Source organism: Thunnus albacares, chromosome 16, assembly GCF_914725855.1.
Source record: "Thunnus albacares chromosome 16, fThuAlb1.1, whole genome shotgun sequence".
NCBI classification, from domain to species: Eukaryota; Metazoa; Chordata; class Actinopteri; order Scombriformes; family Scombridae; genus Thunnus; species Thunnus albacares.
In genome coordinates, this window is record NC_058121.1 from 14,496,389 (window position 1) to 14,638,100 (window position 141,712).

Sequence of the window (141,712 nt, forward strand, 5' to 3'; positions counted from 1 at the left end):
GATAATTTTCTAGTGTTAAATTCAGGATGAACGGGGGGCCATCGGGGATCCGGAGATGCAGTCAGGTATTGGCAAATGTGCATCCGATAACAGTATCCCGAGGGTGTCCAGTGTGAAGCTTCACCTTGTTTAGTTCACAGTGACTGATACACACATTCCTCCTGTTTACATGCGTCTTAATATTTATTCATTTATTTATTTACTGCAACAACAAAGGCACAGAAATGACAGACAGATAGGAAGGAAAGGGTGGATACAGGTTGATAATATGAAGAATGTAGAAATAGAGAGATTAACTATAGATTTGCAAGGAGAAGATGAGCGGTGAATGACTGTTGAAGGGAAGCAGCTGTGCAGAGTGAGTTTGGGTGTAGAAGTATTTGAATCATTGATGATATTTGTGGCAGCAGTAACAATAGAAACAGCCAAAAGGACGTATGTATGTGTTTGTGTATGTATGTGAATGTACATGAATGTTGTGGCATTAGCTCACTGGCAAGATTTAACAAGTTTTGATTACTTTTCACTGCATTGGTCAGATTGTTTTGTTTGTAGGGCTGAGTTTTGTTCCAGTGTTACCTGTTCTGTTAAAAGATTTAACCACTGTGAAATGGTGAGTTATTTTCTGTTTTTCCAATTTAGTAAAATAGTTTTCTTGATGATAGTCAGGGATACCAGTAGAAGTGTCATGATTGTCAAGTATGTTCAAGTCTGCTAGTATGCATGGTGACAGAGATAGAAGGATGCTGCACCCAAAGAACAGTGATAGTTTAGCAATTATTTATTCCAAGAAGTGTTGTACTGGTGGGCAGAGCCAGGGTGCGTGGAAGTAGTGGTCAGTTGTGTTAAGGGTACAGTGAGTGCATATGTCTGATCCAGTAAGTCCCATTATGTGCATCTTGTGTTGTGTAATATGTATTCTGTGTATGACTTTGTATTGAATTAGTCTTGTGTTAGTGTTCATGGACATGTTGAAGGTGTTTTTGCATATTTGAGTCCAGAAGTCATTATTGGTGCTGATGTAAGGATCTTTTTCCCATTTATTTATTGTTGGAGTCAATGGAAGATAAAAGTTTGTATAATTTTGACAGAGGTTTGTTTGAGTTAGCAATTTTATTGATGTTGTCTAAAAGGGGTGGTGGTTGAAGGTTGTTATTGATTGCATGTTTTAATTGAGTGTATTGTAAGTATTGCCTCTCCCCAATACCATACTTTTCGCATTAACTGGAGGGTAAGTAATGTATTTTTTTTCGAAGATGTGGTGTTGATGTGTTATGCCTTTTTCCTTCCATTTGGTGCCTGTCATGGGTGATTCGTTAACGAGAAAATCTGGGTTGTGCCAAATGGGTGTGTGTGAGCTAAGTGACATTGTGAAGTTTGTCATTTTATTGACTTTCCACCACGCTGACAGAGTTGTGGCAATCACGGTGTTTTTAAAGCAGCTGTGTTTTTTAACAGTGTTGCTAAGGAGGGGTTGATCCCTAATTGCTATTTCTTGGCACTCTGTTCTATAGCCAGCCATGAACGATGATGGTGGGTTTTGTGAGTCCATTTGGTGATATATTGTGCTGGCTGGCTAAGTTATAGTGCTGGAAGTTAGGTGCCTCTAGCCCCCTTTGAGTTTTTGATTTTTGTGGTGTGGTCAGTTTTATTCTGGTTTTTTGTTTTTCCAATAAAATTTTGTTATGAGTGTGTTAAACCATTTGACAGTGGGTTGGACTGGGATCATTGTGAATAGGTAGCAGATTTTTCATACTATCATCATCTTTACAGTAGAGATTTGGCCCATGACGGATAGTGGTAATGTCATCCAGTGGTTTAAGTTGTCCTCTGTTGTTTTTAATAATGGAGTTAAGTTTAGATGGAATAATTCTGACAGTCTTGATGATATTTTTATACCTAGATATGTGATATTGCCTGGGGTGAGGCAGAAGTGGGGGTCCTGAGGTGTAGTATTCCAGCCATGCTGAAACAGCGGTAAAATAGTTGATTTATTCCAAGTTATTGAATAGTCGGAAAGGTTATAGTGGGCATTGATGATTTTGATAACTTTATTAAGTGATTTATTTGGATTTTGTAGAAATAATAATATGTCATCTGCATAGAGACTGAGTTTGTGTGTTATGCTGTTTGTTGTGTTGCTGTTATTTTGACCTATTATCACGGCTAATGGTTTGATAAATAAAGCAAATAGTGATGGTGAGAGTGGATGTCCTTGACTGGTCCCTCTGCAGATTGTGAAGTTTTATCCATTTGTAGTGAATGTTGCCATGGGTATGCTGCACATACATAAATACATATATACATGTATATACACACATGCCTACACACACACACACACACACACACCTACATATACTCACTCATACACACAGACATGTGCACACACATACACATAATATATCTATAAATTTGTAAATACATACCTGTTAAGTTGTTGCAATTGTTTGTTTATATACATACAGCCACATACATAATCACTCATACATACATGTACATAATACATATGTATATGTATTCACCCATCCAGTCACACAAACACATACATACCCCTATATATCTTAACAAATAGGTGTCGATAGGTAGACGGATGGACGGACAGACAGACAGACAGATGAAGCAATGGATAGATAAATGGTAGATAGATTCATGATTGGTATCAATTTCTTTCTTCTGTCCTAAATCTCCCATACTCATCATTCATGCTGTATGTAGTTCCTTTTAGTTCCTTTCCTTGGCTTTCCTTGAACTGCAAATTGAATTGAAATGCATCTTAATATTAAGAAACACAACACTTTCTGTACAAAATCACTCAGAGAAAAAGAAAAGAATAAAGTCCAAATCTAATTTATAAAGTAATAAATTTAATTGATCATGTCTGTTGAATAGCAAATTACACATTCCAGTTTTATGCAGATTATGGACTTTAATAAGTGTATAAATCAGATTGGTAAGAATCTCTTCTCACTTTTTGATTACAAATGTTTCAAGCATGATAAGAAATCAGTCTGTAATTTCAGCACATGGTTCTTTATGGAGACAAAATTAGTTTTCCACAATATATTATGCATCAGGTGGCAATTCCCCAAATAAAACCCGGACAACATCTATTTTCAAAAGTGATTTATTATAAATAAAATATTTTACTGCATCTTTGAAGACTTGCAATACCATATCTCAGGCATCAGCTTTTGCAATATTTAATAATTTGCAATATTACTTTTTGCAGCTTTTTGCAGCAGTTCTGATGAACCATGTGTACAATTATTTATATAGTTTACAGCTTCGTAGCTAGATGTCATAACATTAACCAGGCCCGTCCATTGGCAAACAGCCTCTAACCTGCAGGTGCAATTGTAAACTGGCTCTCACAGGGCCAAAACTAGACTTTCAAATGGGAACATTTGGAGGTTCACATCAGGCTTTTTGGTTGTATGATAATTGTCACCCTTTCTGGCATTTTGACATCAGGAGAAGGTACAGCAGAGCATTTTACATGTTCAACAACAGTCAAATGACAGCAAATTCATCAATTGATTGACTCATAAAAAAACAAAGTCAAATACAGTATACTCATCATAACCTTTAGTTTATGTGTTATTGGACACATTTATGTTGTCTTCATTACACATGTATTGTAAACACAATCCTAAATCCCTATACAATTTGCAGCTTTAGTCTTTTTCAAAAAGTGTGCCTGGATTTAAGGAATTCAAACCTGCCTTGATTATGGAGGCTGCAAGGTGCAAATGTCAATGCAAGATGAATAAAGATGTCTGAAGGATGCAACCCCAGCAGTGTATAATCGTGGTCTACATGTCTGGAAATATAGTGTACTGGAAAATCTGCAAAAGTAGTGGAAATATGACAACAAATATTATGTTTGTTTGTCTTTTATTTGATGCTAAGAGAAGAGTCTGTGGTTTAACTTGTTGTTTGCTTCACTGGCAAGAGTTCCCTTCATATAAAAAGATAGGTTATAAGTTTGTAAAAAATGCTGACCCAATACATTGATTGAATGGGCGAAGTCATGGTGTAATCCATTCCTGCAGTATAACTGTGTGCAAGATTTATATGTTTTTTGAATGTGGAAATCAACCGATTTTACACTTTCGTATAAACCACATGAGCAGATAGCATCTCGCCATCTAAGTGAATATTTCTTTAGTGAAAACAAAAACATTACTCACCTACATTTACACAGCGTGCATATCAAACACCACGCTTTGTAAATGCAAGAATGTGTTAGTCATAATTCTGCTTATCTCACATGTGTGACAGCTCACATTTTAGCATATATACCGGCCCATTACCGCCTCTGTAAGTTATATGCAACAACACAATCTGTTGAACCTGGAGCCAGCCAGCTGCTCATATTAATCAAACAGCCCACTTCCCTTTATGACACAAAGCAAATAGTCATAAATGCTCTTATCAGCCTCTCTAATAGTGTGGACGTTACAATCAGATTCATGGTGGCATAAACTATTACATTTCATTTTTATCATATCGAACCATCACTTCTTTTTCATGAGCATCGTTTATAACCGCCGGAGAGCTTGTTGCGTAATGAAATTCAAAGCAGTCTATCAGCTCGAGGGATCTCACACTCTGTTTACTTATATTTACATATATTTATGTGGATTTTGTTTTTCCACAACAGGCAAACAGACATGATGAATGTATGGCTGGGGTCCCACTGGGACATGTGACTCCCTGCAGAACTGATCCGTGGTCAGTCAGGCAACTTCCAGCTTTACTGTAAAGTCTGTATCATCTCAACATGTTGTTCTGACAAATAAAAACTCTGTTCTTCAGGGTAACATAAAGAAGACTTTACCGCACTAATTTCTTTACAAAAAATATACTTATTAGATGTTTTAATTACAATATGCCGAAAGAAATTTTGTTTTATATTAATATTCTCACAAATATTTTAACCTGCACGGTAAAACAAACAACAACAATAGTATACTGGCATGTTTACATCTAGTGAAAGACATAAGCAGCGCATTCTTCACAATCAAATGTGGAGAAAAATTCAGACCTCTGCTTTGTATACTCCCCCTTTAATTTGGAGCACTTTGATTAATCAATTAATATTCCTTTCTCAAGGTCTTTTTATAAACCTCATCATTAATAAAAGCAGACATTCAATTAGCAGCCAAATCTTGATTGCCAATTTTGTCATAACAGTCTCCTATTCTATGCTTTTTTTTTTTTTTTTTTTGGTTCGTTATAGTTGGAAGTATGGCATGGGTAGGAAGAATTAACTAATTTCATTAATCTAATTGTCATCGCTTTCAACCATCCCACTAATAAGTACAAATTAATATGATTAATCAATTTGACGACATAAACTCATTCAATTACAGTTTTTCAAAGGCAAGTGGGTGTGTTGGGGTGATAGGGAGGCGCGGCGAGTGAAAGGGAGGTGGGCAGCCGAGCAGCTTGCTCTGTGAGGAACCCAGCCCACAAAATTGAAGTCAAGTCAGGCAATTAGTCATTGTGAATGATAAATAAATGGTGATGAAATGTGGAGGGCAGATACCCCATTAACACAGTCTTATTTGATTCACTGAAAATTGTTCCTTTTTATGTGAAATATAGACTATTGGTACTTTAAACTCAACTGTCTCCATCTTCTTTGACCCCAAAACAGATGTATTTTATATCATGGTGTGACAAAAAAAAAAAGTTTTTAGATATGATATAATGCAGAATTGTCTGTACAGCTGCAGATAACGAGATAATGAAAAAGCACCAGGACAGTTTTGACATTATTCTAACTTTTCACCTTTAAAGTTACATGAACTTTTCACTAAGAACCACAGGCCGCACAATATACACTCAACTGTACAGGATTACATGTAAACTAGAGCTACAACAATTAATTGATGGACAGAAAATTAACGGGCAACTATTTTGATAATCAAGTAATCATTTTAGTCATTTTTCAGGAAAAATACTAAATATCTGCTGGTTGCTGCTTCTCAGATGTGAGGATTTGAAGCTTTTATGTGTCATACCTGACTGTAAACTGAATTTCTTTGGGTTTTGGACTCTTGATCTGACAACATAGACATTATAACAGGCATTTATGACCGTTTTCTGAAATTTTTGGGAAAAAACGATTAATCGATTAATGTAGAAAATAATCAGCAGTTTAATTGATAATTAAAATATTCATTAGTTGGAGCCCTGATGTAAACAGATTGCTGAATTAATTTCAAGCAACCCTGCAAGTTCTATTTTTATTTTGTTTTCCTCTTTAACATGATCACTACTAGATTACTAGATTACTAAATGTATTATGTGCTGTATGGTAAGTGTTATACTGTATTGTTTTACATGGACTCCAGGTAGCTACCAAGGTAACTTTTAATGGGGTAAAAAAAAACAAAAAAACATTAAAAGCAAGTACGTCCATGTGTTTTGATATTTTATCCATGAAACAGGAAGTATATTTCTTTGAAGTAGAAGTGGTGATATTTTATATGATGTTTTCTGGACATTTTCTGGAAAACCAGTTGAAAAAACAGTCCAAAAAACAGTAAAATAACTAGTTTTGTCTGTTTCTGGCTAATCCAACAAATGAAATATAAATAAGTCAAGGTACAATTCTATATCACATTAATGCAAACAAAATAACCAAAAAGTGGTCCTACTTAATGATTTACAACATTGCCCACAATGTACAAGACCAGAGATATTAAAAAGATGGATACCACCATGGTATTAGCAGTATGGCAGAATATCTGGCAAAATTTCATACTGTTTCACAGTAAACTTGTATTTTAAAGAGGAACAAGCAACAATGTCACATGTCATAACATAAAGGACTTAGAAAACCTAATATTTAAATGCCATATCTAAATTCTACATTTGATAAATAACCAGAATTTTCAAGGTCATTAATTTAGATGATTTCCCCTTTGTGTCCCTCGCTGTAACTGCTCCTCACTAAGGTTCAAGTATGAAACGCTCCAAACTGATGGGTCTGCAGGCTGTTCATCTGGAGCAGCTGCTGGGATCTGATTTGTATATTTCAGATCTACTGTGCTGAGAGGAGATGTGCTGGCACAGCGGTTTTGGTGATGCCCTTTAATGCGCTCTATCTTATCAGCGCAGCATCACCCCTATTCAAACCAACGTCTGATTGAGCAGCATGATGTTGTTTGGGTCTTACACTGGGAATAGTTTTTAGAGGCACCGTCTCTAATTTGTGAAGTGAGGTATTATAGAGGAGACAATTAGACCGGGGTTCGATTGGCGTATAGAGGCTTGGATGCTGACAGTCAAGAGAAGGCTTTCAAATGTCATACCAATTAATCTATCCAGCCATCAAACAATATTCTGGAAACAAAGTCAGGGGGGCGATCAATCCGCATCACTTTTCTCCTCACCGGGTTATGGGAAAATTGATTTGTCAAACAAAGCATTTTGGAAGCAGTGCATGGACTTGTTCGGGATCCATTAGCCTCCATTGAGCATTTTGTTTAACATAGGATTTTCATCACAGAGAAAATGCAGTGTCCTCAATAATGTGAGCTACAACTTTACGATTTCTGATTTCTTTGTTCTTGCTTAGGAAGCTTTAGAAAGTGCTGATCAAGATTGAAAAGGGCCAACTTCTAATGCATTTTGAAAAATATTTGACTGTTAGTTTCTCTCATACAATAATCAAAATTGCCAAGAAACACTTACACTTTGCATTAATACACCACACAAATGAACAGTATGACAATCTGCCTCGCCCCTCCCATCCAAAAAGCACCAGGCATTAGTCCCCAGTATCAGTATTATTGTACACTGTGGGGCTATCCTGCCATCCTATACAGCGTGGCTGCCCTAAGCTGTATCATGAATTCCCTGTGCAGTGTATTGTTCTAAGACAGAACTGTATCACATTGTGCCCGTCATGCTGTTTTAGAGGGGAGAGAGCTTCCTCTATGGGATTTCTCCCACCCCCATCCCCTGATAATGTATCTCTCCCTAAAGGCTAGGCCTCTGTGACCTTGTCTTATTCATCGAGGGCGTCTTAAGCGAAAGAACTGAATCCTGAATGGGCCATTTCCCCTCTTTTAACACCCCTTTAATGTCATCAGTGAAATATGAAGTCATTAGGCGATATTAAAACACTGCTGACAAACTAATTAACGGGAGACATTAAACAGGACGGGCTTGATTAATCCGCTTTAACGATTCTTTTTAAGTGGTTCTGGTCAAAATTAATACAGATTTACTGGTGATCTTAAGAAAAAAATATTCTTATGTGTATCAGACCTCAAGGGCAACCTAAAGTCACTGGTCTTTTACCTCCCACTGCTCTCCCTCCCATCCTACCCTCTCTGTTTCCAAACACAAAGTCTTCTCTCACAATGTGAACTCACACAGTTGGTTTCTGGGTCTCTGACGACAAACCACTGTCAATGTTATGGATACACAGGACTGTCCGCCTTTTTTTTTTTTAAAGTCTCCGATATGTTTTATCTATTTTGATTTAATTTTTCACGTGAAATCTATTACTATCATGTAGAAACAAACATACAAATATATTATTCCAATATCAAAAATGATTGTATGTATTATCAGTCCATGTGCATTACATATTTTTATAGATGAGAATAAGCTGCCATGAGTAATTTGAATAATAATTATTATTGTCATTATTATTACTGTTGTTGTTTCATCTGAAGTTGAGACCGTTGCTGATTTATTTTTCCCAGTCTGTGGTTCCTTCTTGAGTAGAAATGTCTTTGTAAATGTCTCCCTCTTGTGGTAGACACACAGACCCAGGGTCAGCTGACAGATCTCGTATTTCTGTGAGCAGCCTTAAAAACATCACAAGGATAAAAAAAAAAAAAGTGACAAAATCAGTGAATCACTTCTGAACACGTTTTGACCAATCAAATGTTTTTATTTGTTTTAAAACTCCATTTTGTGTGTCGCCTTATCATAGTGCCCAATTTTAACATTCAGATTTAATATGTCTTAATATTAAATAGCTCGTAAGTGTACCTTAAATGAATGTTTTAATTAATTTGTGATTTAATAATATGTGCGATGATGGGTTTTTTTTCTTGTTTTTAATTGCAAATTTTAATTGCAACTGTTCAGCACTGGAGAATTTATCAAATAGTTAAAAAAAACAACTCAATAATAACAGTAAGAAAAGAAAAGACATGCACATGAGGGAAAAATCTAATAAAGCATAATAATACATTAGTTGTTTGTGGAGAAAATGAAGCCGTTTTATGGATTGAAGCAGTTTAACAGATGTAGGTAAGGAGTCTATTTCTGATGAGAAAATAGGAATACTTGTACACCTTTCAGTAAGCTAGTATTGGTTTGTGCAGAAAGATGGGTGGTTATCAGGACAAATAAATTTAATTCGTAGGCATATACACTGTTTGATGCTGTGTCAAGTTTACAAAAATGCCTCTAAGGTTGGAGTATGTGGAGTTGCTCCACATACTTTTATTATTATAATATATATATATATATATATATATATATATATATATATCTTTAATTGAGTAACATTTGTCAAACATATCATATCTTGATTTTTCATGGAATGTATCAAAGTATAACACAGTAATACATTTTAAGCAAAGAAAAGAACAGAAAAAATAATGAACACACACACAAGAGGTTTACCTTATCGGGCATAATACTAAAGGTAAACCTCTTGTGTGTGTGTTCATTATTTTTTCTGTTCTTTTCTTTGCTTATTCTGTATTACTGTGTTATATTGTGTTACATTCCATGAAAACTCAAGATATGATCACAATAGGTTTTGTTTGACAAATGTTGCTAAATTAACAAAAAAAGTATGTGGACTTGACTTAAGCAAACAAATGAGGACTAATATCATTCCATAATATCATGTTTTTCTTACATACAAAGAACAGATGAATTGTTTGGGGGTTTTTTTCAGTTTCCGCAGAAGGTCGCTAAGCGTTAAGACCCGCCCTACTCTGCCTCTGGTTGGCTAGTACTCGTTGCCTTCGTTGGTTAGGTTTAGGCACGAAGAGTGAGATGATTGGGTTAGGCTAAGAATATCATGATCAGAGCCAATCAGAGACCGAGTAGGGGCGGGTCTTCGCAGAATGCGGGTGAGAAAAAAATAACACGATCACTAAGCTTTATTTTTACCGGAAGCGGTCACCTGCTGACGCGTGACGTAACTCCGTTATCAGTTTTACTGTACCAGCTAAAGCAGCCAGCACGCCAGCTGCCATTCAACAGTGTTTTTCTAACATACTTTTATAAGACTAAACGTGCACATTTCTGTCTCTAGCGGATAGCTGTTAACTTACTATAGAGGTGACATTCATCTTTATTTCATACAGTCCAGCCTAGTCGGGAAATGAAAATGTAGCTAGTTCCTTTATGATAGGTAGGTCGACGTTAGCGGTTAGCTTTATTAGCCATTGAGGGCCCGGCTGAACGTGAGCATCAAGGCCGTGTACCCCGCCTCACTTTTTGACAATGTATCCTTCTTGGGGAAATTATGGTGCACCCCAGTCACAGAACTATGGAGGGCCTGGGCCCCGTAAGCAGCTGCCTGGCAGCCACGCCGGCCAACCGGCGGCGGGGTACGGCGGCTTCGAGGCCTCATCCGGCGGCTCCCTGATTTCCAGCCTGCAGGAGCAGCACCTCCAGCAGATGCAGCAGCTACAGATGCTCCACCAGAAACAGCTGCAGTCCGTGTTACATCACGGCAACGTTGCTAGTGGTTACGGTGGTGGACACTCAAGTGGGTATCCAGGGTCAGCCTGGCAATCAGAGGGATCAGGACATTTAGACGGCAGTGTTGGACCTCAGTCCTATTACAAACCACCTGACGACCCTGCTTCTCAGCCGGCGAGGGGTCCCCCGGCTCCTCAAGATCATTCGCAACCTCCTCCGCCGCCACCACAACCGCACCCCAAGGAGCCACAACCTGTCCCTCCTCCCCCGGATCCCCAATCATCCAAGGCGCCGGAGAACAACGCTGTCTCCAAAGAGCCGAATAAGAAGGATGCATCCACGGCAGAAGACGACAAAGCCTTACCATTGCAGGTAGTGTCTTGTGTCTGTTTGGTTTGAGCTGTTATGGTGCAAAATAACACCACTTTGATTGCAAGACCCTGTAATATTTCAGCTAGTAAAACTAATATATTTCAGTTTTCTATAGAATTCATATACGTACAAAAATAACATGATAATGCAATCCAAATAACAGAGATAATGTTTTTGTAGGCTCCTGCTGCTTGTCAACTAGTCAATTTTATAGGCCTACATCTAATCATTGATCATTGAATCACTGGCAGTGGGATGCAGGGATGCCCCTCACCTATCCACATTGACTGGACTGGGGCAGATAAAGGCCCTTTTTTAATGGATTGGTATCAGCTCATGAAAACTTGATTTGTTATTGAACCCATGATGCTCATTCTAAGCCACTTGTAAAAAACGTCCCCAATTTTCTCTTTTAAACACATGATATGTACCACCACAGTTCAGTCATAGTACACTACCACAGTGTACTGTGACTGAAAGCTACTTTTGAACTTAAATATTTTGTTTTCTGCTGATGATGAAGACTGTCCATAATCTCTGTATACAAGCTTTTGACAAAATGTGCAGAGCTATTCAGCTGTCAAACATATCTGAATTGTGCTACAAATTTTATTGCTGACTTGCTTAAAGCTATGTGTGATATGTGCTGCTGTAACGAGTAACTACACAATACAGTCTTGTTGTTGTTAGGCCCTGATTATGGTTTACTGTTTTTTTATATGTGTGGTTTTGTAAAAGATATGTATGTGCAGGTTGAAGATCACTTTATTACTGAGTTGTCTTTTACTAACTTATTGTTCAGTGTCTCAATCTTCATTGGGCAACAGTTTTAAAGAGATGTGCATTTATAATGACGCTTATGTCTTGTGTTTGCTGTACATTAAATGAGACCATATAAATTAAAATTTTCAAGCCAACTCACAGTCTTATCCCGTAATATTGAACAAGGAATGGGTGGGTAACAAAGGGGAAGCAAGATTCCATAAACATTTGCAGCATGAAAATAAAAACAGAGATTTGTTTGTGTAACCAAGTTATGGCATGTTACCTTTGTCAGGGTATGTACAAGCCATTCGTCAAACTGCTTGTTTTTTATAAATATATCTTAGCTCTGCAGGTTACTGAACTAAGAATGTGAGCGTTCTGTAGGAAGTTAATAGAACAAGGTTCCTCGTGTGCTTTCTCTGACCAATGTCCTTATAATTGTTTCACCCAGGAGCAACAGCAACTTTGGTACAAACAACATCTTCAGAATCTGCAGAAGTTAAAGCAAGAGAAAGCCAAACAGAGTCAAAAAGATGGTGATGGTCCTATGCCACCACCACCCATGGGCCAAACTGTTCCCCCTCTTCCCCCATCGGAACCACCGAAAAGCACACCACCTCCACCCCCTCCAAAAGAGGAGCCACCAGCACCACCTCCACCACCCACAGAGGTAAGCATGCCTAAAATTTTAGACGTGTGGATTTTAGGATTTGTGTACTTAAGGGCTGAATGGCAAGTTTGGGACAGAAATATTCTGTGTTGGGCTTTGATTACTGTCATGAGAGTTTGAAATTTTGTCAGAATTGTTTTGATTTAACAGCCATGTTCACTGTTTCAATGCATTGTCAACAACAACTGGTTAAAAATGTTGTGATATTAGTTGCACATTGTAGTTGTGAGTTAGAGGTACATTTTACCAGTTAACTGGTCTAGCCAGTAAGTGGACCTTGCGTTTAGAATATTTTATCACAGATATGTGTTAAACCTCTACACTCAAGTTTACCTGTTGTTTAGTTGTTGTATATTATTCCCACATTGGGTAAATTATAAAATTAAATTATGACACCAAGAAGAATCCTGTTGTATTTGCACCCAGTGCCATGTACCAGAGTATCCCAGAGATATTTGATTATCACTCAATCTAAATCTTGTTTGTATTTTTTGCATGAATTTACAGAGTGAAAATTTAGGAAAATCATCCATACCTGCCAATATTTAGGTTTCAAATTACAAGAGGTTTTTAGGCACGGGTGGAGAAAGATAACATTTTACTCGCATTGATGACAACTACACTCTAACCCTAACCCTAAGTGCAACAAAACCGTCACAAGTAAAAAGTCAATCAGTACTTAATCAAACCACCTGTTCAACAAGCATAAACATGTAAAAAAGCAATATTTTCAACTACTTTGCCCGCAGTGTCCCATCCACTGTTTACACAACCACAGCGAGCGAGTTGAGCTAATAACATGAAAGCTGTCTATATATAGCCTAACTGTTTATCTGAGTTTGCCACGTATCTTAAAATTTGGCAAATTCTTGTAAACTTAGCTGCTGGCTGAGACAAACCAGCCCCTCCTCTCACATAAGCAGGAAGAGGGAGGAGGACAGAGGACAGGAGGAAATACTGCCTGTGCAGAGAGCAGCTGTGCACACACCTATTGAATCAGGTTGTGGTATTACAGGGGTTGAAACTGTATGTCGTGTGTGGATTGTGTGTGTAGATTGTGTTTCATTGATGATCTGGCAACTTGGGTAATGTCAAACATACAAAACTTATGAATCCATGTGTATGAAGATTATTCATAATAAAGGTTGAGGGCCAGGCAAAATAGGGGAGTTTACTAGGAGAAACAACAAAACAGGAGCACAGCAGGAGAGAGGGTGAAAATATATGAGAAACCTGGGAAAAACAGGAGTGTTGGCAGGTCTGTTCACCTACATTGACAAACAGAGTAAGTCCCACCACCCGCTCTCCCATCATCATCGTCATGTTTATAGATATTCATGTATTTTTCCCCTCATCCTATCAAGTTAATTTGTCACATGTAATAATATAAGGTAAAATTACAGTGAAATGTAATCATGACAGTTCCTTCAATTTGTGCATTAAAAGAGTTTAAATAGAATAGGAATAGTAATAAATATATGTGTATGACTGGAGGGGAGGCAGTCTTAGGCAGTGACCTCATTTAGGATCCTAGTAGCCTGAGGGTAGAAGCTCTTCCTGAGTCTCTCAGTGCTGGCATGGTGTATCTGGTACTTTCTTCCCAACTGCAGCTGGGAGAAAAGGCCATTATCCGGGTGGTTGGGATCTTCAATGATTCTCCTAGCCTTATTCTTGCAGCGCCTGGTGTAAATATCCTTTGGGCAGGGTAAAGCACTGCCTATTGTATTTTCAGCCAAACAAACCTCTCTTTGCAGGGCATTACAGTCCTGTACAGTGCTGTTTCCATACTAGGCAGTGATGTTCCCCGTCAGGACACTCTTGATGGTGCAAGAGTAGAAATTCCTAAGTATTTGAGGGGATACCCAGAATTTCCCCAAGTGTCTGAGGTGAAACAGTCTCTGCCTTGCCTTTCTCACCACTGAGTCAGTTAGCAGCACCCCGGTCAGGCCCTTGGTGATGTGGACACCAAGGAACTTGAAGCTGTCCACCCTTTCTATCGAGGACCCATTGATATAAAGGGGCTGTAGTTCCTTCCCTGCTTCTTCCCAAAGTCCACTATCAGCTCCTTAGTCTTGCTGATGTTCAGGAGTAGATTGTTCCTGACAACAGCGGGTCAGGTCCTCTACTTCCTTTAGGTAGGTCTTATGTGTCTATAGGACTGGGAATCGCTTGAAATGTCTTCTACATCAGTATCAATATGATACCTGAGTTTCGGCGTCGATATTACATTTTTTAGACACCCTCTGATTTAAAGTATTTTTTATTTATAAAATAAGCTTAACTTCCTAAATACATCATTGTTTTAAGACAATATATGATCATTTCATGCCAACTTTCTGGACTTGACAGTTTGCATTACTTTGTTCTCCAGAAACAATGTGAGCAGTACTCAAAAAGTATGAGGTTTGTTACCCAGGCCTGTTAGACCAAAGTTACACATTGATTGTTTGTGTAACAAGGTATCAATAGTGCCTTCCCACCATTTCAATAATTTTGTCAGCCATTCCATCATAATCTACCCTCCATCATGTCAGAAATATTCTTTGTGAGTTGCTTTGCTTCATTATTGCCTTGTTTGTGTTTTAAAGCCTGAGATCCCACAAGACCCAGAGGAGGCAGCCCGCCTCCAGCAGTTACAAGCTGCAGCAGCACAGTGGCAGCAGGTGCAGCAGCAGAGAGCAAGCATACAATACCAGGCTCTCATGCAACAGCACGAAAAGCTTCAGCAGATCTTGGAAAAGTACCAGCAGCTGATTCAACAACCTGCAAACCTACAGGTAGGTAAAAATAATCAATTGCACAGCAGCTGTCAAAGAAAACTACAGCAGCAAAGAAACTATATTTGCAGCTCCTGTATAGCTGGTTATTTTCCATTGTCTTGAGATGACTTGTACAGGAAGTGAAAGGAAATAGTAATATTTTTCGTAGACCCAAAAGGACTGTATAAGAGTTTGAAGGATATGCAACCCAGCAGCATTTTGAGGCCTATAAGTTTTCATTTTTATATGTAATGTCTCAATTTCTTTGTTCTGCACCTATAAAACTTAATCCAAAACTTTATGGCATCTTCTCCTTATGCCCTTTGTTGCAGACAATGTCTGCTGAAATGCAGCTGAGGCACTACGAAATGCAGCAGCAACAGTTCACTCCTTTATTCCAAGACTGGGAGCGCTCCTTCATGCTATGGTTTGAGCAGTTCCGGACATATCCCCACAAAGACCAACTGCAGGAATATGAGCACCAATGGAAGCAGTGGCAGGAGCAGATGAATGCCACTAATGCCCACCTTCAAGAACGGCTGGCCACTCTTACTACCATGGTACCGTATGCTTCAACCCAGTATAATAGTGGGATGATGGGACAGTATGGCCAGTACCCTGGACAAGATGTGCAAATGCAGCAGCAGCCAGTAAACCCAGGTATGCAGCATTCCCCTGCTGCTGTTGGTCCCAGACCCCAAGGTCCACCGCCCACTGGCTTTGGGCCTCATTCAGAATCACCTGCTGGACCCCCAGTGAGAGGAGGTGGCCCTGCAGGTATAGGAGTTAGACCCCCAGGTCCCCCTCCTGTTCAGCCACCAAGTTTCAACAATGTCAGAGGTCCAAGGTCAGTAGGGATTGTTACAAGCTACTGTGATTAGCATTTAAATATTTTTTTAACTAAAAAATAATTTCATTTGAGAATGGCTTTGACAAATGTTTGATAAAATCTGTTGAATTATTTGCATTCATGTGGGCTATTGAAATGAATTACAATATCCCATGTGTATAGTGAATATGTAGAGTATTGCTTGGGCTACTGTTGGATGTCTCAAAAAGAAAGCATATCTTAATAATGTGTTTCTACAATTTCTCTTGTCTTACTGGTCCCAGAGGAAACAACCCCAGATTTGACCAGCCACAACAAGGTTTTGATGGGCCACCACGATTTGACCAGCCACAACAGCGCTTTGATGGTCCTCCCAGATTTGACCAACCACCGCAGCGCTTTGATGGTCCCCCTCGATTTGACCAACCAAGACACCGCTTTGATGGTCCCCCCAAATTTGACCAACCAAGGCAGCGCTTTGATGGTCCCCCCAGATTTGACCAACCAAGGCAGCGCTTTGATGGTCCTCCTAGATTTGACCCACCACAATTTGATCAACCTCTAAGAGGAAACCAACCTCGATTTGGGCAGCAGCCTAGGTTTGAACAGCCTCCAAGGCATCCGGGCCCTCCGCCTCGTTTTGAACGCCCACCTGTGCCCCCGCAAAAACAACAGCAAGGTCCCCAACCTAAGGCAGAACCAGCCACTAAACAACCTGCCAATATGGATTCCAAGGCTCCAGGAAAACCAGCCGGGCAGCCACAGTCTGAAAAAGAAAAAACTGGATCTGAATCAGATAAGGCCAATGCCGAAGACATGACAGATGACAACGTGCTGGGAGCTGATGGCTTTTTTGTTCAAAGTGACCCCATTCCGCAAACATTGCAAACAAACACAGAGCCCGAGGAATCGGGTTGTAATGATGCTTCTGACAATAGCGCTAAACCCAACAATAAGCCGTCCTTTACTGCGCCTTCTCTTGTGGCATCAAAAAATACTGCAGCACAAAATTCTATTAAACCAGATGGGCAATTGACAAATACCAACAAACCCCCAGTGATTCCAAAGCCCCCTGGAATCCAAAAGGAGCCACAAGGCTCTGGACAAATGCAGTCAAGACCAGAGCTTCCAAGGCCACCTCCTGGTAGGGGAAGAGGCCAGCCTCCGGTACCTGTCCAAGTGCATGGACGAGGACGTGGGCAGAGGGGGCGTGGAGACTTTAGGAAACCAAACACTGTACCATTTGGGGAGGACATGGGTGAAATGTCTTATGACTACATGCCACCTGAAGAGGACTTGAGGATGCCAGAAGAGCAGGAAGAATATCACTGGCAAGATACTTCATACGAGGAGTTTGGTGGTGACGATTCTGAAGTGCCCCCTGAAGAAATGTGGATGCCGGAGGATCACCATTTCCCAACAGAGGAAGAGTACTATGAAGAGCCAGTAGGAGGACTCCCTATGGGCAGAGGAGGGCACCCAATGATGAGAGGAGGGCCTCCTAGGGGACGAGGAGGTCCACCAATGAGTAGAGGGGGACTGCCTTTGGGAAGAGGAGGTCCACCTATGGGTAGAGGGGGACCACCTTTGAACAGAGGAGGTCCACCTATGAGTAGAGGGGGGCCGCCTTTGGGCAGAGGAGGTCCACCTATGGGTAGAGGTGGTCCCCCTATGGGAAGAGGAGGACCACCCATGGGAAGGGGGGGACCGCCTATTGGAAGAGGAGAACCAATGGACAGGCATTGGGAAGAACCTGAGCCAGTGGAGTACTCAGAGGATGGAGACCCTTACTGGGGAGAAAGAAGACCTCCAATGAGAGGCATGAGACCCCCGTTTATGCCTGGCCGGGGTCGTCCACCACGTGGACATCCTGGTTTCATGCACCCAGGACGAGGGCGTCCCCCTCACCCAGCATATGGACCGATGGATCATGAGCCATTAGGCCATGCAGTGGACACTGACGATACTGAAAGAGATCCAGAAGGGCACCCCATGTACCATGGACATGACCCTCATAACCATCCAATGCATCCTGATGTAGGAAGAGGCAGGCGACCACCACCACCTCACGAATTGATGGATCCTATGGGGGAGCCATTGTATGATGAAGGAATGGAGAGAGAATTAGGGTGGCAGCCACCCCATGGCAGAGGCCCTCCTAGGCCTCCACATGAGGTAATAGATAGGGGAGGAATGAGGAGGGCACCTATGGGTCGAGGAATGGCTAGAGGCATGTGGCGGGCAGGTCCAACACATGAGGGATTTGAAGAGGAATATAATGAGCGTTACATTGAGGATTATGATCATGGGGAAGATGGGTATCGCTGGCGGCCACCGCGGGACTATCCTCCTGATGACTATCGGCATGAGGCCAAGTACTATGAGTCTGAACGAGATAGAGAGCATGCTCTTCCTGAAAGGGACTATCCCCCCCGTATGCCACCACCAGAGCCCTACAGAGATGGTCGTTGGCTAGATGAAAGAGAAAGAGGTCATCCTTATCCATATGATGAGCATGAAAGAGGAAGAGGAGAACTTAGAATCCGTGAGTACAAGGATGAGCCGCCGTACCGACAGGAAGAATCACCATACCCACCACCACCCCCCCCTACAGAATGGGATAGGCCTTCAAGACTTTCTCCACCACCAGAAAGAGGGTATCCTCCAGACTATCAGGACCGCAGACCACGCTATGAGGGCCTCAGGGAAGAGCCTCCTTTGGATATACCTCCACCCCATGCTGCACCTGTTACAAACTTGCCAGAAAGCTCAGTTGAACCAGCAACACAAGAAGCAACTGGAGCCAATGTGCTTGCTCTCTCCCAACGTCAGCATGAAATCATCTTGAAAGCTGCTCAAGAGCTCAAACTGATAAGGTAATTCTAGATTTTGATCACTGATTAATACATCGCCCAAACTACATACTGACTTAGTTGTAGTGTTGTGAGTGTGTTGTTTTCAGCTGCCTAGGTTCTGTCATATCCACCTAGTCTTTGTTTCTTTCTTGTTTCTTTCTTTCTATGCTTTGTTTTTGTTGCAACTCTTCCATTTTTTCTAGAATGCTAACTACTTTTCCTTATAGTCTACTTAATTTAGGGGAATTTAACTTGCAGTCTTTTGTGCCTACAGAGAAATGCAGGAGGGGAAGACCCCTGGTACTGATCCTCAGCCTGCACCAGCTGATACCTTAACCGAGCTTCCTGCTGGTCTTCTTGGTTTGGAGATACCACCAGAAGTCAGAAATGTTCTGAAGGTAAATAATTACTAATATGTCACAATTTTATCCTCATTAGAAAGACTGCATTGTTATAAGAATGGCAAAATCATTGCTTATCCAAGTTGGTTGAAAGCATGTTGGTTTGGTGGCATGTAAGGAGTTATTTTCCATACATTTACACATACTTACTCATATTCTGTTTTTGCTTTGACATCAAATCTGATTCTTAGGGCATGACTGCAGCTGCACAGACCACCCCAGCTGAAACACTGCCTTGGGATACCAAACCTGCTACCACAGATTACCAACCATCTCTTCCTGCGGTGCCCACTCCTTCAGTGATTCCCAAGACTGTGGATTATGGGCATGGACATGGTATGAGCAGCAAAGAGGAACACATTTGATTATTTTAACAGATGAAATGTTTCATCACAAGTTTCTAGACATTATTGGTAACAGTAACACTCATTTGTAGAGCCTGGTGCCACTGTTGAGCGGATATCTTATGGTGAGAGAATTGTGTTGAGGCCTGACCCGCTACCATCAGACAGGGGCTATGAAAAAGGTGAGTTTCAACACTGTAAAGCTTATATTTCTCTACACAAACAGAGCTTGCTTTTGCAATTTTCTAACCAATGTTTATTGATGAATTATTCAATTCTCATCCTAGAACCTCTTGGTCTCAGAGATCCTTATAGCAGAGATTCATATTATGAAAGACGATCAGACCCTTACATGGACCGACGAGAGTACAGCAGAGACAGGGACTTATACAGAGAAAAGCCTCCACCTGAATATGAAAGAGAGAGATTTGAGAGGGAACGCTATCCCCCAAGAGACAGAGATGACAGGTAACATGTCCTTGGTGGTTATGACACCCTTTTTTCCAAACTATTGGGAAGTTCTCTGCTTCTGTACATATGTAATATTGTTTTCTATGTGTCTGTTTTTGATTAAAGCACACATTCCATGGTTGAAGAAAGGTACTATATCACATTGTGTCATACATTGTGATTAGTCATCAGTGTGTGCCAATTTGAAACAAGAAATTCTGTTGAAATGAAACTAAATTATCCTCTTCCTCTTTGTAGATCCCCACTGGCACCTCCTCTACGCTCAGGATACAGGGAAAGAGAGCGGGATCTCCGAGAGAAGGAACGAAGTGGCAGTCGTGACCGAGATGATCATTATGGGAGGCCTGCTTATGATAGACTTCCATACGAGCGCACTGGACTCGACCGTGGTGGGCCTGAGCGTTACGGCCATAGCTCTTCACCTTACAGTATGTTCAGTCTTATATCAGTTATCAGATGTTTATTCACATACCACATCTACTAGAAATTGGTAGAATTTTCCTGAAAGTCCTCACACTTAAATCACTAGTTTATTTCTCAGATACTAAAATGAGCTTTGTTGCATGATGGATGATATGGGATAAAACAATGTATAACTAGTAGAAGTAAATCTATAAAGGAAAAAATAATGCTGTTTAGAGAAATACTTCAATTACAAATAATATCATACAGTGGACAGAAGAAGTTATCCAGAGGACCGAGGGCCACCTGCTGCACCACCTCTTCCGCCTCCACCTCAGCCACCCCCACGAGTCGAGAGGAAGCCAGAAATTAAGAACATTGACGATATCCTCAAACCACCGGGCAGATTAACTCGGCCTGAAAGGGTACTAATTGTCACTGCAGTGTTTCTTGGTGAAACAATATTACATTGTAGGTGGTATAATATTGAGCTCTAATTTGATTACTATGTTATAACAGATTGTCATCATAATGAGAGGGCTTCCAGGGAGCGGAAAGAGCCATGTTGCAAAGCTCATACGGGTAAGTGATGTCATACCAGCAAATCATAGTGTAATCTCAGTGAAAGAGCCTGTTTTATATGTCTTTGTTGCCTTTTGTAACAAAGCAAATTGTAATATGATAATGTTGCTTTTCAATCTTGTTTACAATATTAAGGATAAAGAAGTGGACTGTGGCGGTGCCCCACCAAGAGTTCTTGTTTTGGATGACTATTTCATGACAGAGGTTGAGAAAGTTGAGAAAGATCCAGACACAGGGAAGAGGGTTAAAACCAAGGTTAGTCTGAAATACAACAATAGCAAAGTGTGGCTTAAATGTACAGTTGAAAACAAAACATCAGTGAACAGCATTCACAGGCATTTGTCTAACAAAAAAACCCATATCTCTTGTAGGTACTTGAGTACGAGTACGAGCCAGAGATGGAGGATACGTACCGGAGTAGCATGCTTAAAACATTTAAGAAAACTCTGGATGACGGCTTTTTCCCCTTCATCATTTTAGACACCATTAATGACAGGGTTAAACATTTTGATCAGTTCTGGAGTGCAGCCAAAACGAAAGGCTTTGAGGTGAGTTGTTTGTTCATGAGACAAACAAATGTTGTTCCAGTCTGCCTGGTGCTAAAGAGTTTGTCTTTTCTTGTTTCAAGGTGTATCTTGCTGAAATCACTGCGGACACTCAGACTTGTGCAAAGAGAAATGTCCACGGGCGCACCCTTAAGGATATACTGAAGGTCTGTAAGATGAGTTTGCTATCTCACATGCATTTGTCATAAGGGTAATATCGACTGAAGTTCATAAATGTCATGTACACCTCTTGATGGTGCATTCTGTACACAGATGTCCAACAACTGGGAGCCCTCCCCACGTCATATGGTGCGCTTAGATGTCCGGTCCCTGCTACAGGATGCTGCTATAGAGGAGGTGAGTACGTCAAGATTTGATTCAAAATATTATAGTCCTCCTGTCTTTTTTGTTTGTTTTTTTTTAATATTGTTTGGGCATTTTTATACCTTCATTGGAGATGACTGTAGAGAGATGACAGGAAATTAAGGGAGAGAAGGGGAGGGGGGTTGATATGCATTAAAGGATCGCGGTTGGTCTCAAACCAGGGATGCTGGGGTTCATGGTTGGTATCATTAATTGACGTAAACTAACATGCTTATGTTATTAGGTTGAAATGGAAGACTTCAATCCCGATGATGAGCCCAAGGAACCCAAGAGAGAAGAGGAAGAAGAGGGTGATCTGGTAGGACATGAAAAGCTTAAATTTATTGTCATATAGTTGTCAGAATCATTATCCACTTATTTGTATTCCCATCTCCACTAATCTAATATTAGTTTTTAGTCTTTTAACTATATTATTGTTTTGCTTGATTAGTAAAGTGAAGTTTAAACAGATGAGATTGACGAAATAGGTAAAAAGTAATTGAAAGTCATGAATTAATTCCAGTCCATTTTTAGGCTTTTACTAATTTTATGATGATTTATTTTTTATATTTTATGTAGCTGTATAATATGCTTATGTGTTAATTATCAAGTTTACAAGGAAGACGAGAGCAAAAGTATAGAGAACCAGATTAGAAACGGTCAAAATACTTAAGTGAAGTTATCCTAAAATAAAATTACAGCACCATCAGCCTTTATACTGAAGAAGAGGAATTCCTGTTGAGCATTTACTCAGATTTTGTTGTAATTTTTTTTCTTTTTAAACAAATCATCTTCACATCAAGAGTTTAAGAAAATAGATAAAATTCAGATGGTTGCAAGTATGTCACCATCAGGAAAAGTATTGCCACTTTTAGACTTAAGACCAGTCCTGTTTGATCAAGTTTGGGTTTTCATTTATTGTAAGACACATTTTTATTCAAAGAAAGACATAAAATAAATTAATACAAAATAAAATGTAGGATAATTTAATCAAGAACCAGTATTTTGAGAAACAAAAACAAAATTCATTCATTTCTATTTAATTCATTTTAAAATTTCTTGTATGAAAAGTTCTCATGCATAATTTATTTTCCATTGATTTCCATTACATAATCAGTTTCATAATACTTACAATATTTCAAAATAAATGAATGTGTGACATTTGCTTGTCTGCGATGAGATGAAGTAAATATCGCCTTTTAATATGAAATCTTTACAAGGGGACACTTGAGTGTTTCAGATTCAGATTTTGACATGTTTTTGACACATAATTAAATATCCAGCTCTAAAGATGTTTTACAACTTTACTGGTGAAATTTGAACAAACTATAGGAAGGTTTAAAATTTTATACAATTTTTAAGTAATTTCTTTAATCAATAGTGTTATTATTGGTTAATCATTTTTCCATTATAAAACCATGTTAACCATTGACATAACCTATTTCAACACAAAATCAGAGTTGGTAACATTAGTAATTAGTTCAAAGAACAGATAAAGTAAAAACCATTTCACTTGAATGATAATTCAAAATTACGGAGCTCCCACTGTGGCCTGTTTCCGTCTGTTCAACAACTGACAAAATCCAAAGTATTAAACATAGCAAACAGTTGCACAACTTCCAGCTTCATTAGAGGACATAATTAGATCAGACTAGATGCGTTGGACGTATCTAACAATTAACATTTAATCAAAATGGCTGCAGCTTTCAATAGTAACTAACTTGTAACATTATTGTATAAATATAAAACAGGTTACCCCTGGTTTTATATAAAATGATCTGCATACCTGATCTACATGATCAAGTGATGTGTCCGTTTACTGTAGCTAACGTTAGTCCAGCTGCTGGAAACAGCTGCTCAGATGCAACAGACATACAAATACTTTCATTCCAACTTTATCTGTCCCTTTACTGCCTCTGCTAAAATGCATTTATACGCAGAGAAGGCGAGTGTCGCATATACAGTTCATCACTTTTGTGTTGATTTAGTTGGAAACGTGTAATTACAGTCCTGCATGTCCTGGATGTTAGCATCATAGTGTGGCTTTCTGCTGTCTGACACTCAGCTCTCAGCCTGCATTAACCAAACAGCTGCTTCTGTTCAAGATTCCAGTTTAGCAATAGCATGAGCCTCAAGTCATTTTCACATATGAATTCCGGATAATGTCCAGAGAATCAACGCCAGACATTGTCCGGAGTTGCCCTTTCACACATGTAGCACACAATTTTCCGAGATTTTCCGTGTCAGATGTGTTCTAACCCACTGGAAATACTCCATCTGGTTTATGTGAGGGGTGGCACCTGGGTAGAGCGTGCAGGAGGCAGGACATGACGCAAAAAGTGCGCTGCAGCTGTAATTTGGCATTTTTAAGCTTTTCACCAGAAATAAGATGCAGGAAGTCCTCTCTCCTATTAGTGCTAGCTTCACAGCAGAACGTTCAGGTCCAGTCAAAATAATGTAGCTTAGCTGGCCTGCTGCGTTTATCCAGTGCTGGCCACATGATAGAAATGTCATCAACATGCCCACTTGCTCGCTGTGAATTCTACAAAAAAATGACCTGCTGTATTCATGGGCTCAATCGGACATTACACGGACTTTGTGCTAGGGAGCTGGCAGGGTAAAGTCCGTTTAATGTCCGATCCAAGTGATTCAGACATTTGTGTTCACACATACAGCTCCTCTGGATAATGTCCAGAAAATTTTAGGGTTGCAGAGTTCATCAACATGACACAGTGAGCAGATCGAGGCACACTGTGACTTTTTTCTTCCTTGGAGGACAGGGAAGTGTCTTTGTTTTAGTGTGGCCCTTACCAGTGGTCACCAAACACACCTGTAACCCAACATTATTAAAGCGTAAGAGGCTCCACCTAGTGGCACAACCACAAACTACAGCAAATCCACAGAACATTTCCTGACATTTACACCACACATCCCTCTTCTTCTGCATTATCGGTTTATAAATCGGGTAATAAATTGGAGCAAAATCAAAAGGCCACCGGTCGTGCGTAGTTGCCTAATAATCAAACACCTACAAAAAAATCTGCTTTACCGAAAGACCTTTTACTAAGTGAATACTAGTTTTGTGTTTGTGTGTCCTTACAAATGTTTTGAACATGCCAGGAGCAACCAGTTCCTTACATTTTATTTTCTTGCTAGCTTTTTTATGCAGAAGACTCAGAGATTATTTAGGCAGGCTAATTAATAAAATGAAAATGACTCTTGATACCCTAGTTTCATGTCTTCCAAATGTAAGTGTAAATTAAAAACATAAATAGTAGAACAGTTTCCCCACATGACATCATAAAAACTTCCCAGCCCTCCCAGTCAGCCCACATTAATGGGCAGTGACTCATCTACAAACAGTTAAGCTGCTGTATTAATTTACAAAGGATCTTCATTAAAAAACTTGAGGTAAGAATACACATGCGTTTAATCTGTCTCTGGACAAATGAGGAAAAAATATGTTTCTCTACAAAAATTTCCATGATACCTTTTTAACAATTCAGCATCTTTATAAAGGTTCTTAATGTCTTAAGTTTTAGAGTGAACAATCAAACATATTATATGTTATTGATACATTTTCTTACAAAAATATACTATTTATGTTTGATGACTGTATGTTTAGTGTTTCAGAATAATTTATTGTTGAGCATCTTGAAAAAGTTTCATGTAGGTAGATTTTCAGTGTTTTATTATATTTATAATTTAAATTATAATTTTTAATCTTTATTTTATTTACCGAAAGATCCCTTCTGAACATGTTTGAAGACACATAAAATACTCTGCTTCAACTAATAGTTTGTATCCACAACTCCACAAATAAAGTTCAATTTCTTCCTCCTTAAAATTAAAAAATGTAGTGAGGTAAGACCTGCAGTTCCACACAGCATATACATGTCGTCTCCCATCACAACGTTTCAGTTTGATTTTAGCAGCAGGTTTAAAGCTGAGGTAACGTCCACGCAAACCATCTAAATCTGTCTGAACTGTAGGTCTAAACCTACTGCATTGTGCCTCTGTGCCTGAATGACACTAAAATGAGACTCTGAAGTCTAAGTTTTATTGCTGAAGCCATTGCAGTTATATCCCGATACTATGAAAGGTCTTATGGTCCATTGTCAAGGGTTAAGATGAAGTTCTAAACTCTAAACTGTGAAAACAAGTGAAAGGCAAAGTGTTAATTTGTCGTTGCCAGCTGTGCTCATCACTGCCAGGAGTGGGTCAAAAATGGCCTCCTTAAAGCCAAACCAATTTTAAAATGTGAAACGTGGTCAGATCATGTTTTCTTCCATTACTGAAAACTGTGTTAACCTGTATTTGGAATGTGTATTTACAGACCAGCCCCCAAATGGATTATTTGATGAACAAACAAACAATTTAAACAATCATATCAACATAAATTAATTATTTCACTTGCCATAGAATAACTGGCTGCTTAAGATTATGTAAAATTTTTCTACAAAAAAAATCTCCTTTTGTTGTAAATCTTTCATGATATTTCAGACAAATTGTTGAGTATAGCATCTAGAAATATTTACAACAAAAGGAGGATGCGGGATTGAGAGATGTGAATAAGTTCCTTTGTACAGTATGGTCTTACATCAAGACGTCATATCATAGCTTCAATCATATTTTGATGATGGGAATGAAGAATAGAATGAATAGACACACTTTCAGCGAGCTTCATCAAAACAAGAAAAAGAAAACCTCTAAATTATACAGATTTAGATGTCTTGTCAAATTGAAAATATCCTTGCAAATGTCAGGGTCCTGTGTCCCTCAGAAGTCTTTTAGAGGGATTCAAAGACACTGCAGCAAAATTACTTCAACACATTTCCACAATTATATTAAAAGTATAAATACAAAATAAATGTTCCTCCCCTTGAAAGAGGGATGATTTGCTTTAGATGATCATAAATAGAGTCATATAAAATTGTCTCGTAACAGTTACAACAAGAACATAAAGTTCATGATTGACAGCTTCATTTTTGTCTACAGAACATCTATATTGAGGGGCAGCAGACAAGAAAAACTTTGTCTAAAGGGTGTACCTGTACCCTTGAGCCTGAATGCTTCATTAATCTACCTTATAGGGGAGGAAACTTTGTTCGGGCCACTACATGCGGGCTTGGAGCTAATTGACATTATTTATATGACTGATGTGTTACCCGAAAAATATGTTACTATTGGAATAAATATGTTACTTAATGATATGTGTTATGGTGGATATAGCCAATAAACACTTTATTAATTAACATATTTATATAATTAGATGTTAAACATATTGAAAAACACAATTTTTATATTTCCTCTTGATGAAAGTAGTAGTCTTACTGCACCATCATACCATTCCTAAAACAGGATGTTTTGGGAGTAGATGTTACTGCAGCCGACATCACAGTTAGTTGTGGTAAGGTTCAGTCTGTTACCCTTGTGTCCGCTCCTAACTGTGATGTTGTGTTGCACAATAACATATATCGTAAAGTGCTTTACTGCACACATTGTGGACAGAACATTCAGCATCCACCACATGGCAGCGCAAGCTGAATATCCTGCGTGAATGTATTTACCCCATAAAAATCAGCATACTTTCATTGAAAGTCTGCAGAGAGACAGTGTGTCCTCTATGTGTTTAATCTTTGATGTATGATGTGTCTTTGATGGACCACTGTACTTCATTGGTTACATATTGTATTTAGGTTGATTGCAGCTGTATGTAGCACTATTGCCCAAGTCAAATTTCCCCTCAGGAACAATGAAGTATATCTTATCTTAATGTATTTATGAACAATCAGAACAGACCTTCGAGTCTGTTGTCCGGTAAAGCAACAGGTTACCTCCTTACTTCCTCCACATTTAATTGCATGTGTTGTCCAGCAAAATGCGCCCATGCGTTCGTCATATCCACCTCACTGCATTACTTTGCCAAGACAGACTACATGCTTACAAACTGCTTTAGTCATCAACCTTTGGTTTGTATTTTAAACTCTGAAATCAGAATGCCTGAATGCCTTTGATTAAACCTGAGCAGTTGCTGCAGGAAATTGAATTTCCAGCAGTGTATCTTTGTCATCCTTATTTGTTTTTGTTTTTCGCTCTGTGTACACATGCTCTCAACCAACAGAGCACACCTGGTATATTCTGTATAGTTTTACAGACTTTGAACATTGTTATAAAAAACATTCCAGTATGCACCTTTTAAAAATGCCAAATAAAAATAGCGACTGATTCAAAGCCCCTACACAACCCAAAAACCACCCACACAGGTGTTTTCACTCATTATGCCCAATTAGACTTCCTGTCTGGACTCTGGACTGTGTGGGCTTTTACAGACTTTGATCGACATCTTTATGATTGACGTATGTCCCAGCGTGGTCCGCCCATCTTCAACCTGAGCAGAGGTCTAATTAGGAAGAATAATGGAAAACATCTGTGTGGGTTTTTGCACAAAAATTAAGAGGTAAAACATTTTGACTGAAATGGATTTCATCCTAAAAGTTAAAGAAAACCAAACCCATAAATAGATTTAGGAAAAAAAAGTCAATAAATAAATGCACAAGTACAAATGTAGCATGTAGCGATATTCTTTGCACATAAAAAAGGTCGCTTGATTTGATTGTTGTCTGTTTGACATAAGCCTGGATTTTTCAGCTAGTTAAAAACTTATCCAGAGCTGTTGTCAAAGCAACAAGACCTCAAGCTCAAATTTAACAGTTTAGGATCATTAACACCTTCTGTAAACTGATTTTTAAATACCAGTGCTCATTTTTAGAGAGGTATTGGTAAATCAACATTGTTATAATTGGACAGGTGTTCAGAACAGGATGCTCAACCTACTGAGAAATTACTATGATCCTTTGTGGTTGGAAAGACGCATGTTTTCAATGGAAACACTTAACAAAGGAGTAAAGAGGAGAAGACATTACAAACAATGTTAATACAAAACTTGAGCAAAAATAAATGAACTGACTTTGCGTCAGTTGGTTATGGGAACTAAAAATCTTGTATTAAATCTTAACATTTTGAAGAAGATGGACAATAATTGTGTAAAAGTTGTAATAGTGTATCAGCCGTACTCATTTAACTTCATCTCTTGGTGTTAAAGGTTTGGCCAAAGTTTCTTTTCATATTTAAGGTTATCTTGCATAAAACAATTTACCAATTGCTTTAAATGAACATCAGCTTTACCAGAGTAAAAAGGTGCCATCTCTTTAAATGATGTACCATGCCAATCATACTGTATGAGCGCCAAGGTTTCCAAGATAATAAGATTAACAAACTGTCCTTAAACATTTTAAATATATTTTCCTCTCCTCAAAAATGACACTTAATGTTAATCAAACCAAAAGTATTTGTCTGTTCTCTCTAATTTTCCAACTTCGCTCCATTCAGGCAGTCCCAAGGGTAAAATGTCTCAAAAGCATACATAGGTTTGTCTTTACGTAGGAACTGGTTAGCGCTGATAGTGGAGTGTCAACAGTTTGCTGTTATCTAGCCAGCCAAACTGCTTCTTGACAAAAAATGACAGCTGGGGATTTTTTAGTAAAACAGTGATGTTTGACAATCAAAAAGCAGATCAGTTTGCACCAATATTTTTAAGGGAAACAGAACTGCAGAATCAGGATAAGATACAAGTTCCTTCATTTTTTGTATTGTTAGGTATTGGTTTATCACTATGATTGTAATTGGGAAGATTTGAGGGAAATAAAAGTTAACTGTGTTGATCACATGATCATTAATTCACATGCGCAAACTACAACATTGTTTTTTAATCCTCTGAAATGAGAGCAGACGGATGTCTGCTTGACAGCTTATTTTCAGGAAGGCCACTCAGAATCTGTGTTCTCCAAAGCAGAACGTAGCCGTTGTCCATTCTTACTTTTATTTTGCATGTAGCTGAGAACAAAGGCTTAGTGTGAACACATTAGTTTCTCTCAGCTTGCAACACTACATCAAAATGTTTGCATGTCTGTGTTACATTATATTTATTTGTTAGATAATCTCCCGTGCAGTTTCATCTTGTTGTTTGTCTATTAACCGCTGATAAACCAGTCTCTCCTCTTTTCAGCCAACCCCCTTTTCCCTTTCTCTTTCCTCCCCTTATCCCTGAACCCCCCAGATGTTTAACTATTGCAGTGTTTCTTTATATAATATAGGGCTACATTCCAAAAAGCAAATGGGAGATGGACACGTCTGAGGCAAAGCTTGGTAGGTATTCACATTTGATTGTATTTATTTTATGACTCATTACCCAATCTATTTTATCTCATTGTGTATGTATGTGAATTATGTGTGTGATGAACACGTCCATGAGGAGAAATGGTCAATCAGTGAATCACATGGTGATTCCTCTTGCCATTCTTTACTCTCTGTCTCTGTGCACACACCAAACAGCAACTTAAACTATTCATGTTGTGATTGTAGATGTAAAGATGCTTCAGATTTAACCTGATTAAATGAAGCCTACTTTTGTCAGGTGATAGCAGTGCTTTAAACATTTTCATTTAACTTAATAAAACATGTCTTAATATGTGGATGAATGTACTGAGAGAACAAAAAACTCTGCATATAAGGCTGGTGCACCTCCTTTGCCGTATTATTTTTCAAGCCAATATCAGTAATAATTTCTACATATCCAAAGCCAGACAAATGAAGGGAGAATGTGAATAAGAAACACGACCCTCCTTGTAGTGTTATGAGAAAGGCACCGAGTCCAAACTTCTCTAACAGAACTGATCGGTGGTCAAAGGCGGAAGATTGTGTTTATACTTTGACCATTGCCAAATGTTGAATGTGAAGCAGAACATTGCTAAAATTAATAATGCTGATTAACTAGTTGGCTTAATAAATGAATGTTAGGATGATGAAGTTAAAGTTTTTCTGGGGATGCAAAGGAGACCTGAACAGCGATGTTTAATTAATACAGACAGGCTGGATGGTCTGGGGAGCAGTGGGAAGAGGAAACGTGAAGACATGGCAGGCCTGGAGGACTACCTTCAGCTGCCAGATGACTATGCTACACGCATGTCCGAACCAGGAAAGAAAAGGGTAAACTGACGTGCTGTACTACAAAGCTGTTGCTTTGATCGTCTTAAAATGGATTCGATTTTTATTTAAGTACTGCAAGGTTGCTTTCAGTTTGTGATAAGACCTTTTATACAACATTTACCACGAGTAATGTGATTTAATATAACTAAAACAATATTCATCCATTTCCTGCTCATAACAGAAAATCCTGATGTTCTCCTTTTTGTTAAGGTTCGATGGGCTGATCTTGAAGAGCAGAAGGATGCAGATAGAAAACGCGCTATCGGCTTTGTGGTGGGTCAAACAGACTGGGAGAGAATAACGGATGAGAGCGGGCAACTGGCACAGAAAGCTCTCAATCGTACAAAATATTTCTAAGAAGATAATCTTAACCCCTTCTTTTTTCCTTCATTGAAAGGTATGTGTATTACTCTTCTATATAATGTTGTTAGGACAGCTGTAGATATAACTGATGGCTACCAAAAGGTAGAAGAGTAAACATAATGTGAAATAAAAGTGATCATTGGTTTCTGAATGTTTTTGTAATGATACATTTCAATGACTTAAAATATATTTGATTTCATCTTTTTAAATGTTCTGCTGTTATCAAAATGGCAATAATATATACAGTTCTCTGTGGGTCAATAGTTTCTTAAATGCAAGAAAATTTGAGTTATTTCAGATCTATGACAAAAAATATTTTGCAAAATATTTGGTTAATCAAGTCGTATCTCACTGTTGTTCAGCAAGACATTTCCCCCAAAAGGCTTCTTACATTTCCAAGCTTAAGTGCAGTAAATGGTGAATAAAATAATATGAATTATTCAAAAGTAACCTCACTAAATTTGACTGGGGGCACACTTTTATTGATTAAACACTTCTATAACAATACAATTACAATTGAAAAATACTTAATAGAACTAACAGACTGTGTGAATGTACATGAATTTACAGTACTTAAATTTGTTTAGATGAAGTTCTCCAATTATCATATTTTATTACATATAAAGGATTAATTTATTGTATTAATACCTGTCAAATTTCTTCCCCGCAGGTGTCCAGAATGTGAAAATACTGAAGCCTTCTTGCGGTTAAAGATGAGACTCATCGAGCTGATATCACCATTAGTTATCAAATTCTTAGTTGCTTCATTAATAAGCATACAATATTTTTTATTATTATTATTATTATTAGTTTTAAACAGACACTCACTACTGGCTATTCACCAGTAAATTTGTAGGTTACAATTCTGTACTTCTTCTGGTCATGTATTCTGTATTCAGTCATGTGTTTTGCTGTTTTATACTCTTCATGCTTTATGTACTGTATACTTGTAGCACTGTTTATCGGTCCATGCATACTTGAAAAACCAACAATAAAAGTTTCACAAAAATACCAATTTGGAGAGTCTCACTGGAGTTGTCATTTGGGCTTAACGAACAGTCAACTGTTAACTTTAATTTTGTTGCATCATGTGACTTAATGTGTTTTAGCCCCTTTGATCTGGATGACTGTACAATATTTTTCATTCCTAAGAGTCAATAAGATGTTCTGACTGTAAAAAGGTTAATCACCGCATATTGTTTACTTAAAGAGAATTAGAGAGAAAATGGTAACATTAGAAATATTAGTGATGTAAAGTGCTTTCCAGTACATGTAAAATGTCCTCTTAGATAATACACGTCAGTTTCCTAGAGGAATTTTTAGATGCTGATTTCTTGCATACCTCAAAAGTTTTACACCACTGTATATTTCAGCTTTTCCTTACTGGTGGTGTCGTTTTTTTAAGTTTAAGTTTAAATTTAAAGTAAGCAATGAGTACTGCAAGGTACTTCCACTTATGAAAAATATGCCCATTTGGTGGACCTAATAGCTCAAACATTTGATTTTTGTTTAATTTTCATGGCAAGCATGTGTTTGTTGCAGCATTTTGTTTGGCTCAACTGTCGCCTTAAATGTGAGTTTGGTTCAAAAGATGTGGTCTAATGTAACAGCTCAAGTATAGGACAGAGAAGAGCCCCTGTCTTTGTAGCCTATACTTATGGTAATACAAAAATGATGCTGCACATATAAAACATAGCACTAATCTCACAGTGCTTTTGTGAAGCTAAAGTTGCTACAGCCCCCAAATAATCTGGAAAGGTACATAATTCACCAATAGTGTTGAGAGGAAGGGATCCGCTTGAATGTTGTGCAATACTTCTGAAAGTTACATGTGTTTTATCACAGTAGCTTGATACACAGAAGGCAAAGCAATGGAGAATGCAAATGATTTGTTAAATCACATTGGGATTGTGGTTTCTTCAGGGACACCCACTTCATTTTTAAAGAACTGGATGACAAGCTTTATCAATGACCAATTATAAAGTTACTTGAACATTTATGGAGAATGGAAATGGGGACCAAGACAATGGCGTCATCCATTTTTTTACAGAGGGTGTAGATCAAGTCAAAATCTTTGTTGACAGCGTTGCTCAGCAGTCGTCCCCAATTAGTTAAGTGAAGCACATTCGTACCTGTTTTCAAAATAATTTACGACAAAGTTTCTCATTTGGATTCCACTCAAGAGTCTCATCTTTGTTGTAGCACATTTTTACATTGAAACAAGTGTTAGCACATCACTACTGCACCGGATCATAACCCACAAGCAACTATAACATAACATTAGTGCAATTAAACAAGTACAATGCAAATGCCTTTGTTTTTGTTTACATGTATATTGGAAAAAAAAAATCTGACTCGCCAATTTTAAGCAAACTAAGAACAACTGGCTGCATTTACTTGTGGACAATCTGCAAGTCAAAAAGATGAGTTACATGTCCTTTTAAAAATATCTTTTATGACTTCTTGGTACATCGTTTTGTAAATGTATGGTGACAAACTTGTGTATTAAGAAAAAACTTCTTAAATACCCCAAAATTGGTGGGGTTTTTTTAAGTGTTGTTCTTTGTGCTGATGGCAAAAAGTAAACATCACAGTCTGAAGTAGTTATTTGAGTTTGTGACATGTCATTCCATTTTCCTATCTAAGCAAACAGCTCAATTTAAATCTATATTTGTAGTATTCACATAAACAAAATTCAGTCTGTCCAACTTACTGAGTTTAATTCATCATCATGAATATTAAGTGAAATTTAAAGATGATCAGATCACTTTTTAAAAGAAAAAAAAAAGCATTTACTAACTTGAGAACCAAAGGATTCTGAATTTTTCGCACATCAGAAATTTGCATCTTGTTTATCATGTTACTGAGACATCTGAAGACAAAACAAGGATCATCAGTCATGACCGAACACATGGCACTACTGATGAAGACCATGTTTAATTTGTCCCTGGGGAGTGAGTCCTATCAAGGTAATGGCTGGATCTTCATGGTGAGTATGGAAGAAACAAAGAAACACTACAATACTATTTTATCAACAGAGTTTGTAAGGGGTGGGTGAGATGGTGCATAATTTACTGATTCAGTCATTTTAGAAACCATGTATATATTTTGTTATATCATACGTGCATACAGAATTAAAATAATACACTTCTGAATATATTAAAAATGTTTTCTAATGTGGTGTGGACTGTATTTTGTATTTATTAAAGAACAATGTGCTCCTCAAGACTCAGAAAATGTGTTTTTTGTGTGTCTAGAAGACAGACATAACAGTTAATTATACAAAATATGTATTATTGCTATATAAAATGGCTGATATAGCAAAATACATATTGTTTATTATGATGATGCTTGTGATCAATACAGGCTGTCAGTTTGCCACGTATGGATGGTAAAGATCTAATTTACAGCATACAGCATACATCAAGGCATGAGTAAGTCCACATTGTGACATTGACTCCTGTGGCACATGATGTCTTCTGGTTGGTTCTTATCCAGAGTGATGACTCTTGAATTCAGCTGGAACGTCACTGTCCAGTTTACAGATGACCTTGTAGATCGCTTTCTTCCAGGATGGATCACGATCTTTGCCCATTGAGATGGCTATGTAAAACTCTCTCAGTGTAATCTCGGCAACTTCAAGGAATCGGTCAGGCACCTGTGAATCCACAGGAGGTAATAATAAAAAAAGATACTGTTCATATTCCATCTGTGTCTTTGACAAAAGGGGGATGTATATAACATGTTCTTGATATTCAGAACTGGTCCTGGGGAATCAAGGTAAGTAAGGAGTTGAAACGTAACAGATTATTTTTAAGTGAGAACAATACTCAACAAATTGTAATAAATTGCATTTACTACAGTATATAACAGTGCTTATACCTTACTGTCATTACTTGTCTCTCTTTTTTTTTTTTTTTACTGTGATTTCATGTATCGTACCAGTCATTCACACATTTGTTTCATACTGCTGTAATATTGTTGGACTGATACAGCATTGACAAGTAAAAACAGCCTCAAAGTGCTCTTTAAAGGAGACGTTGCTTTAGTGTGGTTCAGATTTAATCCTCCACTTGCCAGCTTGTTAGCTTTCGCAGAATAGTGATGTTCAACTGGAAACACTGGTTTGGTAACGATAAACAGGATCTTTAAGTAAAAAAAAAAAAAAAAAAAATCTTCTGGTGAGGCCAAACGTGGCTCATTGTTCATTTGATTTTATGACAAATGCAGATCCTTAAAGTATCCCTTAAACATGTTCGCATCATGAATAACATGATGTGAATGACATAGTCCATGTTTTGTAATTATGTGTTTTACACCTCAATGATTGTATGAAAGTTACAGTGATGTTAACTAAACATGGTGTCCATTTTCCCAGAAAACCATCCCGAGTCCCCTTACCTGTATTTTTTAAATAAAGTTTGCTGTGGTCATAATTTTTACACTGGCAGAGTGGCCTAAAGAAGACAATGTACATCAGTCTATCTGTCCATTAAAAGTTTTTCAACCAAGTAAATCCAAAACAATCAGTTGATTGACAGAAAAATAAAATGCAACTGCTTAGATCTTTTAATTATTACAATTTTCAAGTAAAAATTCCAAATAGTCCCCAGTTCCAGCTTTAAATTTCCGAGGATTAGCTGCTTGTTTGATTGTGAATTGAATATCTTTAGATGTTGGACTATTGAATACACAAAACAAGCAATTTGTAGACATCACCTAAGACTTAACACAAATTATGTTCATTTTTCACTATTTTTTGACTTATTATGGGCTGCTCAAGTCATTGATTCATCGAGAAAATAAGTGTTTAATCAGTTAAACAGTTTAATCAGCTACGAAAATAATCGTTTGTTGCAGCCCCATATTGCCATGGAACTTGGTGCAGATGTTCATGGTCTTCAGAGGATAATTTTACACAGTTTTTACAGACCTCTGCCATTTTGTCCTTTGCCACAATCTGATCCCTTTTACTCAAATATCAAAATATAATAAGTAGATATCCACGAAACCTGGAAGCACATTCATGCTCCTCAGAGGATGAACTTTTTCTGTTCTGGATATTAAATCACTGGTAAAATGCTACGTATGTGTGTCATGCATGAAAAAATGTCATGGATGTCAGTTCCTGTTCTCAGATGACAAGACAAACTGTTACAGCTGACAGAAACCGGTTCGAGACAAAAAGGACAGACTACATTTTCATTCCATATAACGTGTTTGACTTGCTTGCTCTCATATGACCACACCCAATATTACTGCTGGTAGTCAGTTTTATGTGTTTTTGACCTGAGACCAAACAGTGATGTCACTGCACTGCACTGCAGTATATCCTGTCACAAAACGTATATAGTGCAAGACTGTTAATGTGGTATTTAATACTCACAGTGAGTCTGCTGAGTAAAACCTGGAACATGGACTGAGGTAAAAAAAAAAAAAAAAGGCTGTTGTTTAAGGGTTAACTCAGTGCAGCCGCTAACTTCATCAATAGTGCTTCATGAGACAAAACTCAGGACTCCATAATCTCTCTCTTTAAGAAATCAATAACCCAATTTTACTTTTTTCCATTCAGTCATTCACCTCCCTCCTGTCCTCTCTGTGTCAGTCCTGCCTTCTCTTTGCGCCTCTTTTCTACTGACTTTGTCCAGAAACAGACTTGCAGGTTCAATGTCTCGTCCACTAATCAGGAAAGAAATACCAAGCAGCCAAATGGAGGTGATGTTACTCCCAACTTCATGTTTTGGCCTGTTGCTTTTGAACTTTAGGTTGTTTGTTTCTGGAATCCTTGAATCATGCCGAGTCTAATCAAAGCAATTTTTATTTTTGCCTGGTTAAGTTTTTTTTTTTTTTTTCCCCAAAATGAACTGAAGTGAATCCCTACTAAATGTGACGGGTTTGTCACAAGTATTTTTTTTAAAAAAATATATCAAAAATTACCATATGATTATTTAAAATGAGATTGTATTTTAATGAACTAGGATCATATTTAAGTCATATTTTGTATTTTTAACATTGCTGATTAAATTGTACATGGTTTGTAATTTTCATAAATCAAAATTTTTAAAAGTATACCCATGGACCATAACATTGCCATTTTCATGGCTCATATGTAAAAATCTGTCTCAGAGCTGCAGCCAGTTAGAAATCCTTCACTGTTTATATGCCGTAATTAATATACTGTGCACAAAATATAAGTTGCCAAATGTTCTTAAAGTTCATGAAAAAGTTTGAAAACGACCAACAAAACACTTACTTTTTAATTTTTTTATTCAGAATATTATATCCAAAATTCAAATTGTGTTAATAATTTAAATTATACACTCGATAAAACAGGATAACACCTCAACTTCTGCTGTTTATTTCTCAGATGCTGAAAGTAGTAGAAACCCTGTTTAACTAATTTAGTGTTCTCATTGAGATGTGAACATCACAATATACACTATATGCTTCTATAGATTATCAGCTGATTTATATTAAGTTATGGAATATATAAATATTAATGATCTAACGAAATAACATAATGTCATTTTAAATGCGCTCTGTATAAAAGTTTGGTTTCTTTTTCTTCTACCAAAAGAATCTTCTGTCACACTAGTCACTGCTGTGTTATGGTATCGTAGCAATACTTACTTAATGCTTAATATGTAACTTTCTACATGAAATAATACACATATGGTTAATATTTTCACAGGCCAGCTGTGGTCACTGTGCATATTAACAGTCAACATATAGGCTACATTGATGCTAATTACTGTCACTATAATAAATCTTTAATCGGAACACTTTGTGTGTTCTCCAGTGTTAATGCAACATCTCATGAGAAATAACATTAGGTTATTTTCTTCCTGGTGATGATTTATTTTGTAGAAACATTATAGAGAAGTGTTTCTACATATTAATATGAATGTGGGTTCACTAATGTTATAAAATGTGATATGATGAAATCTGCACTTTAAAAGAAGGGAAATCTTGAAAATCTTTCAATACTCAACACGGGACTCAACCAGCCGAGATTGCTTAAAGTCTAAAAGCTGTTCCTTTATCACTTTGAGCCAAAAATTAATCTTATCATGAAAACATAGGTTTCCCTAAACTCCCCTCCTTCTCAGTGTATCTGCCAGTCTCAGCTTTTTCATTATCGGTGAGTTTGGTATATTTTCTTTATGGTAGTTCTGGTGTTAAGTATGGTGATCTCAGTCATGTTGTAATGTGTTTGAATTCAGATTTTGGAAAAGTTTAATGAGGATTTTATTTATTTTTTATTTATTTTATTTCAAGAACTGAAATATCTTTTTAAAAAAATTGATCAATTTCAAATATTGACCCAGCGCAACTGAATTTTGGAATTATCTGTACATATTAACACATCTAATATAGCCAATAGTAGACATGATGACACATGACCTCTAATGGAGCATGCCTTTAAAAAAATATATATTTTTTTAAAACTACAGTTAACATCAATTACTAAAGCAATTTACAATCACGTGGGTGTATTATATAACCTATACTTGCATTAAATGAATCTTGTGAAGACACTGTTGCTTGTTGATTGTTTTTCTATCTATACTATTTACAAATAAAATGATTTCCGAGCTTTGACACTAATGAGAAATACAAAAACACACACATCCTACAGAAACATCATGTGCTGGACTGACCATGATCAAAAACGACAGCAAAATCAGCTCACTGAAAGCTCCCAAAGCAAAAAAAAATCCATCAGTAATAACTGAGTGACACTTGAAGCTTCCTGCTCTTCATCAGACTATTTACAGATGTTCTGCAGCTCATCATCAGAAGTAAACTGCCAGTGTTTTGTACATTCAGTGCAGACCAATAAGACTTACAGCGCAGTTTAATTTCCACCTCACCTGGAAGTCGTTGGCTTTGTTGTAGTGCATGTTGAGAGCTCTGAAAAGTTCCGATTCTCTCCCCACAGCCAGACCCCTCATGTCAGATGCTCCTTCCATGACGGCGTGGCGGGCAAACTTCTCCATCTGGATGTAATAAAACTCCCTGAAGTTACTGAACCACTTGATGAGCTGAGAGGTGATGCAGCGCGTGAACTGAGGAGGAAACAGAAAAAAAAGGTAAGTGAGCTGATGAATCATGCAGGTGATCGACTGTTGACAGGTATTTCATATATTGTATATACACGGTGTGAGAGAAAATACACTAAATGTTTGTTTTACAGTGTATATTTAAAAAAATATAAAGCAAATAAAATTTCAATAAATTTGTTTTTTTTTTACCACATTGTTGTGTTGTCATTTTTACAGATTGTGTTTTACAGTATGCAACAGTGATATAAAGTTAACTGAAGTGAACTAATCATTAATTCTGTTGTGACAGATGCATTTTGAAAGCATTTAATGTCAATAAAAGCTTTTATAGGATCATAAACATGCAGCACATTCATGACTGAAAATGTTCAGTTTGTTTTGTTTGAGTTTAAGATTTTCTCTCAGCAACAGCAAGAAACATAATTGCTGTTTTTCTAAGTTTTGATGAACGCTATAAATCTGTAGTTTCTCATGTTTTCAGGCTCTTTACTCAATGACTATATTCTAATAAAATGACACAAACATATGCAAGAATTGTGCTGCTTCTTTGTGCTGTGTTCACTTTCTCTCACCTGCACGTCATGGAAACACATCTTCAGCACCAGTGAACTCGGGTAGCGGGTGAAGAAGAACATGAGCTTCGCTTTCTTGAGGTGGTTTGTGGTCAGACCCTCCTGAATGCACCAGTGTTAAGGATGAAAACACATACACATCGTAAACACTGGAAAACAGTGTGGCTTTTCTTTCTTAATGAGCCCAGCTTTCTCTGGAAACCTTTTTCTCTCCCACAAATCATTAGGACACAGGACAAATGGAGACACTACAATTTTCTTCAAAGATCTGAAGATCAAAGGGACACTTGTTGGATTCTGTAAGGTGCCAAGTTGTTGCACCTTTTAAAAAGAGAAGGAACATTGTTGATTTACAGCTCATACCTGGGGTGCTGACAAGGTTTGTGACACACAATAGGTTGTTATTTGAGCCTGAAATAGGCAGAGCTAGAATTATTACTGGCATCTAAAAGCAGCTGCTTCAGAAGCTGCAATAAGTTTTGGTTTTTTTTCCAGGAAAGAAGGTACAAGAGGAACAAATGAGCATCTTGTGCTCAGATAATTTAAAAAAAAAAAAGTGCAGCAATATTAGAAACTTGTAAAGGATACATTCAGCATATACAGGTTATGCTTTAGGAGGCTATCGGACTCAATCTTGACATCAGGGAGACAAAGGCTTTCCAAAGTCATTGGATCCACAGGCACAGTGTGAGTCTGTGGGCTCCTTATAGATCTGGAGTTGACCTTTGATCTTATTCTGTCTGAGTTCCAAGATGTATCAAACTTCATCTCTGAACATCCTCCTCGCAAGCATCTGAGGGTGTTTTGATGGGCGACGTTATGAATCTGTTGTGGCTCCTGGTCTTCACGCAGACAGAAGGAGGATGTTGGAAGTTTGGGACGATGTTGAGCTCTTGATCTGGACTGGAGAATAAACTTGTCGGGTGTTTCCAGTTGAGGCTTTTGTACCACAAGGGAGAGCGCTTCAGTTTGAACATCTGGGACTTGCACCTCTGCACTCCCACAACATAAAAATCCTAATTTATTATCTTTACAAACTGATGGCTGCTTATGAAGGTTTAGAAAAGACAAATCAGTCTCTATGTTCCCCTCGTCGTTTAGTGGCGCCTGTAAAAGCGGCATGCTTTTGAAAATGGAGTCAACGCTCCTGCTGACAGCTCTGGACAATTCGTACTTTAAAACATCTGCCATCAACTTTATTTTTTCAGGTTTGGATTGAAAGTAGTTCATCAGCTTCACCCTTTTCCATCCTTGGTATTTCCTGCTCGAGCCGCTTTCGAACTCACTGTATGAATCTGTACATGCGTCAGGTGAATTGTTCCAGGTGGGATATTTCTCTTCTGCAAGACTTTCCTTACTAAAATCCATACTGTCACTCACCCCGTCCATGTGAGTAAACCTTGTTCTGAGCTGTCTGAGGTGCTGATTCTGGCTTTGAGGTTGCTTTCTTGTCTGCATGTGGTCCTGATGTAAAGGCAGCTCCTGCATCTTCTCATCTCCCTGCATGCCGTCTGTCTCCTCGTGCTGATTCATCATCACATCTGTGCAGTGCGCACCAGGAGAGCCGGTCATGCCTTTGATGATATTTTCTACTCTGGCACGCTTTGCTTGATGGCCGCTGTTTAAGTTCCACTCAAAGTGACCGCAAGACCTGGATGCAGGAGATGGGTGCTGCCTTCTCGTGCTGTCTCCGGGTGGGTTGAGCTCCAGCTGGCTTGAACACATCAAACTTGAACCGGCATCACTGCTGCTATAATAATCACTCTCCGGTGGCGACTTCTTCTCGCTGTCTTTGTGTAAGAGCGCAGAAGCACCGGATACATCTGGATTTGACAGCAAGGGGTCAGGTTGAAAAGAAGGGAGATGCTCAGCAGTGCAGCTGTCAAGGCAGATGTTGCTGGAAGAATAGAGGTCTTTGCTCCACGCACTTTGATTCATGCTTGTTGGACTAAGGTGGCACTAAGGAAAAACACCAAAATGAATTATTAGTGCTTCCAGGAACTCTCAGAGATGTCACAGTGACAAATTCCAATAAAAAGCTCCAGTTTTATATACAAATATTGATTAATTCATTATTAAACTCAAAATAAATGCACTTTTAGATTTGCATTTGGGACTTATTTTAAATACATTTAACTGCACTTAGCAGATTTTTGTTTTTTGCACAACTAGCTGAGACTTTTCTGTATCCCTTCTGCATCTCAGTTGCATCTTTTTAGTTAGTTATATCAAAGTTTTATCAAATTTAGATGAATAAAAAACATCTTACAGTCTAGTTTGCTATCACAGAATGAAAGTAAAACATGCAGCTTATATATCAAAGACATAAAGTATAACTGATGACCCACCTGTTGCCCTGTGCAGAGACCTGAGGAAGCTTTGGGACTGCAGCTTGCTGGAGGAGGGGAGACTTAAATATTTGTACTGCTGGCGCATGTGAGAGCCCCTTCAGATAACAAGGAGGTGTGGTCAAACATGCTCATCTATTCGATCCCAACCTGCCCAATAACAACACCAAGTCTATTATTTAACAGGACCACACACATATAATGTAATACACGAGGAATAAATGCTCAATTTCTTATCATTTTTGTGTTTATCAGCCTGGTTGTCATCAGATTAAGTTGAAAATATTGGAAAAGTGCTACTTAATGTAGGTAATGGTACAATCCTGTAATATTTAAAATACATTTTATCACCAGAAACATGTACTTTATTTAACTCAATCCAGGTTAAAGTGCATGATGTACACATGATGAGTGTATTACAGTGTGATGTTTATCCAGCCCACAGCTCCCCCGGTACCGGGTCCCCCTCCCGGTCAGCCGTAGTGGTTCCTCCCGCTCGCACACGAGGTTGAAGTTAGTTTCTGATTCGGAGTTACTGTCAGGGAAAAGTTAAGGGAAAGTTAAATCTGAAAGTGGGTTTAAACAGCGTTAAGGCTTTTGTTACCATGTCTAAATCTCTTTCATAAGTATAAACGATTAAACAAAAACGGAAAATCAGCCGCTACATATCAATATTTATGTTTCCCTTAACGTTCCCCTGAACTTCGAACCAGAAGCGGACTTCAGCGTCGTCACTCGGACCTGCAGCTGCCGCCATCAGCGGACTCAGCCTCCAGCTAGCGTCATGCTATCACGATCCCGATGTGTTTACCGGACGCTCGGCCGCTCCCTGTCAGCGGTGAGCCAGGTAGGTCGGAGGAGACGGTGGACTGACACCGTGCTTTGACTGTAAAACTGTTCAGACTGATTAAATGAAGGCACATTTAGCTGTTAGCTAGCTTACATCGGCCGTTAGCTCGTCTAGCAGGGCCTCACCTAACGTAACTTACCAAGGGCAGACTGACTGACAGCTCCGGAGGCGACAGTGAGCTCAAGTGTGTAAAATAACTAAGAAAAATATTGACAACGTGTTTTTATTTTCAACATAGATGTCGAATAGCCGTGTGTATCGTCAGTTTTAGTTCAAGGTTTTTATTGTTACTTCCGTAGTTCACACTCCGCATTAATAAGAGCAAAATATCATTCACCGCAGTGCAACATCACGGCAGACGAGACACCACTAAAAAAACAGATGTACAGTCACTAAAAGCAGATATGGACTGGTCAGGCATAGTCATGTCTTGTGTTTGTACTGCTGAATATGTGTGGGTGCAGTAATAATCCTTTCCCTTCCTGCATACTGTACTGGACATTTTTGTGGTGTTTTCAGTAAATAAAGTTTATTTACAGTATGGGATGAGCGCTGTGTGCCATGTAGGGGTGATAATAAATACAATAAATGATTACAGGATATAGATTATGGTCTTAAAATAATGCAAAATCAGTCCCAAAGAAAGAAAGTGGCTCTACAGGATGCTGTGTTATTCCTGAGTGTTCAGAGTCCTGATGGCTTGGGGGAAGAAGCTTTTACATAGTCATGTAGACCTGGCACAGATGCTCTGAAACCTCCTTTCAGATGTCAGGAGTGCAAAGAGATGGTGTGAGGGGAGTCAGCTACTATGTTTGAGGCCTTTCATACACACCAAGCTTTGTAGAAGTCAGCTACGGTGGACAGAGAGACACATATGATCCTTTATGCAGTTTTCACTATTCTCCGCAGACTAACAAACCAGTTAGCTAACAGACTATGAGAGACTATGACCTCTGTCCTGTCCTCTGTCTTTTTCTTTAAAAATGGCTTGACACTAACAGAAGCAGCCTTAAAAGGGTTAATGTGCTTGCATGTTGTGGTCGGGTTGGTTGTCAGACAGGTGTGTGTGCGCCTGACCTGACAGAAATAGCTCATGTCACGTTACACATGTTCAGTATGTGCTCTGCGAAGAAAACACACACACACACACAAGTTAAACTGTCTGTTCAGTGCTTTGAGCACGTTACTACGACATGATCATGAAGGTGAATAACTTGAGTGTCTTCTCAGATCAATGAGCTTTGAGCTGCACGCAGTAGGTATCATGAGAAATAAACTTAGTTATTAGTTTATTAGGTTCACCTGGTTAAATATAAACAGAATTTAACAGCTCTGCAATAAATCCTACCTTCGTGAAGGTTATAATGTTCTCCAGTTTTTGTTACAGATTTATTTCCTGTTGATCAACTAATTAATTAATTGTTTCAGTTTTAAATACAAGCTTCATGAAAGTATTATTTATCAAAAGGATTTACTGCAAGGCTGTTAGATTAAAGCTAATGATGAAGTTGATTAATTGACTAGTCAATCAACAGATAATTAATCAGCAACTATTTTGATAATCAAATAATCGTTTTAGTCATTTTTTACAGAAAAAAGCCGAACATTTGCTGATTGCAGTTTCTCACATGTGAGGATTTTAAACTTTTATATATCATACATGATAGTAAACTGAATATCTTTGCGTTTTAGACTGTTGATCACACAAAACAAGACATTTGAAGACATCACTTTGCGCTCTAAGACATTATAATAGGCTTTTTTGACTGTTTTTATAGACAAATCAAACAATCGGCAGATTAATCGATTATCAAAAAAATCATAAGTTGCAGCCCCTTTTTAGACTGTATTAATTTTAGATAAGTATACATGATAAACTGGAAATTGAGTTTATGTAGTGGCACAGAAGATCTTGAGAAAGAATCTGTCAAGAGCTCTGACTAAGAAAACAAGTGGGACAGACTGAAAAAGTTCATGCACAACGACTCGAGTTCACAATTGATCTAATCAGTCAGTGTAATGTTGTAATCTCGGCCCTTCATGCCATATAATCAACTCCAGTTGTTCTCGAGAGTAAAAACGATGATAACAGAAAAGTGGTTTCGTTGGATCTCATGTCTGCACAAGTTTTAATCTCCTGTGGATGATTTGGTCTGTTTCTGACGACTCCACCCTCCTCTGACATCCTACATCAGTACGTTAAGGCTCAGACTTCACCAGACAAACATCAGCATAAAAAAAGACAGAACTACGTTGGTTCCTCCACTAGAGACTCTGCCCTCTAAAGACCTACACATATGACTCATAACATACAAGTGATGCAGAAAAGTCAGACTTACAGCGGCCTGTTTTAATCAGCACTGAAAAATCCAGTTTAAACAGAACAGTCTTGCTATGAAATGTTTTTGACTCTTAGTTTCCAATTGAGGAGGAGAATCATGTGATGGATCATGCTTTGATGTTGGCATGTTTTCTTTATTTGATGGTGAGACTAGAGATCCAAACAGGAAATTTGGGCTGAGGAGAAGAGAGATTCAACACTGGATGCTCCAAGTCCTGCATTTCTGCAAGAGAAGTTGTTCAAGTTGAACACATGCGATTGTAGTGACTCTTTTCATATATTCATTAAGTGGTGCATAAGAAAGTAGCCATGAGATATAGTTGCTAAAATCAGTCATGTACAGAATCTGCTCTTTCATTCAGAAAAATGAACTGCAAGGAGGACATCATTTTAAAAACTGAATTAATGTGATTATCTTTTATTTCTTTAACACACATACTCCTTTATGGTAAAGATTTGTTAATACTTGAATAATAGAAAAATAATGACTGTGTGCAAAGTCACAGTGCATTTAAAAAACAGATATATGTACATCAAAGTGATTTTTCTTTTTCTTTTTCAGGCCAATAATGTGCTGGTTCGACAAAGTGTATCAGGTAAGTGTGCTTGTAACGATGTTTAATCCTTAAGCAGGATTTGAGACTCTCAGCACTCATTCAGTATCTAAGACTACTGTCTTTATCTTATTGCTCATGAATAAACAAGCTTTATGAGTGGATCATCCAAAGCAGAATTTGTAATGCTCGTTGAACAGCTCAGATGCCTGAGGAGCTCACAAGTGGATAACTGCAGCTTTCGGAGAAATCCACTCATCATGTTAGAGCTTCAGGAGAAGCAGCTGCAGCAGTAGTTGTTGATTTTTTCTTTTTCTTTTCTTCAAGGCCTCTCTGTCTGCAGCCGCCTAGTTTATTCTCAGCCGTAAGTGTTTTTCTCCCAATCTGTTATCTGTCTCCAAATGCCCTTCAGCACAATGTCAGTCTGTCTTGTCTGTTTTATTTATGTACCATAAACTGAATAAATATTGTCTTAAAATAGCTTTATGTGGTGTAGAGTAAACCTTAAAAATTCTGCATGTAATGTATTATAATGTATGTGTTTGTGTGTCTTTTAATAAGTTTGGTTTGCTTTTTTTTTCTTGACATTTAGATGTGAATTTCCATCATCAGCGAGTGTCTTCCACATCAGATACTTCAAGACATCTGCTGTTCACAGTATGTCGCAGCAGTTCTCGGCATTATGTGTTGAACTCTGCTCAGTGTTTAACTCTCAGTAACTGTACTTGTTTTTTTGTCTTTGTACAGGGGATGAAGTTGTCACAGTCAAAACTCCTGCGTTTGCAGAATCTGTAACAGAGGGGGATGTGAGGTGGGAGAAAGGTCGGTATTTGTCAACATTTCACTAGTGTGAATGTCCCACATTGTGTTACAAATGTTGACAGTAATATTTCTGCTTTGTTTCAGCTGTGGGTGACTCGGTAACAGAAGATGAGGTGGTTTGTGAAATTGAAACTGACAAGGTATGAACAAGACAACAACCTAAAATCACAAATATTACTTTCTTTTTTTTTACCTAAACAGAGTAAAAGAAAACTATGCAAACTTGTATTTTGTGCTTACAGACGTCAGTACAAGTCCCTGCTCCAGCAGCTGGTGTAATTGAGGAACTGCTGGTGCCAGATGGAGGGAAGGTAGAAGGAGGAACGCCACTCTTCAAACTCCGGAAAGGAGGTGTGTACTTCCTCACTTTGAACATCATAAGTAAACCAAACGCACTAGTAGGACTGGATAGTGTGTCAGGTTTTTCTATCCTGGTGCAGCACCATTACAAACACTGTTCTCATACCTTAATGTGAGCCAAGCTAATGAGATGCATCTTGCGTGCAATGTTTGGTGCTTCAGACACAAATCAGTTGGTAAATGTTTATTAGTCATTACCTTCAACCGTCAAAGACCTTTTAGTTAACGCATACAAAGCGGCCGTTCCAACAATCATGTTGCATAATGTTCTCTGGACAGCAAAATGGATTATATAACTCCCCCATCAGTGCTGGTTACTTGTTGACATGCGAGAGCTGTCTACATCCAACTGAGACATTCTCTCTAAATGCACTTTAATGGGCCGTTCTGCTGACTGCTTGTTCTTTTTTTGCTTTTTTTCTCTTCTTTTATATGTTTTTATCATTCTTTTAAAGGGAATTTTTAGATATACTGTATATCTTTATACTTTCTTTTGTTGTTGCACTGCTGTGGGCTGAGAGGAACAGTATTTCTTTTTTGTGTATATGCAAATACACAAGAAAATGACTGAATGAAAATGACAAACTAGATCTTGAGTGTAACAATGTACTTTTCATTACAAGGCTATAATCAATATCGATGTCATCATTGCAATACAAGTTGAATTTAGTAGTGATATCTTTTTTTTCATCTTTTTTGTGTTATATACGTGTGCTTAAAATTTTTTTAAAAATCAGGGATTGAAAATGTGTTGAATCACAACAGCACTGAAACATATTAAAGCAAAATGTCAGTTTTGTGAATCTTGACATCTGTACAATCTTTCTTTGCTTCTGTCTCCTCAGCTGCCGCCGCCAAAGCTGCTCCCTCCCCGGCCGCAGAAGCACCCGCTGCTGCTGCTGCAGCCCCTCCACCACCACCACCACCTCCTCCTCCAGCTTCAATCCCCACTGCCATGCCTCCAGTGCCCCCAGTGCCAGCACAGGCTGTCCACGCCAAACCTGGTGTGTTTCCTCTATGTTACAGATTGCATTGATTTATGATTATTATACATGTATGTGTGTAGCTGTATTGGTTCTTATGACACCTTGTTAACTCATACATACTTACAATATATGTAGATTTTCTACTAAGGGCTATCTGTCATTCCCTCTCTCTCTTCACGTAGTTTCTGCTGTCCAGCCGACTGCTGCAGCTTCAGCTCCTCCAGCGGCAGCAGGAGCAAGAGGAGAGAACAGGGTAACACACACAATGATGACACACTTATGTTTCATCAGTGTGTTTTGTCTCTTCTATTACATTAATACTGGAAACAATTAAGTAATAATAATGAAGTTTCCTATGATGGCCAGCGAAAAATGTGAACTTTCAGTCATATCCTTTGGTTCTCCCTCCCTGCTGTCCAGGTGAAGATGAATCGTATGAGGTTGAGAATCGCCCAGAGGCTGAAGGAGGCTCAGAACACCTGCGCCATGCTGACCACCTTCAATGAGGTGGACATGAGGTGAGCCACAGCAGCTGTCTTCGTAGTGTTTACACTGGTCTAATCCCCAGTCAGTTTGGCCTCAGTACAAAAGAACATGAGTCAGTTTTCATGGCAGCAATGTGAGATCTGCACGCCAATGTTATGTTGTATCTCATAAGATATATTCAACACACAGAACATTTGCTGATTGTCGAGATGTTTCCTCACTTCACAAACTCTCTGGCATGTCCTCGTTTTTTCTGCAGCAACATTCAAGAGATGAGAAAAATCCATAAGGATGCTTTCTTAAAGAAGCATAACATCAAACTGGGTTTTATGTCAGCATTTGTGAAGGCTGCAGCTCATGCTCTGAATGATCAGCCTGCTGTGAATGCTGGTAAGACAACTGACTTCCAGTTATATTTTACTTCAAATGGAGCTTTCTTAAACCACAAAGGAGCTTTACTCTTTTACCATGTCAGTATATTTGTCTCATATTTACTTTGTCAAGGATACTGAGCATGAAAAACATTTAATCTTTTTCACTAAATTTTATTTCCTAAATGTTTTTCAGTTATTGATGATACAACGAAAGAGATTGTCTACAGGGACTATGTAGACATTAGTGTCGCTGTGGCAACTCCAAAGGTATGACTTCTGGCTCTATAAAACGTTATATTATATTTATGGTGGATGTCCACTCCTAATGCTTTGTAAATAAATAGACACTGAGGACCCGTAAGTCACGTTTGTTTAACGAGCCTCATCTGTTCTTTCTGTTACGTCTGTTCAGGGACTTGTTGTACCAGTGATCCGTAATGTGGAGACCATGAACTTTGCTGACATTGAGAAAGCCATCAATGCATTGGGAGAGAAGGTCAAAAACATTAACAGCTTGTATTTATTTATTTATTTAACCAATATCTAGCCTTTCTATTTCACCTTTATAATTGCAAAAATGAGAAAATTGTGTTTTGTGCCTCAGGCTCGTAAAAACGAGCTCGCTGTTGAAGATATGGATGGAGGCACGTTCACCATCAGCAATGGCGGCGTGTTTGGCTCCATGTTTGGCACACCCATCATCAACCCCCCGCAGTCTGCCATCCTGGGCATGCATGGCATTTTTGACCGACCTGTGGCCATCAACGGCAAGGTAAGCAATAAATGATACCTGTTCATAGATACACTGGGGCAAACCATAAAGTATCTTCTGTTTGAAAAGAAATAACAAAACAAATCTACGGCTATCTACGTAGTTAGCAAGTTTGTGTGATTTTCTTTCCTAAACCAAAAATATTATATGTCTGTACAAAATTATAATTTAAAAACGGTAAGGAAAAATGTAGTTATTCTGCCCCGAGTCTCAAGCAAAAGGATGTCAAAGGACTGTTTTCCAAATCCGATGCGCTTAAACGTGAGTAAACAGTGAAATGGTTTTCTGCTTTTGCAGGCTGAGATCCGACCCATGATGTACGTGGCTCTGACATACGACCACCGACTCGTTGACGGCAGAGAGGCGGTCACTTTCTTACGCAAGATCAAAGCGGTTGTAGAAGATCCACGAACACTGCTTCTGGACATGTGATTTTTTTCCCTTTACCACTTTACTCCATTTAAAGAATAGCTCAGCTGCATAAAAATGAACTCCACCTCACAGAAAACGCACAAAATCACTACCAAACTACTGTTGTCTTTTTAATTGTTCATTCAGATTGTCGTGGGGTATTAAGGTTGTGTTCTTACACTTGTGGAGCTTAAATATGTGGTATTATCTGAAGGGAGTTACTTGAAATATCCTCAGTCCAAGGAAAGTGCTATATGTGGGCTTTGGCTAAGTCAACAGAGCAAAAAGATTGCTTGCCATCAATCGTTAATCATAATCGTTTTGCGACAAATTAATTTTGTAAGGAGACAAGTCACATTTACAACATGCAATTTACACCTCTTACGACAAAAATTAGCTTTCACTGCAACCTTCTCACTTGTGTCATGAACCAAAAGGGTTTTTCCACGCAACAGTTGGCTGCATGACATTCTCCCCTGCTCGTTAGTTGGTGCTGCTGAGCCACTTTTTCCACAGCAGGGCCAAGCGGAGCTCTCCCAAATTAGTTCAAGATGTTTTAATGTTAACAGAGGATTGGAAGAATTCATTGGTTTACTGCTTGTCACAGTTACTAGCAACAATCTGGAAAAAAGAATCAGTGACCAAGAAACCACGTATACCACTGCCATGCCTTTAAATCCACGTCGACTGTCTGAGGAACTTGTGTTTGGAGGTCGGTTCAGTTATATTTCTGCTTTGCACACTCATCCACGTTCTGTCGTCTTTTTGGTTTTGTTTAAAACCTGCTTTGCTGTTGTTTGCAGATTCATTGACCATCAAAATCTCAAAAATGTTGATCAAACTCTAAGGAGCTTTTAGAGGAACAGACATGAATTTACTGTTCTTAAATAGAAAAGGTACAAAACACAAGACCAGACACTATTTGTTATACTTTCATACACAACACACACACTTGTACACTTTATGGGCAGATTGTTGGGGGTAATGTTCAAAACGCACAATTTGGCAGCAAATGATGGAAGAGATTTTCTTTGTGCTATCCTATATATAAAATACTTGTATCTATTTAACAAAGCTATTTTAAACATTAAACATCTCAAGAGTTTTATGTACTGAAACCTGTCTCACTTATTTTCTTTATAAACTATATATTTCCTGTATTTCCCTTAGTCCACCAATTATGGTCTAGAGCTTAAACAAGAAGGTGAATAATCTTCCATTGATCAACTAATTATTCTGGCAAATATCATTATCATAAAGTCATAAAGTAAAGTTTCAAGCACATATGCCAAACTTTGCTGGTTCCAAACTCTCAAATGTTAAAATTTCCCACTTGACTTTGTCTTGTATGATAGTAAATTGAATCTCTTGATTTTGAGCAACTGTTCAGACAAAACACATTTGAAGATGTAATATTGTTCTCTGGAAACTTGTGACAGGCATTTCAGAACTATTCTCTGTAGTTGTATCGACCAAACAATCGAGTATTTGACAAGTATTGACCACACTGATGATGGTTTATGTAATGCCAACCGTACACTGCATCGGAGAAACTGTTGACTGTTGTCTTTTTGAGAATATCTTACAAATATGACGACAGCAAAATAAAAACACGAGGCTCAGGCAGCGAACGTCTTCATGGCAGATCTTGCCCGGAGCATTTTATCTTGTGCCAAATCTATTTTGCTCTTGGATTCTCCGCTGCAGATGAATTCTGTGCCAAAGACAGATCTTCAAAGCCTCATTAGCCAGCTTACCGCTCTGCTCTTGAGAAGCTCCAAATAATGGGATCATCTCTGACAAAGTCTTGAGGGTTGCTTGGCCCTTTCTCCCACTTAACAAACACAAGCTCAAGTGTGTGCAGCTGTGTATGATACCCCTTCAGTATTTCTGTTTACTTTAATAATCGCAGCGGACAATGGGTCCTAATGTACGTCTTTGTTTCTCTGCCAGCACCTACACAAATGTCTGAACAACACTGTTTGGAGGAAAAACACAGAATTCATTATGAGAGCACAAAAAACCCAAACATTAGATTACCATGAGAATACTGGAGGTCCTAATGGACCTGAATACAGCAAACAATGATACAAGGGTTCCTTTAATTTAATTATTTACTTTTATTACTGCTCAAGATTCCATTAGCGCTTTCGAGATCATGCTAATTGGCAGCGTGTGCCAGTGGGTGCATAGATATCTGAAGGGTTTGTTGGCAGGTTTTTTGTTTAGTCTTCAAAATTTGGCCAAATCTGTGAATTTCCAATTGGATGGCACAATAAGATGTGGGTTTTAAGTCTTTGTGTTGATTCACATGAAAGATGGCCCATTAGACATTGGCAGCTAGCTGTTTGTTTTCATTAAGCAACATCAGAGGGATAATTTACCTAAATTATTCTGTTATTTTTTCTATCTTTTAAATAAGCTAATTACATCAATATCATTATATAAAGAATTATATTTTAGTCCAACTGAAAAAAAGAGTGTTTTGAGTTTAAGGTGATCAATATTAACAGCCTAAACTTAACATTGATATTTTTTGTTTCACACTTTTACTTTAAGATTGTTGAGTACACCCTAGAAAGTCTGAGTATGAAAAGGCTTTTAAATACTTATCTTTTTGCCAAGCATCTGAACACACTGTGTCAAATGCATTGCACTTGTGGTTTTTGGTGTATTACATAATGTTGTCTTGTTACACACAAGCATAAATGTGACTGCATTTATGGAATCAAATGAATTATGTTGGCTAAGTGTTAAAATCCCAATAGTATTCCAGCAAACAATCAATCTTGGTTGTCTAAACAGATACTGAAATAAAAACATGAACAGACCTACAAGGTTTATGTCCGTCTGGCCAATTCTGCACATTTTGCTATTTTGAACACATTGGTGAACCTCAGAATAAGAACATGGTCCATTATTTTAATAAAGCAAGACATGTCTTTGTAAAAGCCTTCATAGAAAAACTGAGAATACAGTCATTTTTACTTTTATAAATGGTAATGGTGACATAATTGTCAGATGACTTATGTCAGACTGGAGGACACTGTCGTCCCTCTGAGACAAATTTTGGATGACGAGGAGGAAACAAATGGTTTTGACCACAATGACGAGTACAACAGTAACCATATTGAAGACAGTGATGACCAGGTTACTGCTGCCCTTGCCGAGGTTAACATGGACATTAAATCAGCATGTGGAAGGGGGACCTACTGCCTGGAAAATGCACTAAGAGGACCAGGGAGGAAGATGACGAAGACGAAAAGAGTTGCACCAAGAGACTCAAAAGAAACAAAGAGTTTGCATCCAGTGACTTCAAAGAACATCACAGCTCTTCAGACTGTGATATTGGCAGTATTGACAATAATGAAGATCAATATGAAGACACTGTTGCTGACATGGAAGTCAACCACCATGTTGAAGAAGACTACTTGGAGGATCCAAGAAGAGGGGAACAGTGACAGTGATGAAGAGCATGAAAGAAGCTGTTTTGCTGCTACTGGGGGTGTTTTTTTGACACATGCCCTTGTGAATCATTAACAAAGAAATTTAAGTTATTTTACAGATAAGGAGCTCTTTTTGCTGCATATTGATCCATTTCTACTTGAAACAAACTGTTTCACAACAAACACCAACATGTGCGGAGTCAAACACTGTATGCTTCCACACAGCAGCAACACCTGTACCTAGTAAGTCTTCTTAAGTCTCTTTACAGACCTACTGGTGATATGAAGCTCCACTGAGGTCTTGGAGGTTAAAATAAAAACAAATAAATGCTTATACCTGACATGTGATGTCAGCTTATTGCGTGTCCTAATGACCCACGATATAACCGTGTCAATCCGTTTACACAAGAAACAAAGAAATGCAGGTGAGACAGTGTGTCGTATTATTGTCTCCTTTGTGGTCAGAACCGGAGCCACCGGACAGAAACAGATTGCTCTGTTGGATATCACACCTTGAGACAATTCATGAGCACAGCCTTAATAATCCTACTCTGCAGAGCTTGCATAAGTAATGCTATGCATGCATATTCATAATTCTCCACAGGCCATTTCATTCAAAGCAAACCAGTGTGCTAAAACAACTACCTCTGCATCTGGCCCTATTCTTTCTCTCCTCTCCGTCCTTTGATATGGATGCCAGCTCTCTTTTTCTTCCTGCTCTTGTTCTGTTGTCATACCAGAAGATTATTTTTGGATGGAGAGAATGAGGCAGAGGACCCTGTGTCCTAGTCGCGGGCACAGCTGTTAGCACTGAGGTGGGTGCAGGTGGTTGGTGTCAGAGGTTCAAGTATTCACACTGGACAGATTTGGGTTGAGCTAAGAACCGTGGGGGGGGGGGGGGGGGGGGGGGGGGGGTTGTCAGTGATGTCACAGGAAGTTGCTATTTGGGTACACCTGGTGGACAATACCATTGGCTTTGCAATGTCAATTCCTCCTTCTCATAAGCATCGCTATATTTTGCTAAATGTGCCATTGTGCCTTTCTCAGATTTTTAACAACATTTTTCCAGTAGTACAGTGTAAGGAATCTGTTATGTAAATTGATTCTGATGCACATTGACCATCCAATTTGAATAGTTTTATCAGCCCTAACCAGAATTATTAGCCATAATGTGTTGCTTTAAGTACAGTGATTCCATATAGTGATTAGTTTTGTACCATCACTTCCTAGCATGCACAATTAACCAAAACTGAACAAATGCCACACAACACACTAGCACTGTTGGACATTTGACCGCTGAAAACTAGACAACGTATAACATGTAAAGTTGGTACATTCTATATAGAACCAGCAGTGTCCAATTCAGTATGAGCTGCAGAATTATTCAATAAACAATTTTTATTAACTTTTATTTGAAGATCTGTCATCCATAATTCTCAATCTGAAAACTGTCTGCAAGAAAAGAGAGACAACTCAAAAAGAAAGCTTGATTACGTCCATGTCTGACATCCAACACAACTTCTGAAACTGACAATGGCTGACTTGAGTAAAAACACCGAGCAACTAAAGCAACAAACACTAATAGGGTCACAAAAACAAAAAAAAATCTCTCTATAACAAATTATCTAACTTGATCCACACTTAGATGCAAATCAAAGTTGCAGAAAAAGTTAGCAAGTGGACCTTGAGTTCAAATTATTTTTCTAGGGTCAAGAATTCCCTTTCATGCATGTTTTCCCACCTAATCCTAGTGTTTTTGAAAACTCAGTGTTACATGGTGTGACATCACAAGGGTAAGTGGTTTATTTGAGTGAACTGACCCTTTAAGGCTAATAACTTTGGTCTACTATAAACCTTTTATTTCTCTTCTTTTCTTGTAACTATGAGAGTATTCACTGACATTTTTTTTTTCTTGACAAACCAAAAATCGCAGTCTGAACTGACCTGACTTCATGTCTATAAGCCAGATGAGTTTTTCCAACAAGTACTTTGATTGACAACAACTGGATCCGGTAAAAACCGGATGAAAGCATCATTATGATAATCCTAACAAGACTAACCTGTAGTTTATGGTGGCTGTGCAGTTCTTGTCAAACTTCCCGATCAACCACTCAAGCTGTTGCTGATCCAGCCGTATTTTAGCTTCCTGCAGACATGACAACTTCATGTTCTCCAAAGCTTGTCCAGGCATGAGTGAATATCTGAATACTGGAGCTAAGTTAAGTAATTTTCTGTGATAGATTTGTTGTATTCCATAATAACGCGTATTAATATATGATGTTGTTAGTGTAGTGTGTAGCCTGACCTTTACAGCCTTTCTAAAGTCATGGGTGGAGACCTGCAACGTTCCTTCTTTATCCAAAGCCTGAAAGAAATCCAGGATACTCTCATTTCGCTCTTCAAGGAATTTCTATGGAAGAATCCAGATCATGTTTCAAATTTGTAAACATTTCAATTCTTTTTCATTAAACTGTTTTTCAGTGGCACAAATTGGAAAGCTGGTGCTGTCTTAGGAGCACACATGTAAAGTAATTACCTCTTTAGAATACTAGGCACAATTTTTGTAAGGTCATGAGTGGGAAAAATAAATTTAATATTTTCTTAATATCCCAGCCCTGATTACTGACCTGAAAGATGTGGAAGGCAGATAAGTTCCTGGTGACGGAGCTCATGACGCTGTATCGGACATCCAGAGCAGGACGCCTCTGACGGGCTTCTTCCAGCAGCTCCATAAAGGCCTCACAGACAAACACTGTCTGCACTCACACACACACACACACACACACACACACACACACACACACACACACAGGCACGTTCATAGCATAGTAGTGGTACTGCAGGCAGAGATGTACATATACTTGCATGTTGTACACATATTCACATACACACAAGATTCATATTTAAACACTCTAAAACTATTTTGCTGCACTTACAGAGATATCGATCTCTTCCACTGCTGATTGTGTGTTGTGTTTAACTGTCTTGAGCAGCGTCAGAGCTCCAATATTTGTCAGGGGGTTATTGGCGAGCTGAATAAAATATGCACACAACAAACTTTACATTTAACATTTGGTGAATCCACAGTTTCTCAGAGTGAAAAAAGCTGCATATCACCATGATGATGAACAAAGAGAACATAAACTACCAGTGCTCGAGGATTCAGCCTTCCGGCGGCTCACCTTGAGGACTCTGAGGGTGTCATTGGTGGCCAGACCGTGGCAGAGCAGTGTCACAGCCTGATTGTCTATACGGTTGCTCCTCAGATCCAGCACCACAAGTGTGCTATTTTGCCTCAGTGCTTGACCCAGTGACTCTGACTCCATGTGGCTGAAACCGTTCCACGACAGCTGGAGCTGCTTCAGAGTCGAGTTAACCTGAGGGAGGGAAAATACGAGTGTCAAGCAGCTGTGATAGAAAACAAACCATTAAAAATATACACCAAAGGCTTTTGTGCTTGAGTGTGTTATGCTGGTCACCTTCAGCCCTGCGCACACAGCCACTGCACCACTCCTAGAAAGGTGATTCCAGCTCAGATTTAGGACCTCAATACCTACATTTGAAGCTTTGAGGAAGGGAAAGCCAATTTAAACAGTCACAATAAGTTTGAAACTTTAACCCACAAAATACACATGAAGTCTTTTTAAGTCTTACTGACATAAAAATAATTTACAATCAGTAAATGTCCAGAGAGGGTTTTTTTGACTTGTGTATTTCTTTGGCCAAAATTGTACTTAACAAAAAGAAGACATTTAAAGAGATAATTAAATAAAAAAAATTTCAAGTTCTTCCAGTCACGTTTGAAATATTTTATTTAAATGATTAAATCCTGCCCTCTAATTCTGTTGCACTCAGAAATACGTCACATTACAGAAGATGATTTAACTTTTGTTTCATTGTGACTTGAAATTATATGTATTTTTCTCCAGGGATAGCGCCCTCCAGTAGTGTTCTCCAGGGGTCACTGACTGACAATGTTTGCACTGTATGATAATGTAGCATTTGATTGCTACAAAACAAAAATTTCTTCAATTTCAATCATGGCCACACTGGCAGTTAACCAGCTAGAAGGATAGTTGTTAGCTGCCACTCAATCACATCTGTGATTTCAGCACTCTGTACGTTTCTCTGTGACTCTGTATGTTACTTTTATATCCTCTAAAATGGAAAAATATGCACAATAGCTCTAGCATTACAGTTAATATTCTCTACTGTACCTAACATATGACCCAGGTGTACTCCTCCTGCATCACAGAACTTGTTGTGACTGAGGTCCAACTCTTTAACCACATAGTCACCCTGTTAGAGAAGAAAGAAAATGCTAGATTGCAGCTTAATGCAAATTTAGATATGACAGATGCTTGATTCTTTAGTTAGGATGTGAACATTATAAATGCTCTTTTGCCACCTGGATTCAACAGTCGATACTTTAGACTAACCTTTAAAGCATCAGCAAAGTATTTAACAGCAGAATCATCAAAGTCATTTCCTGAGTGAAAAAGGGCAAATTAATTAAAATACTAATAAAAAAGAGCTCAATTGTCCTTTTTTAATTGTTTCTGTATTACAGTGATCCAGAGAGGTGTTTTTTTGGGGGAGGGTACCTGAGAGTTTGATGGATTTGATGTAATAATTGTCCAACAGCATTTTGGAGATGATGTCGGCTCCTTCAAGGTGCAGATGATTGTTGGAAAGATTCTGAAGTAAAGACATCAAATCATTCTCAAGATGAAAAAACATTGATGTGATCGCAATAGAATTAATAATGTTAAAAATATAAATTGTTTCTCTTGCAGTTCAGATTTTGCAGAACTGATGTATTCAACGTGATCGTTTTAGAGAAGTTACTAGACTCTGAATGCTGATGTTTGTTTGAAGCATCTCCATCAGATAACGTATCCCCTCTGTCTGAAGTGAGTTGTCCTCCAGCTCAAGGTTGGTGACATGATTGTTATTCTAAAACATGAAAAAAAAAGTTAAAATTTGAATTAATAACAGAAAATACTGAACATTTGAGAGGTATATGCTATATCCCATTTCTCTCTATATCTCTCTTTCTCTGTCTACGTTCATAAACTGCATAGAATATTTAGAAAAAGGGAAATTATTGCCCACATTTCATACAGAAGCAAGATGTCATCTGTCATCTTGCCATAATTATCTTAAGGATGTACAGAGGGGAGAAATTTAGTGAAAAAGAAAACAAAAAAAACAAACTCACCCCACAATTCATACATATGGATTTACCCCAACCCCAACCATAACCTTACTTCATAAAAAAAAACGAATGTAATTGGATTTTTGTGATCATTGTACTTTTTCATTTAAGTGAATATCTAGATGCTTACTTGCAGAACTATGGCCAGAGCCTTGGCCCCCAGAGGTCCCAAACCATAGTGGTTCAGGTTGAGATTGGCTTCACCCAAGTGATGGAGGATGAGGGAAACAGGAACGGTCCCTACCCGCTCACAGGCCTGCAGGTACAGCTCTGCATCAGACAAGCTCTGTGTCTGATTGGTGCCACCTGGAAGGAAGTGGGACAAAACAGAGGAAAATGACAAAGACAAAAGAAGAGAGAAGAGGTGAGAAGACACCGGGTTGAGGAGGAAATATGTAAGGAGTAGTTATCTGGGAACACAGCTTATTTTGACCTCTTAATTTGTCATTATTAAACTGTGTGGTCACCGTAACCTACTATCTGTTTCCAGATCTGTGTCCCACTCAGCCCCACTGTCCTCCTCTTGGCCCTGGGTGGACTCCACCTGATCCTGGCTTCCTGTGGGAGGGACTGAGCCGTCCTCTTGCTGTTCCTCACTGGGCTGGAGGACCACACTGTCTTCCTCACACGGATCCATCACAATACAAGAAGCCGAGACCCTCACCTGTACCTTTGATACACCTGCACAAACCCCAAAAGATGTGGAGAGAGGTGGGTTTAACTCCTACATTTTGTAGTAGTGTGAACCTGAAATATTAAAGAGGTCATGGCCAGATATTATGTTTTTCTGTTAGTTTGATGTAATTTGAAGAAAGTCAATGTAATTATTTGGAAAAACACAATGTGAGCACAGCACAAACTAAAAAAAAGAAACTGCCTTTTCATATCTCGCTAACCCCAAACTGACGACGATGCTACAGACTAACGTCTCAAAGGAAGAAACTTTTATAATGGTCCAGAGTTTTAAAAAAAGTGTTATAGCCTAATGGCATGCAGAATTTTGTACAAAGAAAAGAAAATGTTAAACAATAACTCACCTAGCTTACCTGAGTTTGTCCCTTTTGAAATGTAAAAACGTTAAAAACCGTTGACTGGCAGAAAAGTAACGGCTGATGATGGGGCGTTCAAGTTCCCAAGGAAAAATCCAGTTGATGGGGATTGACAAAAACAACCAGAAGATAATAAATAAAAATAAATACGTTCAATAAAAAATAAACATTGCATTTGTCTTAAATATGTCTTAAAGCTAAATTTGATGTCAGTTGAGTTCACAAAACATCCACTAGATGGCACGGTTGACCGCAAAGTCTTCTTGGCATAAAGATTTACTGAATATATGAATTAGAGGACTATGAGTGGGAATCTGCAAGAGGTTTCTTTTTTCCACTTAAGTATGAAGTGTGAATGTGAGACAGAGAAAATGATTTTCAAGGACATGACCTGTGTCTATGGTGACCTTTCCCTGCTGCCCAAAACAAAATATGAAATAATACTATTGTAGCGAAAGTGAGGCTCTGTTAATAATCCTTCAGCAACAGTTTGTTACTTGACAATAATTATTATATAAACACTTTAATGTAAGGGTGTAAAAGAAAGTTAAAAAAAACAATTAGGGAAAGACATTGAGATAAAGATGAATTTTGAGGAGGGATTTATGGGAGAACACTCAAAGATGGAGGAAGAAGGCTGACCATATAAAGCTCTGAAGAAAAATATGGTCTCAATTCTTCATAGTTTGTTAAAACCCAGTCAGCAAGTTTCTGTTCTCCCTGCAGATGGCAGATATTTCTCATGCTGAGCTTTGAACAAAAGGGACCCGATACCATCAAGCCTAGAGGAAATAGAAGCATGAATTACCTTTTTGAGTTTTGCAAATGAAAGCAAAGCTCTGATTTTGGCTCTTTGCCTCAGCTGAAGAAAACATGATTGCACAACTTTTTGTCACTTGATACTTCTGGTGTCATGACTAGGAGGAACAAAGACAAGATTAATTTCAATGGCGAAAACCCAGACAGGCGTGAAATATTACATGTCTGATGGAGATAAAAAAAACAAACCAAAACAAGACTTGTTCTTACTTGTAGTTAGAAAATAAATTTTAATCTATTCAGGGTAACAGAGTCATACATAGCAGATACAGGTCCAGAACAGACATTGAAATACTGCTCAGCTGAAAAGAAATCTGCTTGTTTTCACAGCTGTTTAACAGCGCAACATGATAAGAGACAGACCGTAAAGATTGAAAAGACAAATCACATCAAGTGATTAACAAGCATTTCATATATGTTTATGTATACAAAGCAGTATAAAACAAGTACAATAATGGACAGACAACAAGTCCAAAAAACAAGGGTGTAAACATTTTGTGTATATGTGCTTTTCATGACGCCAGCGTCACCACAAATCGGATCAACCGGTAACTGCCATCGTCGAGGCAGGGTATAGAAATCATCATTATTACAAAAAACAAACAAAAAAAAACCTCTACTCCGTCTGGTGTACTTGTACTGAGTATTGTATCCTAAAAACTCTACACCTGTATATTTCAGCTAGCATACAAAGGAAAACTGCAGAACACTAAGCCTTTGTGGGGCCTCTGCATTGAAACAATGCCACACAGTCTACTCAGGGCTTTTGTAACAGAGCACCATATTGATATTAGTGTGTTTCCTCAGCGTTGTTTCCAGTCGTACTCTACTGTTGCCATTGGTCCCTTTATGTAGAGATGGTTGAAGTAACAACTAGGCACAGTGGGTGTCAACAACAACACTTAATGCAGAGATGAAACTGGGTATTTCCAGTCTTCCAATGGACAGAGCCAGCTCATGTAGCAGTACTGAGGAAGCCCTACAACCGCAGGTCTTTGGGCAGAGTCTCCAAAAGTCTCCAGCTTGGAGCTCAAGTGCTTACTTAGAAATGTATTGCCAGTAATGTTTTCATTTTAAATGGCTGCCACGATGGTGCTAGTTTGGGCTTCAGGGACTCCGCGTCCCTTGTTTCCTGGTTTCACTTGGTTTCAGCGGACAGCTGCTCCAGAAGGGGGTTGGCCTCGCTCTCGGGTGTTTTGACGCTGTCGGTCCTCACAATGCAGGTGGGCCGGTGAAGATTGAGCATCACCATTAGCTGCTGCCTCTCCATACGGAGCTCCTCGATCTGCGCCTTCAACTCTGAGTTCACCATCTCCAGACGCTCCGATTCCTGGACAAATAGGTTGAATTTTAAGGTACTGCGGGGCGCTTGTTCAGAGTACTTCAAAGTAGTAATTTATACCTGTGAGTTAGTTTTTACCACCTCTAAAAATGATCTGAGACCAATAACAGAAACATGAAATGAGAAGAACAGTATGTTGATGTTCTTCTGCACACTCCTGATCCACCACACACTGCTATTCAGTATTGTAATATTTTTGACAGTGGTTTTTGTTGTATTCCTTACTTTATTTTAACTTTTCATACAATGTGTTAAGTTATAAATGCATTGCAGCTGTGCAATCTGCACTTTACATCTCTGATCTGTGTCATTAAGTCATGCATGTGTAGTAATTCAGATACTTTAAACCAGGATTGAATTAACCTGATCGTGTTAGCTCTGAGTTGAGTTTAATGGCTTCAATGTGAATTAGTTGTTCAGGTTAACTAAGAAGTCAGGCTATTCTTGGCTACTGCCCTTTGTTGCTCTGCTTCTGCTGGTCAGTATGCTGTGTCATGAACCCACCCTTTGAAGGAAGTCAGTCCGTTCCTTCTTTTTGTTTCGGCATCGTGCTGCTGCTACCTTGTTTTTCTCTCTTCTTCGTTTCCTCCTTTCTTCATCTTCGTCCATCTGTAAACACAATATTATATAGTATTGTTAATATAAGAAACAGGTTTTATATTATTGTATTGTATAAAAAAGAATCAGATAATAACTTTCTGAATTACATAAACCTAAAAACAAAAAGTAGTGATCACCTTGTGCAACTTTAAAGTAATTCTTGTATCGAGCACTAGAGGGGGCTAAATTTATAATTAGAAATCAATATGTAATGTGATGTCTTGTATGCTCACTCAGTTTTAATATCACACCCCTATATACATATATATTGTATACTTGTACTTTTTAATTAGTTTAAGTTAAAACTACAAGGTCTCATAATGAGTTCAGAGCGCTGCACCCACAACATTTTATTCTTTTCTGATCAGGTCGATTTTTCAGACCTGCTCTCAGGACATTTAAACATTTTTAAGCAGGTGTTTGTTTCTACGCAACTGGCACCACAATGGCGTACAGACAGATGGTAGCTGCAGACTGGTAGAGGGCTCTGATAACCTTCTTCTTGTTCCTCCTCTCCTCTGTCATACACCCTACTTCTGCACTATTTCCTCTTCTCTCCTCTTCCTCCTCCTCACCTCTGTCTTGATGGCCAGCGGCCTCTTCCCCAGCCTCCCCAGGAAATGCAGCGGGGAGAGCATGGTGCCCAGCTGACGGAAGTCCGTCAGCTTCAGCTGATCAGTGAGCGTGGTGGCCGAGATGCCCGCCAGCGGGCCCAGGCTGGGCAGGGAGCCCGCCGCCAGCGAAGGGTCAGGTATTTGTCCCGGCATCATGTCCGACACGGCCACCACCGCCGCTGTGGGGACAGAGAAGAAGGGAGAGAGAGGAGAGATTTGTTTAACTTCATCGTTTTATATATTTTGTCATTTTGGGGGGGGGGAGGGTGGGTTGTATACTGTATATTCATTTCTCATTCTTCTACTACCAAGTCATAATATGAGTCATGCATTTGTATCCTTCATCCATTATCATGTTCCAGCCATCTGACTACTCATCTGAGTGCATCTCTATTGATCTTACAGTGTTGGCATTCAATCCACAAAAAAGATGAATTTAATGTCTTTTGTCCTTGTCGTTAAAACATCTTTCTAAATACAGGTTGCTGTTTCCAAGAATGCATTCGAACGTTGACAGCTTTGACAGCTGTGTTATCTTCTTAGTCAGCAGCCAGTGAAAAAACAAACTTCACGCTGTCAGCAGCTACATACTCATCTCTGTAGCTTCACACGCAAAGGGAAGCCACGATCACATAAACCCGAGGACTATCTTCTACATTCATGCTTCCGATCATTTACAGAGTGGTTTTTCATCTTGAATGTTCATTTGGTTTTTCGTAATGAGGATTCGGAGGATATCAAAAGCATTTGTGTCAAAACAGAGCGGGTAACACACACACGCACACACACACATTCCACCGCCACCCTCTTTCAACAATTTTGGGTAGTTTAGAGGGTTTGACCGCAGCACTTTTTTAATGTAATCACGAAGGAATGAGGGACAGAGAGGAGAAAAAGGAGAACTTGTGCAGGCCTAAAGGAAGTGGCTGGAGAATTAAGACGTCTCTCTAATTACTGTAAGACCAAGAGTTGGAAAACTTCTGATGGCCAAATAAAAAACAAATGTTACAGATGGGAACAGAGTAATATGAGCCGACTCTACCCAGCCCATCCCTGCAATCTCTGAGGAGAGGCACAGGAACTTTTAGAAAAGTCTAAAAAGAAATTGTTTCACTCAAACTGTCGGGTATTTATGTGAAAGAATTTTTTTTTTTTTTTTTCTCAAAATGCTAAATCCAGCAAGTAAATGTGCACAACTTTCTGCTGATGACATATTTCAATGAATAGAAACAAAATGGATCAAATTATTTTTCAACAACCCCCCCCCCGCACACTGCACCACTGATACAACTGAACAAATGATACTTCAATAACCTTTAGCATGCTGACAAGATGGCAGCTCATATTACAGGCCAAACCCAAAGCGAGTTTTAAAAAAAGATTGATGATATATCAGTGTGACTTCTACACAAGCTCTCGGCCAGAGCTGAACCTCCACAGGTTGGGCGCAAACCGAACAAAGCCCCTCTCATATGGAACCAACAAAGACGTGTATTGTGAGGTGCTGCGAAAAACAGCTGACTTTGCTGGTGGGTAACTAGCTGACAAGCTGACTGTATTGTAAGTTATACCAAGTTTTTACTTCTTTGCTACTTTTTTTTTTTTTTTTTTTGCAGGGGCTGAAAGACTTGTTCTATTACAAAAGCCATAGAGGAGGTAATGAAAAAAGCAGGGTTATGTAACTCTATTCTAATGTACTCCACCCTGCTTATGGGCTGGTCTTTAAGTGTTTTTACAGTTGGGCTGGAGTTTACTGTTGAGCATGGCAGAAACCAAATCGGTTCACTTTTAAAAAGAGGAAATCAATTCTGAAATGTTGTTTCTCTGATAAGTGACGCAAGCTTGGAGATATACCTGTCCCAAATTTCTTAAAAAAGTATTTGTTTGACTCACAACTCGTTTCATCGATCTTCATCTGCATGTAACATCTAAATTTCCTGTATTAACTACCTAAAACTTATTCTAAGATGTTAAAGTTCAGCGGAAGATATGATGCATCTGTGCTTTAAAACCTTTCTGTTCATACTACTTTTGACCTGTTCACCACCTTCAGTCTGCATGATTTATTCGCTCCAAGGACAAGTCAGTGTGTGGAGCCAGTGTCCAATGAGGCATTTTATTATTTAATTCCTTGCTGCCCCCTCCCTCGCTTTCCTTTTTTTTTTTTCTGCTTCCCCCTCCCTCTCTCTCTCTCTCTCTCCCTCTCCCACTGTATGTATACTCCCATTTACACTGCACTTGGCAGCAGCCTGTTGTTTTTGCTGGAGAGGAAAAGAACAAGACAGCCCTGGTAAAAATCTCTCGCAGACAAAATTCCCTCTCTGTGAAACTCCCGGGAGAGGAGTAGGAATGGAAGGTGCCAAGGCCTTCTCATTCTGCAGAGACGCTGTGTAAGAACAAGGCAAACCATATGGCAGCTAATCCAGGGTTGAGTGAGAGAGAGAGAGAGGGCTGTTAAAAAATAGCCAGACAATGGTATGAATCACTGGGCTGAAGGGACTTAATAACTTTTACTATAAAGTGTTTGATAGAGACCTCAGTGAACTTGCAAAAACAATGAACATATTTGAGATTTTTGGACAGCGCAGCCTAAAATGCTACGTCTACATTTTAGATCTTTTCTGAAGTGCACGTCTGTAACTTTAACTCTTTAACAAGTCGAGCAAACATGAGCAGATGGCCCCGACACGTGATTCGAGAGTATACCATGTTTTTTTTTGTTTTTTCTTATTCTTACATTGCTCGTTGCTGACCAATAACTGGGCTGGAACTCAAGAGATGCAATCCGAAGTAAACCCCTGTGCTGAGAGAACAGCCACAGGAACTGAAGAGCCCATTAGGAATGACTGAGCAAATCGCTTTCAGAGCCAAAAAAATGGAGTCCAGCATCCAAGTTGGCCAGACACTCAGGACGGGGTTTACAGACTCGGATGGATCAGGCTCCGACCTGGGCAAACATGATTTTTCAATGGAAACTGACACTGAAAATATAATTCAATTCAGGTCTAATCTTATTTTATGTCTATTGGACTGGCTCTCGTGCAGCACGTTGTAATGCAACCCACTGTACGGTATGTGTGCTCAGTCAGACATATTGCGAGGAAAGCCCCCATTCCTTGCTATGGCTTGTTGAAACATGCAGTTGAGGCCACCCCTTGCCCCACACACACAGACATACACTTTCAGTATATAATCATACATAAACCTCATATTTGTCTGCATGACATCAGATCACTCAAATTAAAAAAAACCCACAGGGGTTTTGCCAGCGGGCTCCAAAACAAAGGTGAAATGACGTGTGAAGCGAGACACCTCTCAATTATGAGACATAAAAGTGAGTTATACGCCATACCAAAAAATTTATAGTACGGCTGTAAAGTACAACACATAACAGACTCCTGAAGTTCCTGGCTTTTTAGTTAAATGTGACTTTTAAGTTGAGTAGAAAGGTTTTTTTTATGTTTAATCTGTTCCGTCTCTTTCAACCTGCCACACAAGTGTCTGAAAATCCCCCTCGCAAAATTCAACACCCATTCAAGCCTCGAGACATGAAACCCTAAAGAAGTCTCATCTGTACAACACAGGGAAACTTTGCGGATGCATGTCTCGCAGTGCACAATTATACCCAAAAGCATGAGTCAAAGTGATTTTACATTTTTCAAAAGACGGGTATTTTTCTCTCTTTTTTTTTTTTCTGTCAGCAGCAGCCTGCAGCCAAGGATTAGTGGCCAGTGTTTGATGATGCAACGCCGTTACTGTGCTTTTGCAGTCGAGCAGAAAAGCCAGTGCCACAGCTTTTAGGACCACACCGGCCTCAAACAAAGACACCTACACAGCCCTGCAGCAGTGTGGGCACTGCTGCCTCTCAGGGCTAACTGAGAGGAGACGAGCTGAAGCCAAGGGCGGGGAGCGGAAATGTCATGTATTAGTTATGAAATATAAGGCCAGTTCTGGCTTCAGCCCAAAACCAATCTGGCTGCATGTGAGCCGTGGATAGCTGAAGGTGTGTGTGAAGAGTGTGTGTCAAAGTGTGCATGTGAGGGTTCCTGTAAGTGAATGTGCAGGCAGCGTGCCATGTATGTATGTATGTCTATATGTATGTACTCTGTCTTCAGCTCAGCCAAATGTGTCCATTTCCTGAGTCATTCCTGAGAGCAATTAGCAGTGCTGAGGAATTCAGCCCCTTACCAATAGCCAGCAGCACGACTGGAGGCCTTATTATCCTCATCCCCTATAGAGATGGTGAAGGAGAAAGGTGGTGGGGGTGAGTGGGAGGGATAAAGGGGAGTTTCAAAGGCCACTCATTACCTTCATATACTATTGCTTTTTTAAAAAAGGAGGTTAAACTCTACCAGCACAGTCGTTTTGGTGACTGAAGCAGGAGTCATTATTTTCTGGCTAATTTATCTTGCCTGAGACAAAGCTGCATTGTTGTGCTGCCAGATTACTGGTTTAAATCACCAGATTGCGGCATTACGGTTAAGACACGTACACGTTTCAAGATGCTGTTTGACCACTTTTTTTTGTCAGGGTACTTTAAGTCTAATTTTGGACTAATAAGGCGTCGCGCGGCCCACACACCAGCATCTCGCAAAACAGCTTCAATGGCTCTAACTCCACGCGAGCGCACAGAACGAACAATGAGTACAGAGGCTCCGGCCAAGGCACGCTCTCTCAATCTCTGGCCAAGGTCTCAGCGATCATCATTACCGTCTGCACTCAGTCAGGCTATGTGTTGAGTTACAGCCTTTCGCAATCCTCTGAGGAAACCAGGGAATTTGGCACCATCTGTCCTCGAGGACAGGACAGTCCAAATATACAATATCAACATTCCTCCAACCCTTCATTATATTTTCATTGGAGGGACAAGACAAGACACCGTAATAATAATAATAACAATAATGGCTGTTGTTCTGATCATGCTGCGGTCATTTCTGGTCATTAAACTCGAGGTGGTGATCGTGTGCGGGGGAGTGGAAGTGTTTATGACAACAGAAAATAGGATCCCTTTTCATTTCAGCTTTCATTTCTCGTTTGGCCGTTCCTACGGGCTAAACAGCTGTGACAGATAGAAGGAACCTTTAAAATTCCTCTTATGAAGATAACCAAACCTTCCCAAAAGCAATTCAAAGTAATCATGCAAGATTGTCAATGATGAGACCCTCAGCTGCAGCAGTAATAAGCAAGCTTAATTTTCCCCCCCTCACAATTACAGTCTGGATGTCTCAGCAGTGAGCTGGCTGGAGTACAGTGCATCCAGAGGTTATCTTTTGTTCACAATGAAAATTACACAAGGCAGCAGAAGAGAAGTTCAACTATTGCATTTATTGTAGACTTCAGCCTAAGAATGAACTTTTTTTTTTATACAAAGCCAAACACAAAGCACCTGCAGATATGCACAAAGCATGAGAACTGTGGCTGCCTTCACTCAAACATTACTATGTGATCGTTGGCTGGATTCCTGCTTGGCCTTCATGCCATTCAAACAGTCACACATCTATATTCTGCATCTGGGTGGTCCTGGTTGAATTATTATAATGTTACTATTTTCCTCCACGTTGTAAGTCAGGATTAAGACTTTGCATGGCACAGCTTTGGCTTGGCTCAGACATGGATTAAATGAAGCAAAATACGAGGTGCAGACAAAATCCATTTCAAATGTATGGAGTTCACGTCTATGACAAATCCAGGGCTCCAGAGTTATGTGCAATCCCTGACAATAAGATATTGGCAAACAAGTCCAGAAAATTAGATTTAATGCAGCCTGTTGAAGCAATCACCATGATTATGTAACATGTGGTTGTCACTTTAATGCTGTTTCATACTTTGTCCTCTGATATTTCCTCATCTGCCCCACGTCAAGCAGGCGCTTGCTCTGGTTAAACAACCCCCCATGTCTGCACTGTACAATGTGTTCAATCCTTTAGTTGCTCTAAAAGACTGTGAGTTAATGGTCAATGTTTAGGTTGACATTTGGTGAAAAGACTGCTTTTTGTGGAAAACTGGCTTTAATTCCTAAAGAAATTCAGGAAATCTGGAAAGTATAACTTTGAAAAGACCTTTAATAAAAAGCTTTTGCTGTGCTCTTAAAAAAACAAAAAAAAAACACTGGCTTTAATGTCTCTTCTCTCAGTTACACTTTTGGACATGTGGGTGTTTTCCTCCACAGTGTACGTCTAGGCTGTCTTGACACACTGTTTTTACAAACCATGTGGAAAGGCTTATGGGGACTACAATGTGATACTGATAATGTGATACCCACAGCAGTGAATAGCTGCTCCCCCAGCATTAGTATTAGTATCATTGAGTCTAGCTGTTGCATAGTTGGCTCGCTCGCCTGCAATGCGTCTGCTGTCTATTCAGCACGCTGAGGTGCAGCTTGGCAATTCCTGCTCTCCAGAGACGCACTGGAAGGCATTTCTACTTAAAATAAACCCTGTGCGCCCACGTCCAGCCTCTCAGCCCTGTCGGCCCTGCGCTGCTTGTCGGCTCGTCAGCCCTTCCCCATTAATCCACTGCAGCGTTCCATTTATGCGGAAACCATCCTACGGATGTGCCCGGGCAGGCGCTGGGGCATTTAAACCCTCTGCAACACACACTTGTTCACTTAGACACACGCAAAACACAAATACAGACACAAAGGAAACACATACATCAAGAGCACACAGATATGTTTCCCCTGCATGGCATGCAGTTGTACGAGCAAGCGGCACACTCGCTATATAGGAAAACACTGAACCTCTGAACTTGCAAGTCACACACACCTACCCCTATCCATCATATTTCCAATTCCATGATCGGCCTTTAACCTTCAGGCCAACCAGGGCAGATAACTGAAGCTACCCCTGGCCTAGATAGAGTTACTGTTACACAGTAAAGACACCAAGATGAAGATAATCTTTACTGGCTCATCAGAACACTGCAGAGAAAACAAAGCATTGCTGTGGTGACCAGGAAGCATTAAATATTGGGAGTCTGTTTATCAGGTAGTATGCAAATCCCCCTTGTGCGGCCTGCACACACATAAATAGTTCTCTTATCCAGTGCAGGTGAACATACAGCGCATGTGTGCACTATGATGGGCCAAAGCAAAGACTCCAAATACAAGCCAATTTGAGTCCTTGGCTGTACTCACCTGCTGCCAAGTAAACTTCACACTTCATTTGCATCACATTTGTTTTAAGGTCAAATAGCTATGCCAAGATGTTTTTATTTATTGATTTATCTATTTAAATGTAGCAGAAGGTGATAGGCTACACACAATCCATTCCTGATTTATTAAATCTAAAAACTCTTTTTTAAAATGATACTTACTCAGAGGAAACCTGTCAGTCGTCTTCTGTCAATGATGCAACTGTGTTTGGACGCTGCAGAAAAGTAGAAAGATTTACTGGCATTAGTAGCAGAAGTGTTAGTATTGTTATAAGAGCAGAAACCACCAACATGTGGCATAATGTTGTAATTGGTTAATAGTTCAAGTCAATCATCAGTTGTCCTTTTGTGTGTGTTTTAGAGGAAACCCCCTTTATCTAATCTGCAAATTTGGTATTGCAAGTATTATGTAACTAGTGGCATGTGTTTCACTTTCAGTGAGGAGTTGGACTAATGTAATAATAATGTAGATTTATTTAACTTGCAATGCACATTTTTACATTTAATATGCACATTAATAGCAATATCATGCCTTAAAGTTTTGTATTTGTATTTAGTATAGCACCTTTTGTATATATACACAGATATTTGTTAATTCACACAAACCTCATTGAGTGCTTTTTGCGATTTATGATAGCTGCTATCAATCTAACGTTATCTAAATAAATAAACTAGCGGACTCTGATGAATACAGCAGTCTAGACAGATGGCATGACTGTACAACAAAGCTGAAGCTCACTTCACGTTTCTTTTAACCGTGTAGTTCGGGTGCAGCAGACCAAGTTAGCTTAGCTAGCACTTACTGTGAAACCCACAATGTGTGGCGTGTATAGCGTTACATAACTGTCTCCACTAGCGGGCTAACCGACACTTCTCCTGTTTAGCAACACTGAAAGGAAGAATCCCGAGATGAAAATACCTTCAGTCGGACACAAGCTGTAATTTAGCTTAACGAGTCTGTAAATAACGATCTGTATAAAGCGACAGTTGCTACAACAACGTACTTAACGGTTGTGGCAGCGGCTAAGTTAACTGATTGTGCGGTGAGGAGCACGGAAAACTTTAAAACTAATTAACCCGCTGACTTTTTAACAGCATGAATCCGCATATAGTAACAAAAACAAACATAAAATGCCGCTTAAAAACATATATAATACAACAAAGAAAATTCAGTGTGTTTTGCTTCTACAACGTGGTGGGAAAAGTGCAAGAAAAATGATGCAAATATGTCCAGAGTGTGCCAAAAAAAAATGAAGACAGCAGGAAACAATAGCAGCATATAAGTCGACAACGGTTCAGACACTAACCTGTTGTGCGTCCAAAATCCGCAGATAACAATGTGACGGTGCGGGCGATGAGTCGGATGTAGGTTTGGGGACTATGTGAAGTCGTTGCATCAGCCCGTTTAAGTACTGATCAGGTCTGAGAGAGCGGAGGAATGCGGAACTGCTGTGCCAGACGTAAGCATGGATGAAAATAATGTAAGAGGAGGTGCTGAAGTCACACACACACACACATACACACACAGGTTTGTTTGCTCCACCCCTAGCAACCAAAAAAACATACACAGAGCAGAGAGAGGAAAGTTTCATCTGAGGGACAGTGGTTTGGAAGTGGTTTCCAAACTACAGGTCGGGGACGGGAGGGGGACCCCCACGAGAGGTGACGAGATGATAGGATAAGATACGATACAGGAAAAACAAACATGTTTTGGACACAAAGTTGTGATTTTTCCTCCAGCTTTCTTCGAATCTTTTGCTTTAATTCTTGTGGATTTCTGTATGTTATTCAAATAAAACGAGCTCTAGAGCTGCAAGGTTAGTTGACTAATCTATTACTCAATCGAAAGATTGATCAGCAACTAAGTGAATAATCGTTTTAGTCATTTTTTTAAGCAAAAATGTGAACAATAAGCTAGTGTCAGCGTCTCAAATGTGACGATTTGTTGCTTTTCTTTGTCGAACATTATGATAAACTGAATATCTTTATGTTTTGGACTGTTTGTCAGACAAAACCAGACATTTAAAGATGTGACCTTTGACTGTGGGGACTTCAACAGATATTTTTCACTATTTTCTGACATTTATGGACAAAACGATTAACCGATGATCTCGTAGACAATGCAACATGTGACGAGGGGTCCCAGGTAGACTTTGCTTTATTTTAAGGGGTCTCAGGCCACAAAGGTTGGGAATCACTGCTATAGACGACTCAATGAACAAAGTTATGGTTGTAAACACACATACTCTCGTCTCAGTTGCAGGTGTTTTATGATCTGATAGACGGTCATGGTGATTAAAGCCTATCAGTCCGGTGTAATGTAATGTCATTTACTCTGCAATACATCTTAATTAAGGATTGAATACATAGGCCTACAGTAAAGAGCAACTCTGCAAAGAGAGAAAAATTATATTTTTTCTTCCTCTAAAGTAATCGCCTCCCTTCTCAATACACTTGACAAAACATTCAACTGACACACATATCTGACAACGACTACAAGAAAAATGATAACACTGATTACATCAGTGACCTCATTATCACGCCGTAGTATATCAGATAATCAGAAAGACTACAGAGATAAAAAACCTTCAGTAGAGCTGAGACGATTAGTCAACTGATCAACAGAAAATTAATTGGCAACTATTTGATTATCAATCAATCAGTTTGAGTCATTTTTTAAAGAAAAAAATCCCTAATTCTCTCATTCCAGTTTCTTAAATGTGAACATTTTCTGGTTTCTTTGGTCCTCTATGATAGAAAACTGAATATCTTTGGGTCGTGGACTGTTGGTCAAGACAAAACAAGATTTTTTAGGTTGCAACTTGGGTTTTGGGAGCAATGATCAACATTTTCTATCATCTTTTACACCAAACAACTAATTGATTAATGAAGAAAATAATAAACAGATTAATCGATAATGAAAATAATCATTACTTGCAACCCTAATTAATAGATTAGTTAGATTATTGACAGACAGGAACTTTGTAACAAAATGAGTATGTAGTATTGTGAGGGTGGTCAAAGCCCAGCCTGACAGATGGTTCCATGCAAGAAAAATGTAATATATAAAATATCCCTGCATGCGTGCATGTATGCAGGTGCAAGCAATTATATGAATATTTGGAGTTATTGTTATTTTTGAGTTATTGATCTATTGAGTTAGAGTTATTTGGACTTATGGATGATATATCTCATCACACTGGGTCAATGCACTCTGCAGCACATGCTATTATTCATTGTTTTTATCATATCTAAATCATATTTAACACATTCAATAACTGTAAAAACCCAAGAAAACTAATTAAAATAAGTAAGGCCCTAATGGTGGGTCCTGTCATCAACTGACTGTTTTAAATACTGAAAACTGAAAAAAACTAAACCTATAGCTAAGTGCAAGTGACAAAAACAACTAATTGACTGTATAATTCTATTGCAAATCATTGCTATTTCTACCTTTCAACAGGTAAAACAGAGTGCTGCTTTTGTTATTCTTGCAAAACAGAAAGTGTAGAACTAAAAAATCCATGCATTCATTCATTGATTTAGAGATTTATTCCCACTGGGGCAAATTACACATGTTTATGAGCCTGTAAGAGACAACCGGTATCGTTTTCCTCACAGAAATTCACAGACAGTGATGTGATGCCTGAGCAATGCCGTAAATCTTGCAGGGTATTTGCACGTGTAGCTTTAGCTGCTGTGAATACCGGTTTTATTTTCTTTAAATTCTCCTTCATTAATATGATATTTAATTCATAATCCAATATTGTTTTAGGAAACATGATACATCCATAAAATGACAACTAAGTATTTCTGATGGAGGTTCCAGAAAGTTCCAGAAAAAAAAGGAACTTAATCTGAATGCCTCTTCCTGCTGCTTCCCTCTAGTGTGGGCAGTTGTAACTGCATACCACTGGAGTATATTGGGATAGTTATAGTCTTAAAAGACTGAAAGCATCCATTTTTGCTGACTCCTTACTCTTTTTTTTCCTTCCCCAAAATCATTAGTTGTGCATAACTAGAATGCATCGTTTGATTCCCTGATGATATAAATGTTAGATATTAAATATGCAGTTTTAATATTTTAATCAAGAACAACTCATCCTGTGCACCTTTTCAATATATTAAATACATTTTTAAATCATTATGTGGGTCTCAGTCGGGTTCCACACGATGCCATCTCAACTGTTCCACCTAGAACAAGCAGCTGAGTTATTAGAGGCTCACCAAAATACCCCACTCTGTTCCTTTTTTTAGATTCTAATTTGGTTCTGCTGTGATTTATGTCTCGCATCTGAGGGGAGGTCGGGGGCGACTATGCGTCACTGTCGCTCTTTCGCTCTTAACATAGATGACAAATTTTAGGAGGAGGAGAGGGAGGGGGGGTGCATTTGGGGTTAAAGCAGAACTAAACCAAAAAAACCACAGATTTCATAAAACAGGAGGGTCCTGGATGTCTGTACAGTAGTCAAGACGCGACGGAGATTCTCCTGTCACAGATGTGAACTTTCAGCTGAATTCCTCTGCAGGAACGCAGCCAGAGATGTCACTCAGTACATGAACACACATGGTGCAGGCTCATTGGGCATTTTAAGCCTTTAAGAGGGGAATTGTCCCTGCCAAGAATCATAAGCCATGATAGTGACACTGTCGGGAAAAACACTAGTCTGGATATGCAGACCAGGAATGCAGAGCATGTTAATTTGTTCAACAAAAAGTTAACAAAAATTGTTGTTTTTTTAAAAAAAATTGCCTTACAGAGACAACTTATGTTTCACACTGACAATGTTTACAACTTGTAGGTCCTTTGACCAGGTAGAAAGTTCAAAATCATAACTCATCATACGTATCAAGATCTTTATCTCGTTCTATTCAAATCTTCCAGTAAGTCTTTGCATTTAAAAATAATCTTGGGTGCACTTTCCAGCAGCTGCCCAAATGATGAATGGAGAGCGAGTGCAGTTTGTGGTTTTGCAGCTTTGCCAAACTCATGCAGAGTTCTTGCTGTGTGGGCGTCAGTAGTCAGGCAAGCACAATGTTTTCTGTCTCTTTATTCGCTTTTTTTTTTTAGAGAAACATTCTTAATAATGTTTAATTCCAAAACATGAACTTCTTTGCATGGTGCATTTCTGGTGACCGGTTAAGACATAAATAAGCCACTTATATTTTCCTATATCCTTCAAAGACTCAACCTTATCTGCATGTGATTAAAAGTAGTGGGTTATATTATCAAAGGTGTCGTTATATTATCCAACATCACATCACTGGGAAATACCCTGACAGCCAGACATCTCCAGACACTATCCTGACTCATCATCCACCACACTCCAGACACGATAGACAAACTTTATTTTTACCACTAGTACATTGAATCCTTCCTTCCTTCCTGTTTTCGTCCTTCAAAATAATCTCAGACAGTTGTAGATCACGTCAATATATGTCTAGTAATGCGTAAAAGACACACATTTTCAGTCAGGTTATTTAAAACTGTACGGCAGATGTCCTGCATTTTGCCATTTTGGGAGTCGAATTTGGAAATATTGTATTACCACAGAGTGATATTTCCCATTTTTTAACAAGGGTGAACGGAAATTTTGAATTGAAACGTCAAAATCTTCAGTTATGAGGTGCAGATTAGATCCGTGCAGAAGCTGGCATTTATGCATGCATACACACCAACATGTTAAACTAGTAACTATGCATGATCAATACCAGTGGTTCTCAAACTTTTTCACATCAAGGACCCCTAAACTGACACAAATTAGACCACAGACCCCCATCAGATAGGATTTTTGCTTTTAGATGTTTTATTACAGAAAGTGTATGAAATCAATGACCAGAATAGTCAAACACTCTGTCATTGTGTTACTTATGGATGGAATTATAGAGAAAATAAATTATTCCCCTTTTTGCTCAGGACTCCCCGGAACCTCCCTAAGGACCCCCGGGGCTCCCCGGAACCCACTTTGAGAACCATTGATCTGTACAATCAGTGTCTCAACTGAAACAAATATATTTTATATGTTTAGAATATCCTTTTGTTTTCATATTCATGACCATAACATGACAGCATACCTTTGTGTATCCAACACAGAGATACACAGACATATTCAGGCCCTTTGTAATGGATTTAACTGTGATGCTGCAGCAGAACCCCACTGACTCCATTCACAGAAATCAAATCAAGCACCAATTTCACGCTGGCGCTGAATTTAAGCCCTTACCCTCTTCATCTTCATCTCCCTCTCACAACAACATGGCTGTCAGCTGATCCTGTTTCCATTTGAGTAAAAGCTCCCAGTGTTAACTGTAATAGTGCTATTAGACATGATTTGTCATTCGATGTTTATCCACGGTGTCATATAAAGTATCAAAGTCTGTATAAAGTACATTCTTTATAAAATCTTTGCAATATTATACATGCCAATACAAGTTTAACGGCATGGTTGTTGTGATCAAACAAGTGAGTAAAGCACCAAATCAGCGTGTTTTGTTTCTTCCTACACCCAATGCGCCATCTCCAGTTGGAACCAGTGTTGTCTCAGCTCACGTACACATCAACGCCATCTTTAGCACATGGTGCAAGGTTGCTCTCTCATAGCGTTACTCATGCCAAGTGACCCAGTACTCCCAAATCCGTATGACATTGATTTATCCTTGTAAATATAGTACTTCCCCGGGAATATAACAGCAAGCAGGAAAGCAGTAGTCAGGAGGTGTATCAAGATGAGATAACAGAGGTGGAAATAGTGAGTGCACGACAAATAATAGAAAGATAGAGATCCGTAACCAGGCAATGTGAGACATACCACAGGGGGCTGATGTTGCTTGGAGTAATCTCATCCTGAAACATTACTTAACATTACTGCTTTGTTTTCTTTTTTATTAACTAGTTGGGTCCAGTTAAAAGTCTTATAAATCACAATATGAAAATATACATAACTACACACAAACAATTAGATTTATAAGCCACAGAGACTGTCTGTGCATCTGTAAAGAGGCTAAGTACTACCAAATGGAAACAACTAGCAAGCTTATAGTTGTGTAATCAAACCACATAAACTGTGATATGTCTAGATTTTGGAATATGTTATCATATCACTATTAATAACTAACCTGATTCTAGGTCACATCAATTAAAAACAAGCTCCATATACAAATTGACCTTTTTTCATAGAGGACATTTTGACATGTCAAAACAGGAAAAGCACAGGTGTAAATAACAGAAATTAATGATGGCTAAGCTGCTTAGGTTTCAGTGTCCTGGTATCATGCACATTGGGTCACGGTCACACTCTCATAATTTACTCAGACAGCAAACAGTACACAGCCGTCGTTAATGTTATTAGTAACACCTGTGTTTTTCCTACCATAACCAGTCAGAATGTCTTCTGTGAAAACAGCCTATTACAATCCACTAATCAAGGTGTAATCAGGGTGTTTTCTGTTGTTCTGGCTGATTAAAACCTCTGCTCAGGTTGAAGTTGGGCAGAGTTGTGATAGGAGTAATGTGAGGTCATGAAACTTTAAGGTAAAAGTTGTCAACGAATGTATAACAGGGGAGCAAGAGACAATCAAGCTGTCTGTACATGCTCACGCACTCCTGAGAAGAGGTCTAATCAGGCAAGACAATTAAAAACACCTGTGTAGGTGCAGCATGGGTGTGTGTAAATGTTTCACCTTTAACTCCACTACAGTACATTTATTTGACAGTTATACTTACAATTACATTGCAGAGTACAATAAAATTTTACATGTTAGCATATGATGAGTTTTTAAAAAAACAACATTACACAAATTAATCAAAATTAGCTCCACTTCAGCCAGCTACAATATTTAAATGCAACCTAGACAATAATGTATCAATAATAATAAGCTAACAATCCAATAATAATAATAATAACATGATAGTAATAAATAATCTACATTTTGCTGCTTATGAAATTATGAATGCAGGATTTTTACTTCCTATGAAGTAGTTTTACATTGTTGTTTTGCTACTTTTTCTTCTGAATTCCACTGCTATATAAATACACTCAGTCTTACTCTTGAGTAACTTCTGCTGGAGTAGACTTACTCAAGTGTTGCACTAAAGAGGTAGTTGTAGGCTATTTTTACATGTATTTCCACTTTATGCTGCTTTCTACATAACTACAATTCAGATGATCATAATGTAACATTTACTCCATTTAATTTATTTGACAGTTATGGGTAAAACATTGCGCTTTCAGAAAAATGTAATCAGTTTTATAAAATATGATGTAATTATCACAGTTTTAACACTGTAAGGTTTCTGTGAGGTTAAAGTTCTGAATAAGCTCCCTGTTGGCCCAGTACAATGTTAAAACACTGCTTACATATTAATGCATCTGTAATAATAATCAAATAATATAATATATATTCTTATAACAGAAACAGGGATCATGCTGCATAATGTGTACTTTAAAATAAATTTTGCCGATGTTTTTACTTTACTAAGAATCTGAATGCATGCAGTAACTTTACATTGTTTCATTGCTAGTTACTTAGCCTAAAAACTGAAGGATCTAAATACTTTTTCTAACAGCAGTGAACAGCTTCACTCCTAACCTTAAAATACAAACTCTCCCCCTTCGTCTCATACAATAAGGTTATGGCCTGATGGTTGGTTGTGAGCAACTCTATGTGATATTTTACCAACAGGTTATGGAGGTGAGAAGCATCACATTGCAGAATTAAGCGGGTTAGTTAAGTTACATTTAAATCATATTCAGGTCAGAGTACCCCAAGGCTGGACATATCTAAGTGCCTAATTACACTTTCAGAAGATATTTAACACATTAAATGAGTGTAAAACCCAAGAAAAAGTAATTAAAATAAGTAAGGCCTTAATGGCGGGTCCTGTCATCAATTGACTGTTTTAAGTACTGAAAACTGAAATATACTAAACCTATAGCTGAGTGCAAGTGACAAAAACGATTAATTTAACAGCTACTGTATAATTCTTTTGCAAATTAAACATTTGGGGTATAAATGTTTTAGTGGTGACATATGTTAAGTTATTAGCTCCCAACAAAGAAAAGAGTCAGCACTTCCTGTTTAATCCCTTGCTATTTCTACCTTTTGAAAGGATAAAGCTGAGTGCCGCTTTTCTTATTCTTCCAAACGAAAAGAGTAGAACTGAAAAATAAATGCAGTCATTCATTGATTTAGAGGTTTATTCCCATTGGGGCAAATTACACATGTTTATGAGCCTGTAAGAGACAACCAGTGCTGCTTTCCTCACACAAATTCACATGCAGCTGAAACGTTTATTATTATTTTCAGCTGCTTTTGTTATTCTTGCAAAAGAAAAAGTGAAAACTAAACGAAAAACAAATGCATTTATTTCACCGCATTTTTCATTTGTCCTTAGATGTTTGCGATGATTTATTCACCTCTTGATAGATGTGATATTTTACAACTGTGGTTATGGATGTGAGAAGCATCTCACACACACAGAGTTTGATGGAACAAGTGGAGTGGACAGCGTGTGAGTCAGAAGACATCAGAGTAGTTGACAGGCACATCCATCATCAGTCTAAAAATATGAAATAGCCAGTCACAAAGACATCACACACAGGAGCGGTTTAATAAAAATGAGGATGTGGTCAGTTTGGGGCTCGCCACTGCTCACACTGTAGCTCCCCCTACTGATGGTAAAAAACACTGCACAGCCCAGACACATGGAGACATGGAAGATCAGCTGTAACAAAGGCTTTCTGGCATCAGTAAATTAATAAAATGTTGAATGTGGTTACATTAAGTGCATCCGTTATGGTTTTATTGCAGCCTTAAATCTGTTAAGTCTCATGCACACCTTAAGTTTCTTGTAGACAGGTGCGTAGGAGGAAACGTCCATTAATTGGCAAGAGAAGAGAAAACTCCCGCACACTGTCCTTCAACTGGCAATAAACTTTATTTATAGGCTGATTGCCAGTGAGAGGACATAAACTTTATTGATGAGTTTATTGCAAGTGAAAGGACATAAACTTTATTGATAAGTTTATTGCAAGTAAAAGGACAGTGTGCGGGAGTTCTCTCTTCTCTTTATTGCACCCATGAAATGTCATTCTGCTGTGGTCATTGTTTTTGTGAGTGTGTGTGTGTGTGTGTTTCTTTTGTTCTGCACTTTCATTCACTTTCATTTCTGTGAAAGGTGCTATTCTTAATAAACTTATTATTATTATTCTTATTATCATCATCATAACACCCCGTTAGCTATTCCGAGAAAGGCTCTGACTCTATTAAAAAACAAACTAGACTAATTATCATCCTACACTTGATGCCCGCTCCGTAACTGGAGAGAAAGTTTCGTTTGTTTACGCTCAGCAACACTCCTGCTTCGACTTTTTCCGGTAACGTCCTCCCGGGTCCAGCCACCCGTCGCCATGGAGACAAAACAACCGCAATTACCCATATATGGCCAAGGAAGTGAAACAACGTGCCAGTCGCGTGCTGACGTCACGCGAGCACGCAGCGTGGCGCTGTGGTGTCGGATTCCCTTGACCGTGACAATAGTGGAGAACGAGCTGTGAATGAACAATTAACCTGCCGTTTCTGCTGCTCCCACTCGCGTTTTTGAACACGATTCAGCCCCCAATGATCGAGCTTTATGTAATCCTGAATCCAAAAATAGTCACATTGACATCTGCATGGAGGTTTTTTTTTTGTTTTTTGTTTTTTTGCGTGAATGTTGCTGAAGTTGATTGTTGACCTTGCAGCACGGGAGAAACAAGGTCCATTTAGTCGCTTCTAATCCTGATCTTCATCAGTTGTGCAGTTGTGGGGGAATTTCCCGTTTTTCTAAATATTTTTATCACTTTTTGATCATTAAAAGCTGCGGTTCAGAGTTCATTCATGACCTTCAATACGAATCTCACTGCAAGGCCCATTTAGTAGCTGTCCTGGAGCTTTTAATCAATTACATGATCTTCCTCAGCAGATGGGGAGACAAGTTAAACACCACTTTTAGCTCTTTAGTGCTCAGTAAAAACAATGGAAATTTTGACCGGTTTAAATTCCATTACAACTGGACTAACTGCATCTGCTGAGGAAGATCAAGTGATATGCTCGAGAGCTCCAAAACAGTTGCTAAATGGAGCTTGTGGTGAGGTTCTTTACACTGAATAACAACAACGGCAAGACATTTCTAGTGTGGTAGTCTCTTTTTTTTTATTTCCAGCGTTATATATATATATGTTTTTGCATCTGATAAGTTTTGATAAGTAAAAAAATAAACTATGTCATAAAATACATCTTGATAAAATACATGACACGATCTTTTCATGGAAAAAACTCGAAAGGAAAAGTCAAGTCAGGGGGTTGGGGGGGGGGGACACCTTACAGCAAGATGTTAACACCTATACGCTACACATTAGTAACCCTGTTATTTTCACTTGTTACAGCACAACAGTAGTATACACACACACACACACACACGCACAGTAGGCTATTGAGCATGATCTAACTTCACATCACATTAGGGATTTTCTAAAACACAAGATATCATCTCTTCTTGGATTACGGATGACTTTGTATTTGCATGCATTTTTAGATACCAGCACGAAAATCTCAAGTCTCAAGAGAGTTGCACCAGCAGTATTGAAGAAGTCAACCCTGTTACAGCCACAGAAAACACTTCATCTATACACAACATCCAAAAACTCACACTACAAAAGATTATTTGATAGAGATCATAGCTTGCTTGCTGGCTGGTTAGAATACAATTACAGTATCATTGCATAACTTCTTTGCATTCACAAGGCCAGAAGTGTTGGAGAGTTGAGACTATCTTTCTTGAACTCAGATGCACCGAGGATGCCTTTGAGGCTCTCGCAGCCCTCAGCCAGGGAATCAATCTCGGAGTAATTAAAGGAAAACACTGTGCGATAATTGCTACAAGTGGGACTGGAAGACATGACTGGTGTGCTCAAAGATTCAAGGTCGTTTGCCACAGATTTGTACAACGTTTCCCAGTCTGAGAGGCCGAAGGGGCCGCTCAGGTCTATGTCGGGGACGGAGGCGGCCGTCTCAGCCGTCACCGCCATCTCAAGGCTGGGCACCAAGTCATCCAGGTCGTCTCCTTTTAAGTCCTCCAGAACCTCTTCTTCTGCACTGGAACACAGCAGGATGTTGGAGTTCCCCAAAATGGCTGCAGCAGGGATACAAGGGATGCTGTCCATGTCTTGACCAATGGCGGCTTCTCCGATTGTTGCGTTGCTCTCTGGGGTTTTTCCATTCTCTAAGATGGACAGCAGCTGTGGGGAAGCCGGAGGGTCCTGCAGCATTGTGTTCACATCATTATCCTCATCATCATCATCATCATCATCACTACCATTTGCAGGGAGTTTGCAGGAGGGTTTGTGGGAGGCTAAGACCTGCTCCAGTCTCTCCTTCTCCTTCAGGAGCTCGGCGATCTCCGTCTGGAGACCGGATTTCTCTTCTTCGAGCATGTCAGTCTCCTGAGGTGAGGAAGGACAAAATCAGAAAAAGAGAGAAATGGCATGAGAGAAGCATGAAAACAGTTTTGCCCCCATGGTGCTCTGCAGTACATATTTGCTCCTGTGATCTTTAATGACAAGTGACATCTTACACTTAATGCCCTCAGCTCTGGAGGAGTGCATATGTCTCTATATGATTTCATAAAACAGCATACTTACAGCTTGCAGAGTGTCTATCAGCTCCCTCCGCCTGTTACGACACTTTGCTGCAGCAATTTTGTTCCTCTCCCTCCTGATCCTCCTCCTTTCCTCCTCCTCCTTGGAAGGCTAAAATCAATCAGAAATAGCCCATTTAAATGCGCCAAATACTGAGAAGTGTCGCCATACCAGCAGTTGGCCATTCAACACTATTTCACTTGCCAAAAAAAGAGAGAAAGAAAATAAAGCATATAGGTTGTAGTGTATGCTGAGAATACTGATCTGGTCGGCGCAGACTCTCTTTCAGTTCAGGCGTTAAAATGCTGCACCACTGGCTCGGTCTAGCCAGCCACGTGAACGCGCATTTTATGCAATTTCCCCCCATCTCATTCATTCATAAAGAGCGCTGTGCTCGTCACTCTAAAAGTATACTCGCTGCGCCAATTAAACATAATCCAATCACTTTATGTGCTACTCCCTGCAGAAATGTATTGACACGTTAATTTTCCAGTAACAGCAAAGAAAAAAGCATCCTTTTTCGCGTCCCTTTTAAACTATCGCGATAACTCAATTTTCATATTCAGTGGTGAGGAGTCGTGGGAAGGTATAGGAAGGGATATTATTGAAGAACAATACTGACTCTTTGGTTGCTTAATTGGTTCACTTATTGATTAATTGGCTGATAACTTGTAACGTTAGGCTATTTGATCACCTCCACCCCTCCCCACCCTGTTGCCTTATTGCATACCTGCGCTTTTTGCCCTTTCCTGTTGGAGGGCTTCGCCTTGTTTGCACCTGCCGGGGAAGACGACTGGTTCGCACCATGAGTTTTGGGCTTTGCACGGCTGGATGACGGAGAGACAGATGTGATGACTGTCGGCTGCACCATCCACCTTAGATCCGGCGAGCTTGAGATTGCAGTCACAGTCGGAACAAAGGAGTCTGCTGCACTGGTCTCAACATCCTGAAAAAAAAAAACAAGCCACATCACAGAGACATGCAAATGCATGCAGTCAAACACTAATTTAGCTTATCTGATGAATGAGCAGCCACGTTTATGGCTGACCTTTAGATGTGCATAAATGGTACATCAATCATATAGCTGAGGAATGCACGTACACACAAAAAAGACAAAATCAGTACTGTCTATGAATCCATCAAAAACAGCCACACGCATCATGACATCCTTATCACTCTTTTCCATCATCACCATCATCGTCATCATTCAAAAATGAAAGGTCACGACCAAGACACGCGTAAAGTACATTAAAAAACATTCCCCTGATATAAGACTGAACATTATTGCCTGTAGAGGTTGCTTATGTTTTTGCATAGAATCATTTTAAGCGGGTCAGACAGTAATCCTGCTTTTTTTTTTTTTTTTTTTTTTTAAAAGGCTGCAGTGACATTTAGTTGGATATGTGTGTGAAGAATTTGAGAAAGGCAACTTGTGCATTAATGATCCTGCAAGATTTCGTTTTGAGATGATAATTGTTTTGGGGGGGATGATCAGATCCGCTTCTACCTTGGTGTTGTCCACTGATGATGAAAGCGAGTCAGGAGGATGCTGGCTGCACCCAGGGGTGTCCCCGCCAGGCGATGCTGTGCTACAGCTGGACGATGAGTCGAACTCAGCGCTGGAGTCTGGATGCATGTTCTCATCTAAAATAAATTAATTAATTAATTTAAAAAAAATCACTGCATAAAAATATAGAGTAGTGTATCTATTCTAAGTAGAAAACTGACGCCCACACGCCTACTTATGTCCCATTTGCCGGACTCATAAATGGTAACTGTGCAGATAGTGGAGAGGCCCGCCTTTTATAGTGAGCTGGAATTTTATGAATGAAATCTGTGTGGTGAGACTGAACCATTTCACAGAGGGAAAGGTGAGGTGAAAATCGCGAGCAGATGCTCTTCAATTGAACAATTAAATTCACGAAATAACCAAAACGGCAAGATTGAGCAAGATTTTCATTTAAACTTATTTGGTTTATTCAAATATTTAAATTTTGAAAAATGGCGAGCATGTATGAAGTGACACCCCCGCCTGCAAGAGGTGCACATCACCATGAATGAACTACGTCATTTCATGTGCAGCATCTGCATTATACATTATGTTCCCTTCATGTCTACATTCACTGTGGCACGTTTATTATATTGGCGCATTCTTGGCAACATAAAGGACCTTACAAATGCCAGCAAATGATGGTAAATGCATCATATGAATTAACAATTTATAACAGTGAGCCTGATATATTAAGGATTTGATGTTCCCTCTGAGTGTCTCACATTGAAGCAATGCTATTTTACTCTTTAGGAGACTATAATGCAGTAAAATATGTCCCCAACTTAGCGTTCGGGGAAAATTACGGAAGCACACATGATTTAATTAACGCACAAAGCCTCTAACACACTGGCTGATTATTTATGAGCTGCTAAATTAAGTGTCATCCATACATCACACTGCCTTTCACCTGTCTCTGCATATGAATAGAGCTCCAGCAACAGATTTGTCGCTCTCTTTAAGCAGCCAATCGCCGAATGGACCGGTCGAGCCATATATAGCGTTTCCGGTGAGCAGTGGCTCGCTGTGGCGCACAAGAGAGGGGGAGAGAGAGAGAGGGAGAGAGAGAGAGAGAGAGAGAGCGCACAGACGGACGTGTGGCCGTGTGTGGCCCACTCACTCACCAGTCACAAAAGAAAGTGAAACATGCACCAAAAAGGCTCACCCGTCATGCATTGTACCTGATAACAGCGTCATTAGTTGCGCCTTCAATGACCTCAGGCGTTTCTTTTAGGACATGACGAGGAGGGTAAACACCTGCACTTGACCCATAGATTAGAATTTACACATAATGACATCATACTGGTGGGTTATTGCAGAGATTTTGAATATCATGCCCATGCTTTTCTAAAAATGTTACTGATTAAGTGGTTTGTTGGCTTTCCACAGTTTTTTCCTCCCATTTTAAAGGCCAATTAGTTGTGTTGATGCAATTTACAGGCATCAATTATGTAAGCTAAGCGTTATTCCCGCATTCAGTGCCTATAAGAAAAAGCTTGTATAGGCTGGATACGCTATATTTAGGTTTCAGATGACCTCACAGATCCACTGAAGTGAATGGGATGCCTTCTGAATAGAAGGGGGCCTCTCCCAGCTAAGAGGGGGCTGCGGCTCCCGGCTGCTTCCCGGCAGCCACGGCCCCTCCGGGCTCGTTTACCGGCACATCATTAGGTGGTCGGCCTATTCAGTCCGCCGGAGGATCAAGAGCAGATGGGGTTCAAAGGTCGGACGTAACTGCAGACACCATTCACAACAGCTCAAACACTTGTTTTCATCAAAGCGACTTGAGCGTGAATGTGCACAGGCCAGCGGAGTTTATTTTTAGGTTCAGTGACATCAGCCTTCAAAGTTCATGTAAATTAGGCAAATAGATCATTTAAGTTGCTCCTGTGAAAAACGCCACTAGTATGCAATTAAACTTGGGCTAAAAATAACTCCCTAATTACACAACTTAAGCCTATTAAAAGGATTTATATTAAAATAAAAATGGGGCAACTTGGATTAAACTCAACTAAAATTACCTCTTGCAAAATACTTGTGTAGATTATCTTATTTGTTAATTTAACTCTCCTCTGTGTTGCTGCAAGTTAATTGATTTGGCGTAATAATTTTTTCAATTATTATTATGGTCATTAACTTAATTATTATGGTCCCCAAATAGCCAACATGCCTCTTATTAAACCCATCTTTCATCTATATTATTACATTGGTTTTACCTTCTTAAAAACATTGTTCAAAACAAATAGTCTAGATCAGCATGGTTGATTTGCAAGCTGCTGCTCTCAAACAAAATACTCAAACAAGCCTGAAGGTAAATGTGTTGTTTGGTGTCCTGTTTCATTCCGCTGCTCCACAGACAGAGAGCTGCGACGCAGACAGAACACTCACTCTGCAGCTGTTTCCTGGAACCGCACGTTATCTGACGTATCGACGTATCGTACGTGGCTTCACCGCTGGCAAAACCGAAAAAAAGAGCCGGGTTTTGTTTTTCCTTGTTGAGTGATACCTCATCATAACACAAACAATCTTCGTTGCTATGCAGTTAAAAAAAAAAAAAAAAAACGAGGTCGTCACTGACGCGAAGGGGTGGAGTGTTGCTATGACAACCAGGAATGTTCAACAAAACACAAGCGCGGGAAACAAAACACAATCCTTTTCACCTAAATTGATGAACTTTGGCATAATAACACTATTATTCACACTTCACACGTTATTTAATGCAATTTTGACGCTTATGACAACTATTTTATTTGGACAATAAATAAACTTGTTGCCTGCACACTGTTTACTGGACTGCTAAATAAAGAGAGGCATTCCTGGAGGACCCCTCAAAGGTCCTTGGGATGCCAGGAAAAGAAAAAAAAACATAAATCCTACTATTGTTAAAATGGTGTTGGCTAGAAATTTGCTTTGCTCACTGTTTTCTGCCCATTTATAACTTTTATATGCACCAAATAAAAAATAAAAAAAAACTCAGCAAAATGTTGCTGACACTATTATATAAATCTGAATTGGGGTCACGGTGCTAGTTATCCATTAAGGGCTGGTTAACAGAAAAAAAAGTGTTCGATAATCTTGATTAGGTTTCATGGGAATGAAAGAAATAATGTAAAGCAACAGAGTGACTCCATTAAACTTTAAATTCTAAGAGCAATATAAAGTATAGAGGCTGGTTCAGTGTCAAACTTGCATTTCAGTAGTAGCTCCTCATGCAAATCCCAAAGGGAGCAGGGAAGACCTTTATAGACATGCTCGGGCATCCCTGAGAAAAAGCTGTCGTGGAAAAGTACACATAACAAACCAGTTCTCAACTCGCTCTGCAACTCAACACACCCTTGCATAAATCACACACACAAAAGGAACAAATACTGCCTGAGGGCGTGACACACACGTAACAGCTTCTGCTCTGACATGACTTTATAGTGCTTAGGTTGCAAGTTTACATTGAGTTGTTATGAAATGTTTTCAAAGGATTTTCCACACATTTCTTGATTCAAATTTGCCAATAAATACATTTCTTTGCATGTCAGATAAGCTAGAGAGATTCCTTCATATAATAATAATAAAAAGGTCTGAGATTTTTAATACTTAGATCAAATATAGGCTATTTATGAATATTTATCTTAAAATATGAATCTTTATATTTCTCCATCAAATGAATACTTGCATACTAGTCTATACCCAAAAGTAGGATATATGCCACATTGCACATCATTAAGCCAATTAAAAAACTTTGAATTTTTGATGCTAAAAATCTTCAAGCACAGCAGTATATTAGCTGTGTGTCCCTGATTTATCCTGCAAGAATTTCTGAAACCACAACTTATCAAAGTAAAAAAGTAGTGAAAGTGTAAAATGTATTTTTGCATTAAAGTCCATCTAAGCAAGAAGGTTAAAAAACAAGACAGCTGTAGCCCTGGTATGTTCATATCTTAGTACAAATAATAATATTTGAATGAACTTTTTAACAGGACAGAGTTAAAAATACACCAGCAGTGTGTGCGTGTGTGTGTGTGGGGAGGTTATTTTGACCAATTTGTTTGATACACTCAGTTCAGAACAGACAAATCTGCATGTTCAAATATATGTTTGATGTACTTTGTGTGTGTGAGTGTGTGTGTGCAGAGTGTATTTACCATTAGCCCAGTTCTCCAGCGTTCACAACAGTCTCTGTTTGTTTGTTGTGTTTTTTTTTACGTAAGGTCGTGTCGGCCAAAGTCGGCTGGTGTATTTCCCAGCAAGGTCCGCCCCTGTTACAGGATGCACCATATTAGGAAAATTACGTATTGGGGATCCCGAGTCTGGAATCTTCCATTTTTAGAGGGTGAGTTGAAAAAATATTTCTAAATGCTACTTTTTACATTAAAATTGCTCAAATAATCATTGAGCAGTAAACGTTTAGAGTATTTAAAGCATTTCTGAGCAATAATTGGCATGATTTATGCGTTTTTTGTCGGTTTTTCGATGTCTTCCTCCTCGCGGTGTCGGGAGAGGTGTGCTCCCCTCTGCCGACGTCATTCGTCTGCTCCGGGCTCAGGCTATAAAAGGGCTCCGAGCTCACAGAGTTGGCATTCAAACTTTCAGCAGCTGAACAACGACTCTAGGAAACACATCGGGAGCAGTACTTTAGAGTTCCTCACAAACCTACTGAAAGGGATTTCCTCCTCATCTCTACATCCCCCGCACCGGTAGAGTTTGTTTGGATCTTCCTACTTGGGTTTTTCTTCTTTTTTTGGAAAACGATCATGTTCACCGCTTTCAACACGGAGTGCGACTCTTCCTCCCGTTGCACCACCGCTTCCCCGTCCGGTGACAATCTGGGATATTATCCGTCACCAGCGGGATCTTACTCCAGCATGGGATCCCCCCAGTCTCAGGTATGTCTAGTTAAACATCACTAAACTGCTGTTACACTGTAGTATAATGTAACTGAATGTACTGTTGCTGGGCATGCTTTTTAAATAACAACTTTTATTATTTAGGCTACTGGATTTAATATCGTCATTTAAACATAGTGTGTAAATAATGACAATAAGCTGACTGACAAACATATATGGTTTTTACTGAGTTGTTCCTGAAATAGCCTATTGACCTGCGCTGCACACAGTGCAAGGCAATCTTCATTCATCCGCCTGGAAACTCCATAGAGAGACTGTAACGTCATTGTTGACATCATATGGATATTTTTAAACCATCCAGCTTTTTATAGACCCTGTGCTTCATTCATAGCCATCCTGCAATGCCCCCCCTCTAGTGAAAGTATACCAGATGTACTGATGATCCCATTGCTTTATTCCTTCCAGGATTTCACTGACCTGACAGCATCAAGTGCCTCCTTCATCCCAACTGTCACAGCCATCTCGACAAGCCCGGACCTGCAGTGGATGGTCCAGCCTTTGATCTCCTCAGTGGCCCCTTCTCACAGAGTTCACCCCTACAGCCCCAGCCCTGCCTACTCCAGACCAGCCATGAAGTCTGCAGCATCCAAGGCTCACAACTCTCCCAAGAGGGGCAGAGCAGATCAGGTAATTATTAAATTACCATAGATTTCAAGTGATATATATATATAACAAGTAGTAACCTCTGTGTTACAGTGTATTGTTCATCACAGTGCTGGAGTCTTAACCTTTTCTTGTGTGTTATGTGCAGGTTTCTGCTGAGGAGGAAGAGAAGAGGAGAATTCGCAGAGAGAGAAACAAGCAGGCAGCAGCAAAATGCCGCAACAGGAGGCGAGAGCTTACCGACACTCTGCAAGCTGTAAGTATCCCACAGATTTACCGTCATTCATCAGAATGCTTTTCTCGCCATAGCTGATAACAGTGTTATCAAACAGCCAAATTAACGCCACTTCCTGTGTTTCCCCCTCCCTTGCAGGAAACTGATATGCTGGAGGATGAGAAGTCCAGCCTTCAGAATGATATCGCTAACCTTTTAAAGGAGAAGGAGAGACTGGAGTTCATTCTGGCGGCGCACCAGCCTATCTGCAAAATCCCCTCAGAGCTTGACACAGATTTCCCCATGGTGTCCATTTCTCCTGCCCAGCCGCAGACCACCAACACAGTGGTGTCCACCATCCCTTCCAGCCAGCCAACCTTCACCTCCACCTCCAACTCCATCTTCTCCACAAGCAGCATTAGCAGCAGCTCCGTCCTCTCCACCGCCACCATCTCCAGCAGCACGATGAAGATGACAGACCTGGACGCCTCCGTCCTGGAGGAGTCTCTGGATCTGCTGGCAAAGACAGAGATGGAGACGGCGAGGTCAGTGCCAGAGGTCGACCTGTCCAACTCCCTCTACACAACTCAGGACTGGGAGCCTCTCCATGTCTCAGCCAACACCACTGACTTTGAGCCCCTGTGCACGCCAGTGGTGACCTGCACCCCGGCGTGCACCACCTATACTTCTTCATTCGTGTTTACCTTCCCAGAGGCGGAGACCTTCCCCACCTGTGGCGTTGCACACAGGAGAGGAAGCAACAGCAACGACCAGTCCTCTGACTCCCTCAGCTCACCAACCCTGCTGGCCCTTTAAAGACTCTTCCAAAAAACAATAATACTTCCTATCAAGCACATTTTCTTGATGTGTGAGATACATGTGCAGATCACAGGGCTATGGAATGGACTTGTACCGGAAAGCAAATTTATTTATGAGTTTATTTGCCTTTTATATATACAGACAGGTGACAAATTAAAGGAAAAAAACGACAAAGTGTCTGAGTAAGGTGTTGGAACTCTTCTGGAGAAAGATATTCCCTCATTTGATGTTTTAATGATGGCGGTGGAGAGCACTAGTCCAAAATCTCCTATAGGTGTTCAATTGGATTGAGATCTGGTGACTGAGAAGGCCAAACCTTTCAGTGACCCCTTGTGCCCTACGGATGGGGGCATTGTCATCCTGGAAGAGACCACTCCTACTATAACATCCCTCTCTCATTGACATTCTCAGTCACCTGAGGAAAGGTTGCTCTTCTGTTTTTCCCTTAAATATCGTACTAATGCATGAGCATCATGGTCAGCAAATATGCACTGTCGACCACAATTTCCGACCCTATTTGCTGACGTCTTTCCCATAGATCTAAATGCAGATGTCATTTAAGTCACCCTCCCAATTGAGACACTAGCCGGTTGAGCAGCTCCTGCCATCCGTGCCCAAACAATGAACCCTCTTTCAAAGTCACTTAGTTTTTTTCCTCTTGCCATCTTGATACAAAATCAGAATCAGCTGCTCAGCATTTTTATACAGGCCACAGAGCACGACTGCATGTTAATTGCTTAACTGTGCCATGCAGTGCAGCTGTGTGGAGGCATCTGCATCCGTTATGTTTCTCCACTGGTTTATTCAGGTTTTTCCTTTGATTTGTCACCGGTCTGTACTTGCCTATTACACCATTGTAGCAAGTTAAAGCATGTTTCAACTAATACCACCTAGTCGTTTTATGAGTTCATATAAGATTTTTATGGTGCTAGATAACAAAAAAAAAAAAAAAGTTGTTTAGTGTTATGTGATCAGAGCAATAGTTATTATAGATTCAGTTTGTTTTTCTGGTTGATGGAATGTGAGAGTAATTGTGAACTATTTGTGAAAACTTAAAAACTGACGTGCTTTGTCTTAACCATGGTCTGAGTGGTCTACTATCTCAGTATGAAGTTTTCTGTGAAAACGTCAGTGTTTTTAATTTATGAAATTTCAATTTATTTTTTTACAGAGAGAGTAAAGATGAATGTTGTTTGTAAGATATGTAAATAAAAGATAGTGATATTTAAATTCACTTATTTTTGTCTGGTGAGATCTGTCTTTCTCCTGTCAGTACACACACACACACACACACACACACACACACATTATCTCTATAAATGTATAATCAATACTCATATGGAGTTACAGAATAGCAGCACTAGTGATATTCAACTGACAATTTAAAATAAAGTCTAAAATTAGCCTCTATACGGGATAGCAGTATTTTTCCTGCACCTCAACTGGCTCTATTTATTGTTCCGTCTGTTGCCAAGGTTAACTATACGTCAGGGCTCTGACGTCAGTGCGTTCTTTCCATTTTTTTAATTTGCAAGCCTAGCGCGATGACGTCGTACTTCCATGCCCAAATATAGAAGTGTATGAGGACGCTGTCGCTGTCTGCCCGGAGAAAGTAGACGGGCTGCACAATTAAAACACTTTCTCCGCTAAAAACACTCCGATTTAGATATTTGTGTCTCCGTTTCTCTACAGAGAAAGTTGATTTGACTCGTCGGGTGTCTGTGGGAAAGATGAAAAAGGTGATGCAGTGCTTCCCTAACAGATGCGATACGTGGTCGTTGCAAGACAACCGCAGCACACACACATACGGTTATACAAGAGACATCGCAAGAGGATCCGAAAGCAACATTTTTAACAACCATCTACGTTGGTTTCATGTATGCTGTTCCCTCAGAAGCCCTGGCACTCCCACTTTCAAATGCGCATTGTTTTAAATAAAGCACAATATGCGACCCGAGAGCCCTCAAATAATTTATAAAGGCGCAGACAGCAGTTTGGACTTAACCTGCCTTCTTTAGCTGTTCTTGTAGTGCTAATGGACTGGGGCATGCAGACAGCTGGACACGACGTGTAAAGTGGATGTCTGTAAAAAAAAAAATAGATGTGTTTTTAATTTGTTCCAGCTGTTCTTTTCCACCAGACAGACTCTAAATCCACCTCTTCTGGAAGGACAGCTGGGCCACAGGGTTCATATTGTGTGCCAACATCTCCTCAAGTCTTGTTTGATGAAAAGGTCACATATAAATACTTGATTTGAAAGATGGTGACCAAGGAACTTTATTCACAAATAGTATATTTCACCATTAGTTCTTTGAAGCAATACACATCAAACTGAAGGTCTGCAAGCAAACACCTGGTGATATACAGCATAGACCTACTAACTGTAGGTATTCTTTAAATCCACAGACACATTAGATTGCTTCTTGTAACTGATTGAATTACATTATTTTATATAGGAGAATTCACATAAAGAGGCAAAGTGATTATTTGCTTCTGTTATGTTTGAGGTATTTAAAAAAATAGAATGAACAGTGAATTCTTAAAGAAGATTGATCTTACCTCACTATTAATTTCTTATCTTTTTTGGTTTTCTGTATGGTTTTAACATCTTTAGGACATTTGGGTACTTAATTTCAACTCATGCTTTTATGGTGCAGGAGTATGTAGTTATATACATGTGTCTGGCTCTGGATAATTAAATGATGTCTCTCCCATTATCCCTAAACAGAAAGTTGTTATTCAGAAGGCCAATTTATAAGCATAAAGACCATAAATTATCACTGACATAATGGTCAGAGATCAATTTAATTTGAAATTAAAGTAGGTGAGTGATCATAATTTGACACTTTTGTGCTATTTTTACTGCTGAATTCAGTCAAACATCATGTTTTTCCCATTATCATATCAGGTGGTGATGATTTATTAGTTTAGTCTCAGGATTTTTACAACACTTGGCAGCTTTGTCAAAAATGGGGCTTATTGTTACACAATCTGTCATCAAACCAAACCCTTACTTCTCCCTTCTACTTATCATTCTTTCAGCTGACTTGCTCAATCAATCTTTTATCAATATTTCACCATGCAAAGAATCATCGGAAGGCAGATTGCTTAATGATTTAAACACAGGAAATGCGTTGTCGTGTGCGCGTGAGGGACATGTTCAGCGGAAGACTACAAGTGCATAATAAGTAACTTACTCTGACGTTTGAGGCCTTCCAATATGAACACACCCTTTTGTGCAACACAGCCAAGTTATCAGCAGCTGTTACTCTACTTCCTGTATGGACACAGGCCTGCTCCTCCAAAGTACAGCCTGAAATAAATCGAAAGATTAAGATGAATAATACAGTTTAAAGATTCTAAAATTGCAAAAGTACCTCCTTCCGTCTTTCTTGTGTTACACTTTTAAATTGCATGGATTGAACCTGTGTTTTTACACAGCCTCTTGTTCTATTAACACCGTGCTGTTGCATAACAGCCGAATTCCTGAGTGCCTATCTGTTTTCCTTTGCACTTAAGCAGAGCCTCCTTTTCCTCAATAAAAGCTCTATGTGCGACCATGCATTGCCTAATAACTCTGTCTATTAATACCTCTTTGCCAGCCCCAGGGAGATGGGGTGGCAGCAGAAATAGCAGGTGCCTATTGCTTCTTTTAACATCAGCATCAACAGCAGTAAAATTAGACCACTATGACGCCAACCTGCGTCGGTGCTGCAACCCAGGGGAGGAACCAGAGGAGGAAAGTAAGAACGAGGCGAGGGGAGGCGGAGGAGAGCAGAAGATGATGAGGATATGAGGTAGAGAGGATGGCAGTGAGAGGGAGACGGACAGACAGAGAACCCTGCCTGGGTGTAATTGTGAGAGCTGAAGTGATGATGAAACAGCCAGGTACGCCTCCATGCCACGACGACAAGAGCTCAGTTTGGCTCGGCTCCACATGCACAGAAACCTATCCTCTGATGCCTTTGTGTTCTCCAGAGAGGATCATCTTCCCCCTGCAGCCGTGTCTGTCTGAAATGATAAAGGGATACAGTAGTGTGTATAGAATGACGCCAAAAAATACATTTACAGAAGCAAATGAAGAAGAATTTGATATCTCTGATGTGTCTCTTTCTTTACTCTCACATTGCAGATATTCAGTGAAGTGAAGTTTCTGTGGCACAGCCTGTTTGCTCATTTTTGGTAGTGTATGACAAATCAAATCTAGAATGAAGCTCAGTCTCTACTGTGCTCTTATCAGCAAATGTCTGCCTTTTGTTTGTATTTTCAGTATCTATAAGTGATAACAAGCACGACAGCAATTAGTCTTAGGGTGTGTATACACTTGCGTCAGCATACGCGCTCATTTAAGGAAGTTCTCTACTCTGTAAAACAAGGCTTTCATTATGACATGCAACGATGAAACTGTGCCCAGAGGTGATAAAAGGTTAGTCAATCAATAGAGAGATTTGCGTTATAGCTTTCCAGATAAAGGCAGCATCTCACCCTCAAGAAATATTTAATCCACAATAAATATGGACCCAAATGTACTTTTAGTATAGTCAAAACATGTAAATTATACAGTAGATTAGTCACAGGTATATGAATATAAAGTTTTGTTAATTTCCTCTCTTGCCTAAAAGCTTCATAGCACGGAGGAGTGTATGACATGCTATTCTTAGAGGTTATTTGACACAATAAGCTACAATACTGGTGGGATTTCTCTGGCCAGTAATTACTGTTCATTTAGTGCCAGACTCCCCACTCAGCAGCGTGTCCTCCTCTCTTCTCGTGGGATCAGTAACAAGGATGTTTCCCTGGAAACTGGACAGCTCTATCATATGTAATTGGGTAATCCCTGAGCTGCTGACAGAAAAATAATAGCTTTTGGGATTTTGAAAAAATACCCCAGCCAACACTGAGCATGATATGTCTGTTTTGTAATCCGGATTTACCGATCACATACACTGGATGGATTTTTATGCAATTGGGGTAATATTAAAGACACTTTTGAGTGTAAATCTATAAATATTAGTAAGCTAATTGTGAACCGCTGGAAGACTATAGTACAATAAAATGAAAAGAGCTGATTCCTGATCTTAGGCAGTATCAACATAAAAACCTAAAGCACATTTCTACAGCCTTAAAAATGTTCACAGGTTCTGAAACAGTTTCACTTCAGCAACACTGTCACCACAACAGACGAAACTCTGGCTTCCTGACTGGTATCAAGGACCTGCAGGGGGACCTCATCCATTAAACTCCATTAAAAAAATATTTAAGAGCCACAAACTCCCATCTAAGATTATTATTTGTTATTCTGTAAAATGAGTGAAATCCCCAAATCAATCAACTGTGGTTTCCTCAACCACAAACTCACATTTTGGCAGAAGTCCTCCTGTACTCTGCCAATAGCATCAGACTCTGGATCATGGCCATTTTGACCCACTAGGGGGCCCGAGCTCAAAAAAATTACTAGGCTACAGGACCCTGCAAGGACTGGGATCTGACTCGCTCTGTGGGCAGTTCAGGAAACATATCCAGTCTGTACAAAGCACAAAGCACATTCTATATTTTCACCTTTGGCTGCAGCTCATTGTGTGCCATTTATAGTCCACCATCTATTGTTTGTCTCATACTGTCCCCCTTGAATGATGAAAACATGCAACTATATGTCACAAAATACTCCAAGCTCAGATCAGCTTACTTATTTTCAGAACTTTCAATTGCATCTCATGCATCTTCTTTGGTGAAAGGAACTGGATCAAGTGTGTGGAGTTTCAATCATAACAGGTGATTGTGCAGGTATATGGGGGAGGTTTAACTCCTGGTCAGTTGATGCTGTTACTGGTTTTGGTCTAGTTTTCCAGGGATTATGCTGGTGCTAATGGGGATCCAAATAAAGAAAGAAAGAAAGAGAATTAGGACATTTTTGTCTTAAAATTGACTCCAAGCGACTAATCAATTATCAAAATAGTTGACTATAATTTAATAGTTGACAGCTAATAGATTAATAGACTAATCGTTGCAGCTCTATCCACTGTTTTGTTCCCACGTAAAGAGCTTTCATGCCCATAGTTCATTATTATGAACTTATGTTTCCATCTCTATGTTTTTCTAATGTTATTAAGGCATGGTGGACTACTCCCAGGGGCACAAACAGGTTTATCCGGCCCTGCACAGTCAGGTTGACCTCACCCTAACCTCATGGGGAAAGACAGGCGTTAGTTGGAGCAACTCCTATTTTTCTAACAATCATTGGAAAAAGAAATGAGGAGAACACAACTCAACATTTATTTTGTGAATGTCAGTATACATCTGGATTATAGGAAAAAAAGATTATTTTGACGCTAAAACCAACCATTCAATTAAGCCTGGAGCCAAGGATGTAATATTACACTATGAAAACAAAAAAACAGAAAGTTCAACAGACTGTCAATTTATTGATTTTACTGGGAAAATCTCACATCCATAAATCCCAGTTCTCCAGGTCTCGCCCATTTTTTGAACTTTTCATGATTGAGTTTAGAAAGTATTTTGAGTCTATCCAACTTATAAACAATAAGACATGTGCACATACAGTTAGTATGCTCTAAGAGTTTTTAAAAGAAATCTGATTTTATTGTATTCTTTTTCTATTCTTTTTCTATCTATGTATTTATTATTATTACTTTTATCTCTAATGATACTTTGGCAAATACCTTTCTCTATAATTTACTATGCTTACATTCTTACATTCAAACAAAATATGATACTCGTCTCCCAGACGGTTGTCATTACAAGGGTTGCAGATCCTGTGATTTCTATCCAGCGCTTTATATCTTCCAGTGACCCTGGGAATCCTAGTATTGTTCACCCTAAAATAGTAAATAGCCTTCCAGTCCTTTTTTTTTTTTTTTTTTTTAACAACAGATAGGGTGAATTAGAGTAATGTGGGAAAATTTCTGCAATTGGCACTTCAGCAATATATTTGGATATGAAGCCAATATATTATGTTCATCTAATCCCTAAGGTGTTTTCTAATCATAACAGAAAAGCCAAATTGTCCCAGATTATGTGCATTTACTAGTGTGGGACAGTTCAGGCTGAAATATGGGACACTCATTGGGAGGCTGAAAGGTCTAAATCACCTTAATTCATAAAATAAAAACTCTGGTCAGTAACACCTAAGGCCAAAGTGTATGCCCAAATTTGATCATTTCAGTAATTCCAATGTTTTTGCTGTTACAGATAGTATTGTATTGTATTATATTATGTATTATGTATTAATATTAGTAATAGTATTGATAATGTATTTAAATGCATATTTGACCTAAGACTGGACTTCACAGCAAATACTTTCTGGTGAAAGATTGCCCAAATCTAATGGCATCACATGTGTGAAGTCATGTGATTTTAATTACATGACACCCCAGGTTTAATTAGAAAGCAGTCCTATTCATTAGCATTTGGTAGCAAAAGAGAGAGATGCATTTGAGCTTACGTGTACCTAAGACCCTTGTTTTTTCAGTTTGGGCCCTTGTTTCAACATAGAGAATATGACATGATGTAATTCCCCCTCCAGGCCAGCGGCGGCGCTGGAGTGCGCAGCAGGCCGGCTGCCTGAGCTCGGAGCTCGGCGTTAAGCTGGTTCGCTGGCACGGGCTGGTTGGCTGGTCGGTTGAGGGTAGCCATGGCTCGACTCGCTGTGCTAGTGCTGTTACCGGTCCTTATTGAATCGGTTTTTTCCATATCTTTCTTTTTACCGGTCAACTCAAGAAAGTGTTTACGGGAGGAGATCCATAAAGACGTTCTCGTCACGGGAGAATATGAAATAAGCGAACAGGCGAACACCAAAACTAACCTGAAGGTGAGCTCCGAGCCGCGGCTAACTATTAGCTGCAGCCAGCGCAGCCAGCGCAGCCTGCTTTCACGGAGGCCGAAATACCTCCAGACTGCTAATGTCTGTGTTTAACCAAGCAAGAGGTGGTGAAAATTATATTTAATGTTATAAAACAACCTCAGCTAGTGGTTGTATACAGCTGAGATAAGTGACAACTGTTATGACTGTAGCTAACTCGGGCCCTGAAAACCCGTCTTCCTGGTTTTAGTCGCGTTAGCTAATTAACGTCCAGAATATATTTGTTTGCATCTTGGCACATAATAAAGCAACTTTGACACTAATAGACATCTGTTATATAACAGATTGCTGTGGTTTGTTGGGTTATTGTATGTTATATTGTGTGAAATAATCTCGTCAGTGTCATCATTTGGGCTCTGCTGCTGTTACACGTCAGTCTTACTTAAGCTAGCCACATTAGCACATTAGCCACTTAGCTAATGGCACGTCAACGGCCTCTTGAATACAAGTTTAATTTAATTTAACAGACTTGATTCCCCCCACATATCATACAAGAACGTCTTTTCTCATGATGTTGTTATTAACCCTTTGCATCCTCATCAATAATAACTAATAAGGTTCAGTGTAACAGTCTCCATCTTCTAACAGCTGACACATTAATAACAGTAATTGGTTTGCTGGTTATGGAAAAGAAACTTAATTATTATCCTCGATTAATGTTTTGAATTAATTTTAATGCAGTTAATTAGGGCTGCAAGTAGCTGTTATTTTTTCATGTTTAAGTTGTTTTATTTTTTCAATTTAAAGTTAAATCTGTTTTTTTTTTTAAAAAAAAAGGACAGAAATTGCAAAAAAGCACGTCAAAGTTGCCCAGAACTCATTTTAAAAATTTTTTTAAAATTACATGTTTTATCAACCAACACTTTAAAACAAACATCAACAACAACAACAACAACAAAACTATTTACAATAATGTAAAAGAGAGAAAAGCAGCCAGTACTCATGTTTCTGAATCTGGAGTAAGAAGAATATTTGATATATTTAATAATAGTAATAATAATGCATTTAGTTTGTGCTGCACTTTTCATTTGCAGTGAATCTCAAAGTGCTACAGTGCTGCAGCAGAGCAGAAGGCTTATAAAGTTATTGATTTTCAGTATTCTTGACATTTAATTTTCTGTAGATTAACCACTTCAGCAAAGTTTTTATTTCTATAATTGTTTTTTTTTTTGTAGATCACAGACTCCTCCAGTCACACTCTTTACTCCAAGGAAGATGCAACAAAAGGAAAGTTTGCATTCACCACAGAGGACTATGATATGTTTGAGGTGTGCTTTGAGAGCAAATCCCCCATGGGTAAGTGTGTTAACCTCCAAAACCAATCAACACATTCAGAGCGTTGTGATATAAAAGATCTCGTTTCTCTGCCACACATGTTTACTGATACATAAATAAATACCATGTTACTGTTATCAGCATACACAGACAATTAATTTATCTTTATCATTGTGCAAGGAAAAAGAGATTATCGGTGTCTATGATGAAGATTTGGCTCTTATGTCCAGAAATAAAATGGGCAATGACATTTTAACCCATTTCTAAAATGTTTGTGTGTGAAAATATGAATATTTATTTATATATTTTAAAGCAATAATTTATGAGTTAGGAGATAAAACTAATGTTGATACATGCAGGGAGGTTATGATTGGAATGACAGTGAAGAAATCTTAGTGCGTTAGTTGTATTAATGAAGACTTTTTTCAATGCTCAAGATGATGTGAAAATATCAGTTAATCATGTTAAATTTATGCTGTTTTTAATCAGGAACTGGAAGAGTGCCTGACCAGCTGGTCAATCTGGACATGAAGCATGGTGTGGAGGCTAAAAACTATGAAGAGGTAAATGTCTGAGTCCGAGCTGTTGGCTCACTTTTGTTGAATGATGCGGCTACTGCATGCACATCAGGAATGTCTGGCTGCAGCTTGCAGACTAGGTCAGTGGATGAAGGACATTGGTAATGCAATTTGATTTTTAATATGTATATTCACTATTCTGCTTTGAAAAACTAGAAAGCCACAAATGAATTTGATTGCCAGCATTCTTGAGCCTAATGTCAGTTAGAAGACATCCAGATGTCTAAAATACTTAATCCAAACTCTGGGTTGAAGTTGGTCTTGGACTCTGAAAAATGAGAGATTGACCTACTTGGTTAATTATGTACACATGTATTAAGTACACGCGTCCACAAAGTAAATACCCTTATTTATCAAACATCTTAGAAACGAATGCAGATTCAAGAGATAAATGACTCTTACAAACCTCCCTGGAACTATTGCACAACATCAAATTATCAAATCAAGTTGTACTGTCAAAACAGGAACTTTCTTATTCAATACCTTATTTACATTCATGCCACAGTAAATATTTTTCTGATTGCAGCAATGCTGATGCCTTTTACTGTTTACGTGGCAATAAGTGTCCACTGTAGAAACACAATAATGATGCCAAAGATGGCCTAATATTAACGTTATGGTGAAATCAGTGGAGGAGGATTAACATTTATCTAAATAGGGACACAGTGTTGTGCATCACTGCTTACGTTACACCACTTTATTTCATTTACCGCTTACTTTTCAGGGCTTTCAGAGTGGATTAGCGCTCGGTACTGCTGCTGCCTCAGGCAACGCTCGATAATAAGCACAGAAGTGATAAAGCTGAGAATCACCCCTCTTCCCACACATGGCGCACGAACATGACGTTCTGTTATCCTGAGTGGGTGTGTAGGTGGGCGTTCAGGGAAAGCTCTTGTGGGCATGCCCGTTTGCGAACTGGTGGGTGGAGCTGAAATGACACATGTATTGACCTACATAGACGGGTGTGTCACTTTGAACAAATTTACAAGCAGTTCAGTACACAGTGTATTAGTATTTGGTTATATGCTGGCCGGAGTCCCTGTGTGTTTTACACAATAGTTGAGAATATGTACTTGGCAGATGCAAGCAGGAGCTTTTAGTGTTTCAAAATTCTGCACTTATTTGATGTTATTTGCAAGATGCAAGTTCTTAATGGTCAAAATGTCCATATCAGGTGCTGCTATACAGTGTAGTGTTGTAGTTCGGTTTCCGTGGTCCACACCTAAGAGAGAGAGATCCGTTGTTGCCATTAAATTCTAATCAGTTCAAGGTTGACAGACTTATTAGAAGTCAACCAAAAGTCGGTCACATGGACTGACAACACAGCACAGAGAGCAGCTTGTCCTCGAATCGCGAGGTTGGCGGTTTCACAACCTCAGGCTCCTCTGGTCCACGTGCTGAAGTGTCCTCGAGCGAGACATTGAACCCTAGTTGCACTCTATGGGCATCTCCACCACCATCACATGAGTGTTAGTGTGTAAATAGGTGAATGAGAGGGAGTAATGAAAGTGTCCTGCACTACAACATGAGGGGAAAAGATTGTTATTAATGTTGTTGTTGTCGTTATTATCAGATAAATCATGTAAATGTAGCTGTTGAATTTGTCACATGTCACATTACACATAATGTGGCTGGTCCACAAACCAACCACACCAGAGTTTGATCAAGATCAAAAGCCGCCTTCGCCTGCAGTGCAGCTGTTTGGTTCACACCAAAGATTAAACAGCAGGTTTATCACCAGCCTGCAGTAAATGAACACGACTTAACTGCCACACACGAGACATGTACACAGTCCGAGAGTGACACCTACTGGACAAACTATATAAGAACACTGTTTAAAAACTGAAGTTTTACCTTTTTCTATCACTTCTCTGTGGTTGAGTATCCTCTCTTTTGTTTGTTTTCTTCCAGATTGCTAAAGTGGAGAAGCTGAAGCCTCTGGAGGTCGAACTGAGACGACTGGAGGACCTGTCTGAGTCCATCGTCAATGACTTTGCTTACATGAAAAAGAGAGAGGAGGAGATGCGGGACACCAATGGTAAGAAAACATTGAAGTGAAGATAGAGGGAATAATAGAAAATTTCTTAAGGGGAAGTTTGTTTTTGTTGGTTAGTTCATTGTATGATCAAAAAGTATCTCTATAAAAACAACCGTCTTTTTTTCCCCCCCTCTTAACAGAGTCCACCAACACACGTGTGCTGTACTTCAGCATATTTTCCATGTGCTGTCTCATTGGGCTGGCCACATGGCAGGTCTTCTACTTGCGGCGCTTCTTCAAGGCAAAGAAGCTGATCGAGTAGAGCAGCCCCTGGCTCCGTACCTCAGGGGGACGCTGTCAGTCAGCCAACACATCCCAACATCCACCCTCCTTGGACTAGCTTCAGCAAACAACAGCAAGTGGGGTTGAGGGGCTCAAATTCTAATTTCTTCATGGCTGTGAGCGAGAGAGAGTACCAAGGTTGTCCTCTGAGAAAAAAAAAAAAAAAGATTCACCTGCTTATTTAGTGGTTTGAAACATGAAAAGCGCTGTAGGGAGAAATGCACTGTGAGACATGGGGAGACGTATGTCACCGCATAGGTGAGATACGTCCATCTCATAGTAGTTCACGTTTCTGTCTGCACTGTTTTTTGAATGTTGCAGCTTGCTGAATAAGAACTTGTTCCTTCAAATCTGTTGAACAGTAACGTTTGATTTTGAGCTCAGTTTGAATGGATGTGCCATGAGAGAATGTCTTTTGCCCTTCTGTTGATGTACACATTCTTTGCCATGCCAAGCAAACTAGATCCTTGGTGCCCTTTTTATCAAGTGAAGGCTATTTGAAATGGTGGCTTGTTGATACTTTGATGAAAAAATTGGCAACCACTGAACTTCTGTGTTAAGTCACTTAATTTGCATTCATGTTTGGTAGCTAAATTTAACCGTGTCTTTAGTTTGTTTTCATATTGTAAATGCTACTTAGTTGCTTCTACAGGTTTTTTTTTTTTTGATGCGGGGGGTTGTGAGTTGTCAGAGTGGTTTTCTCTGGTTTATAAATTAGGTCACGTCTATGAGCTCTTGCATGTTCTAGTCTTGTTTTTGAAACACCTGAACAGTCACCAATCAAAACAGGCAGCGTCATATGTATGTGTGGCTCCAGCCCCGAATAACTTAACCACCTGACTTCTGTGAGATCACAGTTCATGTGCAGCAGATGGAGGTATTGAAGGGAAATGTACAGTAGGTTGTCTAAACATGTTCTGGTATTCCCTTTCAGTCATTCGCCCCTTTTCTTCACACACACTGGTAAATTATATATTCTTTTGAATTTATCAAAATATCACTTCCCAATTACAGTACTTGCAGATCCATCCAGCGTGCTTGTTTTCTTTAGAAATGCTTATGAGGTTTGGGTTACAGGAGAATGTGGGTGGTTGCAAATATTCAGATTGTTTCTGATGGGGATTAATTAAGGCATCTGTCATGGGTACATTTTTAACAATGAACATGCGCTTTGTGCGCAATCAATGATTTTTATGTTGACTGATAAATTTTGTAAATTTGTGTTGGGCTTTTATTCAATAAAATATTGGATGGATTTACATTAATGTTGGTGTAGTCTAATGTGTAATTTTGCCACTTAGGATGTTAAAATATGGATTCTGAAAGACTTTCAGACTTTAAAAAGCATTTTAATGAGCTACAGGTTTAGGCTGTAATCATATCACAGTATTATAAGTACTAGTACTTAAATTGGCAAAGGACAAGATTGCTAGCAGTATAGCATGAAATGGAAAAGGTAGAAATATTTAAAATATTTTCTATCTTCACTATAATGAAGCAAAACTTAGATTGTGTGGCTGGTCACAATATTGACCAACAAAATCTATTTTTCAGTTTCTACGGATTATGTGCAATGTTCATGTATAATATCTTAACTTGTCTTGAGGAGGTTTGATCAGTGTCACCTGTTTGGTGTAAACAGACATGTGACCACTTCTGTTTACATCCTCATTCACTTTAACGAGTGGATGGGGCCATTACATTCATTTGGATGACACTTTTATCCAAAGCAATTTACAATAAGTTCATTAAAACTCCATAGCAACAAGCACAAAGTGTGATCAAAAATGTGGAGCTCATCCCTCCCAAACGAACAAAAACTAAAAGTGTGTACGTTGCTACAGTACAAGGAATCATTCTGAAACTCATACGTCATAAAAAAAACTCCACAACGGAAGGTGAGCAATCCGTCATATTAGTTAGACACAACAAATAGTTTTGTTTGATAAAATCTTGGAAAATCCCATTTGTTGACCAGTGGGATAATATAGGAGCTTTAATATAGGAGTAACATTTTAGTCACTCATTCTTGTTACAGTTTCTCTTCATTAATTCAAATTGGCTTAAAGTGAGGTTAGAGACATCCTCGATAAAGACGAGCACTCAGAGGATACCAGCAACATTACAATTATCCCCCAGACTGAAACACAAATGCCATTTCAATTATTATTATTATTCTGACTGTAACAGCTCAGACCTCATCTATGATGGAGAAACTTCTCATTTCATCAGCTGAACTTTTTCTTTTTGACGGACCAGACAGTTATCAGATGGTGGAAAATTGTAGTTTGAATGAGACCCCCCATCACCTTACATGTTACAACACCACTATATGAGACAACAGACAAATTTAATAAATACCATGATGAGGAGCTCGCTTACCGTATAATGATGTCAAAACAAAATCTCAGATGAGATAAGAACCGGGGGAGCAATGCTACAAATTATCCAAGAATTCAAATGTTAAGCAATATTCCAGCATATGACGTGATCTATGAACTGACTGCTGTGAAATGTTCCAAGGAGAAAAAGTCAAATCCAGTGGAAAAGTACTCAGACCATGGACAAGCAACTCAACCTGACCACTGATGAACTGTTGACAAATAGAACAATAATCAGGCATAGATAGCTATTTAAAAACAGATACATGGAAATTAATGGCAATAAATAATCTGTTTTAAAATATATTAAAATCATAGACTGCAACATTGTTATGGTGTTAGTGTTAAATTGTTATTGCATACTTTGTTCATATATTTTGAGTTGAACTGTGTATCTTTTTTTTGAGAAGGGATAATTGAATGGATCAGATTAAGTGGAACAAAGAATTCAAGATGACCTGTTCACATGAAAATAGTTTACTCAAATGGGAAATGACTAAAATAAACAGGTTTAACCCATTAAATTAAGAAAATACAGACCAGTCTTAAATGAAAACATACAGACGGATGACAAATCAAAGGAAATGCTTGACCCCTACAGTGAGGGGATCTGGTGGCTCTGTTATGCTGTGAGGGGCATTTTGCTGGTATGGTTTGGGTCCACTTGTCCCCTTAGAGGGAAGGGTCACTGCAAATCAATACAAAGGTGTTCTGAGTGATCACCTTTATCCTGTGATGAAACATTTCTATCCTGATAGGAGTGGTCTCTTCCAGGATGACAATGCCCCCATCCACAGGGCACGAGGGGTCACTGAATGGTTTGATGAGAATGGTGTGAATCGTATGCTATGACCTTCAGTCACCAGATCTCAACCTAATTGAACACCTATGGGAGATTTTGGACTGACGTGTTAGACAGCGCTCTCCACCACCATCATCAAAACACCAAATGAGGGAATATCTTTTGAAGAACGGTGTTCATCCCTCCAGTAGAGTTCAGAGACTGAAGAATCAATGCCAAGGTGCACTGAATCTGTTCTGGCAGCACATGTTGACCTAAAACCTTATTAAGATACTTTACATTGGTTTTCCCTTTCATTTGTCACCCGTCTGTAATTCACAAAACTAATTTGACAAGATGGAAAATGGATTTATTCTAAAAAAGATAAGGAACAAAAGGAGTTGAATGAAACTTACCTATGTTTTAATAATCGTAGGTGTTGTGTTACGTAATATTTGTTAGTAAACTGCCATCTTATTGATTTAAAGGTTCTCGTCTCTGCTTTATTTTATTCATCCCATCCTCTCCTTCGAACCTAGACCTGATCCAGTAGCTCACAGCTCTGTGTGATACAGTGACATGAGTGCTACACGTCTTTCACCAAGAACCTCATACAATGTAAACAACTCAAACTGATGGGTGAAAATCATTCATCATATTGAAATCATGTCTGTTTTGGTTTCAAGCTCTGAAGTGTATTTTAAATATCATGCTGAGCCACATTATAGAGTATAGTTTTGTGTTTGACCTTTTAAATCAAACAGACGTACACACATGGCTGCGAGTTCAAAAACCTTGTGAATGCCTCTCAGTCGTGGGATGACATCAGAACAGCTTGTTTCATGACCTCGCCACACCCATGACAGACTTTGAAAAGTCACTTTGTTTTGACACAAAGTAAAACATTTTGTGAGATGGAAGGACGGCAATATTATTATAGCGACAAAAATATCAGTCAACCTGTGGAATAAGAAAAAACAGACAGAATCCCACAAACAAAACACATTAATGCTTTGAACCACAACATCTGTAGTTGATCTGTCTGAGATTTCCACATCTAAAGCTTCAATATTCCAGTACAAATAGAAATTGTCACTCAACAGTCATTGATGTAGTTGGTGAGAATTGTAATCTACTAAAACTTCCAGACAATAGTTGGACAGAGTTTCCTCCAGTTCGGAGCAACTGTGACAACACTTCCAATGAACCATCAACTCTGGGAATCAGTGTTTGAGATGCTTTGTGTATGACTAATCTACCACGTTCCATTTCATATCCAGTTTTACACTGTAGTCACTGAGTCTGTTCTCTGCACATCCATCACTGTCTTCTTTGGGTCGGCTACCAAACAAGACAGGAACAGACCACAACGGACAGTCAGGTCTGCAGAAAAGATTATCGATGCCGTTCTGCCCGCCATCCAGGACCTGGACACCTCTAGAGTCAGGAAACGGGCAGAGAAAATCACTGCAGACCCCTCACACCCTGGACACAACCTGTTCCACCTTCTCCCCTCTGGTAGGTGCTACAGATCACTGTTCACCAAAACCTCCAGACACAGGAACAGTTTCTTCACCCTTGCCATCACACTTATGAACTTATGTTAACTCACTGTGGCGCTGCAGTAACCCTGAACACTATAATACCCACTGAACCTTCACATTATACACATTTATTTTAGTTTAAAAGTGTGCAATACATTTCATTTATTACTGTATATTTGAACAGGCTGTATATACTGTATATACAGTATATAAAGTAACATGTCATTTTCTTTTTTACCATTTAATATTTATCTCATCACCCTTCACTTCTTTACACTGTTTGTATCCTGTTTACAGTTCACAGAAACAGTTTCACCTGTGTATAGTCATTCCTTGTGTATCTTTCTGAAAATTGCTGTGTTGTAAGCACATTTAGAGCAACTAAACTGGAGTCAAACTCCTTGTATGTGTAAAGATGTAAAGATGATTCTGATTCATACTGACTGTCTACAAGCTACCATGGACTATAAATCAGAGGGTTAAAGAAAAGACAGTTAGGGAAGAAGGATGGAAATCATCATTTAAATGACTCTGAACTCAAGTCTGTGCTAACTACAGGCTTTGGATGCTTGCAGCATATTTGCATCTGACTTGTTTACAGAGCTGTTACATATCGAATGCTTGTTTTCTTTTATTTCTAGTGACTGTATGCACTATATATTTACAATAAATTGACATTGTTATGAGTTTAGATGATACCTGCTTAGGTATAAAAATGTTTATCTGGTATTTTCCTGTATGTACGAAATAAATGTTAAACATAATCTGGCTATTTACATTTTTCTATCATTCTGCAGGAGATACAGAATTTATCAATATACCTGTGCCACATTTTGATTGACCTGCTTGAGCTAAAATGTTTGAGGAAAATTCACGACAAGTTATATTCTCTTAACTGTATATGCAGATCTCTTATTGTTTATAAGTTGGATAGACTCAAAATACTTTCTAAATACAGTCATGAAAAGTTCAAATGATGGACGAGACCGCAAGAACTTGGATTTATGGATGCGAAATTTTCCCAGTGAAATTAATAAACTGACAGTCCTGAACTTTCTGGTTTTTGTTTTCAGAATATAGTATTACATCCTTGACTTCCAGTTTAATTGAATGGTTGGTTTTAATGTCAAAATGATCATCTTTTTTTTCCCAGAATCCTGACGCAAACTGACATTCATAAAATAGATGTTATCCATAATTTTGTAATGTACTTCTTTCAATTTGTTGGAGGTTGGAGATGTTGTTTCCCATTGAATATTAGAAAAATGGGAGTTCCACACAAAGTCCCCACGTAGAATAATTTTCCTTTTGCTGTAAAAAATAATTTCTTACATGTTTATCCAAAGTCATGCTTATTTGTAGCTGACTCACCGAGAAATTGATGCAACAGTTTGTATAGCAGTCCTCCAATAGACTGGTCGTGTCTAGACGGTAACCCTAGATTTGCTAAACTCTCGCGAGAGTCATACACGTTGTTCTTTCATTGCGTGCGTTGTTTGTCATTGTACAGACTAATTATGTTTTATGGTGTGACAAAGCTATGGCTAAGGTCTGGTTAGGTTTAGGCACAAAAAGACGCTTGGTTAGGGTTAAAGAAAGATCATGGTTTCAGTTGAAACTATCACTCTCGCGAGATCTTTCGTGAGGGTTACCAACAGTTTGTGGTTACCATCCAGACACGATCCAATCAAATGACGCCGCAGTCAAAATAACCCGGATGTACTCCTGAAGTTCTTCCTCATCAAAACAATTGCATGGTAGATAAACTGCCCAGTTATTTGTCTGTCAGAGAGACGTTTTAACAACAACAATGCCGGGCTCGGATAAAGAAACGGACCTGACGGAGAGGATAGAAGCGTTTCTGTCCGACCTGAAGCGAGGAGGCAGCGGGACGGGACCGCTGCGGGGCTCGGCGGAGACAGCCCGAGAAACGACCGCCCTGCTCCGCAGAATCACAGCCCAGGCTCGATGGAGCAGCGCAGGTGCTTCATGCTGATCATTTCTTTAATTCACCTCTCAAACTCAGACAGTATAGCGGTGCAGGGAACCAGTATGGAAGCTGTCAACAGTGTGGGAGTTTCTAAAATATGTTGAAATTGCTAAAACTACAAATAAGTGGCGACTAACAGCTGCCAAATGTGTGGGAATAGTTTGATAGTAACTCATTTTAGAAGTAAAGGAGGTTTTGATTATGTGACTCAGCTTCTGATAAAGGACTTTGGTGAGTTGCTGAGTGAGCAAGCAGACATGGAGGCCTGTGTTTACTGTCTGAGACAAGTCACTAAAGTAAGGTAACAGGAAATACAGCTTTAATCATCTCTAATGTAATTAGGTGCTTAGTACACAAATACAATCAATTATAAGGGGGGAAATATGTAAACATCTAGGATAAATGGAGATTTCAAAGTAAAAATGTGATTAAGACAATAGGGAAAAGTAGTTTAAATAGTGTCACCATCTTTAGCATTTACAGATATCTTATTTCTTCTTTCTGTTTCAGGTGATCTGATGGAAATCATCCGGAAAGAGGGGAGGAGGATGACTGCCGCTCAGCCCTCAGAGACCACTGTTGGTAACATGATCAGGCGAGTGCTGAAGATCATCAGAGAGGAGTATGCCAGGTGATGATACACACATATGTCCCATTAAAGATTATGTTTGCCGATTTAGATCTAATCTACATTTGTACACAGGAAACTCTTTGGGGTGTCACCTTGTATGCTGTCAAGTTCGTAATCAAAATCTATTCCAGCAGCTGAGAGATCAAGAGGAAGTTTTTCTTATTGTCAAGAAATCCTATAAAAAAACTGAGAGCAACAGTGAATTTATCCTTCTAACATTGTTGCCTGTGTAGCCAATGCCTGATATAGTCCATTTAAACAATTATAAAAATGATTGCTGATTTATTTTTGTCAGTGGACTCACTAATCATTTAATAATTGCAATTAAATGATATAAAATCACAAAAATGAGTAGTTTGCAGCTTCTCTGATGTCAAAATTTGCAGCTTTTCTCAATCACATTTGTATAAACTAAAAACCCCTTTGCTTTGCTAAGCTAATTTTTGTCCTGATTTAGTCAAATTTTACAAAGTGAAAAATGAATCTATCAGGGGGAAAAGTTGATCAATTTATCAATTAAGCAAATAGTAATTTGTTGAAACCTCTATATTTGTACAAAAACTATAAAAACTGTTCACACTATTGCACAATCCCTCAAACACCATCATGCTGCAGTAAATACTTACTCGCTCTCTAAATGTGTATTAATCCACATCTGAAAATTATTTTTATTATACCTGACAAAATGTTTAAGTTTGAATTGTTTGCTCTTTGTTTTTTAAGATTTACTTTTTGTGTAAAAATGTCTTTGCTGAATTCCTTGTTCGCTCCACTTTGTTTCCTTCAGATCTCGAGGAAGCAGCGAAGAGGCGGACCAGCAGGAATCTCTGCACAAGCTGCTGACCTCAGGAGGACTCAGCGAAGACAACTTCAGACTGCATTTTGCTCCTCTTAAAGCTAACGTCATTGAGGCCATCAATGAGCTGTTGACAGAGCTGGGTAAGTTATCCTTATTTAATGTTTTTTAGCTACATCTCATTTCTTCTTCTGCTGTTAGATTAAATTTGTATTAATTAAGCTTGATATTTATTCTGTGATTTTAAACAGTTTTGTGGGTGTTTTTATTTTCTCCAGAGGGAACAACTGACAACATTGCAATGCAGGCCCTGGAGCACATCCACTCTAATGAGGTCATCATGACGATTGGTCGTTCTCGCACCGTGGAGGCCTTCCTCAAAGACGCTGCTCGCAAACGCAAGTTCCATGTCATCGTAGCAGAGTGCGCCCCCTTCTGCCAGGTAGATGGAGTAACATATTAGATATCAGATGAAATTATTTTTTTATGCAGGGACTTTTGTTTTAACTTTCATCTTATTTGTTCACCTCTCACCAGGGGCACGAAATGGCAACCAGTCTCTCAGAAGCTGGCATAGAAACAACCGTGATTGCAGACGCCGCCATATTTGCAGTCATGTCTCGCGTTAATAAGGTATTTTCAACCACAGGAGACTATGAAACAGTGCTGTCAGGGCATGTGGGTGAACTGGTGCGGTCGTCTCTTTTCAGGTCATCATCGGTACGCAGACAGTTCTTGCCAATGGAGGACTGAGGGCCGTCAACGGGACACACACTCTAGCCCTCGCAGCCAAGCACCACTCGACGCCTCTCATTGTGTGTGCTCCCATGTTCAAGCTCTCACCTCAGGTAAGAAGACACTCAGGTCAAGTCAGGTTATTATAATTTCCGCTGGCAATAGATGACGATGAAACTGTTTTGTGTCTGTAGTTTCCAAATGAAGAGGACACCTTCCATAAGTTTGTCTCTCCACATGAGGTGCTTCCTTTCACTGAAGGTAACTCTCATATTGTGAACAAAATGCTCGTAAATGACCACTCAACCAAATTTTCATCTTTTAAAGCCTTTAAAATAAATGTTCCTCTTTTGCACAATAATATTGTATTTTAGGTGAGATTCTCTCAAAGGTGAACGTGCACTGTCCAGTGTTTGACTATGTCCCACCTGAGCTCATCACACTGTTCATCTCTAACATCGGAGGACATGCACCGTCATACATCTACCGACTGATGAGCGAACTCTACCACCCGGAAGATCATGAACTTTAACCAGTGTAATTAACAGATAAATTAAATTAAAATGGTCCATGCAGTGTCGTTTGGTGTCTTTTTTTGATATGTTGTCTCTGGTGGCTGGAAACCTCAACAACTAGAGTAGGCTTTAATTTACAAATAATTTTGTATAAAAAGAATCTTGAAGATTTAGATGAATGTGTGATGTGCAGTTTAATGTAACTCACAATGAGCAGTCACATGACACACCACTTCAAGTTTTTATTTTATTTGTGTTTAATTTAATTTTGGGAGAATACCTAAAATGGTATTACTCCTAGTGTGAGAAATCTCATGTGAGAAAGTTGTGAAAGTGCAAATTTGCATAACATTTAGATTTGTGTTTTAAGTTCCATACAGCTCCTCTGACACCAAAGTTTTGCAAAATGCATAAGTTATTTCTCTGTAATCAAAGCTCAGTATCCACACAACACAATGTTTTACATTTAGAAATAAAATGAAATAGTGAATGTTATTGCAATGGGATGAAACACTCAGAATAACTGATACAGTCTGTATGCAGGACAAACTGACAGATAAATGTGAGATAAAAAGAAAATATCATTTCAGTCCACATAAACACAGACTGAACAAAACTGAGTAGTTGCTTCACAGCAGAGATGTTTTGCATTGACTACAGCAGTGGCTGTAGTCAATGCCCCCAGGGGTTCTTGAAAGGGACTCCAGGGGGTCCCCAGCAAAAAGGGGGATAATTTATTTCACTATAATTCCATCCATTAGTAACACAATGACAGAATATGTAACTATTTTGGTCATGGGTTTCATACACTTGATGTAATGAAGCAATGAACAAAAGCAAAAAATCGGGAAATTGGGGTCCGTGGTCCAATATGTGTCGGTTTAGGGGTCCTTGACGTGAAAAAGTTTGAGAACCGCTGGTCTCCAGTGTTTGATGTGGTTGATGTAGTGTCTCCTGTCCTCCAGGTGGAGGTGGTGTAGGACGAGCAGAGCAGCTGCTTTGTGAAGCAGTTTGAGGGGAATAAAGAAGGTAAAGAAGCGGTGATGAAGCTGCTGTGTGATGTAAAGATGTGATGTTTGAGTGTGTGTGTTGTGACAGCAGTTTGTTGGTGAGTGTGCAGAGTGTAAAAAGACTGGGTCCCGCTGTATTACTCAGGCTGCACTACAGCGTCTATTCACAGGCGCGATCCCACTACTGAGCGGCACGGGGGCTTTGACCTGCTCCGTTTCCGACCTGGGCCGGTGCACCCCTCCTTAGACGACCTGGTGGTCCCGGGCTCCCCCAGGAGCACCATATCGATACCGAACTTAGTGCGGACACCCGATCGGCATAGTCCGCTGTAGCTCAGAGCTCCTGAGCTCAAACGATCCGCCAGCCTCAGCCTCCCGGTAGCTTGGATTACAGGCGCGCGCCACCGCACCCGGCGATCAATTCATATGCTCACAGGGCTTTTGACTGATACTGAAGTGACGTCACTAGGAAGAGGAGAAAAAGTGCAGCTGCAGTGATGAAGACTGAGCAGCACTGGAATAATTTACTAAACTGATAAAACATCAGTGTGTCTGTTTGCACTGATCAGACTCTCTGTAGTGAAACTAACTGCACGTGATTATATTCTCGTCAAAGACTGTCCTGCTTCAACAAGCTGCTGTGAGGAACAGTAACCAGAGTACAGATCAGAAACCAGACACACAATCAAAACAAGTCACAACATCTTCATATCAGTCAGATTTTCAGAAAGAAAAGACCAACAAAGCAAAACCAAAGTAAAACAGACAAAACACAACATGAAACAACCTGATTTCTGCTCTGAGTCGACTCAAAAACTACATTAACTGACCGGAGAAATTATGAATACAATAAAAACACATGAGGAGGGTTTTGATGAGTTCACAAAATGGTCACAAATTGACAGTTCAACTTGAAAAAACTTTAGATCACATCTTAAAACACTGAATGACTTTTGACCTCATGATTGATGAATTTTGTCAACTTTTCCCTGAAAGTTTATACAGATGTTTGACTGAAATGAAATTATGACAGAGTCTTGACCTTTATGTCATCAAACGTCATTATCTACATTTTTTCTTTTACTTTCAAATAAAAATCAAGCAGTGTTGGTCTCCTGAAAGACAATACTATACAGGAGGAGGCTTACTTCAGCAAGGTCACTCTATTGCAAATTAATAATACTGGAAATTAATGTGGCCAAAAAAAAAACAACTTATAATACAAACAAAACCAAAGGGAACCAGTAACATCCTCCCTGTCATACTCAATAACCAGCCTGGAGAAGAAGTAGAACATTTTATGTACTTGGGCACAATCATTAATCAGACTCTGACTTTTAATGAGAACTCAGAGAGTATTTTTAAGAGAGCCAATCAGCGACTGTTTTTAATCAGGAAGCTGAGGATCTTTGGCGTTAGCCAACACGTACTAGAATTGACATACAGGGGCCATGTTGAAAGCATCTTATCATTTAACATAAGAGCTTGGAACGGCAACTTGAGTGTAAAGAGCAAAAGGAAGCTCTCCAAAATTGTTAACATTGCAGGGAGGGTGATTGGCAAGTCACAAAAACAACTCTAACATATTTGAAAGTGCTGTAAACAGGAAGGGTAAACATATAACTAGAGTTACCACACAACCATTACATTCAGAGTTTGAGCTGCTCCCGTCTGGCTGTTGATTCAGGGCCCCGAGGTCCAGCAGGAACATATAAAAGAAGTATTTTATTCCCTTTGACATACAGGCATTGAACTAAGAGTGACTGCATCAGGGAACACTTGTTATTATATAAGATTTGCTCTCTGGTATTATTTACACCTATCTGCTGCCATCTGCCTGTTGTTATGTTGTACATGTTTTATGTTTTTTAATGGTGTGTTGTGCTATGTGTAGTGTATGTACTTAAACTGTACTTTGGGAGAAGCCAAAGAAAAATTTCCGCTGAGGTGGACAGTAAAGTCAATATCTATCTATCTATCTATCTATCTATCTATCTATCTATCTATCTATCCATCTATTTATCTATTAACACTGTGAGACAAAACAACAGTCAACATGTTTGCTGGATTTTGATACAGCTGTGAACATCATACTGTACAGATTCAGTATATAAGGCCTCAGTGTCTTTATAGCCTCTAATAAAATAAACTACAGAGAAGTAAAGAAAGAAAAGTTTGTATACGTGATGAGAACAAAGTGAGGTTGAAGCACTTTCTCCAACATGTCAACAGCTCTTTTTTAACACTTGAGTCCTTGATGTCGTGTTTAAACCCACCAAAAGCAAATTGACTCACATTTTATTCTTACACAGAATAAAGGAGATCGTATCAACACCTTTAATAAAACAGGCCTTAATTACTGTAATATTTTACTGAAAAGTAAATATATTGTTGGGTTATTTGTGGTTTCAGATGGTTTATGACCTCGGTTATAGTTTCACATTTCACTAGAACGAAACTTCCATCACAAACACACTGATAAAGGTGAGTGGAAAGTGTTTTTTATGATGAACTGATCAGGAAGCTGTTTAATGTTTGTAGTTTTAGTTTGCCTCCACCTGCAGGGCAGCAGCAGTATTTGCTGTGGTTGATGTAGTGTCTCCTGTCCTCCAGGTGGAGGTGGTGTAGGACGAGCAGAGCAGCTGCTTTATGAAGCAGTTTGAGGGGAATAAAGAAGGTAAAGAAGCGGTGATGAAGCAGCTGTGTGATGTAAAGACGTGATGTTTGAGTGTGTGTGTTGTGACAGCAGTTTGTTGGTGAGTGTGCAGAGTGTAAAAAGACTGGGTCCCGCTGTATTACTCAGGCTGCACTACAGCGTCTATTCACAGGCGCGATCCCACTACTGAGCGGCACGGGGGCTTTGACCTGCTCCGTTTCCGACCTGGGCCGGTGCACCCCTCCTTAGACGACCTGGTGGTCCCGGGCTCCCCCAGGAGCACCATATCGATACCGAACTTAGTGCGGACACCCGATCGGCATAGTCCGCTGCAGCTCAGAGCTCCTGAGCTCAAACGATCCGCCAGCCTCAGCCTCCCGGTAGCTTGGATTACAGGCGCGCGCCACCGCACCCGGCGATCAACTCACACGCTCACAGGGCTTTTGACTGCTGCTAACGTGACGTCACCAGGAAGCACGCTGCAGCGGCGGGAAGCTAAACTGCAATTTCCTAAAAGACAAATATTTTCTAGTTGGATACAAAGAATTGGTTTCTGTCATAAGGGATGTTCCTACGGGTATAATTGAGTTAATGAAATGTCAATAGGTTATCAAAATATTCATGTCCAAGTTGCTTAAAAGTTGGTGGGATAAAATTAACAGACATAAAATGTACAAACAAACACATAAGAAAATCAAATTATAATAAAATTTCACCCAAAGGAAAATCTTGTTGGAATTCACAATTAGATAACATAAACTGGTACAAACATGTTTACAATTCTGTATTTCAAACAAGGTTGGAGAAGTTCATTTTAAAATCTTACATCACATTTACCCATGTAACGTAATAATTTCCAGATTTATTGACATAGATGTGAAGTGTGACCATTTGTGGCGATGAGCCAGAAACAGTTATGTATTTGTTTTGTTACTGCCCCTAGTAACACATAGAAAAGTTTTTTTTAATAATAAGACTGGACTTTCTATAACAATTACGCCAAAAACATTATTACTAAATTCTAAACAAATAATAAACCTTTGAGTTACATGACAAATCTTACACTTGAGATTGGTTCATAGATACATTAACTCTTATGAAGAACAAAAAAAGTGAATATACGCTGCTGTACTTCAATGACTTATCTTCTGTAACCCCTGATTAAGTTATATTGACTTACCGATGTTATTGTTTGTTTATTGTGTTTAGATTTTTATTCTTTTATTTATTACAAATATATATGTTTTATATCCCAATCTGTAACCTTCTCATATTTTATTTGATTGATATTTACCATTTTCAAGCACTGAAATCTTAAACTGTACAATATCTAAAGCTGAATGTCTGTATGTTCAGAATGTCCAATAAAGAAGTTTTGAAGCCTTAAAAAAAAAGAGAGAAGCAAAACTGCAGCTGCAGTGATGAAGACTGAGCAGCTTCAAACTATGAGATAACTTGACTAAAATGTGCTGATGTGTTTATGTGAATTTGAATAATATGAATAATAGTTTACTGCATCTGTAATGTGCTGATTCGCCTGTTTGAACTGTTTACCTTCATCAGCCTGTCTTGAGTAGCTACACAGAGAAATCTACAAATTAATTAATGCTTGTGTTTTCATTTTGAACATAAATGTATTATGTTTATCTTTTAATAAAGTGAGGTAAAAAGAATACCTTCTGTTCTTTCAAGTCTTCTCAAATATCACTTTGCAGGAAACACCAACTAAGGCTATCTAACTACCTCCCGAAGACTCACTTACAGTTCTGTAATCATCTTATATTACAAAAATCCCACAAATTAGACACAATATTGAAAAAAACCCACATTTACACCTTGATCTTGATTACAGAGAGACACACACACTCAAACCTTCACAATATGGAAGATACAAATGGAAAAAATGTAAGAAAATGCTACATAGTGACCCTGATGTGATATATAATTGTCAGGTGTGGAAAAGTAAGTTTTCGATACTGTATTTTAATAGTTGTTAATAAATTTCTTAACTTACCAGGAATTAAAGCAAGAAAAGATTTGTGAGCCTGAAAACTTGTCCAGGATGAAATGTGTACAATGTATTGAATTAAGTATTATATGAATTTAAATCTGCTCTATACCTGAAATCAGACATGATGCCTTTAAGAACTTTAAGCTCTGACTTCCACATTTTAGTAGAATAAAAACTCATCAATCATACAGCATATTCATTAAAAAAAAGGCTTCATTTGTGTGTCAGCATCTCATAGTTTATCAGTAGGTAACAACTGCCTCTTTTCCAAATGTTAACAGTGAATCAAAACTTTTTCATTCAATGTACACTGTTTATATTTGAACTTCCATATTCTGCATTTTATCATCTGCTACATTTCAAAGAACAAAAGACAAATAATGAGGAGATAAAAGTTGAGTTCATCATCATGATGTATTTTAATGTTCTCAGAACATCAGCAAAAACCTGACAACTTACAAAACACTTTTCTTAAAAACCGGTCCAAACAATACAATAACAGAAATGAGAATTAAACATTTAAATCTAAAAATGAATGTTCGTAGACAGCATTACAGAGCATCTTCCACAGTTTCACATCATCAGACTTCAGTCAGACTCCCTGGACTTTATTAGCTGCGAGACAGAGAGACAGAAAACCATTAGTGGCTGCAAAGTAATATAACATTACTTAGCATTTCAGCCTTAACATGTCTTATATACTGTACATGATCAAATCAGATGTAATGATGACATTTAAAACATGACTTTAACAATCTTCTCTGTCATACATTGGTTGAGTCCTCTTTTTCTACTTGCTCAGTATATCACAGCAGCTCCCAACAATATAGAAACTTGTTATTATTATTATTTCACTTTGTATTTCCCCCCTTCTGTTCACCTGCTATTTGTCTTTGTCCATTTCAGAGCGTGTCTCGGAGGCACAGCTGTGTTTGGGTGGTAAAAGGTGCATCCAGCTCGTTTACAGAGGCCCGCAAAGCGACAAGGCTGTGAAAAGACAAATTAATTCAGAAAAATCAAACTTCATTTCATGGCTTGTTTATACTGTCCTCAATGAAAGCACGAGTGGAAATTAATTTTAACTGAAGTCTGTTCCCTTTTACCAAACCCTATGTGCATAAAAAAGAAACACTTCCCAGATACTTCCAGATGTTTTACCTTTGGATGATAAAACGGACAATCCATCTTCTTACACGCCGGGAAGAAGCGACACACACTAGTGGTTTGCATTGGTTGCGCTGCTGTAAACACAAAGAGTCAAAAAGTTAGAGACACAGACTGGAAGATCTTAACACCAACCTGAAGAAATTACAATGACGGCTAAAATACAGACACAACCGGGTTCATGGAGACACTTTCTTTGTGGAATCTGAATGAACTCTTACTGATTAACTGCACTTTTATTCTGTGTTTGAAATGTTCACACAGAATATATAAAAAGGAAAAAAAAAAAAAAGCTTAGCAGATTTTTTCATGCAGAACAGAGTTAATCACAGGAGATAATGAGAGTGAGAGCACCTGGCCGGGGCGGAGGAGCCGCTGGGCCTCTGCGGCTGACATGAGTGAAGGGACACTCTGGTTTGGTACACCTGGCGTCATATTTACAGTTGGGATGGACGAAAAGGCATTTATCCCCAAACTTGCAGCTGGGAAAAGTCCTTTGGAAAAAAACAAAAACACATTAAATCATGAATATCGACTAATAAGTCAGCGCTGAGCGATTGAAAACTCCTCCGTCGTTTTTGCAGTTCAACAAAACTACTCACTTGCACTGTGTTGTCGGGTGATGGTACAGACACTCATCTCCACTCTTACACACTGGCCAGAACTTGCAGCGCTCCATCACTTTCTGTTTCTTCAACGGGGCGCCATCATCCTCGGCCATGTCTACATCCATCACATCCTCTGTTAAAAAAAGGAGAAAACAAGACTTTTACTATCTCTTTACTAAAGCACTTTGTAACCCTGTTTAGAAATATGCTATTTAAATAAGGTATATTGTCATTATTGCAGTATTATCTCCGTACCTTCTAGTGATGTAACTCCGCCTTGTAGTCTGTGAAGGACGCTAACTTTAGACTCCCTGTTGACATGAACAGTTGCCTCAGTGACCTTTGTGGGTGGTCTCACGTCATCCAGCTCCATGTCACATTCTGCAAAGTTCCCCAGCGGGCTCGGTACCCCGTCTAATGTCACGATGAACTTGGGGCTGCCAGAGTCGACTCTCTCCTTACTAGTGTAGAGAAAATCCACAGTGAGGAGAGGACAAAACAAAATATGTGAGGCCAAATGACACGCACTTTGGTTTATGTACTCGTATAGTGCACATCTGTATGTACCTGGCCTGGATGGTGCGTGGTAAAGCAGGCAGGACTTCCTCTTTGGCTTGAAGACGCTGCTGGCTTCTGATTTGAGGTTCTTCCAGTTGTGGCCGACTCATTATGAAGGAGCGGGTATCGAATGTCTTTGACTCGTTGTTCGCAGCAACCTCCACACCTAGAAACAAACAGAAATGTGGTCACAGATATCTTGTTGTTACGCATCACCGAAGAATCTTCTGGGATATTGATAACGTTTGTTTGGGAAAACAAACTACAAATAATGTAGCATTTTACTGAAATTGCCCAACAAAAGCAAAACGGAGCAAAACAAATAAAACACTCACCATAGTCGCTCTGTTCTCGTCCATCATTGCTCTCTGCTAAGTCCAACTGAAGACGTGAAGCTAAAGATCTGGCTGGAGCTGATGGGAAACATAACAAAAAATATAAAAACCTTTGTCCTGTAGTCTAAATATCTAATTTAATTATCACTTGAAGAAACACTAGAATTTAACTATTTTGGGTGTTAAATCATTGGAAAGCATTAGTCAGCGCTGCACTTTGTGAAATATCTTGTCATACATTGATTATGCAAGGATATTCAAAATCTATGTGACAAACAGGACGTATGTTAACTGTAACTGGGTGTTGTTGTTCAGCGGTTCAACTTTGTACATACCAAGAGATCTGGATGGAGGTATCTCTGCAGAGGTGTAGGTCCGCACCCTGGGGGCCAGGCTATGGAGGTGTTCTTGGACCAGCTGGATGGCTGCAGTCATCTCCTCATTGCTGGCTAAGCGAGTACGAGGCGCAACAGGAACAGTCTGCCTCTGTGGTACTGTGAGGGGAACAGCCGACATCAGAAAGTGATGACGACCGCCTAAAATAAAACCACATAATGTTTCTAACACGGCGGTGTGCAACATACTTGTTGGGTAGGCTGTAGTTTTGGTGATTGAGTCCTGGGCCTCAGAGATGGCCTTCAGTATCAGATTCCTGTTAGCTTGCTTGGCTGGTGGGAGAGAAGGTCTGAAACAAATGAAATTACGATCCTGTTAAATCCTACAAACTGGAGTATTCTTAAATATTTATATTTTTCTGCCATCCCATTCACTTGAATGAGAAACTGTGTCTAGTTTTGGCTGGTACTGTATGTCATGTTTATCACCACTGGAGGAAAAAAGGCCTGAGTTTTGAGTACAGCAGTTAAAGATCCGCTTCAAACATATAAAAATACTTTATCTTTTATCTTGAGGTTTAACTGCTGGACACAAGATGTCTCCTACTTCATTGTTAAGTCCATTCTCAGTGTTTGTGCACTGGAGGCTTCAAGTTTCCAAATCACACACGTGTGAGTTGCATACTGGACCACGACTGGCTCTTAAGTAGTTGTGATGTCACAAATCATACTCATAGGTACACACCTATGACTCAAATTTAAAGTGAGCACAGGGAAACTTTCCACTTTCAGTAGATAATTGTGAAAACAGTCTTTTAGGGTCAAACTCTGCACATACATCTTTCTGCACAGTGAAGCTCAAACATCAAAGTGAGGGAACACAAAGAAAAACATAGTTTGACTGGAGGAAGACTTTAAGAAAGCCCAATAACCAAAACAGTTATTTAAAGTATGATATGAGGTGCTGACACTGACTTGCGTTCTGGTTTGGAGGGAAGCGACACTCTGCTGGACAGGCCTCTTCCTCCATAGCTTGTATCGTCCTCCTCAACGTCATCACTGTCCTCATCTGCCGCCCGGTTCACTCGCACCACTGAACTCGCAACTGGTGCTTTACGTTTACGTGAAAACTCCTCCTGCTGAACAGCGGAGACAGAATATTAATGCTACATTATCCTGCTCTGAGCAGAAGACCCGCAGCGCTTTCACTCAGTCAACATTACCTTACTGGATCCACTTCTAGAGGTTCTGCTGCTTCTGCTGTCCTGTTGCCTGGTGTGAGAAGATCCTTCTGTGGGCTGACACGTGTCTGCAGAGCTTACCGATGTAAACCTGCTCTGACACGGTCTGTAGATTTCAGCTGTTGGTCTACTAGCTGCCCCGCGCGATCGTCCCGGGTTGGTACTGATTTCTACAGGGTCCTCAGCGATGAGGTCGTCGTCCATCTCTGGTTTGATGTCGATAACAGCCTCTGAGGGGAGCGGCTCCATGAGGGGCTTAACTGTGGAGGTAAGGCGAGAGGAACTCTTCTCTATAGGCCCCCTCCTGATAAGAAGCAGCAGAATATTTGTGTTTTACATTCGTGTAGTGTTGGCATGAGCCTTAGACAATGAAACGTGAAGGAAGGAAAAACATTCAGAATTAAGACATTTCTGCTTTAGTCACCTGCTTTCATGAGCGGAACTAGACACACGTGCTTCAGTCCTATCAGAGCGTGAGCTGGACACTGTCAAAACCTTTGACTCTTCTCTGCTGTCTTCACTGACTGACGATGGAGTCTTCCCCATCACAGTACTACTGTCAGACTGCAGCTGGTGTCTGAGAGATGCAGGCTCTTCAACAACCACGTAGACAAGAAGAGGAAGAAAACATGAGATCGTCTGGGACAATAATTATAAAACAATTTCCCCTTCAGCAGATTGGAAAATGCAAGAATATCAGGGATGTGTCCAGTAGAGATAGACTTACCAACTGCAACAGATCTTAACTTCTCCAGGACGCCCTGCAGCCTAAAAATCAATCAACAAACCAGATTAGAGCAGTCTTGAGAATAATTGTATTTTAAGTGTTGAGGACAGATGGCGCTACAAGAAGAAGAGAGTGGAAAATGTGATTTGACATAAAAGACATTTTGTTTTGTGTCATACCAGGCTGTAAACTTGATAGTGTTGTTTCCAAGGAAAAGGGAGAGGTCGTCAGCCATCTGTTGAGAGGTTTTCTTGTTCGCCACCATCACCATGATGTAGTCAGGAAGCTCCTCATCTAAAAAGATGAAACGCCATGTCAGTTTTAACTACGATGCTGAAGTTAGCTTCCGATTCAGGGTTAAGGGAAACATAAATAATGATATTTAGCAGCTGATTCTCTGTTTTTTCACCACTTACACATACATTCACCAGCCACTTCATTAGAAACACCTCCAATACAACAGCTCTGCCATAAATTCTACTTTTACGAAGCTTATACATTTTCAGTTTTGTTGACATTGTCAGAAATGTGACAATTCTACTTTATGTTTATATTGAAGTTGTTGTGGGTGGTGGTGGTGGTGTACTGTGGTTTATTATATTGAATGGTGTTCCAAATATTTTGCCGTCCCCTCATGTATGTTAATGGAATGGACAAAATATTAAATATTATTAATATCCACTGTATATGTATTTTAAACTTATTAACTGTATCAATGAATCAATAAATACAAACACTGTCAATTTCTTCCTGTGGAGCTGACATGCAAACTATTTTGGTTCAGTAAATTTCTGCTGGTGAAGGCAGTTTGTCCGGCTGCTTCTGTGGACAGAGACGCTGAACTAGCAACGTGCATACATAGACGTCAAAGGGGGCTCGAGCACCTGCTGTTCGGCCTCCAAGAGAGAAAGTCTCCCTTTATTGGGGTGTTTTTTTTTTTTTAAATAAATATATTTATTTAACAGGAATTTATAAATTCCTGTTATTCCAGCTACATCCAGTGTGACACAACAATATACTCAGTACCTCATATCTTGTTTCTGAATGTAACTGACAGATAATTTATATTAGTATATGTTAGGGTTAATAGTGTTTGCAATTACAGCAAGGTAAAGTGACGGAACTCAGTAGCCCAGAACTAAGGTTTGGGGGGGGACTATTATTATCCGTGTACGGATGCTGTCATGACTCACGCAACACGTTTCTACAACTTGTTTAAGTTAATTATAAAGTTGTGACGATATGATGTACTTAAGAAATACAACAAAATTAAGGTTTTCCTCCTTCTGTAACAAGCAGCCAGTGAGGTGCATTCAATGTTAGCTAAATTAATCTGAGTTTCTAGTGTCAAATTGATCTGCATTAACTATAGTCAGCAGTGATGTTGTTATTGTGTTTGTGATATTAATGTCAGACATTAAAGTAACACCTAATGTAAGGTTACTGCAGTAAGCATACATATTTTTATGTGTTATGTTTGCTCAACAGGTGAATATGTGTTTAAGGACAGTGAATGCAGCTACATTTACATGAATGCTGAATGTTAACGATTTAGAAAATGTCATTATATATTTAGACAAACAGTTAAGTTAAAGCTTTCAGTTTTTTTCCAGTATTTTTTGGAGGGAGGGAGATGATGGATGAAGGAATGTTAACTATTAAAATCTTAGTAACAAACCAGTGTCTAATACAACTTATCTAAAGTCTTGCTTTTTAGAATTGTGGCTTAAATGCGTGATGTCTTCCAAACTTCAGTATTATGATATGATATGTGAATAGTGGCAGTGTTTGAACCAACCTCAGTCATGTGTTCAATTAATTTATGAGTTAGGGCCTGAACGCAGGTGGAGTGACAAGTGGGGAGTCATCAGAGAGGCGGAGAGTGTGGATGGACTGTTGTGCTCACATGAGACGAAACTGTTTCTTCTCTTGTGATAAAGTGTGAGAGGAACAGAAGTGACTCTACAGCTGATGCATCGATCTGGATTCCGCCATATTTCTCTTTTTACCTCGGCAATGCGCGTCCATGAATTTGAGGGTCAGAGCTTCTGTATTTGTTTGAGTGCTTAGTTCAAATATCAACAATGTTTCTCCAAAATGACTGACTCTACCTTTCAAACCCAGTTTCAGATTTGTGAAACCTTGATTCTCTTTGTGAAAACACAAAAAAGGTGCAATTTCACTGATACGTCTCCATCCAGACCACATTATAATAGATCCAGATCAAAAACCACCAAATTAGACTGGTCAAATCTGGATTAGATTGTTATTATTATTGTTAAGATTGAGTCTAAATGTAGTAATTTTTGATCTGGACTTCAATGTGGTCTGAATGGAGAAAGATCCGTGAAATCGCCCTTTTTTCAGTTTTTACAAATGAAAGCTTTCACAAATCTGACATTGGGTTTAAACAGCGTTAAGGCTTCTTGTCATGATGTCTAACACTATTTCATAAGTGTAAGTGGTGAAAAAAGGAGAATCAGTCGCTGAATACCAATATTTGTTTCCCTTAACTTTCCCCTTAACCCCGAATGTATCGGGAGCTAACTTCAGCGACGTGTTTTGATTGAAGTATCAGTCAATGCTCATAATAAGCACTAATGTTGTGAGTTTATTAACTTACCGATATAGGCACCGAGCTCCTGAAGCTTGCCCTTGATAGCAGCCTGCAACATACCAGAAGCACAGTACACAATTCAATGATATAATACAGTAGCAAAAAGTACCTAATTTACCTTAAAATCTAACAAAAACAGCTGCTAGCATGCCTATTAACCTGCCTGCTGGCTGACTTCTCAGATAGTGTAATATTAGCCTTGGTCGGCCTTGTAAACAGAAACCTCGCTCCCACTCTGCACGACTGATGACAAACTAAGCTAACAGGCTAACAGGCTAATATTAGCCAGCAACGTCTGTTTCAGCGACTTTAACGCCGAAAAATCACTCAAACACACAACGTAACGTCACTCACTCTGATTTTCTTGCTGATCTCCGTCCCGATTTCCATGCTTGTCGTGTTTTTCCAAACGAATAAGTTGTAAAAGAAGCAGCTGTTTATCCAGCTCCCCCGCTAACCACCACGGACAAATATGATCACGTGACCGATGAAGGTAGCCGAAAAGGGACAATCCGTGGAAAAAACCCTCAAAATCACAAATATATAAAATAGTAACATTATACTAGCGCCACGAGCTGAAAAACACTTCAGAGACAATTATATGAATTATATCATCAATAATGGTTTAAAACATGAGGAAAAATGAGACAAACGGTATTTATGAATACTGTTTGCTGAATAAAAATAAAAAATGGAAATACTGGATAGGTAATGAAGAATAATTGATTTTTTTTTTTTTTTTATCAACAAGAGACATTCAGATAAGGGAAAGTGTGATGAAGATCTGTCAATTGCCAGTCTTAAATAGTATAAGACTTGATGTTGCTGCTGTTTTGCTTCCTTCATACAATAACAGGGTGTCATGCATGAAGGTAGAAGTGATTTAACTTAAATCAGGACATTTTTTAATTCAGTTTCTATGTGATGGACCAACAGTGCAAAAGTTTTGTAATACTGGGGTTGTCGCAAGATTCTCACTGTAATCATTAGGAAATAATCTTTGATCATAGTATTACATCTCTGCTGAGTCTGTCTAGGATGTGGAGACACATGTATCTTCATGAACAGGTTAAGTCAGGAGAACAAACTTGTTTTTATCTCTAACATTTTTTGCATAGACAGAAAGAAAAATAAGGACAGAAATTAATTCAAATCTGACTGCTCTTTCCACAAGATGGCACAAGAGACCATTCAATGCACTACTGTGATTTTTTCCCCCCCAAGGCTCAGATTAATTGTTTCAGTAACAGTAAATAATGTAAACTGATTCATAAACCTAAATCTGAGATAACTGACAGACAGTCAAGACACACAGTGTGAAGCACAAATCAGTAAGCAAACAGATAGACCTACAAAGTAAAGGATTAAAGTTAGGCCACTACATCTAATCTTAATTATGTTAAACTGATATAATCATCAGTTTTTTGAAGTCATCACCAGTTTCTTAATGTCCAAAAGAGCCATTTGAATCTTATGGACCACAGCAATGTGACAATAAAACATGCAAGGCTTGCAAGGTAATCAGCCCAGCCCATGTTTTGTTAAAATACTGAATGCCATTGTTAAGATATAAAGAAGAGTAAATCTGCTTACACAAATGCAGCCTAAATTAATTTAAAAAGACAAAAATCACATTTATTTGCTGTATATTATTATATGTGTGTTTCACTCTCTAATATCCATAGCTTTATGTTTTCTCTCAAAGATGATATCCTGTTTTGCTGCACCTCAATGCCAACCAACAATGACGGGAAGGATCTTGCTCACTGTCTAGACAAGCGTCTAATACACTCTCAGCCAGGGCCGTCTGCTGCATTTCACTGTCTGCTTTGTTCACACTGTCTGTGTTAATCAAAGCTGATGCACAAATTGTTTAATGTGTCAAAACACACATTTCACTTCATGTTGTGCCTCAGTTATCTCACTGACTTTTCTTATCAATCCTCATACATTATTCCCAGTATTATTATCATTATTATCATACCATTATTTAAATTTACATGGTGAAGGACACTTGTACTGCAGCCCACTGAGCTTTATCAAACATCTGTATGAGAATTTACCATTTGGCCAGATGCTGTTTTGTGTCAAGTATTGTCAGTCTTTTCCTGTCAGGTTCAGTCAAAATGAATGTGAGTTTGTAGCATAAATAATAATAGAGGAACACATTTATTTATACATAAAAAGATTTGGGGTTTTTTGGCCTTACATGTGTATATCAAGGTCAAGGTTGGCCTTCTCTATCTGCTTTAAAAGGGGCTGACAGAGCACCTTGAATGGCCCCAGCTGAAACCTTGGAGCATTTCATCTCAGAGCAGAAAGGTGCTCTATGTCATTGTTCATTTGCCTACTTGGATCAAGTGAGAGGCAGGACTTGTGCAGTGACCCTGCAACAATAGTGTTGCAACAACATCCATAAGCAGAACCAAAACAGTGCCTGTAGCATCACACACACAGCCAGTCTGCCCTGTTACATGTTCTGAGGCAGAGTGTATTTACATCCAGAATGTATACTTCCTTATTGTGTGACCTGTACAAACCTGATGCCCACATGTAGACCATATGCAGTCAAAAAAATATGTACCGTTATGTTATCATGATACCTTAATTAATACCTAAATGTCTGTGCACTAATAAACATGCTACTAAAGTTGCAAATAACATGCTTCCACATTCATCTTTGACATTATTATCTCTAGTTAGTTTATAGACTTTAATATAACAACATAAACGATATAAAATATACCTGTAAAGCTGCATTAAATTATTGTTTGGACACAAAATGAAGAACAGCACTGATACCATATCAACTTATGAAAACTTGTTATGACTGACATTTAGGCAAATAGTTGCCTGTTTGCCTATCCAACAGACACAACATGTACTTGAGTTGTTTTTCTGTCCAACTGTCAAATATAAGTCCAGTATTCACTCTTGTTTTACTTCCGTTTTAGTCTCTACCAACTCCTGTAGCTGCAAAATGCTCCACTATGTTCACTAAATAGATGCTAATATGTCTGTTTGGTACGTTTGGTGCCGGGCACATAACATACAGTTGGTTTATCATTACTTTTTTGCTGATAACAGCAGCTTCCTAGAAATGAGGTTGGTCAGAACGGAGTTTGCAGGCCAGGAAACAAAAAATAACGAGCTGAAAGACGTTATAAAGCTCCACACACATTGATGCAGCTTTAAGAGATCAAATAAGAACATTAGGTCCAAACAATACAAATGTATCAGCATATCATTAAAATTACTGAACAACATGGCCATCATTCTTGCTGCTGCCATAGTAAAACAAAGAAAATTACATATATCTTGTGAAAATGTTAAAGTAGAGGTACTATGTGGAGTTTTTGACCATGTATGTCTATATCTCGTACTGCATTGTACGATCACAACATTTTACTTTCATTCTATGTACTTTGGCAGTAAAGTTGAATGATTATCTGCTGGTGCAGTGACAAGATGTACATGTAGCCACAAAAACAGCAGGTTGATGGTGCAGACGTGTCATAAACAACAACGCTCTGATAGGTGACCTCTTCAAAGATCATGTCATGTGATTTATCACTCTGGCAGCATACTATCTAATCTTTAAGGTTTTCTTTCTCTGAGGTCTGTGTACTTTTGTTCGAATAAAATTTTTTGGTGATATATTTACTATGGTCTTACAGTATTTGAAATATTCCTGGTAACACACAGCCTACTGCATAGAAATTTTCACCAGCATACCAGTATTATAAAATAAGATAACAGTGTAGTGTGAAAACACTTCTGGGAAGTTCTGTGTTCATCGTAACTGCAACTGCATTCATCTGAACTCTTTGCCTGTGACCACAAATTTGCTATCCCGTGGCTGGAACTGGTCTCCCCTCATACCTATACACAGGGCTGTGGTAATTCAACTTCCCTTTTCTTTAAAATGTTGTCACAAACTCAGAGGCTTCAGTTGTGAATCAGCTGATAAACTTCCGCAAATTCTTTAACCGCATGCGGTGTGATGACGATAGTTCTGCCACCGAAGCATCTCGCCTCTTCCTGACCCAGAGACACGATGAAGCATTGTGGCTGCCTTCTTCTTTTTTTTCTGACACATGTCTACCATCAAGGAAAGTAATACTCTTTTAGTGTTATGTTACAGTTCGGATAAGTCAAGATCCTGTCCTGAGGCTGGAAAGAGGTCAAATAAAGGAGTGAAAGGAAGAAGGTTACAGAAAAAAAAATCTTTTACAAAGATGTGCACAGGAAGATAATTCATTGCACCTGCTCTGACAATGTTCAGAAACCTAATACAGGCTTTCCCGGACAAGATGACACCTGTATGAATGAAGCTGCTGCAGCTGGGTGTCAATTTCACATGCATAACTGCACTCACACATTATGTAGCCTGTGCGCACGCTACACAAACGCTGAAAGGAAGACCTGCATGCATGTACAGTCACACAGGGGAACAGCTGCTCAGATGTTGTGCACAAACACTTTGATTGTGAGACAGTGGTGATGTCAGAGAAGCTGAAGAGGAATTTACAGAGACAAAAACATCATGTAACCAGTTAAAGGAGCAATCAAAGCTTTTTTGCAACAGCCAATTGCACACGAATTTGATGAAGTGTCTTGTTTTGTGCTGTTTGTCGAGACATCCAGAGAGGTTGATTGAGGACAGGATTAAACCATATCCAGATGTTAAAGGGTTAACCCAGTCCTGATTCACAACTTTGACTGGTGAAGCTTTTACTCATTAGTCTGGCAAGGAAGTGAAGGCCCATTAAGATTTACAGCTGGTCCAGTCACTGTTGCCAAACCTGCTGGAGGTTCAGCAGAGGGACTCGGTGGGTCACTGCAGGCTCTGTAGCACTGACTCTGGATGAGTCAGTTTACACAGTCACACAGCTGGAAACAATTTCAAATATCTGTCTTTCTGTTGTGTAGGAGTGCAGGTTAAGGTTTGCTTTTATATATGACATCATATTTAGAGGATTATACATCCTGAAAACTGTCCTGCAATTTGAGAAAGTTTGTGAACTCTGTACTGCAAACTTCTGTTCCAGTGGTCTCACCAGCAGCATTGTGTCAGTGCAACACTGCTTTTACATTTATTATTAATGGACCCTCAGGAGAGCTGCAGCATTTGTGAGGACTGAATGTTTTATTTCTGTTGGTATAAACCTTCTTCTTCTTTTTTTTTCACACACACACACACACCTTCCTCCCACATAGACTGAGTATGTTTTGGTAGCTTCTTCAGGAGATGTGAGCTGCTTGTTTAGAACAAATCCACACTGTCTCTCTGTTAGTAACCAGAGTTCAGAGGATAAGGGGGGTTTCTGGATCATATGGGGGCATCAATCAAATGGGAACTGCAGTATTTTGCACTGACGTGATTGATTCTTGCTTTAACATTTAAGGAAAGCTAATGTGATTTTTACAGAGCGAGTTCTCGGTTGTCAAGTATCAAATGTAGCCTTCTGATTTTACTCAATTTTCCATAAAAATCTGTGGGTTTTTTCATAGCGCGGATTGTGTCGACACTGCAGGCCCAATAAAAACTGTTGTTACGCCACCATTTTCGAGTGCAGAGATTTTGTTTAAGAGATCAACACTATAGTTGAAGAATGAAGTGTGATAGTTATAGAAAAACATGATAAGAATATACAGCCATGCTGACAGCTCTGTGAGGCTTTCAGCTAAATGCTAACATGCTCACAGTGACAACGCCACATACTGATTTTTATTAGATAGTATTTTTCAGGTTCACCATCTAAGTCTGGCCTGTTTGCATGCAAACAGGACACACAGGATCACCAAAACCAGTAGGACTCATCCTCTGGGGATCATGAAAGTCTGCATAAAATTTGATGGTAATCCATCCAATAGTTGAGATATTTCAGTCTGGACCAAAGTGGTGGACCAACTGAGTAACATTATCTCTCCTCAAGCTGTGCTGCTAGCATGGCTAAAGAACATCAATGAGAAGCCCATCTGACATGAGGCTATTTAAACAGCCATAAAAATATCAATGCAAAGTATTTAAAACAGCACGAACGTCAGCATTTACCAGCATAACTTTGTGGTTACAGGTACAAACCACATCAATTCCCATAAGAAGAAAAAAACAGGTGCATCTGTTATGTTTATGTTGAAAAACATGGTGTGAAAATTCTGGTAATTTCAGGCTCACGTGTTAATGAGACCTGTCAGGAAACCAGACGCTGACAACACCGCATTTTTACATTTCATCCACATGGTCTTCAGTGTTAGTTTGTTTTTCTTCAGTGGCCCGCTCCTACCAACACTTTGCATCATGGTTAGCGACATCCTGTCTGACTTATGTGGAAATTTAAGAAAGGTTCTGGGTGAAAGTTTACCATGTGGTTTTCTCAGTTGAACGGTTGTTGAATATTTGCTGCATTGTTGCTGAACTTTTGCATCCTTATTTGACCTTGTCATCTTATATGTGAGGACAGTTATGTAAATTGCAAGAGTATCAAATATTATCCGTTTTGTGCAAAAGACCCAGATGCTCTCCTCTGATATGTCACTACATTAAAATTGTATTAACATTCCACATGTTTTTGTCTTTTGCTTTGACCCAGGGCTCAAGATTACAAGTGTGGCTTGTGCACAATTATTTATGCATTCGGTGGGTTTGTGTTGGTCTGAATCAATGGCAATGACAGGTTCAGTTTGCAGCTACTCAAGACACTTTCAGCTGAAGCCTGTTAAAAACCCTCACATCTTGGCATGCCTCGCAGAGTCATCTAACAACCTCCGCTGATTGCATTTGCAGCTGGTTGGCTTCAACAAGTGCATTTTCCCATTTGAATAGACAACATATGTGGATTTTCTTTGTTTGCAAGGAGTTTCAACCCCTTTTACCCTATACTGCAGCTTTCAATAACACTTTTATTTCTCTAAAGGCCCTGACATTTGGTACTGCAGTTCCGAATATTTTATAGACTGACAGAAAATGAAAGTTTAGCTGTCAAGTTTGATAAAAAATTTTGAAGTAAGTAAACATTCAGCCAAAGGGTTTTTTTTCATAAACAAAGCTTTTCTTCTAAAGCACACCACGTTCAGGCTATTTTAACTAATAATCTTCTTATAAAGGGAGAGTAAGGGAGATAATACATGCCATTGTGAAAATGAATCTTAGTGAAGGGGTGTCTGATTATGTGGTGGAGCAAGCTGTGCACCCATTTGGCTTTAATTAGATTATTAGCAGGATGCCGAGCTGTGCTTTTCATCAGCAGACCAAAGGAGGGAGAAGTTTCATAATGAGACACCCTGCAGAGCTAATTTATCACTGATGTTGATAACACTAATCTCCTCTATGAATGTTGAGATATCATATTCTCTTAAAATCTTACAATAATTAACATGTTGCTTTTGAATATATTAGGAGACATTGTGGAGCTGCGAGATAGATAATTATTTTTCAGTTGGTGGTTAAGGATACATGGTTGACTCATTCGTGGCTGTTCATTTACTGGTTGTTATCAAAGTTCAACATGACCGTTGTTCCTGGTTTGGAAAAAGATTTATTGTTTTCATTATTATTATTATTAGCTTTTTCTATCAACAAAGTTCAGCAACTTCTGACAGGTTTATTATTTCCTGTAATTTATACACAGATTAAATGTTTTGTGTGCAACTGATCTTGATCATCCTGACCTATAACTCTCTGGTTCTTGTGTGTAATACTAAGAACTAAACTCCTTGGAGAAACACTTACATCCACACAGAGGACTTTTCCCTGCAACAGGAAATATTAATTTAGACAGGTCGTGGGTATTGAATTGCTCACTGTGGGTGACGTGCTGTAAAAACAACAGAGACATTTCCTTCCAAAAACCTACTTCTAGAAAGTAATGGTCGCTACCAGTAAACAGTCTTGTATGACAACCTGTTCAAGCATTATACGCACGCTGAACAACATGTGGTTATCATTTTTGCAATATAAAAAAAACAAAATGCCACAAACAACTATATTGAGATATTTCCCTCTCTTCTCATCATCATCTCAAAATATGAGGTCTTGTGAAATAACTGCCTTTTTTGAGATTTTTTATGTCAAGCACTACATGCCAAAAATATTACAGCTTATTCTCTTAATGTAATTTACCATAGTCTGCTGTAATCCATTTAGCCTTAAAGCTTAATGAATCATTTTGCTCCCCAGAAATACAGTTATATTCATGTATGCATTGCAGAATACAGCAATTATGTGTCCAGCTGAGTTGAAGCAGCCAATAAAAAAATAATTTGTGAAATCAGCAGGAGTCTTGTTGACTTAAAACATTAAACCGTTTATCTGCTCTACATAAAGTGTCACATGACACTGTAAAGTAAAGCTCCTTTTTTGCTATGATGGAAAGAGTGAGAGTGAACTGAAAAACTGACTGATAACACATTACAAAACTCACATCTGTCTACTGGTGTTGGGTGGGTGGACTGATACCTTAAGTATCGATACAACCGATACTAAGTCTTGTTTTGAGTTTCGATACTAGTGTAAAAAGGAAAAGGATCCGCCTCATGTTAGATCAAGTTTTGGGTAAATAAACATGCAGCTGCTGTGTGGTTGAGCGCAGCAATCACCTCATCAGTTCAGAAAATTCACACGATAAATGTTTGTTATTTACTATTATAAACTGTCTTGTATTTTAATGTGTGTGAACAAGTAATATGGCTCTGGTATTACTTGAACTGGAGCCAAATTTTGTGGTATTACATACGTCTACTGTGGATGTGCAGCCCAGAATCCACTTTGAAGCATTTAACATACCGACCACAAGTAGACACATAACACTGGAACATCCACATGATGCAGTTAAACCATTAATTTCACTGGTACAATTGGGATAAGCATGTGACGAGAGATATGAGTTCAGTATTCAAAGCAAACTGAGCTAGAGTAATAGTTTTACAGTAACCATCATCTGTCAGACATTTAACCCATAGTTAGGGAAGGTATGAAGGTTTTTATTCAATTTTTTAATCAGTCAAACATTAGTCCTACTGTATATCCATTTGGAGATAATTGTTGGAATCCAACAAAGCAAAAGACACTAATTCCTACAAATATCTTTGACCAAAGCAGTTAGATGAGGTCAAATGTCTAATGCAAAAGGATTTCAGCTGATCTGGAATCCTTCAAACATCGTGAACTGTCCAGACAATACATTTGTTAAACTGGTCATTTTGCGGTCACGGCCTCCAGGTTTGAACTGTGACCTTTGTCCTCTCAACTCATCTATCTGCACCATCATTAACACAGCTGCACACATACAACACGCCAACACTCCTGCCGTGCCTTCTGTTCTGCAAAAGTGCTGTGAGAAGATTCAAATAGTCATTTAATGATTTAAAAAAGGATTTTATATTCGGTTTTTATAAAACATACAAATTATTCCAATGGGGGATTATTATACTGTGACCGTTACTCCAGAAGGCAGCTGGTCAAAGGAACAAATGAAACTCTGGAGGCTAAAACATAAAAAAACCTTTAAATATAACTTTTCATTCTCTCATTTAAGCTTGTCTTTCAACACTTTCATTGCCCTCGTACCCCCAAAAGCCTGTAGCTATAATTATCTGTCTAGTGCGCTGTGAATGGGGAGCAGCCTTAGGTTCCCAGATTAATTACCTTTGCGTAGACTTCACTGCTGGTGTTACTGCATGAATAAAGCTGTCTGACACACTACACCTGACGGCTGGGAGAAAGGGAGGCAAACACTGAGGAGCTGGACTTATCTCAGAGGGTTAGACAAGCCTTGAGAGATTAAGGGTGCTAAATGATGAGGAACAGAGGAGTCTGAGGTTTTTCTTTTTCAACAATACATTTGCCACATATGAAAAAAAGAGGGAAAGTTGACCTAACTTGCTGTGTATAAGGATTTCTGATTCAAATTGAAGTTGACCTCCTGATGAACGTCATGCTTTATAAAGTGAATATGAGAATAAACAATCATCATGAACAACAGCTATTAAGGCTTCAAGGTAAAGTGATATTTTTTTCTATGCGGCCAAATCTGTTAAAGCTTTAAATAATTTTTTTTAATAAAAAGTCTTGAAAACAGTTCATTAGTGGCAGCATGTCAAACTCACAGTACACATTGTGCTGTAGAACTGCTCTTTAAGTCCAGTGCTTTTCTATTTTTTACTGTGACATTTTCTCTAATCTTGTTAAAAAGGTTATAGTAGCTATTTATAAACGACACCACCAACAAGAGCCGACTTCAGGGACATGCAGTGTGTTTCTAATGTCCCCTTCATTCATATGGTCTGGTCTTGTGTTCAGAAAGAAATCCCCCCAGGGACGGTCCCGGGAATCTTCTTTAACTTAATCGATGTTAAGGGACCTCAGAGGGGAATTCCTTCATTAGCTTGTCACAAATAATCTGAGCATGAATCATGTCTGAATACCTGCTCTGGCTCAACAAGAAGCAAACCATCGCTCTCTGTTTTCATGAACAATGACAGAAATTATTTCCTCTTCATACCCTTTATTTCTTTCTATAATGTAAAATAAGGTTTGTTGGGAAAAAAATGCTAACGCTAATGTTCAAAGTGACTTGTATGGATGTATGAAAGTGGACATGAAACGTGCATGTTTTGGCACTGGTAGTGCCCAAATGCTTTAGAAAAACACCTTGCCTAAAATTAGATTTTGAAAAAAGTTGTAAAAACCACAGACATGACAGATTTATTTTCATAATTTCTACCCATTGCCTACGTAACAGGGTTGGTTCTGTTGGCCAGTGAAGACAGTGCGCATTTCATAATCTGTTTAATGATGATGGTCTATTCTATTCCTTTGATAATCTAAAAAAAATTTACAATGTCCCTGGTAAACACTTTTTTAAGTGTATAAGTAAGGAATTATATATTAGTGACACTATGGCCTCTTAGTAAAGCAGCTCTGTCTTGTCTTAGAAGTTGTCTTAGATCATCTTACTGACCATGGCCAGATATCTTATTTGTATCAATCATTTATGGACTATGCCGTGAGGTGGACGTGTTGCAGGTGGCAGTGCTTTCACTAAAAGGTGTCTGGGCTGAAACACTGGAGCGTCCTGTCAATACAGCAGGCAAGCTGGTTGTAATCATTGGCAAATTAATCAATAACATTGTTAACCTTATGCAGCACATAAAACAAATACACTCTACATGGTGTTGGAGACAGGAATGTGATGGCATAAAATGCCAACAATGTTTCCATGTGCAGTTTGTTTACATATGAGACTCTTGTGGATCATGTGGAACTTTAGGCTAGCATGCAATCATGCTAAAGTTAGCATGATTGCAAGCCAAGAGGGATGACCACCATTCTTCAAAAAGATATTTCCTTATTTTGATGATGATGGTGGAGAGCAGTGTCTAACACCTCAGTCCAAAATCTCCTATAGGTGTTCAATTGGGTTAAGATCTGGTGACTATGAAGGCTGTAGCATATGATGCACATCATTTTCATACTCATCAAACCATTCAGTGACCCCTCGTGCCCTGTGGATGGGAACATTGTCATCCTGGAAGAGACCACTCCCATCAGGATAGAAATGTTTCATCATAGGATAAAGGTGATCACTCAGAACAACTTTGTACTGATTTGCAGTGGCCCTTCCCTCTAAGGGGACAAGTGGACCCAAACCATGCCAGCAAAATGCCCCCCCCCCCCCACCAACATAACAGACCCACCAGATCCCCTCACTTTAGGGGTCAAGCGTTCAGACCTGTACTGGTTTTTCCTCTAATTTGTCACCCGTCTGTATACACAAAAGCACATTTACATACACATTCTTTCTGTAGCTAACACACAAAGATCACAGTTTAATCTTTACTGAAAATGTTTGGGTAACATGTTAAACAACAGGACACAAACATATCATTTTACTTAAAGTTTTTGCCTTTGTTAAATTGATGGCATTAATAAAGTTCAAAATTATCTCAAAATTGTTTGATTTTGTTTCATTTTTATATCAGTATTTAATGGGAGCACTAATTACCCCTAGAACGCCCAATTTACCCCTACCTTGGGGTAAGTTGTACCACAGGACTAACTTTTTTGATGGGTTATTGTTCTAAAACCATAATAATTAGATAACTTGTTTTAATTTCCATGGGCACACAACAAACTGAGGTATATATAGTAACTATTATTTGAAACAAATACACTTTTATTTTGCAGTAAAATCATCATATGTAAAAAGTGTTTAATGTTACCCCGTTCTCCCCTACTGCTTTTTGGTATGGGCACCGTTGATGTCTTAGCGCCTGCTGACATCTGTGGGTTGCTAAATGCCCTACGTGTCTCTTCGCAGTCTCCGGCAGGGAAGAGATGGCGGACCGATGCCTCTGTACCACTATAAGTGGTGTAATGAAATGTAATTGATCCATGATCCATACGGGTTGCCCCCCCAGTGGTTCAGCACGCATGTGAACTGCACTTAATTGCAAAACTTAATGTCTAATTGGGGACAAAGTAAACAAACTGCTGCAGCTACAAGTCATGGACAGACTGCGTGATGCTAACAGGGATTTTGAAGAGCAACAACCAAACCAGCATCTAACAGGTCCGAAGTGAAATCTGCAGGTATGTTTACATGCTGTTTAAATTCTGTTTATGCTATCTAGCTGCTACCTGATGTTAGCAGTGCACTTTTTATCTGGTGAATGTTTGTTTGGTGGCTGATTCAACAAGCTGAGCTGCAGGTCAAGACATGCACAAGTTATCATCAAGTTTTGATAATGTGGATGCAGGCTATTGTTTCATTCACTACCATGTTTAAAGGAAGAAGGTATCATGCCTCATATTGCAATTTAATTTAACAATTGAGTGTTTAATAAAAAGATTTTATTTAAACAGTGGACATCTTGAATGTTGTTTTTGTTTAAGACCACTGGCAAAAGTTCCTTGTTTTATGTATTTTAGAGGATAAATGGAAAGTAAAGTTATGTTTGTCTCCCCCACTGATCTGAAAAATGATCCCATCCTCGACTCAAAACCGTGATATGATCCGAACCGTGAGTTTTGTGATTCGTTGCACCCCTAACCACTGTTGTCAGAGTATGTTGGGCGATTGGTAGCACATGTCACAGGCGGTGAAATTGAAAACAGACGACGCAACTTCAGGCTTTAGTTTGTTGGTCTGGCGACCCACTAGCTTGCCCAACTCAAGCTGGCTACAAGAAACCAGATTTAGCACTCAACAATAAAATCTATAGTGATATCAGTGCCTTTGTGAAACTCATTTTTAAAAAAAATCCAAATCTCTCTCTAATGTGAGCTGAGAGTTCAGCTTGAACGCAGCGTGAGAATGCTGCGGGCTGTTCTCTGGAGATTTTAACAACATCAGGGGTCACAGCCCACAGTCTCATGCTGTGACACATTAGCAGGTAATTACAGACTATGTACCAGTACTTTGCAGCTGTATGAAACATGCCTCTGCAGGTAGATGCAAACATACACACTCACAATTACAAGTGCATGTATCATACTGGTCATGAATAGAGTCGCTGGATTGTAGAAGCACAAGTTTGCCTTTGTACAATCAGGCCAGCACAGCGATAAGTGCATTACACATATATAAAAACACAATATGTGTCAAAAATATAAACACACACACTATTTTGTGGACATTTCTCTTGTCTAAATGAAATACATTCCTGAATGGTGCATATATATTTGTGCTGTTGGATAAGAAAGTCAAGAGGAGAAGTGTTGTTTGATATTGCCTTCAAGTTGCACATTCAGTTCTTATCATGCTTGGTTTTGTCTGCCAAACCAGTGTGGGGTTTCTGATTACGCCATATAACCATATTTTGTGTGCTGTGGTTTTCTTTTCCTTTGCCTTCAACTATTTTAAAAACAGCATTAAATTTAGAGTCAGTGTACCTGACAGTAATCAGTTGATCAAATTATCCAGTTTAAGAAATGAAAAACTGCAATAAAGTGAGCAAAGGTCTTTTTTTTTTGTTATGCTTGGATCTAAATGGAAACGTACAGTGAGACAACAAGAGTCAAAAAAATTGTTATTTTTCATCTCACTCTATCCACACTGTTATTTGTAAGAGACACACAGAGTCTGGATCAGGATACTGTGGATCCATGATGCAGACAAAAGTGACTCAGAGTAGTCATAGGAGGTCATCACCTCAATCTGGACCCAGTCTGGGAACAACAGAATCAGAGAACTCATTGTATGTCTTCTTCCTATGTAGGAAACAACTGTCAGTAGTTATTCACTGTATTTTGACCTCATCTATCAGCACCGTGCCACAGGGCAATAACAAACGAAGATAGGATGACTAACAATGGCACCGAAAGCACATTCACATCTGCACCGTTTCCTACCTGAACTTTAGTGCAGTGGAAGAATCAAAGACAGCACTGTGATGGACTGATGACACAGTGCATGCTGGGATTGCCTGCAACAACCCCTGTGACCCTGAATGGGATACACAGGTATGAAAAATGGATGGAAACTATACTATAAATTGACATTGGATTCCTATGCGTGTGCATTTACCACAATAACATCCGATTAGTCATTCAGACCACTGTACAAACCACTGTGACTTATATGAAAAGATCAAATGGTTATCAATGACATCTAGAGGTTATAGGCAGTTGGTTTCCGCAAGAAAGCTGAGAGAAACCTACTATGCACTACCTATCAAACATCAAACAGCAGACAGAGGAAGTTAACAACTAGTTGGTGAACATAAGGGAGCATTTAACAGTTGAAGAGACATATTTTCTTCAGGAGTTGGTGGAGACCAAACTAGAGCTAAAAGAAGAGTGTATTGGACTGAAGAAGGTCCTAACTGTCCAAATATAAATCAAGGCAACATATTCTTGGTTTAAATTCTGGTCGGACATTGATTTATCCTCCGGCTAGCTGTAGCAACTGTTACTTTTGCTCATTTGCACCTCAGCACACAAAGCACACCCTGTTACATGAGCTATTTAGCGCAAACTTTTAAACTACATCTTGTAGTTGGGTCAGATCAAGTTCAGATCATGTTCCCACCACAATCAAAATGCTCCAGAATTAGTTTATAACTGGACTGAGACCACTTCCTCTAAAATCTGCTCAAATGAATTGTACCGTGGAGGAAAACAAACCAGTGTCAGATTCAAAAAGACTAAACAACATAGGCGTGAAAACACCCCTTAGATTCGCCAAACAGATTGTCATCACTTTGTAAACAGGCTATAGTTTGCTCACACATTCAACAAGTCAATTCCACAAGGTGATGTTAGCTTAATGATGAGTTTACAGCTTGTTACTCTGCCCTCAAGTGGCCAAAAAATGTATTAATACTGATTTAATTATTGTTTTCAATCAAATATGCTGTTGTGTCTATTTACTGGATCTGGCTCAGGAAGACAATATCTTAATCACAACTACAAAGCTCTGATTGGATCGGTTGTTTTTCCAACATCAGAGCTACTGTATATGAATAGCTGAGAAGATGTGAGCAGCTATTCAAAGGTCTGGAAAGAAACTATGTTACTACTGGAATAAACTGCAACACAACTTCCCCAGAGGCACTTTAAACCCTTACTTGCTGATATTTAGAACAATATATGTGATTATTTGTATTAGTG

The 141,712-nt window shown here is 39.0% G+C and overlaps 10 protein-coding genes and 2 long non-coding RNA genes across 26 annotated transcripts; 6 read left to right on the forward strand and 6 right to left on the reverse strand.

Moving 5' to 3' along the window:
* The first annotated feature begins 10,154 nt into the window (after positions 1–10,154).
* ylpm1 (YLP motif containing 1) lies at positions 10,155–39,492 on the forward strand. Of its 3 annotated transcripts, XM_044376693.1 has the most exons (21): positions 10,157–11,070; positions 12,287–12,505; positions 15,094–15,282; positions 15,597–16,111; positions 16,378–18,969; positions 19,223–19,346; positions 19,541–19,685; positions 19,786–19,875; positions 19,981–20,161; positions 20,402–20,592; positions 20,837–20,991; positions 21,086–21,148; positions 21,284–21,403; positions 21,520–21,696; positions 21,777–21,860; positions 21,967–22,050; positions 22,301–22,375; positions 30,213–30,264; positions 30,983–31,104; positions 31,315–31,501; positions 32,138–34,131. In XM_044376693.1, the coding sequence occupies exons 1-20, from the start codon at positions 10,498–10,500 to the stop codon at positions 31,459–31,461; spliced, it is 5,898 nt and encodes a 1,965-aa protein (XP_044232628.1). In that variant the 5' UTR covers positions 10,157–10,497; the 3' UTR covers positions 31,462–31,501; positions 32,138–34,131. The 3 variants fall into 3 exon arrangements, 2 of the variants coding, with proteins under 2 accessions (XP_044232629.1, XP_044232628.1); XM_044376694.1 differs by lacking the exons at positions 30,213–30,264; positions 30,983–31,104; positions 31,315–31,501; positions 32,138–34,131 and adding an exon at positions 39,410–39,492 and having other exon boundaries at positions 10,155–11,070; XR_006407790.1 differs by lacking the exons at positions 30,213–30,264; positions 30,983–31,104; positions 31,315–31,501; positions 32,138–34,131 and having other exon boundaries at positions 10,155–11,070; positions 21,629–21,696; positions 22,301–22,378.
* Positions 34,725–48,570, reverse strand: LOC122999629 (prospero homeobox protein 1-like). 3 transcript variants are annotated; one of them, XM_044376695.1, is made up of 6 exons: positions 48,491–48,570; positions 42,454–42,603; positions 40,694–42,064; positions 40,106–40,207; positions 39,342–39,536; positions 34,725–35,125 (listed from the first exon to the last, which is right to left on the reverse strand). In XM_044376695.1, the coding sequence occupies exons 3-6, from the start codon at positions 42,041–42,043 to the stop codon at positions 34,958–34,960; spliced, it is 1,815 nt and encodes a 604-aa protein (XP_044232630.1). In that variant the 5' UTR covers positions 42,044–42,064; positions 42,454–42,603; positions 48,491–48,570; the 3' UTR covers positions 34,725–34,957. The 3 variants fall into 3 exon arrangements, with proteins under 3 accessions (XP_044232630.1, XP_044232631.1, XP_044232632.1); XM_044376696.1 differs by lacking the exon at positions 48,491–48,570 and adding an exon at positions 43,443–46,051; XM_044376697.1 differs by lacking the exon at positions 48,491–48,570 and adding an exon at positions 42,874–42,993.
* Positions 43,147–51,527, forward strand: LOC122999631 (dihydrolipoyllysine-residue succinyltransferase component of 2-oxoglutarate dehydrogenase complex, mitochondrial-like). Its single transcript, XM_044376705.1, has 15 exons — positions 43,147–43,300; positions 46,207–46,240; positions 46,526–46,562; positions 46,791–46,855; positions 46,946–47,020; positions 47,105–47,160; positions 47,263–47,371; positions 48,226–48,384; positions 48,549–48,619; positions 48,787–48,884; positions 49,112–49,242; positions 49,420–49,493; positions 49,639–49,722; positions 49,831–49,998; positions 50,296–51,527. Exons 1-15 carry the CDS (start codon positions 43,238–43,240, stop codon positions 50,428–50,430), a joined length of 1,359 nt encoding a protein of 452 aa, XP_044232640.1. The 5' UTR covers positions 43,147–43,237; the 3' UTR covers positions 50,431–51,527.
* On the reverse strand, positions 48,893–60,314 carry LOC122999630 (leucine-rich repeat-containing protein 74A-like). Of its 6 annotated transcripts, none has more exons than XM_044376704.1 (14): positions 60,111–60,314; positions 59,551–59,754; positions 59,204–59,379; positions 58,704–58,811; positions 58,460–58,553; positions 58,295–58,344; positions 58,073–58,154; positions 57,335–57,420; positions 57,038–57,232; positions 56,792–56,887; positions 56,483–56,611; positions 56,161–56,220; positions 55,916–56,001; positions 48,893–49,105 (listed from the first exon to the last, which is right to left on the reverse strand). In XM_044376704.1, exons 2-14 carry the CDS (start codon positions 59,708–59,710, stop codon positions 49,075–49,077), a joined length of 1,353 nt encoding a protein of 450 aa, XP_044232639.1. In that variant the 5' UTR covers positions 59,711–59,754; positions 60,111–60,314; the 3' UTR covers positions 48,893–49,074. The 6 variants fall into 6 exon arrangements, with proteins under 6 accessions (XP_044232639.1, XP_044232637.1, XP_044232636.1 ...); XM_044376702.1 differs by having other exon boundaries at positions 48,894–49,105; positions 56,161–56,265; positions 59,551–59,737; positions 60,120–60,312; XM_044376701.1 differs by having other exon boundaries at positions 48,894–49,105; positions 56,161–56,265; positions 59,551–59,737; positions 60,111–60,312.
* An 837-nt stretch (positions 60,315–61,151) lies between these two features.
* On the reverse strand, positions 61,152–72,105 carry LOC122999632 (jun dimerization protein 2-like). Its single transcript, XM_044376706.1, has 5 exons — positions 71,957–72,105; positions 70,812–70,864; positions 63,459–63,676; positions 62,788–62,892; positions 61,152–62,271 (listed from the first exon to the last, which is right to left on the reverse strand). The coding sequence occupies exons 3-5, from the start codon at positions 63,651–63,653 to the stop codon at positions 62,080–62,082; spliced, it is 492 nt and encodes a 163-aa protein (XP_044232641.1). The 5' UTR covers positions 63,654–63,676; positions 70,812–70,864; positions 71,957–72,105; the 3' UTR covers positions 61,152–62,079.
* On the forward strand, positions 63,713–70,794 carry LOC122999633. The gene is made up of 2 exons (XR_006407791.1): positions 63,713–65,026; positions 65,114–70,794. It is a non-coding gene; the product is annotated as an uncharacterized LOC122999633 (long non-coding RNA).
* Positions 72,106–81,367: 9,262 nt separating the features above from the next.
* Positions 81,368–89,101, reverse strand: LOC122999728 (proto-oncogene c-Fos-like). Of its 4 annotated transcripts, XM_044376905.1 has the most exons (6): positions 89,012–89,101; positions 85,786–88,148; positions 84,834–84,970; positions 84,057–84,272; positions 83,330–83,437; positions 81,368–83,131 (listed from the first exon to the last, which is right to left on the reverse strand). In XM_044376905.1, exons 2-6 carry the CDS (start codon positions 85,868–85,870, stop codon positions 82,427–82,429), a joined length of 1,251 nt encoding a protein of 416 aa, XP_044232840.1. In that variant the 5' UTR covers positions 85,871–88,148; positions 89,012–89,101; the 3' UTR covers positions 81,368–82,426. The 4 variants fall into 4 exon arrangements, with proteins under 4 accessions (XP_044232840.1, XP_044232842.1, XP_044232841.1 ...); XM_044376907.1 differs by lacking the exon at positions 85,786–88,148 and having other exon boundaries at positions 89,012–89,088; XM_044376906.1 differs by having other exon boundaries at positions 87,264–89,068.
* A 331-nt stretch (positions 89,102–89,432) lies between these two features.
* Positions 89,433–92,643, forward strand: LOC122999729 (proto-oncogene c-Fos-like). The gene is made up of 4 exons (XM_044376910.1): positions 89,433–89,752; positions 90,179–90,400; positions 90,525–90,632; positions 90,750–92,643. Exons 1-4 carry the CDS (start codon positions 89,621–89,623, stop codon positions 91,404–91,406), a joined length of 1,119 nt encoding a protein of 372 aa, XP_044232845.1. The 5' UTR covers positions 89,433–89,620; the 3' UTR covers positions 91,407–92,643.
* A 6,365-nt stretch (positions 92,644–99,008) lies between these two features.
* On the forward strand, positions 99,009–104,726 carry tmed10 (transmembrane p24 trafficking protein 10). Its single transcript, XM_044329366.1, has 5 exons — positions 99,009–99,237; positions 100,464–100,584; positions 101,053–101,126; positions 103,053–103,179; positions 103,320–104,726. The coding sequence occupies exons 1-5, from the start codon at positions 99,061–99,063 to the stop codon at positions 103,439–103,441; spliced, it is 621 nt and encodes a 206-aa protein (XP_044185301.1). The 5' UTR covers positions 99,009–99,060; the 3' UTR covers positions 103,442–104,726.
* A 3,007-nt stretch (positions 104,727–107,733) lies between these two features.
* On the reverse strand, positions 107,734–109,769 carry LOC122965765. The gene is made up of 2 exons (XR_006398293.1): positions 109,539–109,769; positions 107,734–108,060 (listed from the first exon to the last, which is right to left on the reverse strand). It is a non-coding gene; the product is annotated as an uncharacterized LOC122965765 (long non-coding RNA).
* Positions 109,770–109,875: 106 nt separating this feature from the next.
* Positions 109,876–112,899, forward strand: eif2b2 (eukaryotic translation initiation factor 2B, subunit 2 beta). Its single transcript, XM_044329961.1, has 8 exons — positions 109,876–110,149; positions 110,668–110,788; positions 111,576–111,727; positions 111,863–112,026; positions 112,122–112,217; positions 112,295–112,432; positions 112,514–112,580; positions 112,694–112,899. The coding sequence occupies exons 1-8, from the start codon at positions 109,978–109,980 to the stop codon at positions 112,849–112,851; spliced, it is 1,068 nt and encodes a 355-aa protein (XP_044185896.1). The 5' UTR covers positions 109,876–109,977; the 3' UTR covers positions 112,852–112,899.
* Positions 112,900–118,906: 6,007 nt separating this feature from the next.
* Positions 118,907–126,586, reverse strand: zc3h14 (zinc finger CCCH-type containing 14). Of its 3 annotated transcripts, none has more exons than XM_044329583.1 (17): positions 126,451–126,586; positions 126,103–126,145; positions 123,659–123,773; positions 123,480–123,520; positions 123,177–123,345; positions 122,735–123,056; positions 122,487–122,647; positions 121,761–121,861; positions 121,512–121,670; positions 121,177–121,254; positions 120,851–121,007; positions 120,539–120,744; positions 120,278–120,416; positions 120,030–120,169; positions 119,670–119,752; positions 119,392–119,498; positions 118,907–119,126 (listed from the first exon to the last, which is right to left on the reverse strand). In XM_044329583.1, the coding sequence occupies exons 1-17, from the start codon at positions 126,484–126,486 to the stop codon at positions 119,123–119,125; spliced, it is 2,061 nt and encodes a 686-aa protein (XP_044185518.1). In that variant the 5' UTR covers positions 126,487–126,586; the 3' UTR covers positions 118,907–119,122. The 3 variants fall into 3 exon arrangements, with proteins under 3 accessions (XP_044185518.1, XP_044185517.1, XP_044185516.1); XM_044329582.1 differs by having other exon boundaries at positions 119,670–119,749; positions 122,487–122,650; XM_044329581.1 differs by having other exon boundaries at positions 122,487–122,650.
* Positions 126,587–141,712: the final 15,126 nt, after the last annotated feature.

What these genes read in the sequence shown, in the direction of transcription:
- ylpm1 (XM_044376693.1), top strand. Translation starts at nt 10,498, where the DNA reads ATGTATCCTTCTTGGGGAAATTATGGTGCACCCCAGTCACAGAACTAT. An exon ending in CAAGAGCTCAAACTGATAAG is followed by an intron (nt 18,970 to 19,222) that starts GTAATTCTAGAT and finishes TTGTGCCTACAG; the next exon opens with AGAAATGCAGGAGGGGAAGA. An exon ending in GATTAACTCGGCCTGAAAGG is followed by an intron (nt 20,992 to 21,085) that starts GTACTAATTGTC and finishes ATGTTATAACAG; the next exon opens with ATTGTCATCATAATGAGAGG.
- LOC122999629 (XM_044376695.1), bottom strand. Translation starts at nt 42,043, where the DNA reads ATGAATCAAAGTGCGTGGAGCAAAGACCTCTATTCTTCCAGCAACATC. An exon ending in ATAACCTGTATATGCTGAAT is followed by an intron (nt 40,208 to 40,693) that starts GTATCCTTTACA and finishes TGGTGCATTCAG; the next exon opens with GAGGGTCTGACCACAAACCA. An exon ending in ACAAAGCCAACGACTTCCAG is followed by an intron (nt 35,126 to 39,341) that starts GTGAGGTGGAAA and finishes GTGGATTCACAG; the next exon opens with GTGCCTGACCGATTCCTTGA.
- LOC122999631 (XM_044376705.1), top strand. Translation starts at nt 43,238, where the DNA reads ATGCTATCACGATCCCGATGTGTTTACCGGACGCTCGGCCGCTCCCTG. An exon ending in GGTTCGACAAAGTGTATCAG is followed by an intron (nt 46,241 to 46,525) that starts GTAAGTGTGCTT and finishes CTTTTCTTCAAG; the next exon opens with GCCTCTCTGTCTGCAGCCGC. An exon ending in CGCCTAGTTTATTCTCAGCC is followed by an intron (nt 46,563 to 46,790) that starts GTAAGTGTTTTT and finishes CTTGACATTTAG; the next exon opens with ATGTGAATTTCCATCATCAG.
- LOC122999630 (XM_044376702.1), bottom strand. Translation starts at nt 59,710, where the DNA reads ATGGATCCGTGTGAGGAAGACAGTGTGGTCCTCCAGCCCAGTGAGGAA. An exon ending in CACAGATCTGGAAACAGATA is followed by an intron (nt 59,380 to 59,550) that starts GTAGGTTACGGT and finishes ACTTCCTTCCAG; the next exon opens with GTGGCACCAATCAGACACAG. An exon ending in ACACCTGGGTCATATGTTAG is followed by an intron (nt 57,421 to 58,072) that starts GTACAGTAGAGA and finishes CCTTCCTCAAAG; the next exon opens with CTTCAAATGTAGGTATTGAG.
- LOC122999632 (XM_044376706.1), bottom strand. Translation starts at nt 63,653, where the DNA reads ATGATGCCGGGACAAATACCTGACCCTTCGCTGGCGGCGGGCTCCCTG. An exon ending in CGCTGGCCATCAAGACAGAG is followed by an intron (nt 62,893 to 63,458) that starts GTGAGGAGGAGG and finishes TTGTGTTTACAG; the next exon opens with ATGGACGAAGATGAAGAAAG. An exon ending in GGACTGACTTCCTTCAAAGG is followed by an intron (nt 62,272 to 62,787) that starts GTGGGTTCATGA and finishes CTATTTGTCCAG; the next exon opens with GAATCGGAGCGTCTGGAGAT.
- LOC122999728 (XM_044376905.1), bottom strand. Translation starts at nt 85,870, where the DNA reads ATGGCTCGACCGGTCCATTCGGCGATTGGCTGCTTAAAGAGAGCGACA. An exon ending in CTATTCATATGCAGAGACAG is followed by an intron (nt 84,971 to 85,785) that starts GTGAAAGGCAGT and finishes AATTTATTTTAG; the next exon opens with ATGAGAACATGCATCCAGAC. An exon ending in TGATAGACACTCTGCAAGCT is followed by an intron (nt 83,132 to 83,329) that starts GTAAGTATGCTG and finishes TCCTCACCTCAG; the next exon opens with GAGACTGACATGCTCGAAGA.
- LOC122999729 (XM_044376910.1), top strand. Translation starts at nt 89,621, where the DNA reads ATGTTCACCGCTTTCAACACGGAGTGCGACTCTTCCTCCCGTTGCACC. An exon ending in TGGGATCCCCCCAGTCTCAG is followed by an intron (nt 89,753 to 90,178) that starts GTATGTCTAGTT and finishes TATTCCTTCCAG; the next exon opens with GATTTCACTGACCTGACAGC. An exon ending in AGAGGGGCAGAGCAGATCAG is followed by an intron (nt 90,401 to 90,524) that starts GTAATTATTAAA and finishes TGTTATGTGCAG; the next exon opens with GTTTCTGCTGAGGAGGAAGA.
- tmed10 (XM_044329366.1), top strand. Translation starts at nt 99,061, where the DNA reads ATGGCTCGACTCGCTGTGCTAGTGCTGTTACCGGTCCTTATTGAATCG. An exon ending in ACACCAAAACTAACCTGAAG is followed by an intron (nt 99,238 to 100,463) that starts GTGAGCTCCGAG and finishes TTTTTTTTGTAG; the next exon opens with ATCACAGACTCCTCCAGTCA. An exon ending in GGAGATGCGGGACACCAATG is followed by an intron (nt 103,180 to 103,319) that starts GTAAGAAAACAT and finishes CCCTCTTAACAG; the next exon opens with AGTCCACCAACACACGTGTG.
- eif2b2 (XM_044329961.1), top strand. Translation starts at nt 109,978, where the DNA reads ATGCCGGGCTCGGATAAAGAAACGGACCTGACGGAGAGGATAGAAGCG. An exon ending in ATCAGAGAGGAGTATGCCAG is followed by an intron (nt 110,789 to 111,575) that starts GTGATGATACAC and finishes TGTTTCCTTCAG; the next exon opens with ATCTCGAGGAAGCAGCGAAG. An exon ending in TGAGCTGTTGACAGAGCTGG is followed by an intron (nt 111,728 to 111,862) that starts GTAAGTTATCCT and finishes TATTTTCTCCAG; the next exon opens with AGGGAACAACTGACAACATT.
- zc3h14 (XM_044329581.1), bottom strand. Translation starts at nt 126,486, where the DNA reads ATGGAAATCGGGACGGAGATCAGCAAGAAAATCAGA. An exon ending in AGATCAGCAAGAAAATCAGA is followed by an intron (nt 126,146 to 126,450) that starts GTGAGTGACGTT and finishes GGTATGTTGCAG; the next exon opens with GCTGCTATCAAGGGCAAGCT. An exon ending in GTCCGTTTTATCATCCAAAG is followed by an intron (nt 119,499 to 119,669) that starts GTAAAACATCTG and finishes GTCTTTTCACAG; the next exon opens with CCTTGTCGCTTTGCGGGCCT.